We start from the raw sequence: 143,181 nt of genomic DNA on the forward strand, positions 1-143,181 counted from the left end.
TTAACTAAGTTTGGGCTTCCTCCACACTTTATCTCCCGTATAATGGCGCTTTATTCTACTCCTACAGCATCGGTACAAGTCAACTGCACTTTTTCTCACCCCTTCCTGAATATCCAACGGTACATGCTAGGGTTGCCCTTTATCTCCGTTACTTCACGATAGAAACACTCATCCAACACATTAGGCAACACCCAGACGTTTTAGGTATAACGGTAAGAAACCAAGTTCCCCTTACAGCAGCTTACGCAGACGATCTCCTAATTCTCACAACGAATCCCGATGCTTCTTTCCCGACGTTACAATGCATTTTCTCCACATTCCAAAACCTCTCCAATTTTAAGATAAATCCTACAAAATCATCTGCGCTAAACATCTCTTGCCCTGGGGGGACGGTCGCTAGAGCCTAGGCCAGATCTCCCTTCCGGGGGACTTCCCCTAAACTGTATGTTCCCATAAAGGAAGCAGTCTCGGGCTTCCCACTCACCCAAGGCCTCTTGCTCCTTCAAACCGGTAGACAACTGCCTTCCTGGCTGAATGTTATCACCAGGGCGACCCTCCAGGTATGGGATTCTCTTCGAAAAGATACACCTATATGGTCATCCCCTTCCTCCATCACTGGTTTGGGAGACCTCCTTGAACTTAACACTCCCTATACCTCTATCCACCTTCCCCTACAAAAGAGCTTATTGGAGATATACTAATTGATGGCACTCTACCGGAGATCTGGGTGTTACGTGATCAGTTTCCCTCTATCTCTATGACTCAATTAACCTACAACCATATTGCCCTGGGTTTCAGGACATTCCTGAAACTGGGTCCCCTGCCTCGAGATGCTACTTGGCTAGAGCGTCCATCTGCCCTACGCTCCCCTATTCCCAAGCTTATTTCTAAGATATACAGGGAACTGATTATGCTTCCCCGTTTCCATACATCGGGGCTTGGGAACAGGAATCAGACCAGACTCTCACCCCACAGGAAATCTCACAAATCTATAAACACAGCTGCGGCCCCTCCAGATGCATTATACTGCACGAGATTATCTATAAGTTGACATGTCTATAGTATAAAACTCCTGTCGTTCTACATAAGATTAATGCCTCTATTCCTAAACTCTGCTGGCTCTGTCTTTCCCACACGGGCACTTATGTCCACATTTGGTGGGACTGCGCTCTTATAAAACCATTTTGGCAGAGATTCGGAGAGCTTATAGCTAAAGTCTGCCCAGAGGCCCCACCTCTGACTCCAAGAATCATTTTTCTCGGCCTTCCTCCGGCGCTCCCACCACGCTTCAATAGACAGCTTTGGGCCACACTAGTAGTAGCCACGAAAGCGCAGATCCCACTCCACTGGAGGGACACCACTGCCCCCTCGATTTCTCAGTGGATTCACAAAGTGGCTAAAATTTCCCATATGGAGGAGCTCTGTTATATAGCCCTACGCAACCCCCCTAAGTTTCACAGACTCTGGAACACATGTAGAGATTTCATGTCCACGCTAACCTCCGATTACCTGTCATGATCCTAAATATAGGTCGGAGGTGGCTCGCGATGTCTGTGGCATGGGCCGGCTCCTCGGGGAGCACTGTTATGCGCCCCTCTGACACAGACGCTAAAGGAGTCCCCTGGACCTCTTTGCTGTCATTGCTCTACTGTAGTTACTTCCAACTCTGTGGTGGAACGGATACGGAATGTACTAGGTAATCAATATGTCCTCTCACCCAGAAGATATAGAACAAGTCTATTGTTGGCCGGTATCGGCCGTCGGATCTTATCTTTCATTTCAGCTATTTTAAAAACAGGTTTATGTCTGTATTATGTATGCAAAAAAATATCTCAAAGGACTCTTGTCACATGTAACATGTCCTTTTCTAAACTCAATAAAAAAGAAATTTGCAACTAAATTGGATGTACCCCTTTAATGAATATGCCACAACTGCAGGAATCTATTGCTGAGATTCAGATCTGTAATTTTTTGTATGTATGAATTATGTATGAACTTTATCATGGGAAAATATTCTAAATTCCTTCCATAAGCAGGATCGTTGCATAAATCCGAAACTTCCGGTGTGACCCTTCCCCGAAATTATTTTCAGAGGAACAAATGACAGGCTGAATTTAGCATTTTTTTTTTTATGCTCATACCATTTTTAGTTTCTTTTTTTTTTTTCAATTTGCTCCTAAAAAAATACATCTTCTAAGATTGGTACCTCCAGGGAGAGCAACTTATTGACATCACCCCCTAAAAGGGGTATTCTGGGAGTACAACATTGATGACCTGTCCTCAGGTAATCAATATCTAATCGCTGGGGGGGTCCAACTCCTGAGACCCCTGCCGATCAGCCGTTTGAAGGGGCCATGGTGCTCCGGTGAGTGCTGCGGCCTCCTTACATTATACCAAGCACAGCGCCGTACATTTTATAGTGGCCGTGCTTGGTATTGCAGCTCAGTCCAATTCTATTTGAATATTTGAATGCCACTGAGCTTTGCCTAGACCCTTTGGTCGATGAATGTGACGTTGTTGGCCTAGGAAGAGGCCGCAGAGCTTAAACAGCTGATCTGACATTTATGACTTATCCTGGGGTGCCAACACAAGTAGGCAGGACCGGAAATACCATAACACTGCAAGTAATATCATCCCAGCAGAGCGAAATACCAAGACGCAGCACTAAATACTGCCTTAAAGTAACTCCCGTGTGATAACCAGTGCTATACAAGAGAATACAGGTCTGCATAACTCTTACATCCTCTGATATAGACTAAATCTTTCCTTCTCTTCTCCATTTAGCCCGGACCACCATGACAACTTCTGAGGATGGCAATGTAGTTGAATTCAGGAGGGCACATGCAGCTGCTGGCCTGTTACAGGTATTTACTTAACGTTGGGAGCATCAGATCTTTATGTACCTAGCTCAAGAGAAAGTCCCCTGGGCATCGGCCTACCAGGAATTGTCCCTGTAGCATCTATTGCCAGTTTGCTCCTGGACAACGCAAATGCTCCTTTGTCGTCTGATCGCATTTTATAAGGCCTAAAATCATCGTTGTCAGCAGCACATCTATGTCTGTGAACAGGAATGTGCTGGCAACAATGTAAGCTGCACTAATATTCGTTTACCCCCCATACAGTTTGCATCAGCCTGTGTTATAGGCCCTCTAAACTAACGCCTATCGCAGGGGTCAGCAACCTTTGGCCAGGGGCGTAGCTATAGAGGTGCAGAGGTAGCAGACACTGGTATTATAGAAAGTGCAGCACAAAGGGAAGGGGGGCCCAAGTTGAACTCTTGCACCAGGGCCCATGAGCCTTTAGCTATACCCCTGCCTTTGGCACTCCAGCTGTTGTGAAACTACAATTCCCAGCATGCTCTATTCATTTCTATGAGAGTTCTGCGTACAGCAGTGCAAGTATGCAAGCTGGGAGTTGTAGTTTTACAACAGCTGGAGAGCCAGAGGTTGCCTATCGACTTGTATGCTGTCGATCAGGGTTTATGTATTGCCTGGCACCACCCACAGCCCATGAACAACCACTAATAGAAACTTCCTACTGGAGGAGCAGAACATAGGGATGGAGGAGATAACTGGTCCATGTATAAAGACCCTTAGAGTACGGCCACACATTAAGGTTATTTTAGATATTTTCTGAAGCCAAAGCATTCAAAGAAAGACTAGTAGTATTTGTCCTTTATACTTTAACTCCTTTTATGATCCACTGCTGATTTTGACTTCCAAAACTGCATGCAGAACCCTGACCGTGTGGCTGCACCCTCATACTGTGCAACCCCATTAATCATATAAGTTGGTATTAGAGTGCATTGCTTGAGGAGACTGCAAAGTGTGTGCTCTTTGCATCTACTATGTCAGGGATGCCCAACCTGCTGTTGCAAAACTACAATTCCTAGCATGCCTGGACAGCCTAAAGCTATAAGGGCATGCTGGGAGTTGTAATTTTGCAACAGCTGGAGGGCCGAAGGTTGAACATCATGGCACTTGGTTTTCTGGGATTTTTATATTGATGGTCCATCCTCAGGACAGGTCATCAATATCACATCGGCGGGGCCTAGCTCCTGACACCCTAGCCGATCAGCTGCTTGAAGCCACAGCAGAGCGCTTCGACTTCTTCCTAGGCCATGTGACATCACGCTCATCGGTCACATGGCCTAGGCGCAGCTCAGTCCAATTCAAGTGAATGGGCCCGAGCTGCAATGGTAAGCTAGGGCGCTCATCAAAGCTTCGGTTAGAGCAGCAGTTTCCTCAAACAGCTGATCGGCAGGCCATTGATCAGTTCTCGAGCTCCAGTTGCCGGGACAGACCATCAGCATTCCCGTTCTGCTTCCCGGATCAGTACTGAACCCTGAAGTCATAGGGCTGCAGGGCAAGGCTCCATCTCAAGAGTCGGCCATTGTCCCCAGAGACACGGTGAAGCCATACAAGAGGGTTGTGGTCAGTGAGCACAGTGAAGGACTGCCTATACAGATAAGGCTGGAACTTCTTGAGGGCCCAGACCAGAGCCAGACACTCCTTCTCTACGGCTGCATATTCTACCTCCCGAGGTAACAACTTGCGGCTAATGTACATCACCGGGTGCTCATAGATACATGATAGATCCCACCACTAGGGTGACGTTCAAACCACCAACTGGGACCCCCCTTTGTAATGATGGAGCGTTACTATGAGACTCTAAAGAGGGAGACCCTTAAAGATCTTCTGGAGACTCGAGGAAGGACGTCTGGTAATAAGACCAAAGCCGTGATGATCGAGGAGTTGTGCTAGTTAGACCAGCAACAAGTAGCGGTCCAAGTTGACAGTCCTGTCATATGGGACACAAAGAAGCAGGTGGAGTGGCGACTTGCCCTTTATGGAGATCACCCCACGGTTGAGCAGGTGAACCAGGTGCTGGATCAGGTGCACAAGCTGGAGCTGGAAAGGCAGATGACCCAGCAGAAAGCAGTAGCCCCGGCCCTGAAGATAGGGGGGAACAAGCTACCCTATGGGGCATTCCGAGCATTTAAAGAGGAATCGGAAGACAATGACGAGTTCCTTGAAGTATTTCAGCGGCAGTGTGGGAACTTATGTCTGGAACCGGTTCCCTGTGCTAGTGAGTAAGCTTACCGGCCGAGCACGGACTTCCTATGAGAGCATGCCTGCTGAGGACTGCCAGGACTATGGACTATGAAGGGAGCAGCTGCTCACCCGCTATGGAATACCCCTGAGGCGCACCGAGTGAAATTCCGTAGCCTCAGAAGGAAGGTACAGCAGCCCTTGGTGGAGTTGACCCACTGTATGAAGTGGTCTGTGGAAGGCTGGATCTTGGGCAACCGGGCAGAGACGTAATCCAGTTAGTACTGCTGGAGCAATTTTATGAGTTCGCTCCCCCTGCGGTCACGAGTGGGTGAAAGACCGTAAACCCAAAACTGCGGACGAAGCAGCAGTTCTTTGGGACGAGTATCTGGACTCCCCACGCAATTGGCACCTCGACAATAATAGGCAAGTACTGAATGCGCCTACTCCAACCCAAACCCCGTTCCAGCCCCGACCCAGTCCGGCAACCCTTGATTCCATCGCTAACACCAAATTGTATCAGGGCCTTTATAACCCAAATGAGTAGCTCCGTACTGTCCCAAAATCATGCCATTCGGACATCCAGAACCATGCGATCCTAATGTCCCCTTTTCCTCAGAGAAGACACCACACACCTCTGGTTCATGTGAACTCAGAACATAAACTGATTTATTGAGGTAAAACAACAGTTTTAATATCCCCCTCCCCAAGATGTGAGGGATAACAAGTTTTGAATCCCCCCCCTTTCTCATGGCAGGTTACATGACATTATCACATTCCATTGCCATTATAAGGCTTTACAGGTAAACAACCTGAAGTACAGCTGGTAATCTGTTGTTGCCGGGCAGAGTCTCCGCAGGGGATGGTGGACACAGTTACAGCCCTCATTCTGCATAGAGGAAGAGATGATGGGATTTCTGCACAGTTCATGCCACACAACCATGGCACTTGCTCTCTGGATGTAACACCACCCATGAACGACCATTAACAGACACTTCCTGCTGGAGGAGAAGAACACAGGACTGGAAGCCTGTTCCATTGCACGTCGTATTATGGAGATACAATGCAACTACACAGTCCATGAAATTAGGACATGGGCCTGACCTGGCAGTAAAAGGTTTAAAGTAACTGCGTAATAAATATATTTGATTCATTAACGCAATTTGACTAATTACAATAAATCGAGAAAGTGAATTGCATTATTATTTATTTTACAGAAAAATGTTAGGAACAAACAATTCTGAGATACAATCAATGACAGATCTTCCAGGTCTTTATTAGAACATTCTGGGCACATTCCTGGCATCACAGACACTTCACAGACCGTGCGGTCTAGGAGGACGTTCCATCGCTGCTCCTTGTGTAATCGAGAACTGATGCCCTCAGACATTGACGGGGGGCTTAGTGTTGTCCTGAATGGTGCTCAAGACATTACGGCTGCATACGAAGGGCACCGTCCAGGCGGATGACTTCTCCATTTATCATTGGGTTCTCTACGATGGTCTGTACCAGGTGGGCATACTCCTCAGGGTCACCCAGCCTGCTCGGGAAAGGTACCTGCTTGGCCAGGAATTCTCTTGCCTTTTCAGGAAGTCCGAGGAGGAGAGGGGTGGCAAATAATCCTAAAAATGTTAAAGAACATAGTGTAAGGTTATTATGTGCTATCTTTTACTTTGCTCGGCGTAGCAACAGTGAGTCACAGTCGCACTACAATCAGTCTAACCTGCCTTACAGCGTCGTGTAGACTGGCCCTAGGAAAGCTGCTGCAGCAGCGGTCAGGCTGTCAGCTGGATATTTGATATCAGTGCTTTAAGATGTTGTCCCAACTGGACTAATCAAAAGGAAGCTGCCCCAGTGATCGGCTGACACATACCTAGAGAGGCGGCAGACTGTGCATGCGCAGCAGCATGCATGTCACAAGCAGGCTGGAAACTTCAGTCCAGCGCTGGGAGGGGTAGAGAGCACTTACACCACATTTATTAAAGGGTTATTCTCATCTCAGACAATAGGGACATATTGCTAGGATATGCCCCCATTGTCTGATAGGTGCAGGTCCCACCGCTGGGACCTGCACCTATATTGAGAGCGGAGCCCTGAAAGTGGCGGAGGGTGCACTGCGCATCCGCCCTCCATTTATTTTCTATAGGGCCGCCAAAAAGCTGAACCAGCGCTATTAGAAGTGAATGGGAGCGGTGGCTGGTCATGCGCGGTGCGCTCCCATCCACTTCTATGGGGAAAGCTCTTAGTGGTGACCGGACTGGAGTCCTCCAGCCACCACTTCGTGGGGCTCCGTTCCCGATACAGGTGCAGGTCCCAGTGGTGGGACCCACACCTATAAGACGATGGGAGCATATCCTAGCTAGACGAGACAACCCCTTTAAGGGCTTTAGGCACTTGTTCTACCTTGACCGACAAGGAGTGTGGCTTGGCAGGAAGCAGGCGTGGCTTTGTGTGAAAGGGGATGTGGCTTAAAGAGTCACCATACGCCAAAATTGTGCCCAAAGTAAGCCACCTTATAGATGGCATAAATTTAGACTAGAAAGTCTAAAGGCGTCTCAGGATTTATCACCAGGCATCAGCCACTGTGATAAATTTGGCGCCACTTTACACATTTTAGCTTAAGGCTTCTTTCGCACACGTGTGAATCACAGACGTGTGCTGTCCATGCTCTTCACGGACAGCACACATGCCCATTGACTTTGATGTGTGTATTCAGACATCAGTGGTTTTCCATAGACCGCGGTGACACCACAGAAGCACGCCCCATTTCTGTCCATGATTACGGATCCCTCACACACATTATAGTCTATGGGTCTGTGAAAAGCACGGACACAACGCTGATGCTATTCGTGTTTGGTCTGTGGTTTTCACGGATCTTTGGTAGTGGAGGCTCTGAAAACGAATTTTCAGCCTGGCAGTGTCTGTGGAATACGCATGACACACGGACCAAACGCGGATCCTTCACAGATGAACCACTTACCAACTTGTAACAGATGACATCACGGATGTGTGAAAGAGGCCTAATCATTAGAAAGTATTAGTAAATCTGCCCCAGTATGTAAATGCCCCCTAAAAATATCCAGTTCATAAATATAAAGTACCAGGAGCTATTGTCACAACTCTGATGCCGAGTGGAGCCAGATCTCGAGCAATGGGGAGAGTCATTCCTACGATTCCTCCTTTAGAAGCCGCGTACGCCGCTTGTCCAACCTAAGATTTAAGCAGAATGAAGTAAATGAATGTTTGAATGCCATTGTACCTAAATTTAGGAGCATACCGTGTTGGCGGAGTGGTGGGGGCATGGCGTGGGCAGGGCCATCGACTCGCCACAGCCTGGCTCAAATACTGACTGAAAATCACTAGGAGCTTGAGGCTTGCACTTCGTCATAAATCAGGCACATCTTCTGGCGGAGCCCAGTGTAAGGGTAACTGCACGCCATGTGGATTACGTGTACATGTGTCATGTACAATTAGCTTTTTTTTTTACTTCCGTGCGGAAATTAACCTGCTGTGCGGATTTTAAAATTTGCAGCATTTCTATTCATTGTGCGAGTCCGAGCCTTCTGTAGAGTGATTTTTTCCCCATAGACTTAATGGGGGCTATTAATATAAAATGAAAATCCACACCAAAAAACACGCAAAAAAACAACAAATAAAAAAAACACATGCCAAATCGTGATAAATAGTGCAGATTTTTTTCTGCATCGTGTGCAGGTAGCCTAAAGGCCCCTAAGGTGTGCCTATTTATTCTTAAAATAAAAGGGTACACACACACAAACACTTTTCCTACAATATATAACATTCCGACAACACAGGGTTTGTTTGTCGTCTGTAACTACTATGGAGATAAATAGGTCGGCAAAGGAGCTGTATACACAAAACGGTAGGAGATTTTTTATGAAAGTTGTGTCTTTTGGTATTCTAGATGAAATGGAGTGATACAACACTGGTTGCAGTGGTATACAGAACACTTAAAGGGATTTTCCCATCTCAGACAATGGGGGCATATCGCTAGGATATGCCCCCATTGTCCGATAGGTGCAGGTCCTACCGCTAAACCCGTAAACCCAGCCGGCAAAGTGAAGGATGGCGCGCTGCACGTGTGCGGCTGCCCTCCATTAATTTCTATGGGGCCGTCGAAAATAGCCGAGCGCTGGCTCGGCTATTTCTGTCGGCCCCATAGAAGTGAATGGAAGTTGGGACCATGCAAGTGCGGTGCGCTCCTATTCATTTCCGCTAGGCGAGCCAATAGGAACGATTGGTGGTGGCCAGACTCGGCACTTTGCAGGCCAGCGATATGCCCCCAGTGTCTGAGACGGGAATACCCCTTTCACTGAGAAGTATTAATAATATATTATTTGATACGGTGGTGGTAACAGATTATGTTGAGGGTCCTAACCTGTCCATCATAGGCAGCAATACTGGCAGTGTTAACTATGACTCCCGTGTGTCCGTCCTTGTCCGGCTCATTTTTTAACATTTCTCCTGTTGCCAGGCGAATAACATTAAACGTGCCAGCGATGTTCACCTGAAAGACAGAAAAATGCAGTGAGTATAGTTTTCATAAATGTTAGTCTTTTCTATGAGACATTTACTTACCAATATTCCCTTATTTTCTCTTGTTATTAGAAGCATCCCCCAAAAAGTAGGTCCTGCTACTGGGACCCCCAGCAATTAACTGTAATCTGTGAAGGAACCTGGCAGCAAGTGTTTTTTTTTTCCTTGTACAGCGCCACCCAGGGGAAAATAAAGGGGTTGTGCAAGAATGTTTTTTTTATTTTTTGGCAAACCCAAGCTTACTCCCCGCTCCTTGTCCTCCCAGCCTTCAATGTTCCGCTGGGCTCCCTTGCTGTGAACATCCGGGTTGATATAGCTGCAGCCAATCACTGGCCACAGCGGCGACTGGCTCCCCTACGTCAAGACAAATGACAAGGCCGGTCTCCGCTGTAGCCAGTGACTGGCCGTGGCGATGTCAAATCTGATATTCACAGGGAGGGAGCCCGGCGGAGCATCGCAGGCCGGAAGGAGAAGGAGCGGGGAGCCAGCGCTGGGAAGCAGGCCCAGCCAAGTGTGTGGGGCGTAGGGGGTGTCTGGCAACACACATCCATCTATGGGATTTTGGTAAACTTACATTTATAACTTTCTGGAAATCCTCCAAGCTGTGAGGTTTCTGCTTGTTTTTGTTGTAGGTTTTTACAGCAACTGCGATCCCGGCACAGTTCACCACGATATTCACTCCTCCAAACTTCGTGCGCGCCACCTCCAGCGCGTTGTTCACGTCCGCCTCTGAGGTCACCTAGGTTCAGCCATAGAGAAAACGGTCAGGAAAGTGCGGGTGACAAAGGATCTGTGCCCACTTAATAAATGGCCAAGCTAGGTCACAGTGCTTCTCTCCATGGCCATCCACCAAGAGATCAAAATTCCACTCTGCATGGGCGCTGTGCCCTGAGAACTTTAGCACCCAGGTGGCACAAGCAGCCATATACTGACGGCATTGTACAAATAATAAGCGATTAGCCAACAAAGTGTGAACTGACCACAACAACAAGAACGACAGTTCATGCATATACTAAAGGGACCCTCCGGGCGTCAGCTGAAAGTGCAGCTTTTGTCTGGAATGGAGGTGCCCACCACACAAGTTATGATTTACCTGGTCCCAACCATCTGGAAATCGGGAAGCGGGTTGTCATAGCCTAGTATAGGAAATAACTCGGCACACAGAGAGGGTTATTACTTATACAGGTTCCTGGCCAGATATTGACAACCAGAGCTCAGTGTGAATGCAGGGACAAGAAGACAAGGATTTTCTAGATGGTCAGGACTAGGCAATTATATATTTGGAGGTTGCAGTTACCACTCTGGGCAACAGATGGACTTTCAGCTTTTGCTCAGTGGGTCACTTTAAAGGAGTTGTCCGATATCTAAAATATCCCCCCCAATTCCTTGTATGAATTATACTTACCGGCACCTGTGTCGCTCCAGGTCCCTGCACGGCCACCGCTGCATCTCCCTTGAGGAGCCCCCTTGAGGAGGTGCCATCCTTTCTTAAAGGGATTGTGCAGTGGCTTAATATTGACGACCTATTCTCAGGATAGATCAGGGATGCCTATGCCCCACCTGCGGCCCTCCGGCTGTTGTAAACCTACAACTCCCACCATGTAGGCTGCCCAGGCACGTTGGGAATTGCAGTTTTGCAACAGCTGGAGGGCGGCAGGTTGGGCATCCCTTACGCAAAAAAACAAATAATTCAATGGCACGCTGCATACACAAATAATTAAGTAAATACAATAGTACCATACTCACAATGTAAAATGCTAATGCTATGTTCTAACTTTGTGCCTGTCCGCAGAGCCCAGCATGGCATCGTAAGATAGTGTGGGCTCAGCATGCACGTGGAACCTGCATTCCTTGAATTTAATGGAGGCCAGTATGGCACCAGTGGATGGAGTATTTAGTGTTAGGTTCCTGTCCTAAAGAGGTCGCCTTAAAGGGGATGTCTCACTTCAGCAAGTGGCATTTATTATGTAGAGAAAGTTACTACAAGCCGCTTACTAATGTATTGTGATTACCCATATTGCCTCCTTTCTGGGCTAGACTAATTTTTCCATCACATTATACACCTCTCGTCTCAATGGTTACGACCACCCTGCAATCCAGCATCGGTGGCTGGGCTTGCACACTAGCCGGGACCACAAGAGTGCAAACAGGCTGGTGCTTTTTTCCTATAGTGTACAAGCACGACCACCAATGCTGGATTAAAAGGTGGTCGTAACCATGGAAACGAGGAGAGGATAATGCGATGGGGAAAAAAATAATAATAATCAGTCTAGCCAGAAAAGGAGGCAATATGGACAATCACAATACATTAGTAAGTGGCTTGTATTAACTTTCTCTACATAACAAATGATATTTGCTGAAGTGAGAGGACCCCTTTAACGCTGGCGGACAGGCACAAATAATTTTGTACAAAATGTATTTGCCAAGAATCTCACATTTGTAACGCAGCATTAGCATTTTACATTTTCTATGGTGGGTATGGCAGTATCGTGTTTGCTTTATTATTTGTGTTTGACGCGCACCTGCGCACTGGCATGTGCCGACTAGAGATGAGCGAATCGACTTCGGAGGGTACTTCACTAAAAACTTTGTTCTAATACTGTACGGAGATCCCTCCGCTAAGTTATTACTTTGCTGTAAAAAAAAAAAAAAAAAACTTGGTACCAAACTCGGGTTCGGTTCTGAGTGGTACCTAGGGACCGAACCAGAGTTTGGTACCAAGTTTTTTTTTTTTAAGGTAATAAAGTAAGAATTATTTTTGGCTCATCGAGGGATCTCCGTACAGTATTAGAACAAAGTTTTTAGCGAATCGACTTCGGATTCGATCATCTCTAGTGCTGACTAAACCGCCCCCCCCCCCCATTTTTATTTATTTTATTTATTTTTTGCTGCATACTTTTACTTACATCTGTGGGCGCAAACGCACACTTCTCCCCAAGAGACTTGGCCACGTTGTTCCCATCGGAGCTCGGTAAATCCAGAATGACCGCACTGGCTCCTTGTCGTATTAACCGTTCAACCGTGGCCCGGCCCAGACCTGAGGCTCCACCGGTGACAATGCCAACCAGGCCCTGTGTAAGGAAAGCACTGACGTATAAAAAAAAATAAAAAAAATTCCAAAAAAATACAGTCAGTGTTCGGTCAGTGATTTCCATCAGTGATTTTGAGTCAAAACCAGGTGCGGCTCTAAACACAGAACAAGTGCAGATCTTTCCCTCATTCCCTATGGCCTATTGCACACGACTGTATGTCTTTCAGTTTTGCGGTCCGCAAAAAATACGGATGACATCCGTGTGCATTCTGTTTTTTGCGGCTGGCCCCTAATAGAACAGTCCTAACCTTGTCCGTTATGCGGACAATAATAGGACATGTTCTATCTTTGAACAGAATGGAAACGGAATGCACACAGAGTACATTCAGTTTTTTTTTGCGGACCCATTGAAATGAATGGTTCCGTATACTGAATGCAAAAAACGGAACATAAACAGGAAAAAAAAAAAAACATTCGTATGCAAGAGGCCTATGTCTGTGGAGGCTCCAGTCCTGGTTTTGGTGGACCACAATACACATGCGGTCGTGTGCATGTAGACTCATGCATAATACTCCTAACAAGGTCAACGAGGAGCCGGTCATTAGGGAAGCTCAGCAGAAACGAATGAACATTTCCATAGGTGGTGGATGACATGTGGCGAGCTTCATCGCTACCCAGTGATGGGGGAGGGGGGTATAGCATCTTCTAGAACAGGGGACAGCAACCCCCCCACACTCCAGCTGTTCTGGAACTACAACTCCCAGAATCCTCCTTTAACTTCTATAGGAGTTACAAGAACAGCTGAGCAAGTGTCCATGCTGGGAGTTGTAGTTTCACAGCAGCTGGAGTGACGGAGGTTGCTGACCCCTGTCCTAGAAGACAGTATACCCCCCTCCGCACTTATAGACTTAAAGAGGCTTCTATTGCTCGATCAATTCAGATAACTATTAGGTCAGTGGGGGTTCAACTGTTGGGACCTCCACCGATCACATGAAAGGAGACCGCTGGGACCACCAGGGATCACAAAAACAGGGAAATGAGCGGAGCGGCCGCTCTATTCATGTCTATGGGAGTTCTGGAGATAGCCGATTGCTCTGGATCTCCCATACAAATGAATGGGGCAGCTGCGTGCATGCTCGACCGACCGCTCTGCTCATTTCGGAGGGGGGCTCCACGGGGTCGTGATTGATGGGGGGGGGGGTGTCCCAGCTTTAGGACCCCCACTCATCTAGCGGTTATCTCCTATCCTGTGGATGACTTCTCATAAGTGGAATACCCCTTTAAGGGGGCGCTGCCTTCAAACCGCTATGTCCTCGGTGGCACATGGGGGTCACTGCCTCCTTTTGGAACCAAAGGGCCAACATAATGAGGTCTTCTTATACATGGCGCCAGGACGCCATTGTTTCTTGTCCACTGCCTTTGTCTCTGACCAGTTCAGCTGTGGGTATACTGGTGCACGTCATGGCATGCACTGTACCAGCCTCTGCACCTCTCACCTGCCCATGCATGCTGCACAGCAGTGGTTCTCAGAGCATGCTGGGAGTTGTAGTACCCCCACAGCTGTCTCATTGCAGGGCATACACGGGTGTGGTAAGCATTGGGCCCGGCTGCCCGCCCCGCGTCACCTTCCACCTGTCACTAAACTCACCTTCAAGCTCCTCAAATTCGCCATGTTTGTTTCTGCCCCCGATACCCTGGCAGGAACAGTCAGCCAATCAGCAGACAGAGTAAACTCCGCGACCAACCAATCAGAACCCGAGACGACAACGAGGCTTGGAAACTTTTTAGCCAATGAGAACGGAGGTGGTGTAGGGGGTCAGCCAATAGCGGCGAAGGCTGTACTTTGGAACGCATTTAAAGGCGAGAGCAGCCAGACTGCGCAGGCGCTTTCGCTTTCCAGGGTCCTGAACCAGGACTGGCACCCTTCCCACACCGTCTTGTCCGGAAGCGACTTCTTGAGGAGACGGTCTTGCTACTCTCCGGTGTTCTGTGTCATTCCTATGACGAGAAGGAAGTTGATCCTTTTCTAAGAACAACTGTTGCACTTGCTCCTTATCTTTGCAGTGGCAGAAGGCATCCTTCTTTTGTCAGTTTTCAGTTTATTTTTTTTCATATGGGTAAATTGACCAAAACCTTTCATTTTCCCCCCAAATTTTCCAGCTAAACTTTAGTACCGCTGGACACACAGCTGCGTCCTGCACACAATCGCGCTGACCGCGTGCCATCCGCTTTTTTTTGTTTTTGTAGACCCATTGACTTCAGTGGGTCCTTGACCCGCATTTTGCAGACTGGACGCACGGACGCGGAAAGCACAAACCCAAAACGATAGAACATGTCTCATACTTGGCCCTTAAAATGCGGAGGCCGGCGGGTCAGCGAAAAATTAGGACGCAACATGGACAGTATCCGTATTTTTGCAGATCCACAAAATACGTACGGTCGCGTGCATTTGATATTCTCTTCCAGAAAACTGATCTTCTATTGAAAAGGGTTTTACGATATTTTAGTACTGATGACCTCTCCTCTCAATAGGTCATCAGTATCTGATCAGTGGGGGGTCCGACTCCTGGGACCCTCCTCCCCTAGGCCAGTGACATCACGTTCATTGATCACATGACCTAGGAGAAGCTCAGAAATACCAAGCACAACTGCAATATGTGGGAGGCGGTTAGGACTCATATCCGTGTGGATGGCGTAGACGGATCCAGAACCATTCAACTTGAATGGGTCCGTGATCCGTCCGCACCGCAAAAAAAAAATAGAACAAGTTCTATTTTTTTGCAGTGCGGAGTCGCGGAGAGAAACCCAGCGGAAGTACCCTGTAGTGCTTCCGTGCCTCCGTTTCGCACCGCACCTTCCAGATTGTGGACCCATTCAAGTGAACGAACGTCCAGTGCCCGTATATTGCGGACCCGCTGCTTGCGGGCCAACAACAGCTGTGTGCATGAGCCCTAATGGGTATGCTCTGTGACCTCTGCAGATGTCATTGTGCAGGGAGGGGAAGAAGCAGTCCCTTGTTATCTATATATAGAGAAAGGTGGTACCTGCCCTTGTAATCCTGCCTGTGATGATGAGATGACTGCTGAGCAGTGATCACTATAGAACCTTGATTAAAACAATAGGTCATTTTCTGACAGTAAATTCCCCAAATCTGTCAGTCAGCCAATGAACACAAAGGGGGAGATTTATAAAAACTGGTGTAAAGTAGAACTGGCTTAGTTGCCCCTAGCAACCAATCAGATTCCGCCGTTCATTCTTCACAGCTACTTTGGAAGATGAAAGGTAAAATCCGATTGGTTGCTATGGGCAACTAAGCCAGTTCTACTTTACACCAGTTTGATAAATCTCATCCAAAGTGTTGATCTCCATTGTAAGGACTGGATTGGTTTTATTTGAAAAAGATCGTAAAAGATGACAACTGATCTGTACAACATGTGTGTAAATAGGCAATTCTAATATGTTTAAAGTGGTTGGCCACCTTTTGGGGGTCCCTCCCTCCTGGACAGACCTGCAAAGAGAAGCATACATACCCGCTCCCTGCCGCTGGCCTCGGCTGCCTCACTTGGGTCTCCTGCTTTGACGCTGCTGCAGCCAATCACTGCCCCCTTTGCGTCAGGTCAAATGGTCATGTAATGTAAGGGGGCAGGTCACTGATGTGGCCAGTGATTGGCTTCAGCTGTGTCACAGTGAAAGTTGACAGCAGCAGACCCAGGGCCGGGGAGTGAAGGAGCGGAGACCCCTTTTGCAGGTCAATAGTACAGTGTGTGTATATGAGGAATAACACTATTTCTGGCCACTATTTGACTCGTATCTGGAATTTTTTTAGCAGTTTTCCTTTGTGCATGCTTTTCAGACATGGTTGGTGTAGATGAGCTCCCATCCACTGCACACAGAAAGTAGAGGATCATCTGCTTCCTAACCTTTTCTTACACAGAAGCAGCCCCAGGATGATGGATGACATCACAGAGAGGTACAGACCTGTATGATTGTGAATAAAGCACTTGAATTGAGATATAAACTTCCTATTTTGCTGTAGCAGTCTCTTTTTCTGTACCTGTCTCTTCTGTCTCACTCAGCATTTCCTTACTCCTCCACCCTCCCCTCTCCATCAACTTGTACTGACATATGTAATGTGATCCTTCTGTAAGCTGCTCCTCTCCTGGATGGATTCAAAGCATATTTCAAAGAGAAAAGCATTTAACAAGGAGGGGGAGAGGAGGTAGACCGCTGATAAACAGGAGAACAAATTTTTCTTTGATAAGGCATATTGCAAAGTTTCTTATAGTGGCCTGTACTATTGATTTATTCAAAGTTGTGTAAAAAGTAAGTGATCACTTAACCTGTGTGTTGAAGCCTCTAGTATTACTGCAGGATACATCTGTACCATCCATACATCTGATTGATCAGCGCGGTAAACACGACCCATGTCTTGGCCACATCTCCTGGACTGACCGTGGCTTCCCTGACCAGAACGGAGTACGTCATAGTCATTTATGGTACAGTCAGTTCGGGTCAGTGGAGCCACGGTCGGTCCAGGAGCCGCTTTGAATAGCAGATTACATATCAGTTTGCACTGAATACAAAAATTAAGACCTTGTTCACATTGGGGTCCTCTTTATTGATATGACCGTGGTCTGCCAGAGGCAGGATCTTGGATGTACAGGTCTGACCATGCTCCCTGGTGGTCTGACCACTGAGGTCAGGAGTCATTCAGCGGCTGGTGGTGTTGAACTGACTGTGGTAATGAGCGGTTGGGTTGTTGGTGTAGACCACTCCATCCAGGTACTCCAGGCTGGAAAAGAGCAAGAAATTACAATCAGCAACAATACTTGTAGAATTTTTTTATACGTCTGTATACAGCTGGCCACTGCCAAAAATAAATAAATAAATATAATATATATATTTTTCTTTTTATATTATGGCCGATATATACAACTGTATAGCTGTACAGCGGCATACGTCAGGACCTTATGTCGGAGGTGTACATCAGGATAAGAAAGGCAATACAAACAGGGTCAGACTGGGAACAAAGTGGCCCTGGAAAAAAACGTAAAAGTAGCCCTATGTTGTAAGCAGCTACAAACTGAAAGAAGGTCGGGCAATACAAGTAGGCAGCGCCCGAAATACCATAGTGCAGCACAATATACCGCCCCAGCAGAACCAAATATCAGTGCAGCACAATATACTGCCCCTGCAGAGGCAAATACCACAGTGCAGCACAATATACTGCCCCTGCAGAACCAAATATCAGTGCAGCACAATATACCGCCCCTGCAGAACCAAATATCAGTGCAGCACAATATACCGCCCCAGCAGAACCAAATATCAGTGCAGCACAATATACTGCCCCTGCAGAACCAAATACCACAGTGCAGCACAATATACTGCCCCTGCAGAACCAAACATCAGTGCAGCACAATATACCGCCCCAGCAGAACCAAATATCAGTGCAGCACAATATACCGCCCCAGCAGAACCAAATATCAGTGCAGCACAATATACCGCCCCAGCAGAACCAAATATCAGTGCAGCACAATATACTGCCCCTGCAGAACCAAATATCAGTGCAGCACAATATACTGCCCCTGCAGAACCAAATATCAGTGCAGCACAATATACCGCCCCTGCAGAACCAAATATCAGTGCAGCACAATATACTGCCCCTGCAGAACCAAATATCAGTGCAGCACAATATACTGCCCCTGCAGAACCAAATACCACAGTGCAGCACAATATACCGCCCCAGCAGAACCAAACACCACAGTGCAGCACAATATACTGCACTTGCAGAACCAAATACTACAGTGTAGCATAGAATACTGCCCCAGCAGAACCAAATATCAGTGCAGCACAATATACTGCCCCTGCAGAACCAAATATCAGTGCAGCACAATATACTGCCCCAGCAGAACCAAACACCACAGTGCAGCACAATATACTGCACTTGCAGAACCAAATACTACAGTGCAGCACAATATACCGCCCCTGCAGAACCAAATACCACAGTGCAGCACAATATACCGCCCCAGCAGAACCAAACACCACAGTGCAGCACAATATACTGCACTTGCAGAACCAAATACTACAGTGTAGCATAGAATACTGCCCCAGCAGAACCAAATATCAGTGCAGCACAATATACTGCCCCTGCAGAACCAAATATCAGTGCAGCACAATATACTGCCCCTGCAGAACCAAATATCAGTGCAGCACAATATACTGCCCCAGCAGAACCAAACACCACAGTGCAGCACAATATACTGCACTTGCAGAACCAAATACTACAGTGTAGCATAGAATACTGCCCCAGCAGAACAAAATACCACAGTGTAACACAAAATACTGCCACCCCCGCAGCAGTATAAAAATGTATCACTGTCCCAAGAACATAAATTTAGGAGGGCATCGGTCGCCAGCGGCCAAGTGCATAAGTACCTGATGCTCCTAGCGTTAATTAATGCTGAAAGCATCAGATCGTTATGCACTCAGCTGGCAGTGTGAGTAGAGCTTGGACGCCCCCCTTCCTTGTAGGGTCTATGGCCAGTCCACCCCTGAATACAAACCTGACACATGGCACCACCTACACATGACGATGACATACTCACTGCGCCCGCTGCTCTCTGCTGAGCTGCTGGTTATACCCGTCCAGCCTCTTCCTCATCTCTTTGCCGATTTCCTGCTCTTCTTGTTCTAAATTCATTGCAGCGCGCGCAGCCAGCGTCCTCTGCCTGTCCCACTCCATGTTCTGCTGCTTCTCCTCCTCCTTCAGCCTCTGAGAACATCAACATTGGACAAGGGTTGCATTATCCACCACCGTATCATCTGTACTGTTAGAATAGGCAATGGCATAAATGATAGTTCCCTACAGTGTTGCCCAGGATGATCCTCGTTCCTTGTATCCTCTCACATAGATGAGCTTCCTATTCAGACCCTTAAGTGTGTTGGTGCCGGCAGCAGAGCATCCTCAGATTGTAACCCAATTTTTAAGAGGACCTCTCTCCTCTCCTGACAGGTTTTAGTAACTACGTGCATCCCCCATGTAATAACAAATCTGGAGCATCTATTTTTATGACTATCTTGTGCCATTCCTCTATTATTCCTGCTTACCACTCGGGTCACTGCACAGTCTGACACTGCCGGCACTGATTGGATGGTGTCAGACTGTGCAGGGACAAAAGTGTCGTCTGCACTATATATATATATATTACATATAGTACAGGCGCCATTTTGACCAAACATAGCAGTCAAATTTTTAAGTTCAGAATGTTATGGGGGTCCAGATAGGGGTTTACCCAAGCTTTCACTCTCCCTGCCACTGTCCCTTTCTCAGCCTCAGATCTGCCCCCCATCAGATCCTCCAGCCTCAGAACAGACCCCCCCCCCATCCCTGAAATATAAAAATTATCCCCTTCGGTCGCGGTATAAAATGGATATACTTAATGGGACTGACCAGCAGTGTAGCACCCTGGCGATCAGATGATATCGGTGGAGGAAGGTGGGACTACCAGTACCATGCAGATACAGGGGTCACTCCTGTGGCACTAGGCTCTGACTAATAGGGGGCCATAACTTTTCACATTTTCCAAAGCTGTATGAGGCTTATTTTTTATGGCAACATTTTGGGGTACATGTAATGTATTGGCAAATGTACATGTCCTGAGGTTTTGATTGGTGGGGGTCGGGGCGTTAGCACGGGGAGAGAGAAGGTCTCGCATACTGCACTCTGTCTCCTTACTGCAGGAGATGGAATTGAGACAGCGAGGAGAGAGAGCGCCAGACCCCAAGAGATCAAAGCCATTGATATGTCACTGAGTCTGTCTTTGTAGTGCATCTAGCAAGACATTATAGGTGTACTAAGTAAGATGGCAGGTTTCGGGGACCCCTGCTGTAGTGAGAACCCGCACTGCACGCCAAAAATGTCGCAGAGCATTTAGAAGGGTTGACAAAGGTAGCCCCCACCTCTCCCCGTCTAACCACTTAGATGCCACGGGCCACAGCATCTATGGAGTTAAACTACTTTGGCTACGTTCACACTTGCGTTGTTAATTCCGGTACTGAGATCCGGCAGACGATCTCTATACCGGAATTAAAGGGATCCGTATTGATTTTGGACATCAGGGTGCATCCATTGCGTTACTATGCAGTTGTGTAGAATCAAAACAGAAAAAAACGGATCAGTCACTAAATACATTAAAAGTCAATGGGTGACAGATCTGGTTTTCAGGCTTTTCAGTCACCATTGACTTACATTGTTTTTAGTGACGGATCAGTTTTGTTTTTTTTTTCCATTTTTATGACCGGACACAAAACCGCAGCTTGCAGCAGTTTTGTGTCCGGTCACAAAACGGAATGCTGATGGAACGGAAGACATGCATGATCCTGAGCAGATCTCTTTCCATTCAGAATGCACAAGGCCTAAACGGAAACGTTTTTTTTCTCCGGTATTGAGATCCTCTGCCAGATCTCAATCCTGGAAAACAACAACGCAAGTGTGAAAGTAGCCTAACATAGGAGTAATGTCTGATTCAGCCGTTGAAGCAGGAGCCCGGCTCTGTATATCAGCTGCACCCCCCTGCCTCTGATCTCGTGGGTACGCACAAGATCATTGTGACATAAGCCCTCGTCACGTAACGCAAAGGGGTTAAAAGTAGGTGATCTCAGCGCAAACACTGATGGCACATGGCCAGGAGATGCAGTCAATGTCCAATCGGTGGTCTCCCTCCACCTCACTTCATGCGACTTCTATGCCGGGAAAAGTATAACCGGCGCTTTAAAAATATGGCTCTCGTCCTAAACACCATATTTGTCAATGTATTCAGAGCAGAAAACTGGCATAAATATATTGGTTAATTTCCTGCTTCCCTTCACATGTTACAAAGCTGGTTTCCTGCAGCCACCACTAGGGGGAGCTCAGTGCATAGCAGTTTATACAGTTAATTATATTCTTGAATAGAAGCCGTAATCATGATCTCCCCCTAGTGGAGGCTGCATGAAAGTGCAGTGTTTTCACACTGGGAACAGAAGGAGAAGTTGAGCGCCGGGCCCCTCTGCTGCCCCCGGCAGTCACATGGTCTGCCTCCATTGAAGGTACCCCATTAGCCCAATCTAACCTGAAGGTCTCATACTCTTGTAGTACTACAACTCCATGCGTGCCAGACAGCCAATGCCTAAAGTATGATCCTAAATAGATAGTTAAACCTGCAGGCAGTGTGAACTCAGTGTCAGTAGATTTGAGGGCACTCTGGAGGTAGTAGTCCCACAATAACTGGAGGGTAAAGGGTTGCAGAGCTGCTTTATCGGAAGCTGGGTGGGATTTTTGATACAGTACCTGCTTCTCTTGGCATTGCTGCTTCTGAGTATCTAAGATGGCTTTGAGCTGCTCAGGGCTCATACCCTTCCAACGATCCGGCACCACACGATGCGGCCCAAAGATGCTGACTGCCGCCGCGGGATTCTCCGTCAGTATATCTCCTGTCAGGTGGTTGTAAATCTCTGCAAAATTATTATCTTCTTCCTGCTGCTTCTGCAGTCTCCAGCGCTCTGACGCCTCCATGGCCTGGGCCAAGAACAGAGATGGTGGTCACGACAAGCCATAGAACATCTCGATTGTCAATGACCATAAGAAATATCTGGATGACTTACCAAGGCCCGATTCAAACTAGTGGTGGCCATGTCCACTGCCTTCCGGCACTCTTCTTCCATCATGCTGAGGTGTTGCGCTCTCTCGTCCTGCTCCACTCTCTTGAGGTCGTATAAAGTATCTGCAGGAAGAATAACCAGATCTGTTATCGGAGGGTATCAGGCCTGAATTAAAGGGGTTGACCACTTTATTTAGTACAACTTCTGCCCCTTGGTTGGCTATCCTCTGGTCCATAAAATGGCTGCAGACGGAGCAGCATGTGACCCAACACATCGTCATGGATACAGGGAGCTCGACTCGAAGGCAGGTGCACTGTGCTTCAATGGAGGAGGCATGACGACGTGTTGGTCAAATGCCCCTCCATCTGCAGCCATGGATCGGACAGGGGGCTGTTAAAGGGCCACAGCAAAAAATTACTACAAAGAGTGTGGTCCTATGGGCCCCAGTGCAAGTGGTCCTATGGGCCCCAGTGCAAACTCTGGGCTGAGGCCCCATTCTCATGCCGGCAGCGCTGCTGGAGGGCCTGTGGAGAGTAAAGACATCTATGATGCGTCTTGGGCCCCCTTCCATCTCTGGGAGCCTCAGTCAGCACTCAACTTGAGCACTGCCTAAGTGAGGGCCCAGACGGGGAGGGGGCCTAAGGAGCATCAGACATGGGCCCTCCAGGTAGCGCTTCAAGCACCCCTGCAATCGGGATTGTTGCGCCCCCAAGGACCAGGCATCTACACTGACTGCCCATTCTTTTATATAACTGTGTAATACCTCATTTCTCCTGTGGTGGCACTGCAGGAGAATTAAACACTTGCTGACGGGTTCCTACACAACTTATATCTGGGGGTCCTAGAAGGGTGGCACTCTATGATCTGTATATTTTTAGGAAACCCTTCTGAAAAAATGGGCCTTAAAGGAAAGTCTATCAGCAGGCTACAGGGTGATGCTGGATGGGTGGGCCTCAAACTGGGCATAGAAACCAATCACAGCACAACTTTCGTTTCTTAAAGGGGTTCTCCGTGAAAAATTAGAAAAAAACACGTCATAATTTATAAATAGAGCATGCTCATGGCTGCTTCATAAGAAATACAGAGTAGGGGGCACGCCACTGTGATTAAAGGACATGACGTAAATAAAAGGGGGTCTGGTTTGGGACAGGGGGCATGTCTAGCCCACACCACACACCCTATTCTCCCACATCTCTTGCAGAATTGCCCTTTTACGGTTACACCATCTTCCTTGGTGCTGACCTGCATACTTTTGCTGTGCTTCACTCCTCTTCCTCTCCTCGATCTGCCCCGTCAGCCATTTTTTGGTCATATCAGTCTGCAGCTCTCTCCGCTTCTCCTCATTCAGGTCTTCACCGGCAAACTTCTGCAAGCTGGCAGGTCCACATCTGGGGTCGTCGTCGCTGACTCTGGCAGGCCTGTCCTTCTTCAGTGCGTCTGGATCATAAAGGTCAAACTCTCTGCGGGTCTCGGGCTTCTGATTTTGTGCCCTGTAATTCAGCACAGCCTGGTCCAGGTCTTGAGACAGCTGACGCTCTCTCTGCTCCAGCATCAGAGCAATTTTATCGTATTGTTCTCTGTCTGCATCTGTGGGTTCATGAACAGAACGAAGAGTTAAAGGCTATGGACATTTTTGGGGGCATTTTTTTTATTATTGCCTTGTAGTCATTTTGAGCTACAAATAATTTATTTAATTGGTCTTTATTAAAAATGTTGAACCCCTTTCTCTGTACAGCCTTGAGATTCTCTAGTAGCAGGCTCTGTATTTTTACTGTGTTCCGTCAGGCAGCTCAGCTGATGGCTCTTTATCTCTGCTCTCTGACCTTATAAACACTTATTATAGCTTAACTGTTATTTTACTGATAAGGGTGCGGCTTAAATAAGTGTTTTTGAGCTTCTAGAAATTTAGAGATAAAGGTTATTAGCTGTCCGTCACAAACTTCAAGTACCATTCTCACAGCTAGACAAACAGTTAACCCTTTATGACAAAGCTGCTGAATATTTTTAATAAAGACCAATTGAAAAAAAAATATTTTAAACCCCAAATGAGTAAAATGCAGTCATAAAAAAAAAATTGCCCCCGAAGGTGAACATAGTCTTTTAAAGTGTCGCTAACCTTTCAAAAAAGTTATGTCATAGGGATTTATCAAAAGTTTTGATCGGTGGGGATCTGAGCGTTGAGCATATCAGGTTCTCTCTTCTCGCTGTAGAAGATGGAATCGGGACAGGCCCATAGACCTCTGTGTAGCCCGTCTACAACGAGGAGAGAGCGCGATACGTGAGAGCTTCTCACTCCTCGTTCTCAGACCCCCACCAATCAAAACTTTTGATATGTCTCTATAACCTATAACAAGGTTTTTGAAAAATTAGTGACGCATTAAAGGGATTGTCCTTACAAAGACACCCCGATATTTAAAGATGGCGCCCCGGTGATCATCCAGGAAAATGTTATTATTTTGTGCAGGCTCCTATTACCGCACTGTAGACGAAAAAAAAAAATCATAGTTGTCTGTTAAAGAGTTAATTTTTTTTTTTGCACGGAATCAGGAAAACATGGTGGCTTTCTTCTGGAAACGGCGCCGCTCTTGTCCGTAGGCTGTTGTCTTGGTACTGCAGCCCAGCCACATTCAGTTCAATAGAGCGGAGCTGCAATAGCACACGCGACCGGTGGACAGGACGGTCAGCCATGTTTTTCTAATCTCATGCTCGACCTTTAAACAAGCAAATACAGTCATGAGCGCCCCCTATACAAAAATGCTAAGTGCTGCACCCTCCATATCTAGTTTGGAGGCTGTGCCTGCTGGAGCAAAGGGTTTTTCCAAAAGTGTAATATTGAGGGCCTATCCTCATGAATGATAGGTCATCAATATCTGATCAGTAGGGGTCCAACTCCCAGCATCCCCCATGATCAACTGTTTCAAGAGGCTGGTGAGCGCTGAGGCTTCTTCTTAGGCCAGTGACGTCATGTTCATCGGTCACATGACCTAGGCGCAGCTCACTCCCATTCAAGTGAATGGGCTTCAGATGCAATACCAAGCATGGCCACTATACAATGAACGGTGCTGTGCTTGGTAAGCTGTGAGGAGGCTGCAGCTCTCACCGGAGCATCACTGTCTCTTTAAACAGCTGATCAGTGGGGTTGTCGGGGGTCAGACCCCCATGAATCAGATACTGTATGATCTATCCTGAGGTTAGGTCACCAATATTTCCCTTCCAACAAAACACCTTGAATTCTTTTGGGGCATTGTCAACCTACGGCACTCCAGCTGCTGGGAAACTACAACTCCCAGCATGCACACTTACTCAGCTGTCCTTATAACTCCTAGGGAAGTGAAAGGAGGATTCTGGGATTTGTAGTTTCAGAACAGCTGGAGGTTGCTGATCCCTGCTATAGGACACTTGATTGAAGAGTCAGGCGTCCTTCAGGCTCCGTCATACTTACCAAACGCCTCCTCCCGCAACTTCTCAGTCTTCTCCATTGTCTTCCTTTCCTCCACCTGCTTGTCCAGTACGGCCACATCAACCTGCACAAGAAGAGTATTACCGTATTTTTCGCTTTATAAGACACACCTGATAATAAGACGCACCTAGTTTTTTGAGGAGGAAATTAAGAAAATAAAATATTTTGAACCAGATGGTGTGCTTTTGGTGGGTTTTGAACTAATGGGGGATCTGTGGATGACACTGTTATGGGGGATCTGTGGATGCCACTATTATGGGGATCTGTGGATGACACTGTTATGGGGGATCTGTGGATGCCACTGTTATGGGGATCTGTGGGTGACACTGTTATGGGGATCTGTGGATGCCACTGTTATGGGGATCTGTGGGTGACACTGTTATGGGGATCTGTGGATGCCACTATTATGGGGATCTGTGGATGACACTGTTATGGGGGATCTGTGGATGACACTGTTATGTGGGGGATCAGTGGAGGACACTGTTATGGGGATCTGTGGGTGACACTGTTATGGGGATCTGTGGGTGACACTGTTATGGGGATCTGTGGGTGACACTGTTATGGGGATCTGTGGGTGACACTGTTATGGGGATCTGTGGGTGACACTGTTATGGGGATCTGTGGGTGACACTGTTATGGGGATCTGTGGGTGACACTGTTATGGGGATCTGTGGGTGACACTGTTATGGGGATCTGTGGGTGACACTGTTATGGGGATCTGTGGGTGACACTGTTATGGGGATCTGTGGGTGACACTGTTATGGGGATCTGTGGGTGACACTGTTATGGGGATCTGTGGGTGACACTGTTATGGGGATCTGTGGGTGACACTGTTATGGGGATCTGTGGATGCCACTGTTATGGGGGATCTGTGGATGCCACTGTTATGGGGGATCTGTGGATGACACTGTTATGGGGATCTGTGGATGACACTGTTATGGAGATCTGTGGATGACACTGTTATGGAGATCTGCGGATGACACTGTTATGGAGATCTGCGGATGCCACTGTTATGGGGATCTGTGGATGACACTGTTATGGGGATCTGTGGATGACACTGTTATCGGGATCTGTGGATGACACTGTTATGGGGATCCTTGGATGATGCACTGTTATGAGGGAACTGTGGATGACACTGTTATGTGATTATGACACCCATCATCCTAAAGAATACAGTGATGTACTGTACATTGGTGTATTCTCAGGGGTGAGTGGGGTTATAGTCATTTATGACACATTTATAGCCCCTGAGCTAGACTCACCCAGGGACTAGATCCACACACCGCCATAGACAGCAGGAGCAGAGCTGGTACGGCGGGAGATAGGAAGGAGGCTAATTGGTGGAGGTGTGGGTAGCAGGATGCACTCACCACCAATCAGCTGAAATGAAGCGCGGGCTGGCGGCTTCACTCTGCCGCCAGCCCGGCCAACAGTGGCCTCAGGAGCTCCTTGGTAAGATGGATGTGTGGGCTGGCGGCAGCGAAGCACAGTAAGTGAAGCCGCCAGCCCGCCCAACAGTGGCCTCAGGAGCTCCTTGGTAAGATGGATGTGCGGGCTGGCGACAGCGAAGCTTGCTGACAGTTTTCTTTTTTTTAACAAGTAGGTACAGTTTAAAAAAAAATATATATTTTACAATTTTAAACAGATTATCTTGACACCGGGCTGCATGATTTCGCCGCTGTCCCGGTGTCGGGAATATATACGGTGTAGGGAGAGCTCACAGCGTGCTTCTCGTGATTTATACTTTTTCCACGAGAGTTGTTACTGAAAGGGGTCAGTGAGCCTGGACTTTAGCTGATAAGGAGCCGCTCAGTGACGCGTCATCGTCCTGCCGTCTCTTCATAGGAGACATGAGTGCGCATCAGGTGGAAATCCTAAGGGCTCATGCACACAAACGTATTTTCTTTCCGTGTCCGTTCCGTTTTTTTTTGTAGACCGTATACTGAACCATTCATTTCAATGGGTCCGCAAAAAAACGGAAGTTACTCTGTGTGCATTCCGTTTCCGTATGTCCGTATTTCCGTTCCGCAAAAAAAAAATAGAACATGTCCTATTATTGTCTGCATTATGGACAAGGATAGTGCTGTTCTATTAGGGGCCAGATGTTCCGTTCCGCAAAATACAGAATGCACACGGATGTCATCGGTATTTTCTGCGGATTCAATTTTTGTGGACAACAAATCACATACGGTCGTGTGCATGAGGCCTAATCCACAGTGCGCAGCGCCCCTTCCTTTTCTGCTGCAGATATAGAGGTTGTAGTTCTATGTCTGGGTGTCTGGGGGGGTCACAGTCTGATCTGTGTCCTGACAATGATGTCATTTACCCCCCCCCCCCCCATATCTGTGGGGTGATACACTTTATATCGCATACTGTTGTATACTATATACGGTATACTGAGCCGTGTTATAGTATATAATATATCCTGTGGAGTTTTTTACTATATACTGCATACTATGGGGTGTTGTATACTATGCACTAGTGTGATACTATACAGGGTATATTTTGGAGTTATACTGTGGGTTGTTATATACTACTGACTGTAGGTGTCGTATACTGTAGACTATGGGTTGTGTACCATGCACTCTTAGGGGATGGGGGTGTTATCCTGTAAATGTGGCATTGTTTTCATTAATATATACAAAAAATATATATATATATGGGGCGGAACATGAACAGGGGATGGTGGTGGTGCGGGGGCGATGGGGGGTTAATGAAGGGAGGGGGCCCAGGATGGGTAAACAGCCTTAGGCCTATGATACACTTAATCCGCCCCTGCCTGCAGGACCCTCAGGACGTACCCCCATTGTCCGAACTTTGGCGTTGAATATTCGGCTCTGTCTTTGCTGCTCTCTGTTTCTTCGCCTTTCGATGGCAGCGACTTCCTTCAGGTCTATGGGGAGATCCAACTTGTACATGGCTGCAGAAGGAGATGACACCTGATGGTATTGGTAAATAAGAAGGACACGTCAATGTATACTAAGCAGTGTAGAACTACAAGGCTCAGCACTCTTATTCCAGAAGTCATATGCAACTACAAGCCCAAGCATGCATGGTTTGCACCTGTTAAGGAACTACAATCCTCAACATATCTGCTCCACATCTAATATGGAAGTACAATCTTTAGCATGTCTACTCTGCACCTGATGAAGAACTACAATCCCCAGCATGTCTACTCCATACCTGATGTGGAACTACAAGCCTCAGCATACCTACTCTGTACCTGTGTGGAACTACAATCCTCAGCATGTCTACTCCATACTTGATGTGGAACTATAAGCCTCAGCATACCTACTCTGTACCTGATGTGGAACTACAAGCCTCAGCATACCTACCTACTCTGTACCTGATGTGGAACTACAAGCCTCAGCATACCTACTCCGTACTTGATGTGGAACTACAAGCCTCAGCATACCTACTCTGTACCTGATGTGGAACTACAAGCCTCAGCATACCTACTCCGTACTTGATGTGGAACTACAAGCCTCAGCATACCTACTCTGTACCTGATGTGGAACTACAAGCCTCAGCATACCTACTCCGTACTTGATGTGGAACTACAAGCCTCAGCATACCTACTCTGTACCTGATGTGGAACTACAAGCCTCAGCATACCTACTCTGTACCTGATGTGGAACTACAAGCCTCAGCATACCTACTCTGTACCTGATGTGGAACTACAAGCCTCAGCATACCTACTTTGTACCTGATGTGGAACTACAAGCCTCAGCATACCTACTCTGTACCTGATGTGGGACTACAAGCCTCAGCATACCTACTCCACACCTGATAAGGAACTACTAGCCTCAGCATTTCTAGTCCGCACCTGATGTGAAACTACTACAAGCCTCAGCATACCTACTCCACACCACTACAATCCTCAGCAGGTAAACTTTGTAAGTAAAGTTCTGGAATAACGCAGAAGCATGGAGCCGACACAGACCTGCTAGTCCTGGAGCTCCTCAGCAGCGACATTGGCTGCTATAGTAACGGACCGTACCACTGGTGTCCTCTACAATGCAAATCAGCGAAGAAAAGGGGGAGTGTTAACTTTAACTTTTTTTTCTGAACAGAATAATTTAATGTTAAGGTCGTAATTCCAGTCCTACACGAGTCTTGTTTATCAGTAACATTTCCTTATACTATACACGTGTCTATATAAATTAGCGTGTAGTAAAGAAAAGGCGACATGCTTAGGACTTACTCCCCCCCCCCCATACTCAGTGGGACATTCCTCCGTGAGGAGGCAGCCTGTCACGTGACCGTAGTAACACGATGCACTGTCACTATAGTAACAGAAACCTTCGGAGGTAACAGGAGAAGACGCTGAAGGTTTTGGTGACAGTAAAGCTGGCTGTAGACATCTGTGTAGTCATAGCAGCACATGGACGGAAAATACTACCGTGTGAATCAAGCCTGGTACGGTAAATAACGCGTGTACTTTTTACAGCAACCAGCAGAGGGCGCCAGGTAATCCTCACTTTCAAACCAACGATAAGTCCTCCACGTAGTAGACTCGCAGTGACTGGCTGTACTGTTGGCTTCCTCTTTATGGTGAGCACTTTCTGCAACCTGTGGGGATGATGGCTGCAGCGCTACAGTTGTATCCTTCCACATAGTGTGAAAACCTGGGGGGAGTGCGGACTACTGCCTGGTTGTGGTAACTGATATTTAGGGGATAATAGTCGCATTGAATTGCTGCAGTGACGCCCCATCGCTCGGTAGTGTGCACAGCTTCTAGGGGGAAGTGGAGCGGCGATCCATTGAGACCTATCAGGTGGCTGCTTTCATTTTCCTAACTGCCCCTGAGAAATGGGAGCTGGCATCTGATTGGTTGCCGGGGGAAGTGGAGCAGTTGTCCTTTGGGACCTATCAAGTGGCTGCTTTCATGTTCCTAACAGCCCCTGGAAAATGAGCTGGCATCTGATTGGTTGCCGGGGGGAAGTGGAGCAGTTGTCCTTTGGGACCTATCAGGTGGCTGCTTTCATGTTCCTAACAGACCCTGAGAATTGAGAGCTGGCATCTGATTGGTTGCCATGGGCAGCTGCTCCAGTCTACCCTTGCAGTGGTTTTGATGAGTCTGTCTGAGTGCAGGTGGTTGTGGCGCCGACGAGTTCTTCATATATGAAGATGGTGACTATTTCCAGACCAGAACACCGCCCTCTACATCATGGCGGCTGTGAGGGCTTCTTCATCGTAAAGGGATAATTTACTACAATATAGTAAGGTCTCCTTCAGACAGCCATGTTTTAATGTATGTAGTTTGACAGTAAGACCGTGACCCCCGCCTCCGCCCCACTAAGTTCGGGTCACTTATCCCCGATCCACAGGTTAAGGGGGTTCTGACCACTAGGGGCTCCCAACAATAAGAAGACCAGGGGCCTGTGCTGCCCTATTTTATAGAGTGGCGGACACATGAGGCTGAGCGCTTGTACTGTGTCTCCGAGCAGTCGGAGAGCGGCGGCGCATCTACCACGCCATTCAAACAGGGGCCCCAGCAGTCGGAGCCCTACCGATCGGACGTCCCTGTGGACGGGTAATACGTGTTATTGGGACAACCCCCTTTAAAGGGGATTTTCACGACTTATGAACCCACCTTAATCCTATCTCGCCTGCAGAGGAAAGTTTCCAATCAGCCAATCTGGAACCTGATCACGTTGGGCGCCTCGCTTCAGAAATCCTACATCCATCGGCGTCACATCCTTCAGTGTGAATACTGAGGGTCCGGTCTGGTCAGTGCACAGGACGCGGGGGTGCGGTGAACCGGGCCAGAACTATTTGTGTACCGAACACATGGTTAAATGAGGGAGAGGGGGTCAATATTTTGCCCCTGCACCAGGGAGACAAATAGTTCTGGACCTCCATGTCCAGGGCTGTGGAAATGACGTGCCTGTGCATGGACCGGACCTGGCGTTCTGACACATGGACGCGATGTTGGTGGAGGCAGAATTTTCCAAAGAGGCGCGTCAGGGCTCAAAAGTGGCCGATCCGCGCAACGTCGAGACGGTAAGTGTATTGGAAACTTTCTCCTACAGGTAAGATATGATTAATAAAAGGGGTTCTCCAGGCTTTTACTATGGATGATTCTCCAGGCTTTTTTTGCGGATCCGTGTTTTGCACACTGCAAAATAAATATGGTCATGTGCATAAGCCCTAAGGCTATGTTCACACCTGTGTAAGAGGCAAGGCTAAGTGGGAGGAGCTACAAACTAGCTAGGTGATAGGAGTGTCTATGTAATTAGCTGGGTGTGGTTAGGGGCAGTGATAGGGGAGTGTCTATGTAACTGGGTGGGAGGGGTTATAAACTAGATGGGTGTGATTAGGGGAAGTCATAGGGGAGTGTCTATGTAACTGGGTGGGAGGAGCTATAAACTAGATGGGTGTTAGGTGCTGTGATAGGGGAGTGTCTATGTAAATAGCTGGGTGGGAGGAGCTATAAACTAGGTGGGTGTTATTAGAGGTGTGGCAGAGGAAGGAGAAGTGCATGATGGGTTTGGTTGGAGAAAACAGCAGGAAGTGCTACATACAGGAGGGAAACAACCCAGAGGGATTAGTTTACATGGTGATCAGGGGAGTCCAAAGTGACAGAAAAAGTATGGCGAAGCTATAAATGAAGCAAGTAATTGCATGAGCATGGTCAAACCATAGTAATCCTTTAAAAAAAACGTTTATTTTAAAAAGAAGCTTCTGATTCCTAAAGGGGTTGTCTCATCTCAGACAATGGGGGTATATCGCTAGGATATGCCCCCATTGTCTTATAGGTGCGGATCCCACCGCTATATTGAGAACAGAGACCCGAAAGTGGAGGTGGGTGCACTGCGCATGCACAGCTGCCCTCCATTCATTTTCTATGGGGCCTGCCGCGCTGGCTCGGCTATTTCCATCAAGCTCATGGAAGTGAATGGGAGCGGTGGGAAGAGTCCTCCAGCCACCACTGATAAAGGGGCGGGTCCCACCGCTATCCTAGTGATATGCCCCTTTTGTCTGTGATCAGACAACCCCTTTAAGAGGGTCTGCTCTTCCCCCTGAAACCTCACCACTGTCTGTGTCTGGCTTTGCAGTCTGTAAAGTTGCTTGGTTTAGGGCAGTGTTGGTGACGTACAGGATTACCCCCTCCCCTTTTTTTTTTTCCATAACCACCATATAGCCAGCTTCATGTGCCTTTCCCCTGCTCCAGAGAAGCCCAGATCGCCCACGACTCATTGAGCCCCGACGCAGAACCAAGGAAGGGAGGCGTGAGCAAGACTCTGAGCGTCACAGACAACGTCCTCCATGTGTAAGTCGTCCCCTATAAAGGGCAGCTGAAGGCATCTGTGTTGGTCCCATGTTTACATGTGCCCGCATTGCTGAGAAATGATGTTGTAATATATGCTAATGAGCCTTTAGGAGCAATGGGGGCGTTGCCTATACTCCTAAAGGCTCTGTTCTCTCTGCAACTGCCGCATCTTCTGCAGTGACCTGCCGTGTGGATTTCCAAATCTCCAGTATGTCAATTATGTTTGCGGTTTTTAGCTGTGGATTTCCCCCTTTTCAGATGAAGGGCGAGATCTGCGGCAAAACTGCTTTTAAAAAAAAAGTGTGGATTTTGGTGCAGTATGTGGTGCAGAGAAGCACAGAAATCTCACAAAAATTCATGCAGATCTTGTGTTCGGGTGCCTTAAAGGGAACCTGTCACCTCCTAAAAACATCCCAAGCCGGCAGCAGTACCTTAGAGTAGCCAGCAGCGTGTTTGTATTTGTAACGATCTTTAATCTCCGGCCCGGCGCGCCTTCTCTAGTCAGGCCTGAAGTCATGGGGGCAGCGGCCTGCCTTGCTTTAAGTCACGGTAACCACGCCCCCTTGCTGTGATTGACAGCGCTTTTGCCACAACCGTTCGGCTAGCTTTGCTGAACTGCCGGCTGTCAGTCACAGGGAAGGGGGCGTGGTTACCGTGACTTGAAGCAAGGAGGCCGCTGCCCCCATGACTTCAGGCCTGACTAGAGAAGCGCGCCGGCAGGGGATAAAAGAACCTTTTTACAGCTTCTGCTTAACTATCTGCAGGAAGAAAATAATCGTTACAAACACGCTGCTGGCTGCTCTCAGGTACTGCTGCCGACTTGGGATGTTTTTAGGAGGTGACAGGTTCCCTTTAAGGGGGAACTCCATCTCAGTTCATCTTCACTCATTCTATTTAACGTGGCAACCTGGGACCCCAGTGACCGCCGTAACACAGCTTGCTGCACTGGTGCAGCTGCCATAAACGTTTAGCAGCTGAGGCCACCTGTACACTGCGGGGATATATGTATACTGTGCTCGGTGTAACGCCCCTTGCTTTACTTCTGTAGACAGTGGCGCGCAGACGAAGCTCGTATCCTCCGGGTGTCTGTCGGCTCCTTCCTGGAACACCTCTCCCTCGTGGTGCAGACAATGGCCAGATTTGGACCAGCGCTGCCAGGACCCCTGACGTCCTGAAGAACTTTACATCCTTTTGTGGGATAGGTAACGCCTGTATACTGGACCGGACCCTTCATGCTGCATTATATTACTGCACCAATCTCTTTGTAGTCTGTTTTATACAAAATAAATGTCTTCTGGACAATAGATTGTACCCGAGGTAATCAGACTTTATTTTATTAAAGATACACTATGAATACAATACTTTAAAGGATCACTCCGGACAAACTGATACTGTGTTATGCCAGTGGGACCCCGATGGAGAAATTTTCATGCTCCTCCTGCCCTAAAGGCAATGTGGATTATTAGATTTGTCTGGAGTGCCTTTTTCCCCCCAATTGATCTCTCTTCCCCCCCACACACACCTTAAAGAGGAACTCCCATAAAACTAATGCTTGAGATGTTCTGCTTTGCTCTTCCCTAACATTCTGACTAAGGCTAGAGCTACAAGGCCTTAAAGGGGTTCTGCACTTTGTTTAAACTGATGATCTATCCTCTGGATAGATCATCAGCATCTGATCGGCGGAGGTCTGACACCCAGGACCCCTGCCGATCAGCTGTTTGAGAAGGCAGCAGCGCCGCTGCCTTTTCACTGTTTACCGCAGGCCCAGTGACGTCATGACTTGTATCACTGGCCTGGATGCGGCTAAGCTCTGTTCACTTGAATGGAGCTTAGCCCCGCCCAGGCCAGTGATACTAGTTGTGACGTCACTGGGCCTGGGGTAAACAGTAAGAAGGCTGCGGCGCTCCTGCAGTGCCACTGCCTTCTCAAACAGGTGATCGGTGGGGATCCAGGGTGTCGGCCCCACCGATCAGAGGATAGATCATCAGTTTAAACAAACTGCAGAACCCATTAAGGGCTCTTTCACACTTGCGTTGTTCTGTTCCGGCATAGAGTTCCGTCGTCGGGGCTCTATGCCGGAAGAATCCTGATCAGTTTTATCCTAATGCATTCTGAATGGAGTGAAATCCGTTCAGGATGCATCAGGATGTCTTCAGTTCAGGACCGGAACGTTTTTTGGCCGGAGAAAATACCGCAGCATGCTGCGCTTTTTGCTCCGGCCAAAAATCCTGAAGACTTGCCGCAAGGCCGGATCCGGAATTAATGCCTATTGAAAGGCATTGATCCGGATCCAGCCTTAAGATGAACGTCGTTTTCGGCGCATTGCCGGATCCGACGTTTAGCTTTTTCTGAAGTCCTGGCAGCCATGGTAAAGTGTAGTGGGGAGCGGGGGAGCAGTATACTTACCGTCCGTGCGGCTCCCGGGGCGCTTCAGAGGGACGTCACATGATTAATGCGCATGGGGCGCTCTGACATCATTCTGGAGCGCCCCGAGAGCCGCACGGACGGTAAGTATACTGCTCCCCCGCTCCCCACTACTACTATGGCAACCAGGACTTTAATAGCGTCCTGGCTGCCATAGTAACACTGAACGCATTTTGAAGACTGATCAGTCTTCAAATGCTTTCAGTTCACTTGCGGTGTTACGGATCCGACGGGCACTTCTTTTTGTTATATTTGGGGAAAACTGCAAAAACTGTTGTGTGTTGGTAGTTTTGATATAGTATAGTTTTGCGTGCTCATGGTGACTTTCGATTGATGTGGGCATATTTGTTTTCTTTTATTTGTATTTGATTATATTTTTTAAGTATATTTTTGCCATATAATATGTCCCCCAATAAGTTATTAAAGGGCACCTGTCAGCAGTTTTGCGCCTAAGACACTGGCTGACCTGTTCCATGTGCCCTTGGCAGCTGAAGGCGTCTGTGTTGGTCCCATGTTTATATGTGCCCTTAATACAAATGTACCTCGCAGCCAGCCTTAAAGGGGTTTTCCCTTCACATACAATGGGAGCATATTGCTAGGATATGCCTCCATTGTCTGATAGGTGCTGGAACCCGCACCTACATCGAGAATGTATAGAGGGCGCACTGCGCATGTGTAGCCACCCTCCATTCATTTCAATGGGGCCGCGCGTGCGGCAGTGTTCGCGTTATCGGGAGGTTGAGCGAAATGCGCATGTGCACTTCGCTCAATGAGGCTGAATCGAAAAGTCTGCACGGGCGCATCAGGCACAGGCCTGTGCGCACGCGCGGGATCTTAGAAAAGAAGGAGGGGGGACTGAGGGAGAGCCGGTGGCGTATTTCTTGACATTCAGGCGGTGCTAATTCAGAGCAGAGGCGGAGCTGGGCACCAACGGCGGCGGGCGGCATGTTCAGACCAGGAGAAACGCCCTGGGCACCTTATCTACATGACTGACAGGTTAGATAAAAGGTTTTTTTTATCAAAACGAGCCAGCAGATTTAGCTTATAACAACACCTTAGTAATCACAAGGGCTCCATGGACAGAACAATAGTTTTAAAAGTGGGGGTTAGAAACTGGTGACAGAGTCCCTTTTAAAACATTTTTTGCACGTTTCCAAAGAAGCTCTGGTTACAGGGGGAAACAACTCCCAGGAGGTGCATTATTGTACACAGGCAGAGCTCCTCATGGCAGCTCTGCCTGAGACCCCCGGCTGTCACATGATCACCAGGTCCAATAGAGCATAACTGTTTTCTCTATTCATTGCAAAGCGTTCTGGAAAGGAGAAGGCAGAAGTGGTAACAAACTGCTCCCGTTCTCAGTCTTCCCAGCCGTCACCGACAGGAACCTTAATCCCACGCCAGATACGTATGGCTCTCTGGATTAAAGCCCAGCACTAGGGATGAGCGAACTTGGTGTTTTCAAGTTCGGTGTACAAGGTTCGGGTTTATCTAAGAATTCAGTTATGGATTCCGCTACCACGGACCATACGCCGAACTTGAAAACACAAGTTCGCTCAACACTACCCGGCACCAAGCTCTGTACATGTACGGTGTTGGGCGCTATCAGGATAATATCTCTGTTACTGGGATTTATACAGTCACTTACAATCTATGTACAGTAATACTGTAGAAAGAGAGCAGTTGTCACCCATAGACCATATAGAACCGGAGCATCCGCTCTCTGTATCAGGGGTGGACCCCCCCCCCTTTCTTCAGCATAGGGCGACAGTCAATTCACAAGCAGCTTAAAAAATGTCATCATCGCATATGTCCAAATATACATCGAAGGCCTCGCGGTTACAGTTCCCTTCTGGTGTGAAAACGTATTTGTGAAACGTTCCATCCACACAGACGGCTGCGGAAGAAAAAAAAACCGGTCAGGCATAGTCTTTCCTGGGGCGAGGCTGGAAGGGCAGTGAAATCACTCACCTATGACTGAATTGACATTCTTAGAAGTGTTTTTGCCAAAAGCACAAATGCAGGCGGACTCTGCAGGCACGGTGAAACTGGCCAGACTCCACTGCGAATCCACGTACTGACCGATCATGGGACCAACTTTACCCACTCGTGCCAACCTGGATCACAGTGAGAGATTGAAATAATAATAACAGTAAACTTGTTAGTGAGTCCCAAACCGTAGAGTAACATCTGCCCACCGGTAAGCAAAGCTGCATTTTCCTACAATACATGATCGGGCCTAATTTAGCAAATATAGAGCCGTTTTCTGGCATGAAAAAGCCGCAATAGGTGCATGGACTGTCGGATGCTGTGCCTAATTTATGACGAGGCGTACAAATAATCAGAAATTGGGCAGCCTCTGGCAATGTATTTGGTTATCATAGGCATACACCGCTGCTCTATGATAAACTTGCCCTGATATATACAGTAATATCAAAAGCATACTGGCCCCGGCGAGCAATGTAATCGATGCGGTCTCCTCCGCTAGCGAGCAGGCGATATCCGTGAGGGAATGCTTCCCTCCCGACATTTGTCTGCCACATATGGCTGTGTAATACAGCTTTAAGGCCTTCTTCACAGTGTCAGTGATTGTAAGCCAAACCCAGGATTGGAGCCTCCACAGACATAAGGTATAAGGCCTCCTGCACACGAACGTGTGCGCCCCGTGGTCGCGCTGCGGGCCGCTATGCACGAACACTGTCCGTGGAGAAGCCGCAGCGGATCGCGGACCCATTCACTTTAATAGGTCCGCGATCCGGCCGTTCCGCAAAAAGAATACATTCTTTAAAAATCATACAATGTGATTTCCTGAATTTTTTTTTTCATTCTGTCTCTGAGTGGGACTGCCCCTACAATGTGAATGTCAGACCCCTCCATGATTTCTAAGTGGGAGAACTTGCAAAATCGCAGTGTGTTCAAATACTTCTGTTCCTCGCAGTATTTCTGTATGAATCTGCACGAGATACCTGTATATACAATCACACTTGCATATGTTACATTGCATACTGTATTTAAATGTTTGCTGAAATTGTTGCAAGTCCGGAACTTCTCGGCGATCCCGAGGATGCTGTAGGATTGGAATTTTACACACACCAAGTCTGATACATACGCAGAACGGCGGTTCAGCTTCGTGTCCTTCAGAGCAAAGATGTGCACTGTTCCTTTGTCGCTGGAACTACACAGAAAGGAGCTGTCATGGCTGAAATTGATGCTGGGGAGAGAGGAAATCAGGAATTTACTGGATTTGTAGTGTTTTACAGGATACTATATTTACTACTGATTACCTATCCTCTGGCTAGGTAATCAGTATCTGATTTGTGGGGGTCCTGACTCCACTGCCGATCAGTTGTTTAAGAAGGCACCGGTGCTCGCAGTAGCACCACAGCTTTCCCTACTCCATGTGATGTCACATTCATCGTTCACATGCTATAGGTGCAGCTCGGCCCCATAGAAGTGAATGGGGCTGAGCTGCGATACCAAGCACAGCCACTATACAATGTACGGCGCTGCTCTTTGTTAGCAGGGAGAAGGAAGCGGCGCTACTACAAGCGCCAGCGCCTTCTCAAACAGCTGATCAGCGTTGGTCTCGGGTATCGAACCCCCCCACCAATCAGATACTGATGACCTATCGAGGATAGGTCATCAGTATGCAAGTCTAGGAAAACCCTTATTGACATCAGTGTAACGCGAACAAAGATCCAAGGGATGTCACAACTGAAGAGAATTGTAATATATCTCACCTCCTGACCCAATATTATCCGTACCCACAGTCCTGGGCATGACTTACCAGTAGAGAGTGGCTGGGTCTGTACCGCGTCTCAGTTCGACTAGCTGCTCCCTGGTCTGGGTGTCAAAGAGCCGTATCAAGGTGCCTTTACGCGAGGCGGAGGCCACCAGGGTACCCTGCTGATTGACCGCCACACAGCCTAATTCACTTTGATGGGCGTTTATCGTGAATGGGGCGGACGAGCTCCCGGGCTTGGCATTACACAGATCCTAGAAGCAGAGGGGGTACTTAGATATTGTGAAATAATGCTACAGGAAAATCTCTAACGTTAGAAGTGGACTCACCACTAGCTGTAAGCTGCCACATTTGTGGCCTGGAAAGATTAACAACTGCTTCTCCAAACTGGGGCAGAGATCGCAGAGACCTGGAGGGAGAGAGACCAGAGGGCGATGAATAGAAAATATCAGTAAAGAAGAGTAGTACGGAGCCAGAGGCGTTCTGTGCGCCATCATGTAGTGAGGAACCTAGAAGTAATACCGCCATAATATGTCATCTGCTGGAGAAATCTCAGGTAAGGCCTCCATAGATACCGTATTACAGCTTTGGCCCTGCAGGAAGATTATGTCCGAGCAGTAACTCTTCCCTTTCAAGACGTCACACAACCATGAAGAGGAGGGCTTGTATCAGTGACGCTCCTCCCTAGTGGGGGGGGTCACAATTCAGAATTTTAAAATGCTACACATTACATCTGAAAACTGCAGCTTCATATGTTGTTCTTTGCGAACCTGAGAAGGGAAATCAGAGGCCTATGGAAGGTGACAAGAACTGTACCATGTGCTGTACCCCCGGCAGGAGCTGATGAGACTCCCTCCACCTAAGCGTGTCAGTGCTGATGAGAGGGCGGTTACCGCAGGATGGACAACACTAGGAAGCGCTCTTTGCTAGAGGTACTAGGTTCTCCGAGCGAGTGCGACCACCGACACTGGACAGATTAGATGGCGATTCTGAGAGGTCTGTCGCTGAAGCCAGTAATGTATTGTCGATGTGACATCACCGCTGCAACCAAGTAAATTAAGACCAGCAGTGCTGAAACAAGGAGGGATTTAAAGGGGTTGTCCAGTTTTCTGATCCTGATGACCAATTTTCAGGATGGGTTATCCAATACCAAATTACTAAAGGGTGCCGAGAGTTAAACGCCTACCGATCAGCTGTATGAAGGGGCTGCAGCACTCTTGCGCCCGCTTCAATGTTTACCTGCAAGCTGTTGAAACTGTATCAGCAATTACAGCTTTTTCTTCCCATTCAAGTGAATGCGAGAGAAGGCTGTGATGACGCTGCACCACTGCTACAATGTTGATTTGTCGATGGCTTGAAGGTAAATGTTGAAGAGGACGCAGCTGGGAGCCAGACACCTGCTGATCCGATATTGATGACCTATCCGGAGGACAGGTCATCAGTATCAGAAAAGTGGATAACCCCTTTAACAGGTAAGTCCAAGGTCTTATTATTCTATACAATTCACCCCCTTTAACCATTTTTATTTAAACGGAAGAAGCGGTGGGCACACGTGCATGCTGCCGCTCCATTTTACTCTATGGGAACAAATGTTCTGCCATCTTGGAATTGAATGGAGCGGCAGCATGCATGTGTGACCCCCACTCCATTCAAGTGGGGGAATACAGGGACTCTGTTCTCATGATTGGCGGGGGGTGGGGTGGTCAGGGCATAAGTGCTTGTAGTGGGACAAACCATAATGCAGTACTCTGTGTTATTCCGACATCAACTAAAGCCAGATCTAAAATAAATGGAAGTGTGAAAGGAGCCTTATGCCTGGTTCACACCTGAGCGTTTTACAGCACGTTCCTACGCGCTGTAAAACGCTCAACAGGCAAAAACCAATGTTTCCCTATGGGCATGGTTCTCACCTGTAAAACGCCCTACGCCCCAAGAAGTACAGGAGCTTCTTTGGGGCGTATTGTCGCGCGTAACACCTCTGTTTTTCATTGTGGTCAATAGCAAGAACGCTCGTACGATGCGCGTTTCCAAAATACAAAAACGCCCGATAAAAACGCCTGTAAACAGCGCTTATCGAATACGCTCAGGTGTGAACCCAGCCTAATGGTTTCACGTGCTATGTTTGCTTCCATATTACCTCTACAACACCTAACCCCCCCCACCCCCTTAGTCCTTCTGGACCAAACTTAAGGAGGATTTACACAGGACGATTCTTAGCCGATTGTTGGGAAGGAAGCGTTCCTTCCCGACAGTCGGCTGCTCGTTCAGTGAAGGAGACTGTATTTACATGCAGCGATCTCCTTCACTGTATGAGCACGGGGGATGGCTATAGCGATCCCTCATCCTCATACAGAATCATGGCTTCTGAGCAGTATATCGCTGTTAGACCATACAATCTGCTGCCCAGAAGCCATGATCAGTGGTGCCAGCACGAATGACGAGATCACCCCATGAACGAGTGAAACGCTCGTTCATCAGGTGATCGGTGGCACATTTACATGGGCAGATTGTAGAGAACGACAATCTGGACAATTAAATGCAGCTTTATACTGAATCACCATAGGGTTCTATGGTGGTCTCCGTTGTGGTCAGCAGAACTGCAGGGGGTGGGAGGGATACTGGTCTTGCAGCTGTAAAACAGACCTACAATGCATCAATAGTAGCTGGGTGATACTTTATATCTATAGGAAGCCATTACCTTTAGGGTTGTCTCTTGTATCAAACTCGAAGAGTTTAGTCGGGTTATCTGGGAAGGAGTAGACATAAATCCGGTTTTTCAATACGATGACAATCCTGTAATACGTGAATGCATATTGTTAGTTAATGCCGAAAAGCCCTATTACACGGGCAGATAGAGGAAGCCGATTGTCGGGAGAGAAGCGTTCCCTCCCATCAATCGCCTGCTCGCTAGAGGAGCAGACCGCTGCTATTATATGCAGAGATAGCTATGCATCACTTATTCCTATACTGTCTAATTGTTTACCGGCAGCAGAGCGTGTGCTCGTTCATCGTGTAATCGGCAGGCAGTATTACACTGCCAGATGATCATTAGAGATTATCTTAGGCTACTTTCACACTCGCGTTTGGTGCGGATCTGTCATGGATCTGCACAAACGCATCCGTTCAGAATGGATCAGTTTGTATTATCTGTAACATAGCCAAGACGGATCCGTCTTGAACACCATTGAAAGTCAATAGAAAACGGATTCGTCCTCCATTGTGCCAGATTGTGTCATAAGAAAACGGATCCGTCCCCATTGACTTACATTCTGTGCCAGGACGGATCCGTTTGGCTCAGTTTCGTAAGACGGACGCCAAAACGCTGCAAGCAGTGTTTTGGTGTCCGCCTACAAAGCGGAATGGAGACTGATCGGAGGCAAACTGATGCATTCTGTGCGGATCCTTATCCATTCTGAATGCATTAGGGCAAAACTGATCCGTTTTGGACCGCTTCTGAGAGCCCTAGATGGATCTCACAAATGGAAATCCAAAACGCCAGTGTGAAAGTAGCCAAAGCAATAATCTCCCCGTGTAACAGAGCCTTAAGCCTACCCAAGCTGCTCCCTGCATACCCAGAACAAAAGGCAGTGCAGAGAACAATGGTCTGGATAACGGATACAGGTCCCTGTACTACTCTATAGACAGAGGTTGCGCTCCATTTGTTTAAACCATAGCACCCCTTGACGTCGTCTCCAGGTACACATGTGACTATATCAGCGTGCTAGCGATCAGCGGCTACAGAAGGGCAGAAATTAGGCTACATGCACACGACCGTTCCGTGATTTGCGGAACGGAAAGGGCGGCCCATTGTAGACATGCCTAATCTTGTCCACAAAACGGACAAGAATAGGATATGCTATATTTTTTTTTGTTAGGCCACGGAACGGAGCAACGGATGCGGACAGCGCACGGAGTGCGGGTCTCACCTCCGAGACCCGTTCCTGTTTCCAAAAAGTAAAGGAGAGCACAAGACACATGCCTTACAATGTCAGAAGCCAGATCGGTGGACTCACTTGTCAGTCCGCAGTCGTACGCCGAGCACGGGTTTGGTGAACGTGAACTCCAGCACCAGCTTGTCTTTGCCGTCCCGCGAGTCGTCCCAGATTAGCACTAATCAAGAACAAGGAGATATGAGAAGCTCATCCTGAGCCGGGAACCGGAGCTGCTACCGGAGTAAGAAGTCATTACCTGAGATATCGGAGAATTTGGGGTTACTCCCGCCGCCCACCAGTGCCAGCAGGTTACATCGGTGCAGCATTTCCACCTGCCCGACGCTGCCCACCTGCTCCGCGTCTGGTCAGAAGAAATACAATGGTGGTCAGTGACTGCCAACAAGGAATAAAAGGATTTTACGTCTTATTTTTGGGTATAAAGGTAGACACCTGGTGGAGGTGTGGATGAAAACCGGAAGTGGCTTTACCCCAATTTGCAATGCTGCAATAAGGCGCACAGTTTATACAGAAGAAACACGTGAAATCAATGTGTTTCACCCTGAAAATTCATGTTTTTTTATTATAACATTATAAAAACATGAAAAAGACGCGGTACAGCTGCATGCGGATTTCAAAAAGGAGAGCGTGATCGGCCTCTAAGGCCCCTTTCACACGGGCGTTGCGGGAAAATGTGCGGGTGCGTTACGGGAACACCCACGATTTTTCTGCGCGAGTGCAAAACATTATATTGATTATATTGCGTTTTGCACTTGCATGAAAAAAATCGCGCATGTTTGGTACCCAAACCCGAACTTCTTCACAGAAGTTCGGGCTTGGGAATCGGTGTTCTGTAGATTATATTATTTTCCCTTATAACGTGGTTATAAAGGGAAAATAATAGCATTCTGAATACAGAATGCATAGTACAATAGCGCTGGAGGGGTTAAAAATAAATAAATAATTATTTAACTCACCTTAGTCCTCTTGATCGCGTAGCCGGCATCTCCTTCTGTCTCCTTTGCTGAACAGGACCTGGGGTGAGCATTAAATACAGGTAAAGGACCTTTAGTGACGTCACTCTGGTCATCACATGATCCATCACCATGGTAAAAGATCATGTGATGACCGAAGTGACGTCACCAAAGGTCCTTTACCTGTAATTAATGCTCACCCCAGGTCCTGTTCAGCAAAGAAGACAGAAGGAGATGCCGGCTACGCGATCAAGAGGACTAAGGTGAGTTAAATATTTTTTTTAACCCCTCCAGCGCTATTTTACTATACATTCTGTATTCAGAATGCTACTATTTTCCCTGATAACCATGTTATAAGGGAAAATAATAATCATCGGGTCTCCATCCCGATTGTCTCCTAGCAACCGTGCGCGAAAATCGCACCGCATCTGCACTTGCTTGCGGATGCATGCGATTTTCACGCAACCCCATTCATTTCTATGGGGCCTGCGTTACGTGAAAAACGCACAAAATAGAGCATGCTGCGATTTTCACGCAACGCATAAGTGATGCGTGAAAATCACCGCTCATGTGAACAGGTCGGGATTCAGTGCGGGTGCAATGCATTCAACTCACGCATCGCATTCGCGCGTAAATCTCGCCCGTGTGAAAGGGGCCTAAGTGTGAAGGTGAAAAGAAATCTGCTATGAAGGCGGACATCTCCCCTGCACCGGCTTCTATGTAATAAACTGCCCACTAGGTCCGTCAGAGCGGCTCTCCATTCTGGCTCATAGGTAGGGATGGGCGAATCGACTTCGGATGAAGTCTCACATAATAACTTCAGCTCATCTGAGCCAATACATTCTAATACTGTACGGAGCACTTGCTCCGTACAGTATTGAAACGTAGTTTTATGCGAATCGACTTCGGATAAGATTTGCTCATCCCTACTCATAGGAGTCCTGAAGAGGGACTTCCCCCTACATGACGTTCATGTGTCCTGCCCCACTGGCTGGGGTCCATTTAAAAGGAATCTATCGCCACATACCTGCAAATAACAGTGCGCTGGTCAGCTGATTGCAGTATACTCTCCCATCTTGATAGGTGCCCACAATAATAGTATTATGCAAATGAGCCGCTTGGTGCAACCAGGGCATTGCCGTTGCACCTGAAGCTCCACTCACTTTGTGTGCCTCAACCTCGCTGAAATCTTAAGGGGGGCATTCCCTCTTTGATTGGCGCATGCGCAGGACAGTACTGCAATTCGCTGGGTGGATGGAACCTGTGACTGCCCAGTACAAGTGTAATTACGTCTAAACTCCCTGACCCAGAGCGGGGGTAGAAAACTGTGCAGCCGGCACAGAAAGTGAATGGAGCTTCGGGTGCAACGGCAACACCTTTGTTGCCTCAAAGGGTCATTTGCATAAACGAAAAAGCCTCATTTCTTGGAAATGGGGACACCAATCAAGATGGGACTGATCAGCTGACAAGCGCAGGAGAATTTGCAGGTATGTGTTGAGCCGGTGACAAGTTCCCTTTAAGGCTCCATTTGCAAGCTGCTGGATATTTGGCAATTCTGGAGTCATGGCAATGGCTGCACTGGCACACAGCGGTCTTTGGTCGTGCGAATGGCGTCGCGGCCAAGATTTGCCCCAGCTTAAAATACAAGGACCACAACAGGTAAGTGCGAGGTAGTGGTTATGCTATGATTGGTTGACAGCGGTCATATGACATCACTATGTCGATAATTCTAGGAACCAGGAAAAAAACACGACATAAGGGTCCATTCACATGTCCGTAGTGTATGGCGGATCCGCAATACACCCGGCCGGCACCCCCATAGAACTGCTTATTCTTGTCCGCAATTGCGGACAAGAATAGGACATGTTCTGTTTTTTTCCGGGGCCGCGGACTGGAAGATCGGGACCGCGCTCTGGAAATGTGGATGCGGAGAGCACACTGTGTGCTCTCCGCATCCGTTCCTTACGCACTGAGAACCAATGGGTCAGCACCCGTTCCGGATATTGCGGAACGGATGTGGACCCATTCCACGGACGTGTGAATGGACCCTTAACCTCCAGTCTGCTTTACTTACCCAGGTGTCCTTTCTCCATCAGAGGCTCAATGTTAAAGATCCGCACTCCTGTCTCCATGGCACAGCAGAAGCAGCCTGATAAGGGGGGGGGAAAAATAATTAAAACACATTCCTTCTCACATCACACACTGATCGGAGAAGAAAAGACAGTATTAAACCGGCTGCTGCGCGGTGAAAAGAGTTTAACTTCACAGCCCACAGGGATCCATCTGGTCAGAGAGCCACCTTAAAGGGCACCTGTCAGCAGTTTTGCACCTATGACACTGGCTGACCTGTTGGCAGCTGAAGACATCAGTGTTGGTCCCATGTTCATATGTGACTGCGATGCTGAGAAAAATTAGGTTTTAATATATGCAAATAAGTCTCTAGGAGCAACGGGGGCGTTACCATTACACCTTGAGGATCTGCTTTAGCTGCAACTGCCACGCCCTCTGCACTTTGACAGGTTCAGGCAGGTGTGATGATGTTTACGCAGCCTGGTCCTGTCAATCCCCTCAAGTGCAGAGAAAGCAGAGCCTCTAGGTGTAACGACAACGCCCTCGTTGCTCCTACAGGCTCATTTGCATATAATAACACATCATTTTTCTCAGCAACGCGGGCACATATGTACAGGGGACGAACACAGATGCCTTCAGCTGCCAAGCGCACATGTAACAGGTCAGCCAGTGTCATAGGTACAAAACTGCTGACAGATGCTCTTTGGGACTATGGGACTGGCCAAGGCTGCCAAGCGCTGTACTCGGCTATCTGGGCAGTCTCATAGAGAGGAATGGAGCGGCAGCATACATGCAGGATCAGCCAGCCGCCCCATTCACAAGGACCCCCATTATAGTGATGCGGGGGTCCCGACTCCCAGCAGACACCGGACTCACCTCAATGGGGGTACTATCCCAACCACACACCAGTCATTAACCCTTTCAACACATTAGAGCCAATGAACGTGGTCAGACTACCCCTGACCCACGCAGAGGTCACCATGGCGGTATGGTTGATACACAGCAGATGGCGGCACAATCTTTTATACCCCTCTATGGGTCAGTCGTCTCTGTACAGACATACAGCTGTTTCTCTAGGTCTCTACTTCCCTCTGAAGGGGTTAAAAACACCAAATGAAGGCTATCAGCAGACGCCATGTTGGGTGATGACCCTGCCCCCCCCGGTGACCACCATGGCCACCACTGACGTCACTCACTCTGGTCTTGGTTGAACCGGAGGCCATTGACTCCGCGCTGCTGGGACATGGCGGACACAGGAACCCCGCAGCTGTAAGGGGAGAGAGAGGGGGGATTATGTGGTGACAGAGACGGCCAGAGCCCTCACCCCGGGCGGAAGCCTCCAGTCATCTACCTGCCTCTGCGGGACGTGACAGCCGCTTTGTTTTCCAGACCGCACTTCCGTGTTTACATGCTCAGAGCAGCCGCAGGGCGGAAGTGACGCACAGACGCACGCAAACACCCCGCGCCATCTTTAATGAGGGAACCGATTAGAATAGTACCAATGGCGCTGAGCGCAACTCCAGCTGCTGTTGTACCACAAGTCCCAGCATACCTTTGCTTGGCTCTGCTTCCTCCACAGGATTCCTCAGCTTCAGCTATATTACACTGCCTGTCACTTGGCAGTAGAATTATGGCTAGGTAGGGATATGCTTCCCCACTACTTGATGTGTAAATATAATGTGATATTTTAAATACACTGCATTATATATTATATTATTTTTTTTATATCTATAAATACACTGCATCACACAGTGTGCGCTGATCCTCAGCCTGAATCAGACTCCAGAGCTGCACTCACAGTTCTGCAGGCTTCATTATAGAGATCTCCAACCATTCCATGCAATCTCAATGACTGTACACAGGTGATTTCTACAGTTAGTGTGATCCGCCAGTCACATGATATAGCTGGCAAAACTGTCCGGCTTCATGATAACAGTTCTGCCGACAGGCCTGTTAAAGGCTACTTTCACACTCGCGTTTGGTGCGGATCCGTCATGGATCTGCACAGACGGATCCGTTCAGATAATACAACCGTCTGCATCCGTTCAGAACGGATCCGTTTGTATTATCTTGATTCTTTAACATAGCCAAGACGGATCCATCTTGAACACCATTGAAAGTCAACGGAGGACGGATTCGTTTTCTATTGTGCCAGATTGTGTCATAGAAAACGGATCCGTTTGGCTCAGTTTCGTCAGACGGACAAGCAGCGTTTTGTTGTCCTCCTCCAAAGCGAAATGGAGTCTGAACGGAGGCAAACTGATGCATTCTGAGCGGATCCTTTTCCATTCAGAATGCATTAGGGCAAAACTGATCCGTTTTTGGACCGCTGGTGAGAGCCCTGAACGGATCTCACAAACGGAAACCAAAACGCCAGTGTGAAAAGACTACAAGCTTGCAGAGTGACTCCAATGACTGCCAGCAGAATTGTCAATACAGCTCCGGAGTATATCCCAGCTCTGGCAACAGCAACATCCAGTTGTTGTGAAAATACAGCTCCCATCGTGCTCTGGAAGGGAGTTCCAAAAAATTTAAAACAGCTGAGCAAGTGTGCATGCTGGGAGTTGTAGTTTCACAACAGCTGGTGTGGGCCAGGTTGCAGAAATCCCCGAATGATCCTTTGTTTTCCCTAGAAATAAGCAGTCGCGCACACGACCGTTTGGTGGCCGGGCACGTATTGCGGTCCGCAAACAGCAGGTTAGCAATACACGGACCCATTCACTTGAATGAGTCCGCAATCCGGAAGGTGCGGCGTGGAGGCATGGAACCCCACGGAAGCACTATGGAGTGCCTCCGTACCGCAAAAAAGTAGTGCATGGACTACTTTTTTGCAGTGCGGACCATTAGATGCTGATCCCATTTAAGTGAACGGGAGCACGTACGCAAAGGGCAGGCCCTACGGTCGACGTCAGCGTTGCCAGCACATGTTCGTGTGCATGAGCCCTTAGACAATGGGAAGCTGATATTTTATATGTATTTATGGCCAGCACAAAACTTTTGATAGATTGAAGGATTTGCGTCCGGTCTGATATTTCGCACAGTCAGGCTGCAGCTCATTAAGGGGTTTTCCAGTTACGCAAAAAAACAAAATACTGCATTATATAAGTCAGATAATTAAAGAGGACCTCTCACCTCTCCTGACATGTCCGTTTTAATAACTACACCCCCCTGTAATAACAATTCTGGAGCATCTATTCTTAGGACTTTGTGTTGTGCCGTTCTTCTATTATTCCTGCTAGAAGTTTACCAATAAATTGCCAGCAGTCTGCAGTAAAGGTCCTGCTGGGTGTTACCAGGTCACAGCCTTAAAAGCCTTGCCATGCCTCAGGCCTCTTGCACACGAATGTGTGCGCCCAGGGGCCCGCAATGCACAAACACCCACCATGGGGCAGTCGCAGCGGATTGCGTACCCATTCACTTTAATAGGTCTGCGATCCGGCCGTTCCACAAAAAGATAGAACATGTCCTATATTTTAGCGAAACGGAAGTATGGGACGAAACACCACGGAAGCACTCCGTAGTGCTTCCGTTCCGCATCTCCGGATTTGCAGACCCGTTGAAGTGAATCGGTCCACATCCGTGATGCAGAATGCACACGGAACAGTGCCCGTGTATTGCGGGTCCGCCATACGGGCACAGAGCGCACACGTTTGTGTGCAATAAGCCTCAGATGTAGATACGACATCTTCACAATAGATAACACACATGTTGGAAAAGGACAAGTGGTCACGATGGGAGTGCAGGAAAACAGATCACTATTAGGGCTCATGCACACGGCCGTAGCCTGTTCTGCTGATCCGCAAAACACAGACACCGGAGTCCTATCCTTGTCCGTAATAGGACATGTTCTATAATTTTGCGGGTGCCACGGAACTGACATATAGATGCAGACAGCGACCTGCAAAAAATGCGGAACGGATGCAAAACAAGTTTGTGTGAATGTGCCCCTAGTAAGTGATAGCATGTGTTGTTTCCTGTCAATTAATGCCGAGCGCTGCAAAACCGGAATACCTCTTTTAATGGCCGCCATTCCTAGACATCTAACAATGGGAGGAAATTCCTTGTGGAATCTGGGCAGAGCTGGAAATGTATTTTTCCCACCAGCCTTTGGTTTGGGCTACATGGCGATATTTGGCCAAGCAAAAAGTCCCGATGGGCGACTGTAGGACTTCTATGTTTCCCTGTGAGAAGTAAGGGGAGTCTGAGATCACGGTGTAGCCCTCAGAGCCAGTTCACATGACTTATTTTGGGGGGGAGGCAGAATGTGTTTTTTTTTTCCAGCACGAAAATACACGTTTTGGACTTTTTTTTTTTTTTTTAAACCAATGGGTGTTCACTTTAACAAAGCTGGATTCTCAGCTTGACGCGGACCTGCACAAAAACCACATGGATCTGTTTTTATGCTTCCTATTCATTTCAGTGGGGGATTCCACGCGCCGATTCTGACCCTTTTTAATGCAGTTTTTGAAGCCAAAATCCGGTGTGGATCATAAAAGGAGAAAAAGTATTAAAGACAGATACAGCCACTCACTTCAAATACTGCAATAAAAAACCTGAACATGTGGCAGCGTCCTTACTGGATGGAAGATATTTACTTCGATTGGACATAATTATTGTGACCGCTCACCCCTGACCCTCTATGTGCCTCTGTAAGGCCTCGTTCACACTTCAGTGAATCCTGGACATGTGCTATCCGTGTTCTCCACAAACAGCACATGTACCCATTGACATTTAATGTGTTTGTTCAAACATCAGTGGGTTTCCACTGACCGCGGGTCTGTGGAAAAATCAGGATGACATGCGCTGCTTTGGTCTGTGATGCATCAGTGTTCAGTGGGGTTTTTTCAGGGACCATTGGTAGGAGATGCTCTGGAAATTAAAGGGCATCTGTCAGAAGTTTTGTCCCTATGACACTGGCTGACCTGCTACATGTGCGCTTGGCAGCTGAAGGCATCTGTGTTGGTCCTATGTTCATATGTGCCCGCATTGCTGAGATTTTTTTTTTTTGGACATATGCAAACGAGCTTCTAGGAGCAACGGGGGCGTCGCCGTTACACCTAGAGGCTCTGCTCTCTCTGCAACTACTGCACCTTGATCGACAGGGCAAGGCAGTGTAAACGTCATCACATCTGGTCTTGTCACTCAGTGCAGAGGGTGCAGCAGTTGCACAGAGAGCATAGGTGTAATGGCGACGCCCCCGTTGCTCCTAGTGGCTCATTTGCATATATTAAAATATAATTTTTCTCAGCAATGCGGGCACATATGAACAAGGGACCAACATAGATGCCTTCAGCTGCCAAGCGCACATGTAACAGGTCAGCAAGTGTCATAGGTACAAAACTGCTGATAGATGCTCTTTAATTTTCAGCTGAGCCGTGTCCGAGATGAGACACAGAGGTTAAAAAAATTCTTAATTGAAGAGACTCAGACAGATTTTCCGACGTCAAACCGACATGGAAATGTGAACTAGGCATATTACTAGCTGCACACATCCTGATACAGCACATGCATGCACCTAGTAATAAGCATAAATAATTCATATTGACATGCCGGCCCAATCGCCAGTGCTGCGCGCCAAAAAGTCCATGGGACTGCCGGAGACAGCCATGTACAGCGGTCCCATAAACTTTGAACAGAGAGGTGGTGCGCATGCTTGACAGTGATCCACTACTCACTAGATGGGGAAAACCTCTTCTAATCAGAATACCCCTTTAAAGTGCTAGTTTTACACAATAAAACGGCAGCTATTTTACAAAAAAAAAAAAAAAGTTTATTTACAGGTATTAAATAAAATGAAAAAATACAATAGCCTAGACAGAATGTACAAAACGTGCATCTGCCATGGTTACGGTGGTCAGTCCTCACGCATCCCGATATAGTGACAAATGACATCATAGCTTAAGGTGACTGCATCATCACTTTCTTCTAGCTGCACCAATGCTCGGCTCTTATGCCTTTCCCTATGTAGGATCTTCCCCACCTGCAGAAAAAAAAAATAAATGATAATCTCAAACCTTCAGAAATGGCAAGTTAGTGAATACAGTCTATAGCTTTTCTGCCTCTGGCCATCACAGCATGCTGGGAGTTGTAGTTTCTTAACAACTGGAGATCCTTGTGGAATGAGTGAAGGCTGGTTTTACTTAAAGGGCATCTGTCAGCAGTTTTGTACCTATGACACAGGCTGACCTGTTACATGTGCACTTGGCAGCTGAAGGCATCTGTGTTGGTCCCATGTCCATATGTGCCCGCATTGCTGAGCACGATGATGTTATAATACATGCAAATGAGCCTCTAGGAGCAACGGGCAGCAGAATGTGGGATGGGTTTTTATATACGCCAAAACGGCACACTTGCCTGCCCTCGATGTTTTCCCAGCACCACCATCACGTGGTCTCCCTCCTCTTTAGGGATGACGGTTTCCAACATGTCCTGTGTTATATCTGTGTGAGACAATAATACACATTGGATCAATCAGAACCAGTCAATATGGAAGGATATTATATGACCCCATTGGGATGGAGCTGAGCTTCAATACCAGACACGGCCCACAAACCAGAGCAGAGCAGTTTCTGGGAGGAAAAAAATAAAATAAAAAAATAAAAAGATACCACTTTTCTGTAATAGAACATCTATTTTCAGTTTCTAAATTCTACGCTATTCAATTACATAACCCTGTACAATTCCTATCATCTGGCAGCCAATCGTCCAGAAGGTCTGCTAATCCGGCACAGGACTCCAATATAATGTGGGATCTGACAAGAGCAGAAGCAGAAGACTAAGGAGGGAGACTCAGAACTAAAATCCCGGTGTCTGAAATCAGATTAGTAGCAGATTTCATTTTAACATCTTTTCCTGAAGGTTCTCCGACCATACGGTGAACATTTTATATACTGATGATCTGAGCAGCTTATAGATGCCGGATTAAAGGAAATGTCCTGGGGTCAGATCCTTTTCTCCTCCGTCTCATTGGGGGACACAGGCTTGACCATGGGTATAGCTGTTGCCGCTAGGAGGCGGACACCAAGTACACAAAGTGTAAGCTCCTCCCCTTCAGATATATCCTTCCTGCAGGGACTAAGCTAAATCAGTTTTAGCTTAGTGTCTGCAGGAGGCAGACCTTCCTCTGTTGCAGGTCTGCTGATTTTAGTTTTTTTTTTTTTTTTTTCCCCTAGCGGGAGTTTCAGGCAGTCCTTAAAACTACCTGCACTTCCACCCCCTGCTCCTTCCTGCTCTTCAGAAGGAAAGGAGGACCAGAGGTTCCTACAACGCCTCTGTTTCCTGCCAGCATTCGGATCACCACAGCCGTCCGCCACAAGTCCCCTCAGTCCCGACCCTCCCCAAGGGGCCGCACACGGAAGGTAGCGAGCCGGCCCATTCAAACAGCTACTTGGCAGGGGTGCCAGGAGTCAGACCCCCAATGATCTGTAGATAGGCCATCAATTTGCTGAACCTGGAAAAACCCTCTAAGGGCGGCATCTATTCTATGCGCCAAAACACTAAATATATCTGGTGCATTTTAATTACATGTGGGGGATAAGCAGGTTTGTGCCCCTTGCAAGATGTAACATTCTGATGTGGTGTGAGCGGTGTAACCCCTGGCTGCTTTGGGGCCTGTACTTACCTTCCAGGATACGTCCGCTTTCCGTCCGACACACGCAGATTGTGGGGCTCGAGACATCTTCTACTATCATCTGCAAGAAGGAATAGAGGAATAAGAATGGAGTAGGATATGACAACCCAATCATCAATGCCAGAGTAGAAAATCATGAGGGACTTGAGGAATCTTTCACACTGAGCTGAGTTAATTATCATGAGCGCAAGAAAAATTGAGACGACGTTCACATCTGCTGCTGTGTCCATAAGAACACTGTGTAAGACATTAGCCTCAGGGACTGGTGGGGACTCGCCAAATTCTTTTAACTTTGTAGTTCTGCAGGCAACATAACAAAGAGGTGTCACAGAACGAAGACCGCAGGAGCTGCCATGGACAAATGTCACTCTGTAGCCTACAACCCCACGTTTCATCTGCCTTATGTCAGGTTAAAATGCGGTTTAATATGGAGAAAGTGGAAGGTGAGCAATATAAAAGGGAAATTTATCAAAACCATTCTTTGAGAGGTGGTCAGCTTTCATTAGTGTGGTGCTCTCCGATTCCAACCATTCCTTACCTCTGACGGGTATCATCGGGCGGAAATAGCAAATAAATTAGGAAAATTGCAAGTGTCATAATATACTACTGCCGTTTGATGGCTCATTGTAGAGGAGAGAGCGAAGTTTGCTGTTTAAACGGGAGGGGGTTCTTAGGACCTGCATCATTGTCCTATAGTCATACGGTTTCTTTTTGTACTGACAACTTCAAACATGATCTGTTTTATGTGTTATAAACGCCAATAAAAATTATATATAAAAAAAATATATATATATATAACCATGTGCAAGTCTCTATTTGCCCGGCACGGCAGTGGAAAATAACCAGTCGGCAGTAAAGTTTTCCCAGCAAAATCAGACAATTTCACAAAGCAATTTGCGTGGTCTAAACTTAATGGAAAATAAATCAGACAGTAAGGGCTTGTTCACACGAACGCAAGGGCTCCGTGCACGTGCTGTGGACAGCAAATTGCGGTCCGCAGACCCATTCACTTGAATGGCGTCCGCGATCCGTCCGTTCAGCAAAAAGATAGCACAAGTTCCATCTTTTTGCGAAACGGGACACCACAGAAGCACTCCGAAGCACTTCCGTGGGGTTTCGTTCCGCACCTACGGACCCATTCAAGTGAATGGGTCCACGTCCGTGATGCGGATTGCACACGGCTGGTGGCCCATGTATTGCAAAACCGCCGTATGTGGGTGCACTACGGCCGTGTGAATAAGCCCTAATGCAGATGTCAGAGAGGACTACCAACAGGTAACACCCATTTATAAAAGGTCCAGTAACAGTTACCTTGGAGTTGTAGTACTTTCCTCCTTTGTAACGTTTGTCTATAAACCGAACCTTCAAGTCGCGACGTAACCAACTGAGAAAGAAACACAAGGATCACCTGTTAAAGGGCATCTATCAGCAGTTTTGTACCTATGACACTGGCTGACCTGTTACATTTGCACTTGGCAGCTGAAGACATCTGTGTTGGTCCCATGTTCATATTTGTCCGCATTGCTGAGAAAAATTATGTTTTAATATATGCAAATGAGCCTTAGGAGCAACAGGGCGTCACCATTACACCTAGAGGCTCTGCTCTCTGCAACTGCTGTGCCCTCTGCACTATGACTGACAGAATCGGGGATGAATGATCATGTTTACACTGCCTGGCCCTGTCAGAGTACAGGGGGGGCGCAGCAGTTGCAGAGAGAGCCGAGCCTCTAGGTGTAACGGTAACGCCCCCGTTGCTCCTTAAGGCTCATTTGCATATATAAAAACTTAATTTCAAATCTGAACATGGGACCAACACAGCTGCTAAGCGCTGATTTAACAGATCTGCCAGTTTCATAGGTACAAAACTGCTGACAGATGCCCTTTAAACCTGCACAGAAAAGCTCCAGGCAAGATTTGGCTGAAGCCACAAGAGAACGGATCATCTTGTTACACGGCTTCATTTTATGAGACGATGCAGTCAGTGACAAGCTGAGCCGGAAGGGTCTATAGCAGGCATGCTCAACCTGCGGCCCTCCAGCTGTTGCAAAATTACCACTCCCAGCATGCCCGAACAGCCTACAACAGGGCATTGTGGGAGTTGTAGTTTTACAACAGCTGGAGGGCCGCAGGTTGAGCATCCTTGGTCTATAGGGATCTGATGGATAAAGCTGATGCGTCAGTCCCTTTATGAACAGCGATGAGGATTCATTACTAATTACTGCAGTCTCAGAGACCACCAAATGGTGAGAAAACATGCGAGGAGGGAAGTGGATGAAGCACGCATCACATAACATTATACTGGAGTACCAGGTGAACTCTCCTCCATCAAATCAGACAAATACGGTAGCAATTTTGTCCATTTAATGATCACAAGGCAATGATTGTGACGAGATGCTGCACCCATACATCCACGGATGCAATAATCTAACGTAAAAGTGACCGGTCTCTTAAATGCAACTATCCAGATCATCACGGAGACCAAACATATTGGCCAAATTGTGTGTGGTTTCGACTTTTGTCACACAGGAAATAGAACGTGGGACGGTCTCGCTGCAAACTACACAGCCTTCCAGTGATCACATACAGATATGAGCAGCTTCTCACCGGTCTGGCGGTCACTGATGGTCTCCTAATTTACCTCTGTTCTTCCTGTTTTTGCTTCTTCTTCTCCTCTTTCTCCCTGTCCGGGCTCCTTGGTCGATGTCTCTTGTCTCGGCTGCTGGAGTGTCCATTCCTTTTCTGCTCTCTGGTCTCCTCGTCATCTCGTCTTCTTTGCTCTCTGTCTGGCGAGCGTTCCCTCCGCTGTTCCTCCTCATCTTCATGCCGCTCCTTCTGTTGCTCGGCTTTACTTAACCGACCTAAGAAACAGACCCAGAAGTCAGTGCCAAGAAAAGCCACTGCCCATCAGTCACGACGCTAAAGACCGCCACTTGTGTCCTTCACCGACTAATGGAGAGTGACCACATGTGCATGGCCAATTCATCACTGGAAATGGGGTCAAACTATCCTTGGTGGACTCAGACTCATGAAGACTTGAATTGGGGGGGCAGAGGGAGGAACAAGACAATCACCATTTTACTATCTGAAGACGGGTCTCTTCCCAAAGCATTTGGACTATTTAATATCCGAGCTGGGAACAGTCCTTGTAAGGGGTGCACACAGATCCCATTAGATATTTCACTGACTGATGGAGTAGACAGTTGAGCTAGGGCGACCTGAGACCATAGCAGAGGCCAAGGATCATTTGCAGCCCATCAGCATGGTAAATGGCCAAATCCCCTTGGCAATGGGCACTACAGTATGACTGGCATCGAATGCTAAATCATCCCTGGCAATGACCAATACAGAAAATAGCACAGATGGCATACTTCCCGCCCGATTGTAATAACGAAATGGTGGGTCGGTGAGAAACAAAGTATGCACCATAAGAATCAAGAGAACGGTGGAATTTCAGGACGGTATATAGTTTACTTTCTTCAAGCCCCTGATATTTGCAACCTGCTTCTAGCGTCAGACCTTTGTCAAGTGAACATGTCCCTTCCAGTAATATACACTGGGTCTGTGTATCCAGGATGCTGCTGTCCGCACTAGCTCTCACATATCAGCAAAGTTTCATTACTGGACTGGTTTCTCCTTCTACATCTCACTTGTGCCAATAATAACGGATGCTGAGTAATGTGCGATTCCCCTTCTTCCCTCTAGAGGCCGCCAGGTGCTCTCTCTTCACACTTGTATACAACCTTTGGTATTTTCCCCTGCAAACTACCTTGTGTGCACTATCCCATCTACAGCCTGTGTGAGCTGCTGTCCATGGAGGTTTTTCCCCTCTCCACACGCTGATCTGCCAGATACAACTACCTACCCCCTCCCTGCTGCTATCGGTAACACTGGAAGCAGCGAGAGCAGTCAGAAACAGGAGCAGAGCTTTGACAGATTTATGTCAAAAACAGCATCTAGGTGACGGACTCTACAGAAGAAAGATGACATTTAAATTTAGGAAGCAAATTAACAATAAATAAATAAAAATCTCAGTGCAAAGGTGTCTATAGCCTTTGAAGGTAATTGGTTCAGTGTATGGACCTCAAATCTACTCACGGACAAAAAGTTTTTATAAAATAATGCACCCAAATAGAAATGTTGGATTGCTGCAAAACTCGGCATGTAGTTATGACTCATATGGCAGTTATGTAAAAGACTACAGGTGAGGTCTGATTATACACTGGGTCTTGCCACAAGAGGGCGGAAAAGTGTTTTCCCTGCTGCCCTAGAAAAAGTTTCTCAGACGCTACTTTTGGGCAGTTTACAGACTTGAGAGGGGGCGCATCACTGGCCTGACAGAAGCAGGATGATCGTCTAGAGGAATTGCTCTCCATTTAGGCTGTTCTGACCTAGCCGTTAGGAGGTGTTGGGTGCCGTGGTTATGTGACAGCACGCACACTAGGTGAAGAGGCTCTGGACAGTCCAGGCAGACCACTAATGGAGGATTGTTTGATCCGCCAACAAGGACGAGCAGCTCCCACAGTTTCGTTGTTCACCATCAGACAGTTGGCTCCTTTATTACACCCCTCTCTGCCCAGGCCATTTCCAGGTGCTTAGCAGAAGGAAATTTGGTGTTATGGTGCCCATTACAAGTCCTACCATTGACGGACAGCCACTGTCACCTTAATTTGCAGTGGTCTTGTGAATGAGAAACCTATAGACTATAGAGGCCTCGTGGTGAACACATCAATCCTACAACTACTGGTGTGATGATCTGCGGAGCCATCACATATGACAGTCGGTCACCCCTAGTGATACCAGGGACACCGACAGCTCAGTGATGGGGCAGGACATCATGCCCCCACATGAGTTCCTCTCATGGCAGGGCTTCCAATAGGACAATGCTCACCAACAGTGATGGCCAGCGAACACATGCGGGCTGCCATCTTGACTCACCCGGCTTGCGATGCACACGCAAGCCCTTACCTTTGCCACGAGCTGAAATCAAATGCGGTTACGGGGAGCAGGCAGTTTCGAGAACAGCCGCCGGGGGGCCTTCATCGGGCTGTTCTCGGAACTGCCTGCTCCCGGTGACCGCATTTGATTTCAGACAGGCTCACGTGTCCATCGCCGGCCGGGTGAGTCAAGACGGCAGCCCGCATGTGTTCGCTGGCGAACACTGCGAACTGGCCATCACTGCTCACCAACACACAGCAAAGGTTGCCCAGGAATGTCTCGACCAGATTACAGCACTTCCTTGGCTGCCCCGTCACTAGATTGATCACCAATCCAGCATTTATGGGACCAGCTGGAATGTCAGCTTCACCAACCTACGAGTGTTCTGGATGTACGGGAGGTGGTAATTATACCTAGGTCACCCCTCGTGAACATCTAGCTTGACACTGGCTCACGAGACCCCTGCGTCAAACTGGATGCTGGAGCAGGGAAAGTTGGAACCTACGGAGCCAGTCGGGCAGCAATGGAGCCAGGAACCAGTGGCGAGGATCAGGTAAGTAGGATTACCACCGGTCTGTACAAAAGGTGAAAAAAAAAAAAAAAAGCATCTTTCAAACAGTTAGGACCAGTCTAGCGTCTTCTGACAGTGTGCCAAGGTGCTAATCCAGTCTCATTCGAAAACGCACCAGCCCTGCCCCTGCACAGACCTGCTCCATTATTACTGACCATGAGCCAGCATTTCAGCGACGCATGCCATGGTTATCTCTCACAGATTAGGCCTAAGTGCCTGCACGATATTTGTCACAGTTGTCTCATATGACAAACAGTCACAGTGTCTGCTGATAGGAAGGCTCCCTGCAGTCATCGGTTCTCCATTATTGTTTTTTTTTCCTCTTGTGCTCTTGCCTTTTCTATCCGGTGCTGTAGACAGAATCACATGGGTTTTGGTGTTTAACCAGGCAGCTTTCCTGATGAGAGGTCAGCAGACAGCTGGTTTTATTGGAAAGACACCACCTGTCACCCAAAAAGCAGTGCAATCTGCAGGCAGCATGTTATAGAGCAGGAGGAGATCTACGCTAGGTTATCAATCTGCTCAGCTCCTCCTGCTCTATACTGTGCTGGTTGCAAATTGCATTGCATTTTGTGGTGACAGGACAAACACGAGACACGTACTTCTTACAACTTCACCATATTCAGGCACACCCAGCCGAACATGAAGGTTTATTTCAATAGGAAGATGTGAATAAGCTCCTGCCCGGGGACATACCTTTTGCAGGAATAAAGCACCCCCCCTAAACCACTATAATAGGGGGACAGTTCTCCTATACACTTAGGTCAAATTAAGAAGTTTTATCCCATGTGCGTGACAAGTTATCGCTAGGATATGTCCCCATTGTCTGATATAGGTGCGGGTCCCAGCGCTGGGACCCACACCTAAATCAAGAACGGAGGACCCCAGGTTTCCCCGGGTCCGGCCCCCACCAAGTGCTCTCCCAATAGAAGTGAAAGGGTGCGCGGCCACCACTCCATTCATTTTTTATGGGGCCCCTGAAAAAAGCCAAGCCAGTGCTTGGCCATTTTGTATCCTAGCGATATGCCCCCATTGTCTAAGATGCGAATACCCCTTTTAACTAGGAGTGAAATACACATATAAAATCCTTTACATGTGAACCGTATGTACGCACTATTTTAGAGCGAGACCGCGTGCATCAGGAAGAACCACGACTTGTCATCCACACGCACAGGGCCAGCGTTCGGTTCACTGAACGCTGTAACATTAATAGACTTTCCTCTTATACAAAGAGTGTAAAATAATCGCAGGAGCCTACAGCTGGCCGACACCCAACAGACCTGCGTAAATGAGTAACCGCTGTGCAAATACATATCCAGGTAACCAAATAATTACTCCTTTCCACAGGATAAGAAACTGCAAGGAGTCAAGAGAAGCTGAAATGGACTTCAAAATCTGCTGCATTATCTGAACCCGGACATTGGGTGGAGATAAGAACCGCAAGAGGCTGCAGGACTGAGAATTTACAAGCGTGAAACTAACAATTAGGCGAGTATGTATTGAGTCAGTATGATCTGATGTAATTATATGGTGAGTGTAATAACACATGCAGGGTGCGTCTTCCGAACATCACGCATGACTGCAAAATCATTTCCATGTCGTACTTACTAAGATCCTTTGCATATTTGCTGTACTCTGCACCGCTGACCAATCGTAATGCAAATTGGGAGACGGTCACAACTTTTCCACCAATAGCCAGCTTTACCAATGCTCGGCAGTTGTCTGCATCCAGGCCTTCCACCTAAGCAGAGACAAGCAAATTAGTTAGAACATATTAGGAATAGTGTTGAGCGAACTTGTTTTTTTTTTTAAGTTCTGCATCCAAAGTTCGGGTTATCGAAGAATCCCGATATGGATTCTGCTACCATGGACCATAACGGAATCCTTCGATGAACCGAACTTTGGACGCAGAACTTAAAAAAAAAAAAAAAGAGGTTCGCTCAACACTAATTAGGAATAGTTTTGGTGTCGGCACTGCTGGCTTTTTTTGGAATATACTTGGAGTTCATGCACTACACGTGCGGGGCATAGGTGGTGCTCAGCAATATAGACTGAATTCACATGTGACGTATAGAAGAGATAAACTTGCGGCACTCACCAGATTTCTTTGCAGTGCCGCAAGTTTATTTCTTCTATACATCGCATGTGAGAGACAAGCAAATAACGATCATGGTATAATGATGAGTTGCTTCTGATAAGTGGACACAAGCACTAGCCATACCTTCCCGTACAGTTCTTTGTGGGCGCCACTCTGTATCAGCACTGCGCTTCCCGTACCAAGGCCTTTTGCTTCCTCCTCTGGTTTGTCCCCTGGTTTCGGTGGTCTGCTGGGTCTTTGGGGCTCGAGGTCACTGATAGCAGACCGGTCCGCACCTAGTCCTAGTCCCTTGGGACGGAGCTTTTGCTCTAATGGCTTCACATCCCTACGTGGGAATAAAATATGGAGAGTGAATGAATAATCCTCATTTAAATACACGTTTTTTCAGAGTTTTCTTTCATTTCCATTTTCAATAATTGGGTTTGGGGTATATGTCTGCAGAGCCTTCACCATACATTATATGCTTTCTATAAAGCCAATATATCCTTATGGATCTCTATTCACCCAGGAAGTAGAAAATTGGTCCTCAAGGATTTCCACCTCCAGGATAGGTCATCAATATCAGATTGGTGAAGGACCAACACCCAGCACCCCACAGGCGCCTGTGGCTACCAGAAACTATACGGAGTCAGCAGCAGAAGGCTCTGTTGCTGCGTAGTGTAGCTCCCACCCAAGTGAATGGGCGCCGAGCTGTGAAACTACATAGTGGATGGAGTCTTCTGTCCATTGTATAGTTTCTGGCACTAGCAGCTGCCCGAAATAGCTGATCGGTGGGGGTGCCAGTTGTCAAATCCCACCAATCTTATACTGATGCCCTATCCTGGGACAGGTCATCAATAGCCCAAGTCCTGGAAAACCACTTTAAAAGGACTTGTTCAGGACAAACATTGATTTCCTGTGATTAGGATAGGCCATTCATGTTTGCTTGGAGGAAGCACTTGCACCCATGACCCCCGCTGATCAGCAGAATGTAGGGACACAGCAGCTACTCAGAATAGATGGCCTGGCACCGCACCTTGGTACCATTCGCTTGCAACTTTACGCAGCAGTTTTCGTCTGGCTACTCCTCGGCATAATTGCCGGGTTGTGGCTGGATCTCTGCCGGACCCCATTATAGTAAATGGGGCCAGATGGAATGCCGGCAGCGCATGGCTGTACCGCGCCAAGGACGGATCAGACAGGCTGTTCCCGGTTGGATCTGTTTGCCGTTAGTGTGTAACGGCCCTTAGGCACCCATAATATATATCATACGCACTGCTTGAAGGTCTTTCCAATGCCTTCTCCTTCCTTCCAGCCCATCCCTCTCAGCATGGCCATCCCATAATGCTCCACGGGCACCACTTCATAGTCTGCAGCCTCCGCCTGGAGAAGAACAGCATAGGACACATCCAGTAACATGGACTTCAAAATCTTCTACTTTTCTCTATATGTACGCAGTTCATGGTAGTCTTTTCCGTAGCCATTATCGTTATCACCACAGGCAGGATTACAATGACAAGTAACAACCTCTGTATAGATAACATAGGATCCGGGCTCCTCCTATAGATCATACTTACCCCGCGTCACTCCGGATCGCTGCATCTCCCCGTCGTACGGATGACAACCAAAAATCACCCGTCGCGCCCTGCTATTGGCTTCACCCGCCGTCGCCAGATGTTTTGGTCCGCACGACTGGGAGATGCAGCAGCGGCCGTGCGAGGATCCAGAGCGACGCGGGTCCCAGGGAGCAGGGCAAGCATGATCTATATGAGGGGCCCGGGCATTGTGGGGGGCATTTTTTTTAAATTGGATAACCCCCTTAATAGTGTGTATTGTAGGTGAAAGTCTTATTTTAAAGAGACAATTACGCATCAGAGGGAAACTTTTTTTTTTTTTTTTTTTTTTTTTAAAAGGGACTTACAGGCTCTGGCCTCAGGCTCACATTTACTTTGTCCCCATCTTCATAGCCATCGGGTACTCTGTTTTGCATGAGCAGGGGTATGCTGACAGTTTGGTCATCCTCAGAATCTTCCTGCTCCTTCTTCCGAGATTCTATAGACAAATATGAGAAAAAAAATTAAATAAAAAAAATGAATCAATGAATGAAATAAAACAAGATGGAAACAAATCCAATCCTCCAGTGGTATTCACTACCAGTCAAACCAATGGTGTATGGATCCCATATGTGGTAGACTACAGCAAATAAAATGAAAATACTCTGGTGGGCGGCAGGACTACAAAGTAGGGAACCTGAGAAACGTTACACTCATTTAAAGGGAATGTGCCATCAGAAAATGACTTATGTTTAACATATTTGTAATAATTTTTGAAGATGTTATTTTTAATTTCCATGTCACGTTTTATTCTTTAAACTAAAACCAAAAATCCAGCTTTTTTTTTTTGCGCTGGCCACTATGTCTAATAATTGGCGCCACTTATCAGTTATCTGCTTATCATTACTAGCAGGACTGCAAGGATATCACCTCTGTGTATAGATAAGACAGGACCCTCCATTCACAAAGCTCATCTATTCTTCCCTTGTACAATGACGTCTACACAGGTGACAGAGCGTGCCCAGAAAACTCTCCCATAGAAGTCAGTGACGTCCCCTCCTGATCATTGTGCCTATGGCCCTTGGGGCTGCCGTAAAGCAATTTTCTTAATGCTGTTAAGAACAGCTCAGACAAGATGGCCACCCCCATAATCATGTTCAGTGAATAGAATATAAAAAAAAATAATAATAATATATCTACAATCAGAAAATAAAAACTGATTAGAAAAAAAGGATATGTGTCACTATCTGATTATAAAATTTTTGGCGACACATTTCCTTTAAGGGGTCATTTGGGTGTTCTAAGGGGAGCGACTAAGTATATTGCAAATGGAGAGGCAAGATCTTGATCTGACGGACCAAGCACAATTTTTTTCCCTCCGAATGTTTTATACTGAAGACCTATCCTTAGGACAGGTCATCAGCGTCTGATCTGTGGGGGTCCGACACCTGGAAGCCCCACCAATCAGCTTTCGGAGGAGGCTGCGGCGCTCTGGTGAGCACTGTGATCTCCTCACCAAGCACAGCACCGTAGATTAGATAACAGCTCACCCTCACTCACTTCAATGGGACTAAACTGCACCTGGGCCACGTGACGTAAGCTGCGAGTAAGCCACAGCGCTCACTGAAGTGCCACCGCCTTCCTAAACAGATGATTGACAGGGGTCCTGAGAGTCAGACCCCCACAAATCAGATACTGATGACCTATCCATCAGTATAAAACCTCTTAAACTAGTCATTGGACTGGACGACATGTAAAACTAAGGCCTCTTTCACACGGCCGTTGTGCTCCAGTGGCAGTATTGTGGGCCGCATACGGCGGTTCCACAATACACGGGGCACCGGCTGTGTGCATTCACTTGAATGGGTCCGCAAATCCGTAGATGCATTGCGGAACAGAGGCACAGAATGGAACCCCACGGAAGCACTAAGGAGTGCTTCCGATCCGCAATAAAATAATTGGATTTTTGTACTCACCGTAAAATCCTTTTCTCGTAGTAGGCATTGGGGGACACAGCACCATGGGTGTATGTCCAACCACCACTAGGAGGCGACACTAGACATAAAAAAAGTGTTGGCTCCTCCCCGTTGGACTATACCCTCTCCACAGGCACTAGGCAGATCAGTTTGTACCAAAAGCAGTAGGAGAGAGAAGAAACGCAAGGAACCAACAACTCCCAAACCGGGAAAGATCAAGAGACCAGCCCGGAGAAGCGGAAGTAAAAACATAGGGTGGGATCTGTGTCCCCCAATGCCTACTACGAGAAAAGGATTTTACGGCGAGTACAAAAATCTAATTTTCTCGTGCATGGCAGTGGGGGACACAGCACCATGGGACGTCCCAAAGCAGTGCCCGAGGGTGGGGAAAAGAACAGCCATGCCACCTGTTGGGCATACAGGTGCGGGAGAACCATGTGACCCAACAGGAGAAAAGCACGAAATAGGCAGGAAGCCTCATAACAAGGGAGAAACCCCAAGGAAGCCACAGTGACGACTGCCAGCACCCCAGGACAAATGCCTGGGAGAACGACCCTGCAAGAAGAAGGCAAAGAGGAACACCCAGCTCAGCTGAAGGCTGGAAGAGAAAGTAGGACAACATTGCGTATTGTCTCAGGCGAAAGCACAAACACCCTGAGGCCAATCCCTGACGGGCCAGGGGAGCAAGGGAACATGGAATCACTGAAGGCCAAACGAGTGAGGGAAGCCATAGCAAGGCTCACTGTGAAGGAAGCAGGACTCCCCTCACCGCAAAGCAGGTGAAGAAGTTAAGCGCCCTATTGAGAGGAAAAAATCCCAAAGGCGCTAAGGGAAACCGCCAACCCTTGGAATGGGGAAGGGGGTTGTAAGTAAAAACCAGGAAGAGAGAAAATATAAGCTGAAAAGCGCAAGACCGGAGAACTCTGGCCAAACAAAAAGTGTCAGGGAAAAAAGGGGACCAGATGCAGGCCCAGGAAATCTCAGCAGGGGGACACTGGAGTGAGGGAAGCCATAGCAAGGCTCACATATGAAGGGAGCAGGTCTCCCCCCACCGTGAAGCAGGTGATGATGTAAAGCGTCCTTTTGAAAGGTGAAAACCCCAAAAGGCGCTAAGGGAAATCGCCAATCCTGGAAGGGAGGGCAGGAAGAAAAGATAAGATAAGATAAGCCCTGCATCCCAAAACTAGGAGACGAGGAACGAGCCTCTGAAAACAAAATATCGATGAGAAGCGCAAGACCGGAGAAACTCCGGCCAAATGAAGTATCAGGGAGATGCAGGCCCAGGAAAGCTCAGGCGGGACACACTGGACTGAGGGACATGGGAGGAGAGAAGGAGAGTACTCCCAACAGTCTAAGGAGAAAGGTTCTACAAGGAGGAGGAAGTCCCTCCCGGAGGAGACCATAAGGTGGAAGTGCAAACCGTAGCACTAAACCACTCAACACCAGGTACTTGACGTGGGAGGATGGGAAGATAGACACGAATCCCAAGAGGTCCACAAGGCTATGGAACCCACAAGGGGAACAATCAACCAGGCCCTTCCCAAATAACGATTATCATACAGAATCTGTGTGGTCAACAACGAAAATCAGAATATCCAAGAAAAAAAATTAAAAGAACCACCATATGGGAAAGAATTGGCCATGGACAACTAGCCATTCTAAGAATAGTGGCTAGCAATCTGCATACATTGTCCCGGGGAGGGCAAGTACAGCGGCTCGGGTTGTACCACTAAAACAACAGACACCCATGTGCATAAGGAATGGCGAAGTCGCTAGAAAAGAAGTGGGAGTTACTACACGAAATATAGAAACCAGCTGCGACCAACATACAGAAGACTCCTAGGGGGAGAGAGTACCAGACAGGCGCAGACAATAGCAAGGTCCCAGGGGACTGCCCTCTGTTAGATAGTACAACTAAGCAGAGAATAGAAAGGAACACCCGGACCCCGAAGGAACTATGGAACCCTGGCCAATGCCAGAGCGATCAGCAGAAAATTCACCTGCCAGGCAGGTGTGTGGCGCTCAGTGGTTCTGTCCCTGACAGATCAGGGAGGACGTCCAGCAAGGATAATGTCGCTGACCCCAGAAGGATTCCGTGTGGCGGAGGACATCCACTGATGGCCAAAAACTGCTGCAGCGGCCGGTGCTCACCAAGCTACGTGCCCCAACAAGGAGAAGATCCAGTGGAGATCACTGTACTCCACCAGGAATGGTCCGCCCTGTAATAGAAAACAATGCGGGTACTCCTTTATAATATGGGGAACGCGGAGTGCAGCAGACAGGAGTATTTGATAGGGATGGCAATAGCAACCCTAGCACAAAAGCCAACAACACCTGGCCATGGTGTAGGGAGCGTGGTTGTATGTGGACCACCCACCAGATCAGACCAGACATATACTGGGTACACCAGAAGTAGCACTAGACCGACAAGGTGGAGGAGGGGGTTGGGCTGGCCCACCCCTGCCAGATATGGTTACCATGTACATGCTGAACCAGGATGGCCGTTGTGGACAGTGTCTTGAGAAGTACAAGGAGCACGACCGTAATGGAGTGGCAGATGTATGGAAGAACCAAAAAGGGAAGTAACCAACATCCGCAGCACAGATTAGAGCCCGGGGAAGGAAGCACTTAGTAATACAGAAACTGTATGGGCCCCAGATTGCACCATAGGGCCCAGCACGTGGGTACTACAAACACACGCCTAAAACAGAGGTAAAGTGGCTGCATGTTGCACTCTAAGGAGGGTGGAAACATAGCCACAGCATCCGGGAATGCGACCGCATTTGGAGGGAACAGGTCTTCAACCTGTAAGGTAGAAATACGGCTGTGTAGTGTAGAGATACGACCAGAGGTGCAATGGGTACAGCATCTGAAGATGGTAGAGGTACTAGATTTAAGATCAGAGCGATGTGGCAGCGTGGTGCACTCTAGGACCAGAGAAGTGCAACGGCTGTCACGTTAGCAATGGTACCTATATTTCGCTCGGGAAGGGGGAAATAGGCCGCACAGTACCACAAAGAACAACAGGTGCACACCACAATTAAGTAAGTGCAATTGCAACTGACGGTGGCCCACTAATTCACCTAAAAAGAGGTAAACAGGGCCGCATAGTACACCATAGAGCCAGACAGGTGTAACGGCTGCAGCATCGGAGACGGTGTAGGAACTCTACCTAAGAAGGGAGTAAGATGGCTGTTTGGTGCACACTATGATGAGGTGGGTGCAGCGGCCACGGCAATATAAGGTGGCCTCGATACCTCGTCCGGTAAGGGAGAATTAGTGCCGCAAGGTACACCATAAGGCCAGACAGGAGCAACGGCAACAGCCTCTGGAGATAGTGAAGGTACTCTACCATGAAGGGAACAAGGTGGCAGCCTGGTGCCCACTAGAACCAAACAGAGGCAATTGCTACAGCAATTGAGAGAGGCCTCTATATCTCGCCGGAAAGGGAGAAATAGTGCCGCACGGAACACAATAGAGCCCGCCAGGGATATTGGATACAGCATCAGGAGATGGTGTAGGAACTCTACCCATGAAGGGAGCAAGGTGGCTGGAAACAGACAGGCGCAATTGCTATGGCAATTGAAGGCGGCCTGCATATCTCGCCCGGTAGGGGGAAATAGTGCCGCATGGAAACGCCATAGAGCCAGTCAGGAGTAATGGCTACAGCATCTGGAGTAGGTGTAGGAACTTGCCTATGAAAGTAACAAGGCGGCTGGAAACAGACAGATGTCATCACCACGGCAATAAAAGCCGGCCTGTATTCTCTGGTACAGGCACTACAAAAGAACCTTTAGAGGCCGAGATGGGTTACCAACCCTACAAGAGGCGTTTGCCTGAATTATCAGCTTGCCTAGAACATAGCCCCTGGATAGGGGAACCAGGAAGGTCTGTCGTGTACAGCCTACGAGGGCGTACGTACCAGAGACCCCGCTTAGGTGTCAGTTGCAAAGCGCGGTGACGGCTACCTTACCTGTGCAGTCAGGAGAGCGCCATCCGAAAGTCTACTAGAGGGGCACCAAACCTGGGTAGGGTAGGTACCACCATGCACGTTTGACTTGACCACACAGAGAGATTCTGCATGGTGGAAGATCGCCTGATGCTCTGTTCCGAGGAATCGGTGCAGAGGTGTCCCCAGAGGCAAGAGAGGAGAGAAGTTAAGGGGAGAGAAGTTAAGAAGCGACCCCCAGAGAGGAAAAAACGGAAGGCGAGGGGGCTTCTGGGGCCAGGATACAGCTGAGAGACTGAACATACTCACCCTCAGACGTCTTCAGGTGCAGCAATAACCACCCCCTCGGCGGACTCAACACGGGAGCCGTGGGACTGCCGAAATTCCACTGCGGAAGCAGATTTGGGGACTGGGTGGCCGGGCGCGTACCTGAGTACGCGCCCGCAGGGGGGCAACTAAAGTGGAACACGATGGAGCCACCCCTGCAGCAGGCCGGAACCTGCAGAGAAGAGAAAGAAAAAAAATAAAAAAGTAGCAGGATGACCTGCACAAAAAGCTGGTCAGGTCTGCCTTCTACGGACACTAGAACAAGACTGATCTGCCTAGTGCCTGTGGAGAGGGTATAGCCCAACGGGGAGGAGCCAACACTTTTTTATGTCTAGTGTCGCCTCCTAGTGGTAGTTGGACATATACCCATGGTGCTGTGTCCCCCAATGCCATGCACGAGAAAGAACTTTTTGCGGAATGGATGGATCACCGACCTATTCAAGTTGAATGGGTCTGGATCTGTCACGGCCGCCGCACGGACATTGCCCGTGCATTGGGGACCGCAAATTGTGGTTCCGTTCCGTGCAGTGCATTGGGGACCGCAACGGCCGTGTGCAAGAGGCCTAAGTGTACGTCCACGGGTGATGGAAAATTCAGCAGAAAATCCTTCCGCAGACTTTGCCACGGATTGAGAAATGGCTATGGCTTTCACCCTCTCCACTGCTAATCTGCGGTGGAGATCTGCAGCATATATGGCTATGCTGGATGTTTCAGATCTGCAGATTTTTTACGCAGTATGTGGGTAAGATTTCTTAAAATCTCATCCACTTTGCTGGTACTGGATATGCAGCACAAAAATCTGCAGTTTTCAGTCAGGTGTGGACATAGCCTTGGCTTCAGTATAAGGTTTTCATGACGAAACCACCCTTTTAGCTAACGGGGCACAGAGGGGTTTGCAGGGAGGCTGCACGAAACCTGAAATGCCCTGCTCTACTTTAATATCCCTAATGGAAATGATGGCGAGAACCAGATGGTTGCGATATTCCTCGTCCCCTTACAGCACGACGTGCCCTCTTGACACATCTCCGGTCCCGCCAAATCACATCCTTCCCTTTTGTAATCACATATCCTCAAGATTTCCCAACACGTTGCGCAGTCGAGTGCTTCAGATCATCAGAAGAGCTCATCAAATCCAAAAATATGGTCAGATTATCGTCCTCCAAATCACAGTGGGCCTAGACGGAGCCCCCCGCCTGACCAGCGCATCGCAGAGAGAGAGAGAATCCATACCTTCAATAAGCTCCTTCACGGCTTGTGACAGCATCGGGTCAAGCTGTGTCTGCGGGACGCCATTTTCGGCCTTCTCCTTGCTCAGCTGGGACCACCTGTTCTTCTGGATTAGAGGGATCACTAGAGGTTTGGTCTCGGCGACTGGTTTAGTGCTGCAAACATAATGAACATGCAAGGGTTAAAAACAGACCTAAAAAAGATGCTGTGGAGGAGAGCAATGACTTCTAGCTGAACTGCTCAGCAGAAAGGTCAGACTGTGTTCACACGCCCATTTTTTACACAGGTGGGGTTCCCTTACGTCCTAACCAGTGGCACAGATGGGGTATTCTGCCCCTGTGGACTGGTTAGGACAGGTGGAAGTTTAATGAAACATAAAAATAAAAACACTGGCATGCACACGCCCTCCCTGCCCCCTATAAAGAGGGGCGTAGCCCTCATGCTGTTGTGTTTTTTTCTGTCCTGCGGACAGGACGGGACGGGTGGTGCACTCCTCCATCCTTGTGGTGGAGAGAGTGCGATTCCCTTTTTTCTTTTTAGGTTCCTAGGACCTGTGCCGCTCCCCCTATGCGGCCGGAGGATACCCTCCGGCCTTAGCTGGTCTCCTTATGCCCTGTCTAGGTCGTACCTCTGTTCGGGGTGGAGTGTCTGGAGCGGCGGTAGCGGTGCCCGCATGTTCGGCTGGGCGCCGCCATCTTGCGGAAGTGACGTCGGGTTACGTCACTTCCGGGTTTTCGCTCCGGCCGACGGATGGTTGGCTGGAGCGGTGAAGCGGCGTCCCGCATGTTGCTGGGCGCCGCCATCTTGCGGGAGTGACGTTAAGTAACGTCACTTCCGGTTTTTCGCTCCGGCCGTTTGTTAGTGCGGCCGGAGGTGTATTTTAGTGAAATTAGGCCAAGGGGCCTTTAATATGTGCAGGATCCCTTTCTGGGCCCTAATACAGAGATCTTTTTCCTTGTTTTTCAAGGAGTTAAAATCGGAGGTTTACCCCGCCCCCCCTGGGGGCGGGACTTTCGTTTTGGCGCCAAGAGCCCTATTTAAACCTGGTGAAGCTCCAGGTTCAGTCTCCTGGAGCGCAGCTTGCTGTCAACCTTGAGTGTGGTTTGGTGCTAGAGAGTCTTGTTACCTCTGTGCTGTAAATCAGTTGTTGTCTTATTATAAAGAGCTTGCTAGGATCTTCTGGGTAAAGATCCTGAAACTTGCGATTAAGCTCTATTTTTCTTGAATTTTGTTAAATTCATGTTTTTGTTTGATTTTCAGCCATGTCGTCTACCGGTGACGGAGGAGAGCGTGACCCCAGCCGGAAATCCGCGGGCAAGAGGCGCCACTTGCAGTGCCATGATTGCCAGATTGTCCTGGAGGACTCGTACGATTTCTCCCGCTGCCCACCCTGTAGGGCCAAGTCACTCCCCCAGTTGGAGCCATCTGTCCACGATGTGGTGGATTGGGTAAAAGGGTACATGGAGTCAAACATGTCCCAAGTCAACGCCTCCATACAGGAGCTAAAGAGTGCCTTGGTCGCCAAGCGTCATCGTCCCTCCTCCCCCCATCGTGCGATGGAGGTCTCGGGGGGTCAGGAGGCGAGGGAGGGCTCCGCTTCCTCCTCGGACGAGGAGGATGGTTTCTCCTATTTTTTCCCGCTGGAGAAGGCCCAGCGGCTACTAAAATCCGTCCGGTCGGGGGACCAGGACGTTGACCCGGGGGAAGCCTCAACCTCTGCCTCTAGGGGGCCTAGGGCCTTCAAAGCGGATGATTCTCTCCTGGCTCTGATGAAAACAGAGTGGAGAAAGCCAGAAAAAGGTCCAGTGTTGACCAAAAGGTTTAAGGCCGTGTTTCCGGTCAAGGAGGATCAGGTATCTTCCTGGGGGCCTGTCCCTAAGGTGGACATGGCCATCGCGAAGCTTTCCAGGAGGACCCTGATCCCTTCAGACGACGGGTCAAGTTTGTTGGACCCGATGGACAGGAAGGCGGACTGCGCCCTTAGGCGCGCTTATTCTTCAGCCTCGGCCTCCGCCTCAGTCGCGATTGCGTCGTCCGAAGTGGCGAATTTCTTAAAAACGAGGTTTTCCCAAATCGAGTCTGACCTGGACCAGGGGGTCTCTAGGGATGACATTCTGGCCTCATGCAAGACGGCCAGCCTTGCCATTGACTATTTGTGTGACGCAGCTCCACAACAACTTAAGCTGGCATCTAAGTCTATGGCTCTGTCAACCGCGGGCAGGCGTCCGCTTTGGTTGAAGCCCTGGAAGGCAGATACGACCTCGAAGCACAATCTTTGTGCCATGGCGTACGAACCCGGCAAGCTCTTTGGTGCAGAGCTAGACCATATAATGGAGGGGCTGTCGGACAAGAAGGGCAAGTCCCTTCCCCAGCAGTCCTTTCGTGGTCGGGGCAGAGGGTATGGTTCCAGAGCGGAACCGCAACCCAGACCCCAGAGGAATTGGGGTTCCCGTAGAGGAGGGAAATCCTCTCGGGGTTCTAGACCCCCCAAGAAGTCCTCGGCGCTCTGATTGCGGGCCTCCTCGAGGCTCTTGGTATTTTGCCGGTCTGACTGGAGATCTCGGGCTCCCTTCTCCCCACATTCCCGTAGGCGGTCGCCTACGACACTTTCTACCTTGTTGGCAGGATCATATCCAGGACAGTTGGGTCCTGCGTGTAATCTCCCAGGGCTACCTTGTAGACCTGAGCAGTCGGCCTCTGGACAAATTTGTCCAGACAAGGCTTCTTCCCAGCAACAAGCAGAAGATTCTAGAAAGTTACGTACTAGAATACTTCCAGAAGGGGGCCTTAGAAGAGGTTCCTCTCCTAGAGAGGGGAACAGGTATCTACTCCCCAGTTTTCCTGGTACCCAAGAGTACAGGAGGGTGGAGAATGATTATAGATTTGAGGTTCTTCAACCGTTTCATAAGACAAAAGAAGTTCCGTATGGAAACTATCCAGTCAGTGACCAATCTTCTTATGCCGGGAGATTTCTTGGCAACCTTGGACCTCAAGGATGCTTATCTCCATATTCCCATCCATCCTGGGTCCAGAAGATTTTTAAGGATCGCGGTAAATATCGGGGGGGTCCTAAAGCATTTTCAGTTTGTGGCCCTCCCGTTTGGGATCTCTTCAGCCCCACACACTTTCACCAAGGTGGTGGTCTCTGTGGTGGCCGCACTAAGGCTTCAAGGCTTGAGTATAGTTCCATACCTGGACGACTGGCTCCTCAGAGCCCCTTCCCAAGCGATCCTGTCCCAACACATCCAACAGGCTGTTACATTCCTACATCAGTTAGGATGGGTGATCAATTGGGACAAATCCCAGCTTCAACCAGCCACCTCAGTAAGGTTCCTGGGGTTCATGGTGGATTCAGTCAGGATGATGATTCATCTCACTCCCGAAAGAAAGCAATCCGTGCAACAGACAGCCCATTCCCTCTCTGTACCCAAACGGGTAACAATCCGAACATGGATGAGGATGTTGGGACTAATGTCTTCAACCGCGGAAGCGGTACCTTGGGCATTATGGCATCTACGTCCGCTCCAGTCGGAAGTATTAGCCAAGTGGAATCACAGTCCAAGGGGACTCAATTCCGTGCTCTCCCTGCCTTACAAAGTCCGGTCCTCTCTGAGGTGGTGGTCCCACCTCACGGACGGCAAGTCCCTGATCCAGCCCTCTTGGATCATACTTACTTCAGACGCATCCCTAGTAGGCTGGGGTGCGCATCTTCAGGACAAGACAGTCCAGGGAACCTGGACACCTCAGGAGAGGTTATTGTCATCGAATCTCCTGGAGATCAGAGCAATCAGGCTAGCTCTTCTTCATTTTGCTCCCATCATTCGGGGGAAGGCAGTGAAGGTACAATCAGACAGCATGACCGCTGTGTTGTATATCAACAAGCAGGGAGGCACGAGGTCACAAAGTCTCCTGAGAGAGATAGGGGTGATTTTGGATTGGGCAGAACTGAACCTCACCCACGTATCAGCCGTTCACATTCGCGGAGTTCACAATGTGATTGCGGATCGCCTGAGCCGAGGTCTTCCTACCGGAGAATGGTCACTTCATCCAGAGGTCTTCAAGGAGATAACGCTCAGGTGGGGCATGCCAGAGATCGATCTCATGGCTACGAGGTTCAACACCAAGGTGGAGAGGTATTGCTCCCTTTACAGGGAGGACAACCCGGTGGCAATAGATGCACTGTCAATCCCTTGGAGGTTCAGGCTGGCCTACATCTTCCCTCCAATTTCCTTGATACCAAGGGTCTTGATGAAAATCAGGCAGGACCAAGCGTCAGTTATAGCCATTATCCCATACTGGCCGAAAAGAGCTTGGTTTACCCAACTCTTACAGATGAGTCGGGGTCAATTTCTGAGGCTTCCCCCAGAGAGAGTACTGGTGTCGGGGGGCACCCAGGTCTCCTCAAATCTTCAAATGTTCAACCTGACAGCCTGGAGGTTGATCAGTCCCTTCCAGGGATAGAAGGGCTATCGGGGTCTGTCTTGAGAACCCTGGAGCACTCCAGATCGGAAGCTACCAACAAGGCCTACTCCAGAATCTGGAAGATTTTTTCGTCCTGGTGTTCTAGGCATCAGCAAACATCCGCTGAAGCTTCCATCCCGATGATCCTACAGTTTCTACAGGACGGTCTGGATAAAGGGCTATCACCTGCTACCCTTAAAGTGCAGATTTCAGCAATCTCTGCTTGTCTCAACAGAGCGGTTTCTCAAGACCCCCTTATCAAGAGATTCCTGAAGGGAGCCTCAAGATTAAAGCCTACAGTAATCAGACCTATCCCTGTTTGGGATTTATCGGTCGTGCTCAGGGGGTTAACATCTCCCCCCTTTGAGCCCCTAGAGGAGGCGGGATTCAGGTTCCTGACCTGGAAGATCACCTTCTTGTTGGCTGTTACCTCTGCAAAGCGAGTTGGGGAACTCCAGGCTTTTTCTGCCTTTGAGCCTTATACAAAGTTCCTGCAGGATCGGGTACTCCTCAAATTTTTACCCACCTTCATCCCAAAGGTTCCCTCCTTTGATAATATTAACCAGGTGATCTCCCTACCAACATTGGCTCCATCCCCCTCCTCTGAGGAAAGAGGGCTCCATACCCTCGACATTGCGAGATGTCTTAGGATTTACCTGGAACGCTCCAGGGTATTTAGGAAGGATGAAAACCTCCTTATCCTTTTTTCCGGTACCCATAAGGGGAGGAAAGCCTCTAAGCCCTCCATCAGTCGCTGGATTAAAGAGGCAATTCGGGAGTCTTATATGTCTCAGGGCTCGGAGCCCCCTGAATTTGTAAGGGCCCACTCTACTCGAGCAGTGGCCACTTCTTTTGCAGAGAGAAGCTCGATCCCATTGGATGTGATCTGTAAGTCAGCTTCTTGGAGTTCTCACTCCACTTTTATCTCACACTATAGAGTGGATACTAGAATACATAGTTATTCCTCATTTGGCCGGACAGTGTTATCTTCCGCCAGGCATGAGGACCCTCCCATGGGGGTTTCTACTTGCTAAATCCCCATCTGTGCCACTGGTTAGGACGTAAGGGAATCGTTAATTTCTAACGATAATTTGTTTTCCCTTAGTCCTAACAGTGGCACACAAATTTCCCCCCCTTGTTTTTTAATTATGGGTTTTGTCTACTTGTTACTACACAACAGCATGAGGGCTACGCCCCTCTTTATAGGGGGCAGGGAGGGCGTGTGCATGCCAGTGTTTTTATTTTTATGTTTCATTAAACTTCCACCTGTCCTAACCAGTCCACAGGGGCAGAATACCCCATCTGTGCCACTGTTAGGACTAAGGGAAAACAAATTATCGTTAGAAATTAACGATTCCCCTAAAACCTGACCGTGTAGACATGACCTCAGGCTGCTGTGATGCAGCCATTCCTGGAGGATCAGGATGAACAGCGCTGCAGGTCTTTCTTAGACCCCTTGCAGACGAGCGTTCCTCCAGCAGCGAGTCCGCAACGGAGCACCCGGCCTGACCTCCCAGCACTGACGGCGGTCACATAGCATTATATTGATTTATGATGCTATGTAACCCTTACAGTTCTGGAATGTACTGGATGACACTGGCAGCATTATGCCTAACATCCTAAATCAATATACTGTAATGCTATGTGACCCCCGGCAGCGCTGGGAGGTCAGGCCGGGTGCTGCGTTGCAGACTCGCTGCGGGAGGAACGCTCGTCTGCAAGGGACCTTAATGGCTCATGCACACGCAAATTGCAGATCAGCAAAACACGGATACCAGCCGCGTGCGTTCCGTATTTTGCGGAACGGAACAGCTGGCCCCTAATAGAACCGTCTTATCCATGTCTGTGATGCGGACAATAATAGTTCCATTTATTTGTGGAATGGACATATGGACGCATAATGCATACGGAGTCATTTGCGGCTCTATTGAAGTTAATGGTTCCGCGTATGGAGCACAACAGAAGCCACAATAGTGGAGATCGGCTGTAAAGAGGAGGGGGGGGGGGGGGAAGAGGAGGGGGTCGCCCCATGAAAAATATTCTACATTCATCAAACCAGCGCCTGGATCTGAATACTTTTGTAATCGCATGTAATAAAAAATGCAGTATAGCCAATACTAAAAATGCATCTATAGCGCCACCTGCTGTTTGTTCTTTTCCTTATTTCTCTGTCCACCTTGCTGAGGTGGTCGCACATGCCTAGTTCCATCCTTCAACTGCCACCAGCCGGGTCTACTGCGAGAAGCTGAGACAGTAACAGGGGGAAAACCACAGCAGAAAGGACACCCTCCCCCACTAGCTGTGATAGGAAGAAAGCTGCAGTAGACAGGACAAACCATGCTGAGTTGTGATAAAGCTGCAACAGAAAGGACACGCCACCATGAGCTGTGATAGGAAGAAAGCTACAGCCTAAAGGAGCCCTTTGAGCTGTGATAAGGAGAGAGCTGCAGCAGAAGGGACACACCCCCTGAGCTGTGATAAGGAGAGAGCTGCATCAGGAAGGACACACACCCCTGAGCTGTGATAAGGAGAGAGCTGCATCAGGAAGGACACACACCCCTGAGCTGTTATAGGGAGAGAGCTGCAGCAGAAAGGACACAACCCTCCCTTCTTCTGACTAGTGGATCTTTCAACTACTCCGGATACTGTTTGATTTTCAGTCACAGTAATTTAGCTTCTGGGGTTCTCGCACTGATCTGGTTTATTACATGTCCGATGCCTGCTTGATTTCATTAAGGCTACATGCACACGAATGATGATGGCCGTCTAGTAACGGTCGTCACGCGGCCATTTTGAGCACCAATGAAAGTCTATGGGGCTCTTCACAGGGCCGTTCTTTTAACGGCCAGTGAATAGTGTCCGTGCAAAAATCGGCCAGACGGACCCCATTGAAATCCATCGGGACCGTTAAAAACGGGTACACTTTATCTATATGGCCATTTAGGGGTAAAAAAAAAAAAAAGTGGTGAGCGCTCAGTGACGGACATGAAAAACTAATGCAAAAATGGACATTAAAAAACAGACACACACACTGATGCAAAATGGCCATGAAAAACTGACAGTGTGTCCGTTTTTAATGGCCGTTTTTTTTTTTTCCACTGTCGTGTGCATGTAGCCTTATGTGTTTTTCCTGCTGCATTCCTTTACTGGTTTATTTATCGTTCTTTTTGTGCTCTGTATTTAAAAAATAAAAATTTATATATATATATATATATATATATATATCTCTCTCTCTCTCTCTCTCTCTCTCTATATACATTAGGACACGCCCACTGAGAAAGGGCACACCCCCAAAGCTGCCAGCTTGAAATAAATCTATAAGGTCAATTGTAGCAATGAACGGATGGATTCCCCAGGGCTGGTTCTAGCTCTAACAGAAACAGACTGTCATGTTCTATAACCCTGGGTTCAGACCTGCTCGTTTTACAGCGCGTTCCTACGCGCTGTAAAACGCTCAACACGGAGAAACCAATGATTCCCTATGGGAATGGTTCTCACCTGGGCGTTTTACAGCGCGTACGATCGCGCGGTAAAACGCCCGACGCTCAAACAAGTTCTTGAGCTTTTTTTTGGGCGTTTGTCGCGCGTTACCGCACATAGATATTCGGGAACGCGCGACAATGTGTGCACGCCTGTCTCTGTATGCGCGATTGTAAACGCCCGTACAATCGCGCATGCAGAGCGCTCGTTTCAGAACGCTCAGGTCTGAACCCCCTGTAAGAGGATGATCCACTTTTGGCACTAAACACAGGAGTGCCCCTTTAAGTCCAAGGACTTTCAAACCACTAAGATGAGAATGAATGGATTCCCTCTCAGCAGCAGGAGATGCACTGATGATATAATGGATATTTTGGAACACCCCCCCCCCCCCAATACAGATATACTTAAAGGGGGATTCCTCAACAAAGGCCTGGCTTAGTACATACCTAGTAATACAGTAAGTGGGGGGGGGGGGGGCACCCCCTCTTCTAGTGTGCACCCATCCTAACAGTGCACATGGACAGACTGAGAGAACTCCTTTAACAATGTCCAGTTTATAATGGCCTCCTAAAACCCCTTTCACACAGCGAGTTTTCCAAACGGGTGCGATGCGTGATGCGAACGCATAGCACCGGCGCTGAATCCGGACCCATTCATTTTAATGGGTCTGTGTCCACGAGCGTTGTTTTTCACGCATCACTTGTGTGTTGCGTGAAAAGTCGCAGCACGTTCTATATTCTGCGTTTTTCACCCATAGAAGTGAATGGGGCTTCAGGGAAAAACCGCATTGCATCCGCAAGCAAATGCGGATGCAATGCGTTTTTTCACTGATGGTTGCTAAGAGATGTCGTTTTTAAACCTTCAGTTTTTTTATCACATGCGTGAAAAACGAATGCGCATTTCACCCGCGCGGAAAAGCCGGACCAACTGAACGCAATCAAAACTGACTGCGAGTTTCACTGAACGCACCCGGAGCCAATCCGTATCGTTCGTGTGAAAGGGGCCTAAGGGTGCACTCACACGGCCGTGTCTGTTTTGAAGTCAACGGGTCCGCGCCACGATGCGGGGTGCGCGTGGCCGGTGTCTGTGTTTTTGCGGTCCACAAAATGGTCACGGCCGTGCGACTGCGCCTTAGCCAAATACATTCTCTGTTGTAAAATATCTCTGCTGTCATCATTTCTAAAAAAATGCGCGTTTTTCCGTTCAAGTCGTGTCTTGAATTAATAGCCCGAAGCCTGTACCGTGAGAATCAAGAACATTTTTCCAAAACGTAAAAAAAAAAAAATTTCCATCACTGAAAACAGCGTCTCATCTGTTAAAGGGGTCCTCTACTGCAGTGTTTCCCAACCAGCGTGCCTCCAGCTGTTGCAAAACTACGACTCCCAGCATGCCCGCACAGCCAAAGGCTGTCCGGGCATGCTGGGAGTCGTAGTTTTGCAACAGTGGGAGGCACGCTGGTAGGGAAACACTGCTCTACTGGACCCCCAGAGATGACATTATCTGTGGGGGGCCCCCATGTGGCCCAGGGAAGCTGCGGTCAGTCCGGGAGATGCGTCCGACACGCGGGTCGCGTTTCCTGGACCGAGCTCAGTCGGGTGAATCAGCCCTAATTTCACACGAGCGAGTTTTCCATCCGGGTGCCTTCAGTTTTTGCAAACGGGCAGCATCCAGACTAAACCCCCGACCCGTTCATTTCAGAGGATATACGCCCATTTTTTCAGACTCGCAGCATGTTTTACATCGTCCGTTTTTCACGTGGGGCTGCTCCATTAAAGTCAATGGCTCAGTAAAAAAAAAAAAAAAAGCACACGAGTAGCATCCGGAGGCAGTCCGTTTTTCGACTGTGCCCATACTGCTCTGGGCGTAAGCACTGCAGGGACCAGAGCATGGACATGGGGGGGAGGGGGGGGGGGCAGGTACGCAGCAGGTAAGTATGACTCATGGTTACGGACCCAGGCTGGGAGCCTCACAGAAAGGGCTTGCGCTCATTCTTTAGGTTCATTCCTTTTTTTTTTTTTTTTTAAACGGAAATGACTTCATGTGCATCCCGTGTCCGTATGTCTGCGTGGCCGTTCCACAAAAAAATAAAAAATGGGACACTTCCTATTATTGTCTGGATTATGGACAAGGATAGGACTGTTTTAATAGGGGCTGGCCCTTGCGGCCGTTATCCGTTTTTTTGCAGATCCGCAATTTAAAGGAGTTGTCTCACTTCTGCAAATAGCATTAATTATGCAGATAAAGTTAATACAAGGTAATGGCCTGAAAATTGGGAACGAACGCCCATTCCCCAAATCTAAAGGTGCCGCCGATCACCCTATGATTGAGTGAAACGCACGTTTATCGGCGAAATAAATAATCGTTGGGGCGGACACCTCAATCATCGTCCCCGGGCAGCGGATCTTGGCGGTCTCCACAGCTCTCTGCCCGGGAGCAATGATTATGTACGAGGACGACCAGTGATAGCAGCGGCGATCGCTCGTCCTCATACCGTGGAGGTGATCACTACATGCAAATGCATCGTTCTCCTCCACTTAACGAGCGTCCGAATGTCGGGATGGAACGCTTCCTTCTGAACAATCGGCTTCTCCTCGCCCTGTGTAAAGCCACCTTTACTAATGTATTGTCATTCTCCATATTGCCTCCTTTGCTGGCTGGATTCATTTTTTCTCCATCACATTATACACGGCTCGTTTCCATGGTTACGACCACCAGCTATGAGGTGGCACACGCATGCCTATGTGCGCTCCCACAGTCCCAGTCACCAGAGAGTCCAGAGCTTTTTCTTGGAGTGGGCAAGCACAAGCAATCCAGCAGCAGTGGTCGTAACCCCTGTATATGAGCCATGTATAAGGTGATGGAAAAACAAATCCAGCCAGCAACGGAGGCAATATGGACAATCACAATACATTAGTAAGGGCCTTGTATTAACTTTCTCTACATGATAAATGCCATTGGCTGAAGTGAGAGGACCCCTTAGGTATTTAAAGGGACCTGCACCTATCCCGAGAACAGAGACCGCAAAGTGCAGGAGGGTGGACTGTGCATGCGCTGCTACCCTCCATTTATTTCTACGGGAGCGCCGAAAATAGCCAAGCCCATTCACATAGGAATAATGGGACGCACACTGTGCAAGCGCGGCCACCGCTCCATTCACTTCTATAGGGCTTACAGAAATAGCTCAGTCAGCACTCCCAAAGGAATGAATGGAGGACGGCTGCGCATGCGCAGAGCACCCTCCAGCACTTTGTATAGGTGCGGTTCCCAGAGGTGGGACCTGCACCTATGAGACATTGGGGGCATATCCTAGCGAATTGCCCCCAATGTCCAGGTACATGCACACAGCCGCGTAGTTTATGTGGATTTACGCGCAGTTTTTACTGCATTTTCACAGAAAAAGCCGCAAGATTTTGATGTGGATTCGCCCCACATTTTGTTTTTTTTTGCATTTTAAACTGTGAAATCGCCACAAAAAATCCACACAAACAACGGACAGGCCGTAGATTTCAAAAACCGTGCGGAAAATTTCCACACCGTGTACATCTTTTGATAATGTCCTCTACTTAGCGGCTACTATATTAGGCCTCCTGCACATGACCGCATCCGGTGTGCAGCCCACAAGCCGCGGATCCGCAAAATACAGATACGGTCCGTGTGCAGCCTGCAATTTTTGTGGGACCCGCTGTAAAAAAAGCCCGGATGATATCCATGTAATGTCCCTTTTTTTTTTTTTAGCTGACCCATAGAAACGAACAGGTCAGTGGGCGATCCGCAAAAAGTGCCGGGCGGACACAGATCAAAAATACAGTCGTGCGCATGAGGATTCGGCATCTTATGCGTACACCATGGACTTCAACGTGGTTTTTTGTAGCGGTTAAACCCTCTGCAAATTTTTTGCCGGCAGAATTTTGAGCCACAATTCCGGAAGTGTTCACGTGCTATTGTTTTAAATGGGATACTGCGCGGTCGGCGGTTTACAGCCACAACCGAGCCCAGGTCAGACACCTATGGAAGCCACGGGGAGTGTGTGGCGGTTTCTGGCGGATTTTACACACCCAAAGGGTGAAGTGTGCAGACAGATCCTCTGCGGTTTGCGTTTAATTCCCAGAAGATTTTTACCTGCGTTTTAAAACCCTGTTCAGGCGTAGCATAAATTACTGAGGGGTTTTCAGTGCAGGAAACCTGCAGCGTGCGAATTCATCCTAAAAATCCTCGCGCAGAGGTCAGGATGGGCAAGGTGGCGACGGGCAGACATGGCCATCATAACCACCACATGCGCAAGACTTACCCAGCCATATGTGAATGCAACCCCCCCCCCTTGGAGCGCGCTACCGCACCCCCCCCCCTTGGAGCGCGCTACCGCAACCCCCTCCTTGGAGCGCGCTACCGCACCCCCCCCCCCCTTGGAGCGCGCTATCCTGCACCCCCCCCCCCTTGGAGCGCGCTTACCGGCACCCCCCCCTTGGATGCGCGCTACCGCACCCCCCCCCCCTTGGGAGCGCACCGCTACCCGCACCCCCCCACCCTTGGAGCGCGCTACCGCAGCCCCCCCCCCCCTTGTGAGCGCGCTACCGCACCCCCCCCCTTGGAGCGCGCTACCGCAACCCCCCCCCCTTGGTAGCGCGCTACCGCACCACCCCCCTTGGAGCGCGCTACCGCCAACCCCCCCCCTTGGAGCGCGCTTACCGCACCCCCCCCCCCTTGTGAGCGCGCTACCGCAACCCCCCCCCCTTGGAGCGCGCTATACCCGCAAACCCCCCCCCCTTGGAGAGCGCTATCCGCACCCCCCCCCCTTGGAGCGCGCTACCGGCACCCCCCCCCCTTGGAGCGCGCTAGCCGCACCCCCCCCCCCTTGGAGGCGCGCTACCCGCAACCCCCCCCCCCTTGGAGCGCGCTACCGCACCCCCCCCCCCATTGGAGCGCGCTACCGCAACCCCCCCCCCCCTTGGAGCGCGCTACCGCAACCCCCCCCCCTTGGAGCGCGCTTACCCGCACACCACCCCTTGGAGCGCGCTACCGCAAACACCCCCTCCTGGCGCGCGATACAGCACCCCCCCCCTTGCCCGAGCGCGCTTACCGCACCCCCCCCCCTTGGAGCGCGCTACCCCCCCCCCCATTGGAGCGCGATACCGCACCCCCCCCTTGGAGCGCGCTACCGCACCACCCCCCTTGGAGCGCGCTACCGCACACCCCCCTTGGAGCCAGCTACCGCAACCCCCCCTTGGAGCTAGCTTCAGAACCACTCCCTTGGAGCGCGCTTCCGCAACCCCTCCCTTGGAGGCGCGCTACCGCAACCCCTCCCTTGGAGCGCGCTACCGCAACCCTCCTTGGAGCGCGTCTACCGCAACCCCTCCCTTGGAGGGCGCTACCGCAAAACACTCCTTGGAGGGCGCTACCGCAAACACCTCCCTTGGAGGGCGCTACGCAACCCCTCCCTTGGAGGGCGCTACCGCAACCCCTCCCTTGGAGGGCGCTACCGCAACCCCTCCCTTGGAGGGCGCTACCGCAACCCCTCCCTTGGAGGGCGCTACCGCAACCCCTCCCTTGGAGGGCGCTACCGCAACCCCTCCCTTGGAGGGCGCTACCGCAACCCCTCCCTTGGAGGGCGCTACCGCAACCCCTCCCTTGGAGGGCGCTACCGCAACCCCTCCCTTGGAGGGCGCTACCGCAACCCCTCCCTTGGAGGGCGCTACCGCAACCCCTCCCTTGGAGGGCGCTACCGCAACCCCTCCCTTGGAGGGCGCTACCGCAACCCCTCCCTTGGAGCGCGCTACCGCAACCCCTCCCTTGGAGCGCGCTACCGCAACCCCTCCCTTGGAGCGCGCTACCTTGCTTTACCAGAGTCCTGAATGCCAAATCTGCAGCTCATGACACAAGGAAAGGCTGAACCATAGCAGCCATACTGCCAGTCACCCAACTTTCCCAGGTGCAGATAGCCTAGCAGGAGAGAAGCTCTCACCTCAGCAGCTCCTTCCCCTCCGCCGCCAGCAGGTACTCCTTCTCCTCCCCATCTCCCGTGTCCTTACTGCTGGGGACGACGAGCTTCGGTTTGGAGACACGGCTGAACCCGAACGATACCGGGGCCTGAGAGGAGCCGGGGGCCGCCATTATTATTGCCAGCCGGAGGAGTCACGGCGCACGGCATGCTGGGAAGGCCTTATGTATCGCGGGGCATGCCGGGCAGCGTAGTTCTTTACTGAGGCACGATTACCTGCTAAATACGTTAGAAAACTACAACTCCCAGTGGGCCATGAAAGCTTCATACGCTGACAGAACAAGCTGGGAGTTGTAGTTTCACAGCACTGTGGCAGCTGGTAGCTCTGTATATTATCACATCAGTATGCAAGTCCCAGTCATGGAAACAGGCTTGGATCTCCTGTCTATTTATCTATCTAATATCTGTCTATAATTTTTTAGGGAGTTGTGGTCCCAGGTGGTCACAATGGCAGATTGTACATATCATACATCTATGCCATATCCCGTTGGTAGGAATACCCCTTTAAAGTTGAAGGTGCTCCAGACCCCCAGCAAGCCGACATTTACATGTACATAGGTGATAAACACTTTTCATGGGTTAACCGCTTTAAAGGGAACCTGTCACAAGGACTTTACCCCCCAAACCCCCATCAGTACCTGACCAGAGGTGTCTTTTATTGAAAAAGCAAATGACTAATTTTGCACACAAAAAAAAACTTTATTCACAGCTTGCGCTGTATGAAAATGATGGATCGTGGAGGTGGAGGCGCTTGTCACATTGGTGTTTGACCGTGACGCGGTTGCCATGCAGACTGGTTGCCGGTGGTTGGCAATATGCATGTGCACTTTGCCTTCCTGATGTTAGGTGAGCAAGGGGTTAATCTTCTTGCTAGTGGGGATTAGGGTGTCTTCTGGGTGTGGCCGCAGGCTTGATATATACCTGTGGCGTGCTGGCTGGGGGCAGTGGTACTACAGCTTTGCTCCTTGCCTGGGTGGTTCTGCCCAGTCCTTGAGGGCCACCTTATGTACCTTTACCCTCACTTGTATGTGTGGTGTGGGTTTATGTTCTGGGTGTGTGAAGCGTTTTGTTGGTTGTTACATGTCTGGGCTGTTGTTGGTATGGTATACGTCACCTGGTATGTTGATACCTCCGGAAGGGGGCTGGTTTCCCGGAGGGGTGAACCATAAGGCCTCCTGCACATGACCGTTTTTTTTCCCCGTTTACTGGCCATTTTTTGTGTTCCGTATACGGAACCATTCATTTCAATGGTTCCGCAAAAAAAAAACGGAATGTACTCCATATGCATTCCATTTCCGTTCCGTTTAAAGATAGAACATGTCCTATTATTGCCTGCAAACCACGTTCCGTGGCTCCATTCAAGTCAATAGGGTCCGCAAAAAAAAACAGAACACATACGGAAATGCATCCGTATGTCTTCCGTTTCGTTTTTTGCGGAACCATCTATTGAAAATGTTATGCCTAGCCCAATTTTATCTATGTAATTACTGTATATGCCATACGGAAAAACGGAACGGAAACAAAAACCAGAACAACGGATCCGTGAAAAACAGACCGCAAAACACTGAAAAAGCCATACGGTTGTGTGCAGGAGGCCTAAGTCTGGATGCAGTGCTGCCTGGGGCTGTTGTGCACCTTGCTGTATGGGGCCCAGGCAGTATCAGGTGTGCTAGATACCTGTGTGTGGTGTTGTTTGTACGGTGTCCTATTTGGTGTGTGGGCATCTGTACTTTTGCACGGGTTCCAGTCGTGGTGGCTGCGGCAGGTAAGTGTGTTTCTGGTGTTCTTGCCTGCCGACTCTGTTGCTGCATTCAGTCGTCCACTTTTCTCTGCAGCTAGGCCTGTGGAGACTCTGGTTCATCCGTGTCTTGGATGAACCTGGTTGTCTCTTGTCCCTGTCTCCTAACCTCAGGGAAATTCAGGGTTCTGAGGTTCCAGCGTATGGGCCCTCCCAGCTCATGCAGATAGGAGAACAGGACCAGATTTAGGGATGCTATAGGGGGTGACCAGCTCCCTTTTCTTGGTTGCCTGGACTAGCTGCTACCCCTATCCCTTTTACATACACACCAATATGACCGTGACAGCGCTAAGAAGTGAGGACAAACTCCCAAATCCCTCCCCATCCGTCTTCACGGAGGTCCACGAGGACAGGAAACGTCAGCAGCAGCCTTGTCCAGATCTGACGCTGCACCACGGCGCATGCGCAGTGAAATAGGTGGTGCCGCACTTAGGTCGCATGCAAAGGGCGCCAGGGCATAACAACGCTATTCACTGAGCTGTTTGAAGTCAAGAAGGTGGAGATGCCAAGAAGTCAAGCTCCTTGCGTCCAAATTCTGCTCCATCCATCTTGATAGACGACCATTAGGACAGGAATAGTCATCAGTGCTTGCACAGTAAAGCGGGGTGCGCTTACCTTGGCTTGCACCCATCCTCTTTTGCCGCATGCAGAGTACATTAAAGTCTATGAGAAAAAAAGATGTCCGAGCGTGCGCAGCTATTTCACTACCTTCCACAATAATGGTCAGTGACCGTGCATGTACCGGCACCCCTCTGCAAACTGGGGGTCCCATTAGTCGCACACTGTATGGCGGTACACAGATAGAAGGTAACCAACGGCCACAGGGAGGACAACTAATGGCCGCCTACTCCTCCTAAGCTGCCAGCAGACCATCAGCAAATTCCATTAAAATCGCGATATCCGCCAGCAGATATCGCTCACCAGTAACCTTCCTGACTACTGTTTCCCCTTATGATCAATGGGAGGAAACTGTAACCTGTGACTTAGGCCTCTTTCACACTACAGTTTTTTGCGTTCCGTATACGGTCCGTTTTTTGCGTTCCGTATACGGTCCGTATACGGAACCATTCATTTCAATGGTTCCGCAAAAAAACGGAATGTGTTCCGTATGCATTCCGTTTCCGTATTTCCGTTTTTCCGTTCCGTTGAAAAGATAGAACATGTCCTATATTTGGCCGAGAATCACAGTCCGTGGCTCCATTCAAGTCAATGGGGCCGCAAAAAAAACGGAACACATACGGAAATGCATCCGTATGTCTTCCGTATCCGTTCCGTTTTTTGCGGAACCATCAATTGAAAATGTTATGCCCAGCCCAATTTTTAATATGAAATTACTGTATACTGTATTTGCCATACGGAAAAACGGAACGGAACAACGGAACGGAAACGGAACCACAACGGAAGCAAAAAACGGAACAACGGATCCGTGAAAAACGGAACGCAAAACACTGAATGCAACATACTGTAGTGTGAAAGAGGCCTTAGGCTGACATCTGTTACAGAGCAGCAGGCGGGATTGCTTTTGCAGCCGGTAAAATGTCATGTGAACTGCATTATTCATACCCTGACATTAAACTGTCTTTATGGAGATGCCCTTTGAAGTGCATCTGTCAACAGTTTCGTACCTACCAAGCTGGCTGATCTGTTACATGTGCGCTTGGCAGCTGAAGGCATCTGTGTTGGTCCCATGTTCATATGTGCCCGCATTGCTGAGAAAAATGATGTTTTATTATATGCAAATGAGCCTCTAGGAGCAACGGGGGCGTTACCGTTACACCTAGAGGCTCTGCTCTCACTGCAACTGCTGCACTTTGACTGATAGGACCAGGCAGTGATGACATTTTCACTGTGTGGCCCCGTCAATTAAAGTTCAGAGGTTGCGGTAGCTGCAGAGCCTCTAGGTGTAATGGCGACGCCCCCGTTGCTCCTAGAGGTTCATTTGCATATATTAAAACATCATTTTTTTGCAGCAGTGCGGGCACATAGGAACATGGGACCAACACAGATGTCTTCAGCTGCCAACAGGTCAGCCAGTTTCATAGGTACAAAACTGCTGACAGATGCCCTTTAATTTTCAGGGGAAGGGGGTTCGCGTTACATCAGTCTGCTTCCAGAGTTTTGCTTAGTTGACATGTGAGACCATATCAGACGTAACACTGATTACCAAAATCTTTTGCCTGCCCTCTGACAGTTTCCGTCTCGTGTTTGCTGTGGATTCCTGTGTCCTCGCTTTGCCTTTTTAATTCGTCTGATAAGCGGCAACTCCGGCAACAGTCGACGTAGGAGTAAAAGATTGTGCTCGACGCAAGCCGCCATAAATCCGTGGGCGACAATAATATCTTCATGTCTGCCGGGTACAGCCGAGCTAAAATTGCTGCTTTATTTATACCTTTCCTACTCTTGGAATTTCAGGATCATATTACAGCAAAGGGTTAAAATCCCACTAATTTTAGACTTGTTCTCATACAGTTGTTTTTTTTTTTGTACTCCAGATGATTAAAGGTGATGTGTCATCCGAAAATTCTGCAGGCAAAAGATTTTGGTAATCAGTGTTACGTCTGATATGGTCTCACATGTCAACTAAGCAAAACTCTGGAAGCAGACTGATGTAACGCGAACCCCCTTCCCCTGAGAATTAAAGGGCATCTGTCAGCAGTTTTGTACCTATGACACTGGCAGACCTGTTACATGTGCACTTGGCAGCTGAAGAAATCTGTGTTGGTCCCATGTTCATATGTGCCCGCATTGCTGAGAAAAATAATGTTTTAATATATGCAAATTAGACTCTAGGAGCAACGGGGGCGTGGTCGTTACACCTAGAGGCTCTGCTCTCTCTGCAGCTGCTGCGTCGGCTGCACTTTGATAGACAGGGCCAGGCAGTGTAAATGTGATCACTGCCCGGTCCTGTCAATCAAAGTGCAACTGTAGCAGAGAGAGCGGAGTCTCTTGGTGTAACAGCAACGCCCCCGTTGCTCCTAGAGGCTCATTTGCATATATTAATACATTATATTTCTCAGCAATGCGGGCACATATGAAGATGGGACCAACACAGATGCCAAGTACAATGCAACAGGTCAGCCAGTGTCATAGGTACAAAACTGCTGACAGATGCCCTTTAAAGGGGTTGTCCAAGATTTTGATATTGATGGCCTATCCTCAGTACTTGATCAGTGAAGATCTAACTCGCGACACCCCCGCCGTTCGTCAGTTTGAAGAGGCCACGGTACTGCAGCCTCCTCACAGCATACCAAGCACAGCGCCATCCATTGTATAGTGGATGTGCTTGGTACTGCAGCCCAGGCCAGTTTACTTGACGTAGACCTAGGCCATGTGACCCATGAACGTGACGTCACCAGCGTAGGAAGAGGCCACGGCGCTCACCTAAGCGCTGTGCCCTCTTCAAACAGCTGATTGGCCAGGATCCCGGGAGTCGGACCCCCACTGATCAGATACTGCTGACCTATCCTGAGGATAATCAATATCAAAATATCGGACAACCCCACATGTCTGTGATTCACTGTGTATTCATACATCCGTGTTTGGCGCGGTCTGTGCTTTTAGCACGGATGCATGCTGTATTTTTTGTCCGTCTTCACAGATCTATCACTCCCATTATAGTCTATGAGTCAGTGAAAAACACGGATCCCATTAGGAGATACTAAGGGAAATGAATTTTTTAGCTGTGCGGTGTCCGTGAAACACGGAGAGCAAAAAACAGACCAAACACGGATCCTTCACGGGTTTCTTCACAGACATTTGCGTGAGGCATGATTGAGCGAAAGCAGCCTTAGGGCTCATGCACACGACCGTAACCTGTTTTGTGATCCGCAAAACACGGATACCGTCCGTATGCATTTTGCGGAATGGAACGGCCGGCCCCTAATAGAACAGTCTTATCCTTAATGCGGACAAGAATAGGACATGTTCTGTATTTTTACGGACATACGGATGCGGACAGCTCTGCATCTTCTGTGGCCCCTTTGAAGTTAATAGGTCCACGTCCGACCCGCCAAAAATTCGGATCGGATGCGGACAAAAGACACGTTTGTGTGCATGAGCCCTTAGGCCACTTTCACACAGTCAGGCCTCTTGCACACAAACGTATTTTCTTTCTATGTCCGTCCCTTTATTTTTTGCGGACCGTATGTGGAACCAGTCACTTCAATGAGACTGCAAAAGAACGGAAACGACTCGGTGTGCATTCCGTGTCCATATGTCTGTTCTGCAAATAAAATTACGGACAAGGATAGGACTGTTCTATTAAGAGCCGGCTATTCCGTTCCGCAGTACACGGCCAGTATCCGCGTTTTGCAGGTCCACAAATTGCGGACCGTAAAACAACCCTTATGCGCACTAGACAAGTCCATTGACGTTTATAGGTCCGTGAAAATCACGGACACTACATGGATGGTATCCGTGTTGCGTCTGCTTTTCACTGAAGACTAATAAGAGATGCTCTGGAAATTAATTATCAGCTGAGCAACATCCGTGGAATACATATGACAGGCGAAACTGACCAAACACGGATGCTTCACGGACATATTCGCGGATGAAACACGCACTTTTTTTTTTATATGGATGTCAAACTGACACGGAAATGTGGACGAAGCCTCAGTGTTTGATCAGTGATTGTGAGCCAAAACCACAGAAATAAGGCTCATGCACACAACCGAATGTATTTTGCTGTCAGCCAAAAATGCGGATGACGTCCGTGGGCCTTCAGTATTTTGCGGAACGGAACAGCTGGCCCCTAATAGAACAGTCCTATCCTTGTCCGTAATGCGGACGATAATAGGACATGTTCCATCCTTTTGCGGAACGGACATACGGAAACTGAATGCACATGGAGTAACTTCCGTTTTTTTGGGCATACCTATTGAAATGAATGGTTTTGCATACGGTCCGTCAAAAAAAAAAAACGGACATGTAAAATACATTCGTGTGCATGTATAGGCTGTTCTGTATTTTTGACCCGCACTTGGTTTTGGCTCAATCACTGACCAATCACTGACCAATCACTGACTGTGTGAACGCGGTCTGATTGTGAGGGCTGTCTGCCGGCGACCTTTCCGCTCCAGCGGGGCATTGATCTCTCTCTGTCCTCTATAAATGGCTGCGGACACGTATAGATCGCAGGACGTGTGCTCGCGCCTGAGGGGAACATGGAGGGAGGAGGGAAGCGAGGCCGGCAATGTTTTCCCATGGAACCGCTCAACAAGCCGCTTCTTGTCAGACTTTGTCTCCGGTCGCCATGGAGACGGGGAGTGGTTCTGCGCGGGGACTGTCTGCTAGAGGTCTAAACAGAGCCGCCCTCGAAAAGGCACCGCGCAGCATTCCTGCAGCTGACGGGAAGCGCCCACGGTATTCCTGCAGCTGCCGCAACTGGCCCCTGACCTTTCCTCAATTACCTGCTAATTATCACAGGAGGGTGTCACAGAGCGGGGGCGGGGGTCTGCACCAACGGCGGAACTCGCAGCATCATCAGCCGGATTGTCAGACTTTCTGGATCATCAGATGCCGGATTACAGGAATGTTACCGTACATACTGTATATAGAGATCACTAATAAATCAGCAGTCCGGGCTGTGAATCACGGACGGCGCACCTGCCCATTGATTCTAATGTGTTTGTGCGCGGGCCGCAGTGATTTCACACTGAACGTGAGGCAGCGGAGAGACCTCAGAGACGTGCGAACCAGACGAGCCCATTGGATCCGTGAAAAATCACTGATGGCGTTCGTGTTCTGTCAGTGGTTTTTCACGGACCATTGATAGGAGATGATCTGGAAAGTGATTTTTAGCCTCAGCAGTGTTCGGCGGACGCATGGAGGGCAAAAAACGGGCACACGGATCCTTCACGGATGAAACACGGCAGACGCGTGGACCGGAGGAAGAGCTCTGACACCACAACCGATATAACCCCTTCTGTGCCAGTGTCCTATTCTGGATGGTTACTTAACCACTTCCATGCCCGTCTCCTGTATATGTATAGCTGCATAACCCCTTCTGTGCCAGTGTCCTATTCTGGATGGCTATTTAACCCCTTCCATGCCCGTCTCCTGTATATGTATAGCTGCATAACCCCTTCTGTGCCAGTGTCCTATTCTGGATGACTATTTAACCCCTTCCATGCCTGTCTCCTGTATATGTATAGCTGCATAACCCCTTCTGTGCCAGTGTCCTATTCTGGATGGCTATTTAACCCCTTCCATGCCTGTCTCCTGTATATGTATAGCTGCATAACCCCTTCTGTGCCAGTGTCCTATTCTGGATGGCTATTTAACCCCTTCCATGCCCGTCTCCTGTATATGTATAGCTGCATAACCCCTTCTGTGCCAGTGTCCTATTCTGGATGGCTATTTAACCCCTTCCATGCCCGTCTCCTGTATATGTATAGCTGCATAACCCCTTCTGTGCCAGTGTCCTATTCTGGATGGCTATTTAACCCCTTCCATGCCCGTCTCCTGTATATGTATAGCTGCATAACCCCTTCTGTGCCAGTGTCCTGTTCTGGATGGCTATTTAACCCCTTCCATGCCCGTCTCCTGTATATGTATAGCTGCATAACCCCTTCTGTGCCAGTGTCCTATTCTGGATGGCTATTTAACCCCTTCCATGCCCGTCTCCTGTATATGTATAGCTGCATAACCCCTTCTGTGCCAGTGCCCTATTCTGGATGGCTATTTAACCCCTTCCATGCCCGTCTCCTGTATATGTATCGCTGCATAACCCCTTCTGTGCCAGTGTCCTATTCTGGATGGCTATTTAACCCCTTCCATGCCCGTCTCCTGTATATGTATAGCTGCATAACCCCTTCTGTGCCAGTGTCCTATTCTGGATGGCTATTTAACCCCTTCCATGCCCGTCTCCTGTATATGTATAGCTGCATAACCCCTTCTGTGCCAGTGTCCTATTCTGGATGGCTACTTAACCCCTTCCATGCCCGTCTCCTGTATATGTATAGCTGCATAACCCCTTCTGTGCCAGTGTCCTGTTTGGGGACGACTAATTGACCCCTTCCATACTTGCCCCCTGCCCTTTTCTTCACTTCATGACCCCTTCAGTGCCAGTGCCCTGTTCTCAGTCTATAGCAACAGCTATTTAACCCCTTCCATGCCCCTGTCCTAGATAGGATTGGCCCCTCCCGTGCCAGTGTCCCGCTCTCCATAGCAATGGCTAATTAACCCCTTGTACATGCACTGCCACGTAACCCCTTCTGAGCCAGTGTCCTTTTTCTGTGGGGCTAATTAACCCCTTCCATACCTGCACGCACTCCCCTATATCTGTAGTTCCATAACCCCTTCTGTGCCAGTGCCCTATATCGCTAACCCCTTCAATGCCAGTGATTTTGATATTAATGGCTAATTAACCCCTTCCACGCCCGTGTCCCAGACAGGATCGGCCGATTAATTAGCCCCCTTCTGTGCCAGGGTCCTGCCCGAGGAAGCCACGCTTAATTAACCCCTCCCGTGCCGGCGATTTCGCTAGTTAACCCCTTGCACGCACGCGCCCTCCCCCTCTTCTACCTGTTGCACCAAGAAACCTTCCAAACTTCCGAAGCCCCGTCCCCCGCTCTCCTTACAAGGCGGCGGCCGGCGCCGCACACACCCCTGCCAGCCCCAGGGAGTGCCCCGGACCCGCCCAGCGCCAGCTCCCCACAGCTCCATCCGTGCCCCTGTGTGCCAGCATGTCGGACACCGGAGCCGAGCAGAGCGCCAGCTGCATGAGCCTGGTCAGCGCCTACATCCGGACCAGGAAGGGGATCGTGCTGGCGACGGAGATAGTGAGTGGCAGTGCCAGCCTCATGGCACACTCTGCCATTTTCTAATGCGCACTCAATCCTGGGATATTTCTCATTTTCTGGGCCCCCCTTCCCCAAAAAACCTCCTTCCTTTCTCCCCTAATTTCTCTTCCCCTCCTCATCCTCTTCCCCCTTTGCCTTTTATGACCATGAGGAAGAGCAGCTTTTGAATGGGTCCTGGCATCAGTAAAATGCCTTGGGCAGGGCAGTGCCACCCCCATACCATGCAAGCAGACAGTCCTCAAACATGTGTGTAGATGGCGGTATTATTACTATATATATATGATTATTATTATTTTGCGTGCGAATTCAGAAAACTGCCGCGTGTCGATTGTTTGTGTGCGTTTTTTTTTTATTTTAACGCAAGGGCGAGGTTGCGTAAAATCCACACCGAAACCGCTAGTAACACGTGCGGATTGTGGTCCGTTTCCAAACCAAAATCAGCATGCGTCGCTTGCGGTTTTTGGTGTGGATTTTCCACTATCTCAACCTTGCGTTACAAAGGGTTAACTCCACGCATTAAAAAAAAACAAAAAACGCACACAAACAATTGATTTCCAAATCCACGCGGCAGGTCAATTTGCGCACGGAAAATAATTAAATATATATATATTATATATAATAAAATAACTAATAATGATAATAAAAAGTAATATGTGCAGGTACAAACAGGGCCGGTTCACATGAAGTTTTACATTTTTTGCGTGGTTTTTGGCGCGTTTTTACACAGAAAACTCCTCTGAAAAGCCTCCCATTTGTTAGAACGGGAGACAGCAATTGTTTTTATTTATTTATTTCACACGTGGAAAAAATTCCGGTCGGAATCTCCCATTAAAATGAATGGGAAGCTGAATAAAACCGGAGCCAAAAACCACACAATAATATTTAAAAAAAAAAGTATTTAAAGTGTTTTCTGTATCCGTTGTGTGAACAGTCCCTTAGGGTCGCTGCACACGGTGCAGATTACGCACGTTTTTTCTGCACGGATTTTGTGCAGAAAAACCCTACGTAATACAGTTCCCTCAAAGTGATTTGATAAATCTCGTGGGCACTTTGCTTTTTTTCTTAGATGCGGAAGTGGACCTGCCGCGCGGATTAACAAATTGTTTGTGCGGTTCCGCACCTTCTGTAGGGGTTCATAACAAACAAAATCCGCAACAACAAAAAAACGCACAAAAGGCACCAAAACCGCGATAAATAGTGCAGATTTAGGGCTTATTCAGACGGCTGTATGCTGGCCACTAAAATACTGAATACAAAAAACGGATCCGCAAAAAAAAAACGGATAGCAATCAGTAGCTTTGCGGACCCATAGACTTCAATGGGGCCATGTCCTGATTTTCACGGACAAGTATAGGACATGTTTCATTTGTTTTACGGAACCGTGGAATAGAAAAGGGACCCATAGAAGTGAATGGGTCAGCATCTAATCCGCAAAAAAACTGATCCGCATTTTTGCAGACAGCATACGGCCGTCTGAATGAGCCCTTATGTGTGCAGGCCTCCTTCGCACGTCAGTGAATCACGGACATGGTTTCCATGGAGAGCTCACCTATCCATTGACTTTTATGTGCGTATTCACACATCAGTGGTCTTGGATGGTCCGTGGTGACACCACGGAAGTATGCCCTATTTTGTATGCGATTACAGATCCCTCGCGCCCCTTAGACTCTATGGGTCTGCCGTACATGGGATGGCAGGAGATGGTCTGGATATTCATTTTCATCCCAGCTTTGTCCAAAAAACGGACACACGGATGCAAACACGGACATCTTCATGGATGAACCACTGACTATCTTGGCAGGGACGTGTGAATGAGGCCCAAGGCAGGGTATTTAGAGTCAGGCCTGCGGAGCAGAATTTTTACCTCGAGTGGAGGAAAGCTTAGCAATCTCTGGAGATCACAGGTTTTCCGGGATATGGGAAAATAAACGTAATCCTTCCCTTTTCTATGAGGAAAGTAAAGGATTGTTTGCGCTGCTCAGGTTTTTTTGGGAGGATAGGAAAATATTTCGGCAGTTTCCACCCTCCCCGCCCTCCAATATGTATAATAGAGCCTCAGAGGGAATACAGCTCCGGCCAGGATTACACGGAGATGCCATCTCTGTAGAGAATGGGGGTCCTCCAATCCACCCGGTGAGGGGTGCCAGTGAGTTGTGGGACGCTGACCTATCAGCTGATCTATCCTGTGGATAGGCCAGTATAATAGGGTCTGGCGGAGATCCGTATGCATTCCGGCAGACAAGCGGAGAACCGGCCGGACACAAACCGCTGCATGCTGTCCGGACGATCCTCCTCTTGTCTGCCGGAGTTTCACACCAGAGGTGCGAAAGTAGCCCAAGCCGCTGAGGCCCCTGATTGGTTGCAGCGGTCATGCTGCATCCTGGTCCTTCGGGGAATGGCGCTACAGCAGATGAGTGGGCTTTTTTATGTTAAGCGGGGCAGGGGAGGACCTGAGGGGTGGGAGAACCCATTTGTACCTATGAAACTGGCTGACCTGTTGGCAGCTGAAGGCGTCTGTGTTAGTCCCATGTTCACATGTGTCCGCAATGCTGAGAAAAATGATGTTTTAATATATGCAAATGAGCCTCTAGGAGCAACGGGGGCGTTACCATTACACCTAGAGGCACTGCTCTCTCTGCAACTGCTGCGTCCACTGCACTTTAAGGCCCCATTTGCATTTTGCGGAACGGAATTGCGGACCCATTCATTTCTATGGGACCGCACGATGTGCTGCCCGGATACGGAATTGCGGATCCCGAAAAAAATAGAACATGTCCTATATAGTCCGCAATTGCGGACAATAATAGGCATATTCTATTAGTGCTGGCAATGTGCGGTCTGCAAAACACTCACGGATGTGTGAATGGACCCTAATTGACAGGACCAGATGTGAGGACGTTTTCACTGCCTGGCCCTGTCAAAGTGCAGTGGACGCAGCAGTTGCAGAGAGAGCAGAGCCTCTAGGTGTAATGGTAACGCCCCCGTTGCTCCTAGAGACTCATTTGCATATATTAAAACATCCTTTTTCTCAGCAATGCGGGCACATAGGAACATGGGACCAACACAGATGCCTTCAGCTGCCAAGCGCACATGTAACAGGTCAGCCAGTGTCATAGGTACAAAACTGCTGACAGCTGCCCTTTAAAAATGTATTATTTTTTCCCTTTACGTACAGCTGGGGTTTTGAAAACCATGTGCACATGTATGGTACAGTACATATCGGAGGTGCAGAATCAGCACCACAAATCTCTGGCAACCTGACCGTAAAAGGAGTGAGTCGCCTATATCTTTCTGCCCAGGGGGGTAGCGAAAAGCCCATGGGCCCTGGTGCAAGAATTTAACTTGGGCTCCCTTCCCTCAGTGCTTTATAACCAGGGGCAGGGGAGCACATAGCCTACCTGCTGCCTGAGGCAAAAATGTAAATGCCCCTCCCCCCCATGCCAAATTCTTGACCTAACTCCTTCACTCCAGACAGAGGTGTAACCTGTTTGAATGTTTCCATTGTAGATCTTTTTATTCTGATTCCTCAACGTGGGGGCGGCCACCTTGCCTGAGCTGTCGTTAACAGCATTTAGAAATATGCTTTACGGCAGCCACATGGGCCATAGACACAATGGTCGGGAGGGGACTCTGACTTCCATGGGAGAGTTTTCCAGTCATGCTCTGTGACCTGTACAGGGAGGGGGAGTAGATTAGCTGTGATATCGCATATTGTGACTGGTGGACCCTGTGTTATATCTGTCTCATATCTATCTATCTCTCATATCTCTCTATCTATCAGCGAAACCATTCATTTCTATGGGGCCGTAAAAACTGCAGAGAGCTGCGGTGTGTTTGTTCTGTAAATTAGAGAACTTGTCCTATTCTTGTCCGTTTTGCGGTCAAGAATAGGCATTTCTGCTACTAGGCTCATAAAAAATGCAGGATGCATGCGGCCTGTATCCGTATTTTTCAAATCCGCAGTTTGGGGAACGCAAACGGATATGGTCACATGTATGTAGCCTTAGGGCTCATGAACACAACCACGCCTTGTTTTTAGGTCCGCAAATTGCAGATCTGCAAAACACGAATGCCGCCCGTGAAGCTACCGCATCGCCGCCTGGCCCCATTCACTATAATCGGGACCAGGCGAAATCTGTCTGCCCGATTGTCTGCATGTTTGCCGGGTTGTGGCCGGATCTCCGCCGGTCCCCACTACAGTGAATGGGGTTGGCGAGTGTCAGGTAGCGTCCAGCAATGGCAGGCTGCTCCCTGCCAGAACAGCTTGTCGGAGATGTCTCAAGCAAACCCTAAATAAACCATGGCTTTCATCTTCTCCGGCACCGCTCTTTAACCTAAAGAATAAAAATAAAAGTGAGAGATTTATCAAAACTGGTGTAAAGTAGAACTGGCTGAGTTGCCCATAGCAACCAATCAGATTCCACCTTTCATTTTCCCAATGAGCTCTAAAGAATGAAAGGTGGAATCTGATTGGTTGCTACACTGTTCCTACAGTTTTTACTGTCTACAATAAAATTCTTTAGGGCCGCCACTTTAAATCCAGCCCTATAGGCGTCCTGTATATTCCACGCTGTCTGACTCATGCCTCTTCAGTAACCGCAGCCTCTGTACTTCTGCAGAACGTCCGTCACCTCTTGTGGGGAAGGAATGAGTAATACACATGCAGGGTGATGGCTTTGGGACACACCCAGGCCTCGTGCAACACATGTGTAACCTCGCAGGAGACGTCTATAACTTTCCACTGACTAAGCACCTGGTCCGTAGTACCGTACACTGGGATTTCTGTTCAGAGGCTTCAGGCGGTGAAGAAGGCCCCTCTTCATAGGCCTAGTTGGGCCCATGAAGGGGGCGTTCCCCTGCTCGGGACTCCCTATCTTCCTCCTGTCAGGCACAACATAGAGCTGCCATGTAAAAGGAGCCCTGCAGTATATCTGAAAATAGGTAATTTAGAAAAATCTGACCTCTCAGCCATGAACTGACCCATCCATGAGGTGTCTTCATAGGACAATTCCGTTAAAACCTGTTATGACCCACATAGTATCCACAGGGGGTCATTTATTAAGGGACTTGCAACTAAAATAGTCAGAAGTCCCTTTTTTGACCGGCTGCGCGACGATATTTAGTCACACGGCCATGATCGACAGTTGGACAGGGCGGAGGCGTGCCAGGGCTAGGACTTGGCAAATTTACTGGAAACGGGTGTAAATGTTGGCCAAAAAAACGACTCCAGCCAGGATTCATCCAATTTAGGGCTCATTCAGACGACTGTATGAATGGGTCCGCATCCGTTCCGCAATTATGCAGAAGGGGTGCGGGTCCATTCATTTAAATGGGCCTGTGGTTTTGTTCCGTGGCCCCGCATATAGAAATGCCTGTCCTTATCCACAAAACGGACAAAAATAGGACATGTTCTATCATTTGCGGCACGGCTGTGCAAATCCTGGGAAGCACTTGGATGACATCGGCGTGATTGTCTGCGGTCCCATAGAAATGAATGGATCTGCCAAGAATGTGGATCGGATGCGAACCAGAAATACATGAGCGTAACTCTGAATATTTCTGTTCACTGAGAATTGAAATATGACGGGCGTGAGAACATTGCATCACTTTCTATTATTATGGAATGTTTAAAGGTCCTTTTACGCGTGTGACAATCGGGCGAACGAACGTTTCTAGAAATACATAAACAAGCATAAAAACTCATTTGTCAGAAGCGCATCCCCCACATAAGTAAAGGATGTGCTGCTGAAAGGGGATGAATGATCGTATTTAAAGGGCATCTGTCAGCAGTTTTGTACCTATGACACTGCCAGACCTGTTGCATGTGCGCTTGGCAGCTGAAGGCATCTGTGTTGGTCCCATGTTCATATGTTCCCGTATTGCTGAGAAAAGTGATGTTTTATTATATGCAAATGAGCCTTTAGGAGCAACGGGGGTGTTGTCATTACTCCTAGAGGTTCTGCTCTTTCTGCAGCTGCTGCGCCGGCTGCACTTTCATTGACAGGACCAGGCAGTGTAAATGTGATCACACCTGTCAATGAAAGTGCAGAGGTTGCGGCAGGTACAGAGAAAGCTGAGCCAATAGCAGTAATGGCCACGCCCCCGTTGCTCCTAGAGACTCATTTGCATATATTAAAACATCATTTTTCTCAGCAATGCGGACACATATGAACATGGGACCAACACAGATGTCTTCAGCTGCCAAGCGCACATGTAACAGGTCAGCCAGTTTCATAGGTACAAAACTGCTGACAGATGCCCTTTAACAATCTGGGAGGGGGTGGCCCGAACAGAGACCCCCTTTATGATGTCCAAATGCCCTAATGAGCGTGTGGAAAGGGATTGTCGAGAAGACTCCTGACCCTTTTAACTTCATTGTTTCTCATGGTAGACTGAAGAAGGCCATTCACAGTCAATAGCTGTGGGCTAAACAGTTCGGCCTACAGCTCCCCCCACGGTTCCTGTATGTGTATTCAATGGGGAGCAGGGGGGGGACTGGTCATAGACCCTACAGGGAAATTTCCCAGGGGGCCACCTAAGGCCTCCTCGTGGCCACCAGTAGGGTGCATAGCGATCTGAAGCTCTCCACATTAATGGAGTACCTATGAACCTGACTGGCAGAAGAAAGGGCCCAATCCTGTGGCGGTATTTTGTGCTGCTCTATAGTATTGGTGGCCACATCCACTTATATTGGTCCTGCCTTCTGTCAATTTTTACCCGCCTACAACTTGGGGCATCTTTTTTAGATTTTTTTTTCCAGGGCCACCATAAGCTCCCAGTCTGCCCCTGATGGGGAGAGAAAAGAAATACGCCACCATCCTGAGGATAGGTCATCATCCCTTTAAGGCAAAATATCTACAATATGTTTGACTCCTTCTTCCAGTTATTTAATTTGCCAGGGACCGAAAATCCTCCTGCGCTGCCTGAGGGTTCACCTAATTTATGAGAAAGTTTGCGCCTCGTCATAAATTAGGGGCACCTCCACCAGCCTGTGCACTTGGAGTAAAAAAAAAACTACTCCAGCCCCTGACTACTCCTCTTTTACACCAATTTTCAGGCGCAAGTCTTACAAAATTTGCCAGGGCCAAAGTCCTGGCCCTTGTCCGGTCTCTGCCACTCCCAAGTGGCGAGGATGGCGTAAAAATTCCTGTGGGACAAAATATTGTCGCACTGGCGTTTTAAAAGTCACAAAAACGTGTTTTACAACTATTTTTAAGCCAGAAACTGGCGTAAAATGTATGTAAATGACCCCCTTTGTTTTCTTCATGTCTCTGACCAGGGTAGTTGAAGGAGCCCCAGTATAAACACTCCATCAAACATATCCCTATAAGGGAATATCGGTATATTCACAGCTGAATTTTCAGTTCGGTTACAAAAAAAAAAACTAAAAACTTTTTATTCTGTAATTAGTATATTATGAATATTTTATGCTGTCCTTGTGAATTGTAAAAACTGAGATGTGGTTAATTTGTAGGGTTTTCTTGGCTGAAAACCCCATAGACTAAAGACCAGTTGACTGCACAGAAGAGCGCGTATGTAGGCGGCAGCTAAAATTCCTCTAAGAACGGCAATGATTCTTCACTATACAGTGAGGCCATTATAATCGCGATGAGAGATCATACTGTATAAACCCTGAAGATGTGGCGTCATATGGAGCAACTGGCATCTTCTACATGCAATGGTGTCCATACACTATGCAATAGTTCCGTCAAACCTCTCTTCAGATAATTGGTAGGTCAGTGGGCAGCTTTGATGCAGCTCTCAAGTTCCTACCATGACATGGACTTTGCAGGCACCTCATCTGGCCAACACTGATAATGGCCCAGCCTGCAATGGATCGCTTTGCTTGCCAACTGGAAGTTGATGGGGGGGCCAAATTGTAGAACGTGTATCCGATTGTTTGCCATTGTGTGCAGTGCAAATCATGTTGCAAGGAGGTCACAGAAGAAAGCGCAAGGTTCTCTGGTACGACTTCTTCCTCCCTGTAACGTGAATTCAAAAGATTTGAGAATGAATAGGCTTACACAGGCTAAGTGAATAAATATATTTACCAAGTTTGATTTAAATATAGAAATCACATACAGAATAGTAAAAAGTAAATAATCCTCACTGGCCACTCCGGTCGCCATGTTGTAGCACATGGACAGCACCCCAAGGTGTACAAGAGATAAGGCAAATCAATACTTTCATCCTACTTAGGATGAAGTTCTTGTTAGAGTCTATCTCTTGGACACTCTGGGGTGTCGTCCACGTGAATTCAGAAGGTTAGAGAATTCACGTTACATTACAGTCCCCAAGACTAAGGAACCATTTACATGGGCTGAGGGTCAGGTCATTTATTGGGAATATACGTTGGTACGAACACTCGTTTCTGGCAATTGGCATTGATCACCCGACAAACTTGATTGCGTCTTTCATGTGGTACCAAAAATCCTTGTTTCTCAGGCACATTGTCCTATATCAACAGGGGATGTTCTGCCGACACTATTCAAAGTGAACGGAGGACAGGAGCCACACGAGAGGACCTTGCGCTCTACTGTGTGACCTCCTTGCAACCTGATTTGCATTACACACAATGGCAAACAAGCGGCCATACATTCTGCAGTTTGACCTCCATCAACTTCCAGCAGGCAGCAACCTGGACCATCATCGTGGGTGGCCGGGTGATAGGCAGGTCAGGTGGCAGCTGTCTGCAAAGTCCATGTCATGGGAGAAAAGTGAGAGTAGACTTACCAAATATCTGCAGAGAGGCTAGACCAGACACTTGCATAAGGTATGGCCATCTCTGAATCAAGAGGCCCTTTAATTGGGATCGATTGACTTTTATATTATCCAGGGTTGTAATCCCCCATGTAAAGCACTCGTAACAAAGCCAGTTTTCTTTTTCATTTGTTCATTTGATAAATGAGCCTTATAATAAAGGGGTTCTTCACTTTAGACAACCCCTAGTTGGGAGATCTGATCACGAAGTGCTGGGAACCCCAGCGATCATCTGTAATCTGTGCGGGAAAACTGACAATAAGTATTAGATTTCCCTGCAGCGCCTCCGCAGGGGAAACTAAGTATTACACAGTGTCCATTCAAATCAATTGTCTGTGTAATGGGACTGGTTGCTCATCTATGAGACACATTACCATGGAAGAGGCAAATGGGGGGGGGGACACCGTATTTTTTTTAACTACGCTGTAGGGGCATATCATGCCATTGTTTTATGGTCTCTGCTATATGGCGGGCACAATTATATGTGGTGGGCACAAAGGTATGTGTAGATGGCACTACTGTGTAGTCTACACTATTGTATGGACCGTACGGTGCAGAATTTCTGCAAGGTGACCATAACGGCCATACTTCTATGTGCAGAACAGTTCAGAGGGCATCATTGAGGGTGCTTTGACACCGGCCAAGGCTCCCCCCTAAAATAGTGGTGATCGACCATATCACAAGTTAATTGGCGCCCGTTTAAAGAGCCTTCACAGCAGCCAATTAAAACTGAAAGGGGAACAAGCGATCATTGGTGCGATCATTCATCCCCTTTCAGTTAGCATATTGTGGGCAGCACATTTTCTACTTACATGGGTCGATACGCTCCCAACCATCGATCAATTTCATGCCCCGATCACCTGACAAACAAGCATTTGTGTTACAATATGGTCTATGTAGTATAGCATATGTTATTTAGGCGGCTTTTAGGCTGGGTTCACACGTGATTGATTAGCTGCGGATTTGCTGTTGCGGACTTCTGGCAAATCTGCAGCATTGTACAATACCGCCAAAGTGGCTGAGAATTTCAGAAAAGCTACGGTACTGCGGATTTGTAAATCTGCAGCATGTCATTTTATGCTGCAGATTTCCACCCTTTCCAATGGAAAGAAAATACCGTAGCTGCATCTAATCTGCAGTTTTTCTGCAACAAAATACGCAGTGTGTGTACGTACCCTTTTTTTCTGCCTCAAAGGGCATCTGTCAGCAGTTTTGTACCTATGAAACTGACTGACCTGTTACATGAGCGCTTGGCAGCTGAAGGCATCAGTGTTGGTCCCATGTTCATATGTGCCCGCATTGCTGAGAAATTATGTTTTAATATATGCAAATGAGCCTCTAAGAGCAACGGGGGCGTTACTGTTACACCTAGAGGTTCTGCTCTCTCTGCAGCTACCATGCCCTCTGCAATTTGGCATGGACAGTGTAAACATGATCCCTCATAAGCAAACTGCACAGGGTGTGGCAGTTGCAGAGAGAGCAGAGCCTCTAGGAGTAACAGCAACGCCCCCACTACTGCATGACCCAAATAACACTTAAAGGGCATCTGTCAGCAGCTTTGTATCTATGAAACTGGCTGACCTGTTACATGTGCTGGAGGCATCTGTGTTGGTCCCATGTTCATATGTGCCTGCATTGCTGAGAAAAATGGAATACCCCTTTAAAGCATCAATCTTGGACATTAGGGGCATATCGCTAGGATATGCCCTCAATGTCCTATAGGTGCGGGTGCAGAGGACGTGGCAGTTGCAGAGAGAGAGCAGAGCCTCTAGGAGTAACAGCAATGCCCCAGTTGCTCCTAGAGGCTTATTTGCATATATTAAAGGGGTATTCCTATCTTGGACATTGGGAGCATATCGCTAGGATATGCCCCCAATGTCCTATAGGTGCGGGTCCCACCTCCTATATTTAGAACTGGGCCGGCAAGGTCCCAGAGGGAGCACTGCGCATGTGTGGCCGCCCTCCATTCATTCCTATGGGAGCGCTGAAAATAGCGGCGTTCTTGGCTATTTTTGGAATCCCCATAGAAATGAATGGGAGCGCACTACGCTTTTGCGGCCACTGCGTCCATTCACTTCTATGGAGCCAGCGGACATAGCCGAGCGCTGGGAGCTCCCATCGGAGTGAATGGAGGGCGGCCGCGCATGCACGGCTCTATTCTAAGTATAGGAGCGTGTCCCAGAGGTGGGACCCGCACCTATAGGACATTGAGGGCATATCCTAGCGATATGTCCCCAATGTCCAAGATGGGAATACCCCTTTAAAACATAATTTTTCTCAGCAATGCGGACACATATGAACATGGGACCAACACAGATGCCTCCAGCTGCCAAGCGCACATGTAACAGGTCAGCCAGTGTCATAGGTACAAAACTGCTGACAGATTCCCTTGAAGTGTTATTTGGGTCATACAGTAGTGTGCTGTACTGTATGTCGCTTTTACTTGGGCACTGTTGGAGGGAGGGGTTGCTGACACTGGGTACCACACAGGGCACCATCCACCGTAAGGCTGGCCCATTTACCGTGCCGTAATTCTGTGTATTTTTTTTCTCTCCGCAGGGCATTTGCATTATCGTCCTGATTTGTTACGCTGCCTCTAACACTCCGGGATACCTTGGCGTTGCCATCACAGAACTTATCTTCTCCGTCATCTTTTTCTTCTTATTCGCTGCCCGCTACGACCAACAGATCCCCTTTATCCACTGGGGCTGGACCGTAAGTATTGATTCATTCAGCAAAAGCAGGATTATCATGCCGCATATGTACGAGATTGCCGCTGGTGTCGTCCGGCAATTATAACAGGAATGCAGCCTCTGCCGAATATACGGCGGAGGGGGGGGGGGGGGAGCCACATTGGGTTGGAAGTGAAAATCACAAGGGGTCGATCTAAATGTTTTCTGTATAGGCCTGACGTGGAGCCTTGTAGACGTCAGAATCACATGCTTTACAGTGTCCCATGCTTGTGATAAGAATAATCTGATTTAAACATATTGGTTTAACTTGTAAGAGATTTAGACGCAGCAGTTGTTGTTATTAAGTTTGCAAGGTGGCTTTTCCACGTGTCACGTCGCTGGGTCATATGACGCATGGGGGGCCGTCACGGCCGTGGCCAGTCATTGGCTGCAGAGGCTGCGTGACCCGCGTCCAACAGAATGTTGATGTATCTGGAATCCAGCAGTGGGGAGTGGGAAAGCATGCTTCCCTCTGCAGGTCTGGGAGAAAGTCCAACCCCTTTAAATAAGGTAAACCCTTTGCCACCCTGCCCCATCAAAAAGAACCCCATTTATACATAACTACAACAACCCCCACCATGCACCTTCACTCTGTCGGGGTTACTAAGCAAGGGACAGTGCACTGTGGGGGTTGTTGTAATTCTGTTTAATAGCAAATAACAACCAGTGGGCGTACAAATATTTTTTTTTTGTCACACGTAAAGGTGGGAGGGAAGCAGCAGTCTTGGCGCGGGACTGGCACGTGTCCAGCTGCGGAGGTGCTATTTACAGTGCCAGTAATGTGTAAGCATGGCGGTGTGGATAAAGGACAGCTGGATAGTCCATATCTAGGAATGCTGCGCCCTCTAGTGTCACATTGTAGGTTATGGCAAGTGGAGTATAATGCAAATCATCCAAGCGCACGTACGCCGGTCTAAAGATGCCCATAGACCTCCAATAGCTGTCGGACCAGATGTTGAAATTCGAAGCCTCCGATCCTTCACTCCCCTGATGGGGAAAAAGTGTTAATTACTTGTCATGGTGTCATCTACAAAAATGTATATTTTACTATGTGAGCCTTCTACAAGATCATTAGTAAATATATCGATGAGAATAGGGCCTAATACTCGCCCCTGGGGTAGCCCACTAGTGACTGTGACCCCTCCAATACGTGATACTTTTGTCCAGTATTGACCTCGATACCTGGATTTGACATTTTTCGATACTAGGATGCGCTACTGCGCAGTCTAGTATCACAGAGCATGGAGCGCACTGCTTTCAGCGGGCGCCATGTTTCCTCAGCAGCATAGGGGAGAAGGAGTCACTCTCTCCCTCCCCCTGTGCCGCCGCTGCCACCAATGAGCAGAGAGGGGGGCGGGTGCACTGCGCCACCAATGAAAGTTAACGTTTAATACAAATACAGGAGGCTGGGTGTAGAATCGCATAGCCGTCGCCCAGCCTCTATGAAAGGAAGCTGCGATCAGTGTCGGTTAACCCCAGGGGTTAACTGCCGCTGATCGCAGCTTCCTGTCATAGAGGCTGGGTGACGGCTATGTGATTCTGCTGCCCGCACCCAGCCTCCTGTATTAAACGTTAATTATCATTGGTGGCGCAGTGCACCCTTCCCCACCCTCCCTCCTCCCCAGTATTAAAATCATAGGTGGCGCAGTGCGCCCCCCCCTCAACCCCCCAGTATTCAAATCATTGGTGGCAGTGGCCACAGGGTCCCCTCTCCCCTCCTCCTCATTGGTGGCAGCTTCTGATCGGAGCCCCAGCAGTGTAATCCTAGGGCTCCGATCAGTTACCATGGCAGCTAGGACGCTACTTAAGCCCTGGCTGCCATGGTAAGCTCCCTGCTGCTGTGTGTATTAGGCACGGGGCAGCAGGGAGAGTGCTATTAGGGCGAGTAGGATTACAAGATCCCAGGTTCTAGCCCCTAAGGGGGGAAATAGTTATTAATAAAAAGTAAAAAAAAATTTAAAATAAATCACACCCTTTCCCAATTTTACATATAAAATATATAAAGAATAAATAAACATATTGCCACGTCCAAAAAGTGTCCAAACAATTAAAATACATAAAAAAAATCTCCTATGTGGTGAACGCCGTAACAGAAAAATAAAAACTGCGTGATCCGGCATTTTTTTTTTTTTGTCGCCTTGTCCCCCCCAAAAAATAGGATAGGACTGTTCAATTATGGGCCGGACGTTCCATAAAATGCGTAACGCACTTTTTGGGTGTTTTTTTTTTTTTTTTCGCGTGGTATCGAATATCGCAATACTTTTTTTTTATGGTATCGTAACCGAATCAAAATTTTGGTATCAAAACAACCCTAATTTCCTCTAATGTCAGCCACCTTGGTTCCTGCTCATGTAGTAGGTCTCACGCTTTGTTTATTCCTTTTTCTTTCCAGCTTTTATATAATCGTCTCGTCATTCCCTCTCGGAAGTCAGGTGATCCCCATAAAGGGGATATAGATTGAATAGTCTCCGTGTCACTTTCCATGTAATAATAATATCCCTAAGAAGGGTGGATTGTTTCACCTGGGAGGGGAGACTAGCAAGCTGAGACTGCGCCAAGGCCATCAGGTCCCATGGGCTGGCCAAGGCCATATTCTTCTCTAAGAGAAGGTTAGAATTTTATGGTCACTATTTCCCAGGTGTCCCCCAACCTGCACATCTGTCAGGTCTATTGGTTAGTACTAGGTCCATACCAAGGGCGTTGATGGTCCAGCTACATGAGGTCATGGTTAGAAGCTGGAAACGTTGGGTTTTCTGGTCCTTTAGGCCCTGAAGCATGGGACACCAGAGTCTGGAGGATGCCCCTAAGTGGTGGACAATCGGGGAAATTGCCTGTTTTGCCCTTATATTCCAGCCTGGCCTATAGGTATAAGACTAGAAGGTATTCAGAGTTTGTGACACATCTCTGTCATTCCTGATGCGTATTCTGAACCTCAGTCTTCTTCATTTCTAGGATTTTCTACGTGCGGCCATAGGCGGTGGTCTCTTTATAATTCTCTCCTTAGTGTGTCTAATCCGCGGTGGTGATGGTCCTGGCATTGCTGGATCGGTGAGTACCAAATAATAATGAAAATTACAGGTCTGTGTTTATATTCCAGCCCTACTGTGCCCATATTGTACCTCCGAATAACACTGGCTTAAAGGGGTTTTCCTTAGGATAGGTCATTAATATCAGACGATATCAGCTGTTTGAGGAGGCCGCAGCACTCCGGTGAGCCTTGCAGCCTCCTTGCGGCTGATCAAGCACAGCGCTGTCCATCTGATAGTGGTTGTGCTAGGTATTGCAGCTCACCCCCCCCCCCCATATACTTGAATGGGATTGAGCTGCACCTAAGCCACATGACCAATGAAAGTGATGTCACATGGCCTAGGAGCTCACCAGAGCGCCAATCTGATATTGAGGACCTATTCGGAGGATCATCGATATCAGAATCTCATCAGAAAACCCCTTTAATATTGCGTATTATAGATCCGGGTTATACGGCTTTGCTATATGGTCCACACAGCCTGCTATAAGCCCATACTGTACCTCCGAATTTCTATAGGGAGGTTTCTTTCTGACAAATTTATATAGTCATGGCAATACACAGTCATCAAATGAAAGAGAGCTGAGCTGCAGTAACGCAGTATGGCCACTACACAGTGGATGGAGCTGTGCTTCCGGCTACATTCTGTGTGTCAGTTCCAGTGTCGGCGGCTGCAAACAGCTGATCGCTGGGGCTTCTGAGTGTCGGACCCCCACCAATCTGTTGTTGATGGTCTTACCCAAAGGCCTCTTTTGTGTGCTCCCTTTGGCTCTTTAAGGGCCAGCGCACTTTAATCTTCACCATCCCATGGCTGACAATCTTCGCGTGGGAAGGTGCCTGAACAATATAGTCCCTTAGCGTGTTGAGGCCTCTTCAAAGGTGTTCTGTTGTGCTGTCTGCCCATGTACCTGACCTGTGCCTGTTACCTGTACTGATCCTTCTCTACCTGCCCTGACCTTGGACCATTTACCATATTGCACATACTTCGCCAACCCTGAACTCGGCCTGTTCCTGACTAGGATTTTCCCTGAACATCTGTGCTCCATCCTGATTGTCCCAAAAAACTGACTTCCCGCTTTGTATGCAGGTCTTTGGGCTTCTGGCAGGGATCCTGTTTGCTTATGATGCTTTTATCACATTTCCTACACTAAGAAAATCACACGCTCCAGCCGCAACTGGTGAGTAAATTCCACTTCACTGGAGGAACCATCGATGACCAGTCCAGGGGCCCCTTCTATTATTGCAAATATCATTTGTAGTATTTTCGTAATATATTGGAGCCGTCGTCCCCATTTCTTCAAACACCTGCTGAGAAAAGCTCAGGTGCCAGCTGCCACCACTAGGGGGCCGATCTGTTAGTAGCAGCTGTACACAGCTGTATTCACAGTGGCCCCCTAGTGGCGGGAACAGGTTACGTTTTTTTTTGTTTGTTTTTAAATTAAGAATTAGAGGAGCAGAGGAGCATAGCCTTATCTAGTATATCAGGAAATTGTTTCACATCATTTATGCTGCACGCTCCTTAGACTATAGTACTATAGGTGCATTTTTTGGCCACATGCACATAACCATATTTCTCATCAGTGTCCACTCATTTTTTGGGGGTCTGTCAGTCCCACAGAATTGGGATAGAAAACTTCCTGACCCCCCCACATCACTATGAGCAAAATGACCAACGAGGAAGCAATTCTGAGCACCACAAGTCCCAGCAGTCGATCCCCTTGCAATTGGAAAGGACCCCTTTAACTCACTGCCTGGCATTTCCAGTCCTGATCACCGATTTCATTTATTTTCGCAGAGTCTCCCGATAACATCTAACATTCATTTTGTACAAGCGGGAGGGATCACATGAGCCACAGGTCTGCACCACGCTATGGCGGCCGTCCCCGGCGATGAGGAATCTGGCGGCCTAAGGGAATATCGCACCACCGTGGATAACACCGCTGGGCAATATACCAGTAGAGATACGGTGTTTATTACATGAATGACACTGTGGGTGTGCTCGTCTGTTAGTTATCATGTGTCCTCCATAGGGGGTTGTTTTACATACAAAAATAAGCTTTTTTTTAATACTTTAGTCACAAAAATCAATAAATGTTTCTATAATCTTGTTTGTCACAGTGTTAAATGACTCTAATCCGTCTACCTATAGGTAGTTACCCTTTAAAGGGGTTATCCGACTTAAAAAAAATATGTGTTAGGGCTGCTTAATACATCATTAAAGATACATTTCTAATGTACTCACTTTATTGATTTTGCGCTGTTTCCACACTGCAGATTTGGGTCATGTGACCCCCGACGTCATCAACCCTTCTCTGGCACTGACGTCTCGTTTACAAGAGGGAGGGGCCCGGCTCTGTAAACGAGACGTCAGAGCCTCTGGTGCCGCCCCCTCTCTCCCTGTATCTGGCTGCCGTGATGTAATTAGCATATCAATAGAGCAGCAGGGCTGTCATTACCACACAGGGCCGACAGTACTGTGCAAAACAGAAGCTCCTGCGTTGCACTGAAAGAGTGTACAGGAGAGCTCTGATTAGGAAAGGGTTAAGGAAAGGGTTACCCAGGCGCTGCCAGTCGCTGTATTGCTGTGATCCAGGAGCAGGAATGAAGGACAAGCAGCTCAGCCAATAAAAGGGAGAAGGCAAGTCAGGACAGCCAATCAGATGAAAGACCCGCCCCCCCTGCTGTTTACACCTGAGAGTAAAGACATGTGCTTCTGCCTGGGCTCTTAGGTTTCCCGGGGAGAGGAAGGTGGGGGACACTGCATTGTGTGTATGGAGGGGAGGGGACACTGCATTGTGTATATGGAGGGGAGGGGGACACTGCATTGTGTGTATGGAGGGGAGGGGACACTGCATTGTGTATATGGAGGGGAGGGGGACACTGCATTGTGTGTATGGAGGGGAGGGGGACACTGCATTGTGTGTATGGAGGGGAGGGGGACACTGCATTGTGTGTATGGAGGGGAGGGGGACACTGCATTGTGTGTATGGAGGGGAGGGGGACACTGCATTGTGTGTATGGAGGGGAGGGGGACACTGCATTGTGTGTATGGAGGGGTGGGGGACACTGCATTGTGTGTATGGAGGGGAGGGGGACACTGCATTGTGTGTATGGAGGGGTGGGGGACACTGCATTGTGTGTATGGAGGGGTGGGGGACACTGCATTGTGTGTATGGAGGGGTGGGGGACACTGCATTGTGTGTATGGAGGAGTGGGGGACACTGCATTGTGTGTATGGAGGGGTGGGGGACACTGCATTGTGTGTATGGAGGGGTGGGGGACACTGCATTGTGTGTATGGAGGGGAGGGGGACACTGCATTGTGTGTATGGAGGGGTGGGGGACACTGCATTGTGTGTATGGAGGGGTGGGGGGACACTGCATTGTGTGTATGGAGGGGTGGGGGGACACTGCATTGTGTGTATGGAGGGGTGGGGGGACACTGCATTGTGTGTATGGGGTAGGGGTGACTGCATTGTGTGTATGGAGGGGTAGGGGACACTGCATTGTGTGTATGGAGGGGTAGGGGACACTGCATTGTGTGTATGGAGGGGTGGGGGACACTGCATTGTGTGTATGGAGGGGTAGGGGACACTGCATTGTGTGTATGGAGGGGTGGGGGGACACTGCATTGTGTGTATGGAGGGGTGGGGGGACACTGCATTGTGTGTATGGGGTAGGGGTGACTGCATTGTGTGTATGGAGGGGTAGGGGACACTGCATTGTGTGTATGGAGGGGTAGGGGACACTGCATTGTGTGTATGGAGGGGTGGGGGACACTGCATTGTGTGTATGGAGGGGTAGGGGACACTGCATTGTGTGTATGGAGGGGTGGGGGACACTATATTGTGTGTATGGAGGGGTGGGGGACACTGCATTGTGTGTATGGAGGGGAGGGGGACACTGCATTGTGTGTATGGGGTGGGGGTGACTGCATTGTGTGTATGGAGGGGTGGGGACACTGCATTGTGTGTATGGAGGGGTGGGGGACACTGCATTGTGTGTATGGAGGGGTGGGGGACACTGCATTGTGTGTATGGGGTGGGGGTGACTGCATTGTGTGTATGGAGGGGTAGGGGACACTGCATTGTGTGTATGGAGGGGTGGGGGACACTGCATTGTGTGTATGGAGGGGTGGGGGACACTGCATTGTGTGTATGGGGTGAGGGACACTGCATTGTGTGTATGGGGTGGGGGTGACTGCATTATGTGTATGGAGGGGTAGGGGACGCTGCATTGTGTGTATGGAGGGGTGGGGGACACTGCATTGTGTGTATGGAGGGGTGGGGGACACTGCATTGTGTGTATGGAGGGGTGGGGGACACTGCATTGTGTGTATGGAGGGGAGGGGGACACTGCATTGTGTGTATGGAGGGGTGGGGGACACTGCATTGTGTGTATGGAGGGGTGGGGGACACTGCATTGTGTGTATGGAGGGGTGGGGGGACACTGCATTGTGTGTATGGAGGGGTGGGGGGACAATGCATTGTGTGTATGGGGTAGGGGTGACTGCATTGTGTGTATGGAGGGGTAGGGGACACTGCAATGTGTGTATGGGGTGAGGGACACTGCATTGTGTGTATGGGTGGGGGTGACTGCATTGTGTGTATGGAGGGGTGGGGGGACACTGCATTGTGTGTATGGGGTGGGGGTGACTGCATTGTGTGTATGGAGGGGTGGGGGACACTGCATTGTGTGTATGGGGTGAGGGACACTGCATTGTGTGTATGGGGTGGGGGTGACTGCATTGTGTGTATGGAGGGGTAGGGGACGCTGCATTGTGTGTATGGAGGGGTGGGGGACACTTCATTGTGTGTATGGAGGGGTGGGGGACACTGCATTGTGTGTATGGAGGGGTGGGGGACACTATATTGTGTGTATGGAGGGGTGGGGGACACTGCATTGTGTGTATGGAGGGGTGGGGGACACTATATTGTGTGTATGGAGGGGTGGGGGACACTGCATTGTGTATACTGTGTGTATGGAGGGGTGGGGGACACTGCATTGTGTATATTGTGTGTATGGAGGGGTGGGGGACACTGCATTGTGTATATTGTGTGTATGGAGGGGTGGGGAACACTGCATTGTGTATATTGTGTGTATGGAGGGGTGGGGGACACTGCATTGTGTATACTGTGTGTATGGAGGGGTGGGGGACACTGCATTGTGTATATTGTGTGTATGGAGGGGTGGGGGACACTGCATTGTGTATACTGTGTGTATGGAGGGGTGGGGGACACTGCATTGTGTATATTGTGTGTATGGAGGGGTGGGGGACACTGCATTGTGTATGGGGGGAGGGGGGGGACAGTGACTACATAGTGTATAGTCAACATAGATATGGCTGTAATGTAGCTTAGATAGATATGTGTCATATGACACCTATATTTATCTAAGCTATATTAGATACATAGAGCTTAGATACACAGAGCTGCCATAGAGCTTAGATACACAGAGCTCCCATAGAGCTTAGATACACAGAGCTCCCATAGAGCTTAGATACACAGAGCTGCCATATAGCTTAGATACACAGCTGCCATAGAGCTTAGATACACAGCTGCCATAGAGCTTAGATACACAGAGCTGCCATATAGCTTAGATACACAGCTGCCATAGAGCTTAGATACACAGCTGCCATAGCGCTTAGATACACAGCTGCCATAGCGCTTAGATACACAGAGCTGCCATATAGCTTAGATACATAGAGCCTGTGTTTCTGCAATATGTCAGGATGAGCTGTCAGTGTGAGCTAGGAGATGATCATGTGACTGGTTTATGCAAAGTTAGGATGTGCAGAGCAGGGGGAGGGGAAGGTCAGATTGTTCACGCCCACAAATATTCATGAGGGAGAGCTCAGGCTTTGTTGTTATACGCCCCCTCAGCATGTACTTCAGCATGTAAACACAGCAATGACAGAACCATGAAAAGGTGTAAGTATGGGTTTCTCTCTTAAGAAATCAAGCTTAACTAATGTATATGTATGTCCTGATGAGTTTTATAAGTTTTTATTTTTTTTCCATAACTCGGATAACCCCTAGTCAATATCCAAGCAATATAACATGCTGCATGCTGCAGCCACCACTAGAGGGAGTATAAGGCATTCTGCTGCACATTGAACTCAATATCAGTAAGCTCCCTCTAGTGGTGGCTGCAGGTATTTTATATATTTAAAGGGACTCTGTCACCACTTTCTAACCCCCACTTTTAAAACTATAGTTCTGTCCATGGAGCCCCTGTGATTTCAATGGTGTTGTTATATGCGAAATCCGCAGGCTCGTTTTGATAAAAAAAGCTTTTAACTAACCTGTCAGTCATGAGGATAAGGTGCCCAGGGCGTTTCTCCCGGTCTGAACATGCCGCCAGCCGCCGCCGCCGTTGGTGCCCAGCTCCTCCTCTGCCTTGAATTTGCGCCGCCTGAATGTCAAGAAATACGCCTCCGGCTCTCCCTCAGTCCCCCCTCCTTCTTTTCTAAGATCCCGCGCGTGCGGCAGTGTTCGCGTTATCGGGAGGTTGAGCGAAGTGCGCATGCGCACTTCGCTCAATGAGGCTGAATCGTAAAGTCTGCACGGGCGCATCAGGCACAGGCCTGTGCGCACGCGCGAAATTTTGGAAAAGGAGGGGGGACTGAGGGAGAGCCGGAGGCGTATTTCTTCACATTCAGGCGGCGCAAATTCAAGGCAGAGGAGGAGCTGGGCACCAACGGCGGCGGCGGCATATTCAGACCGGGAGAAACGCCCTGGGCACCTTATCCTCATGACTGACAGGTTAGTTAAAAGCTTTTTTTATCAAAACGAGCCTGCGGATTTCGCATATAACAACACCATTGAAATCACAGGGGCTCCATGGACAGAACTATAGTTTTAAAAGTGGGGGTTAGAAAGTGGTGACAGAGTCCCTTTAAATCCCTGCTCATTCTGGGTTGATCCTATCAGTGATTGACAGCAAACTCTGTATCCACATAGGGAATGCTGTCAGTCATTGAATAGGAACTGCCTTTTGACTCCAAAACCCAGAATAAGCAGGAATTGAAATTAAGTACGAGTTATACCAAATTGTTTCCCACAAAACTATATATCAATCTGCTCATCCCCTCCTGCCTGCAGATCAGACACCGTGTACAACATGATGGCTTAGGTGCATAAACGTTTACAAGACTATGATAAAAAATAGACATAAAAAAAGATAACCTACAGATTAAAGTAACAGTCACCAAAGCTGTGAACAAATGAGCGAGCTCCCCATCGGCCAGTTCCCGACATGGGACCAGCCAACGCCCATATGATACAAAGAGATGTGATGGTAGCAAGACACGTCTTACCCTGATCATGTCTTTCTGGCCTCCGGGCCCCATGCAGTATGCATGTACAGTTACTTCAGGAATGCGGCCAGGTACCAGACACCACTAAGCAACTACATTACAAGGGATTAAAGGGGAAAGAACAGAAAAGAGACAGTAATTCAACTTAAATTGCACTGGAGGCTAAGTTGGGTGGGCTAGTACGAGCTCGCCAACAATCCCCATCTGTATATCTCCTTAAGGAGGTGAAGGATACTAAAACGCAACTTAATATGCTGCTCTCTAATAACACTGAAAAAGCCCTTCGTTGGACATCTTCCTACTATTATAGGTTCGCCAATAAGCCGGATAAGATGTTAGCGCGCCAACTTAAGGCTAGACAAAAAATTTATCTAGTATACCAAACACGTACGGGGCGAACCACTTCGCATCCTTATGTCATTTATAATACATTCCATAGTTTTTATAAGTAGTTGTACTCTAATCCGGTTGGAAACCTTGGATCACAGGGAGTTAACTTTCTGTCCTCAGTCCCACTCCCTAGGGTCTCCCCTGAGGCTCTAGCGGATTTGAGTGGGGAAGTCTCGGGAGATGAGGTGGAATATACGATTAAAGCCCTAAAGCTGGGAAAGGCCCGGGGCCTGATGGATTCTCTGCGCTCTATTATAAAAAATTTGCCCAACTGTTGATTCCCCACATCACCCACTCCTGCAATCAATTATTGAAGGGATCTACACCCCCATCTGAATTTCTCTCTGCCAAAATTACAGTGATTCCTAAGCAAAACAAGGATCCCCTACTTCCCTCCAACTATAGGCCCATATCCCTTATAAACCTAGACAACAAAATATTTACCTCCATATTAGCGCGTCGCCTTAACAGAATACTTCCCGATCTTATACATAAGGACCAAGTAGGGTTCATCCCTGGCAGGGAAGCCCCAGACAACATCAGAAAAATATTAAATCTGATCCAGGAGGCCAATAGAACCAATACTCAACTCGCCATACTGGCTTTAGACATAGAAAAGGCCTTTGACACTGTGTCCTGGAATTATCTATGTCAGGTCCTTTCCTCTATGGGTATTGGGGGACCTTTCCTAAAAGCAGTCAGGTCCCTATATTCTACCCCGCAGGCTAGCCTTAAACTACCAGCCACACACGTCTCGCCTATCCTGATTTACAGAGGTACACGTCAGGGCTGCCCCCTTTCCCCGACTCTATTTGCCCTAGCAATGGAACCCTGGCCATTCATATCAGAACCAACCGAGATATTACAGGACTCTCAGTTGGAGGCACAGAATATAAGCTAAATCTTTTTTGCAGATGATCTCCTGCTCTCCATCACCAACCCAATTATATCCTCCCCTTTCCTACTGAACACACTGGGGTCCTTCTCGGCGGCCTCGGGCCTCAAAATTAACCATGCCAAATCTGAACTCCTTCTATGCAACGTACCGCCCCAAATTAGATCCATCCTACTACACAAGTTCCCATTTCAACATAAACCTCATTACATTCCTTATCTAGGGACTCTATTACCCTCGAAACTTGAGTTGGTTTATAAGACCAATTATCTACCTTTATACAGCAAAATTAGGGAGGATCTTAAATCCTGGGGCTCCCTCCCAGTTTCTTGGTTTGGGCGGATTCACATTATCAGAATGGTGGTCCTCCCGAAACTTCTCTACTTGTTTAGGACTCTTCCAGTCCCAGTACCCGCCTCTGACCTACGGACCCTCCAAGCAGATATTATGAAGTTTGTCTGGGCTAATAAACGCCCTCGCATATCCAAGCAAATAATGTGTCGTCACAAAGCTCAGGGAGGTCTCTCTGTTCCAGACCTTATACGATATTACAAAGCGGCCAGATTGGCCCAACTCTTCTTGACACATTTGGATACTCAATCTCACCCATTGTGGGTCTCACTAGAGCAATCTATACTCGCTCCATACTCTTGGAGGGCCCTGATATGGTCTACCCTTCCTCTTCCGACTGCCATCCGCACTAAATCTCTGCTGTCCCATTACTCCCTTCTGTGGATGTCTGTCAGATTTAAGTTTTTGCTACAATCCAAACTTTCTCCCTTGACATATCTCCTGGGTAATCCCTCTTTTCCTCCTGGACTTCAGGCGAGTACTTTCTCATGGTGGACCTCGAATAAGTTGTGTTCTTTTCAGGCATTCCTAGTGAGGGGTAACTTGATTTCTTTAGCTGACTTTAACGATAAATACTCCCCTCCTGAGAGGGAGCAATTTAACGTACGTCAAATATTCTCGTTCCTTTACTCCCTACGGAAGACTACTCAAACAATTGATTTTACTCCTTTTGAACGGTTAATGGCATATTCACTATATAAGCAAGGACTGTTGTCTCGGATCTACGCAATACTCAATGCGGCTCCGGAGGGAGCTAAATTGTGCTACATGAAGCAGTGGGAGGAAGACATGCATGTGGAATATCCATCTTCCAGGTGGTACCAGTGCTCCCAAACGCTTACCAAGGGATCTTGGCAAACTACGTTGGCCGAGACTTCTATAAAAATCCTACATAGGACCTATATGGTCCCGACCAGATTACACCGTATTTATCCTGAGGTTCCCTCGGGGTGCTTTCGGGGCTGTGGCGAGGAGGGCACAATGCTGCATATATGGTGGACCTGCCCTACGGTGCGGAGGTTCTGGAATCAAATCAGCAGCTTGTTATAGTTGTTGTTGGGTTGTACCTTCCCTACGTCGCTCCCTCTTTGCCTCCTAGGGGATAAACCCTCTTGGATTACTTACGCTAGGTTCAAATTGGCGCAATTCATACTTTTAGCTGCCAGAATCCACATCGCCCTCAAATGGCGATCTCCCTCACTGAGCTACCAGGCGGTTCTCGATAGGATCAATACAATCTTCTTATGCGAGCGGCTCTAAGCCATTCGTCTGGATACATTTAGTATTTTTGTAAAAGTATGGGAGCCATGGCTGTCCTCTTACTCCACTGCCTTTACTCACTGCATTGCTTTATAGACTGGTACTCTCTCGTATAATGGATCGAAATATGTATTCTGTGGGTTATGTGACCTCCCATTGCTGTCCCACGCTTCCGATATACTGATTGCTATATACATCATGCTAGGAATACCCCCCAATATTATTACTACCACTATTTGTGCAGCCCACCAGATGTACTATGATCTTTGATGTTAGTTGTGTGCGGTGACGGGGTGCAAAGCAGGAGGGCTGGGCGATGGCCAGTGCAAGGCAATGATCAGGCCGAATTTTGGGGGTAACCAGTCCAACAAACTCTACTGAGGTAAACACATAAAGGCACTTGTGGGAATAAGTTCATTCTCTCTAGAGTACACATACAGTTCTCCAAGGCTGTATATGGGGGTAACAAGCTGTATAATAGACAGGTCTGAGATCCATCTCCATCTCTGAAGTGTGGCTGGAGCTGAAGCAATATACCTTCTCCACAAGCAGTAAAGTCTTTTGCCATAAACGAGCGATTACCTAACTACCGTCTTTATTAACTTTTTCCCCCACATTCAAGTTTTGGGGTTATTGCATTGTGCTTGATCTATAAAGCCCAGGATCACCCAGGTAGAATTTATAGGGGTGTTAGGGTTCAGATGTTGGAGGGAAATTTGTGTATCTTGTCCCAAAACAAATGTATATGCAAACATTGCCAAATGCAGGGGTATGAGTTTGCCTCAGAGGTGCCACATTTAGACGTGAGAAAGATACCCATCTTGTTTCCTCGGATAAGGGTCATATATGCTCTATGGATTAATAGGAGAAGCATCTCCACATAGCTAGCAATCAGAAGGAAATGAAGGGATTGCTCCACTGATTGGAGAATAAGTCAGTGTCAGACTGGCCCACCAGAGGATCCTCTGGAGGTGGGGGGGGGGGGGGGGGAGTTTGCCTGCTTCATCTAGAGTACCAAAATACCTCATCCCGTCCCTGTGTCTGTGACTCACAACAGGTTAATGAATTGTAATCAGTTGCTTTGGCCTATGATTAGAGGACAACAACCTTCATATTGCCTTGTTACAAAGACTTTGCTATGACTAAGAACATACATTGTGTTGTTTGAAACGCGTAAGCATCTTTTTACATGTCTGTAAAAATAAAATAAAAAATTCATGAAGTGCTGGAGGTTTTCTTTTTTTATCCTAGAATGTTCATTGTTCAATGTCTGTTTGTTTCTCAAGTCTTCTTAGCTGCCATACTGTCATGGACCTGGGTCTCATTCCGAACATCCATACGATGTTCCATCCATCCATACTGACTATAAAGTTGTGCAAACTATGAATAACGACTTTCCTTCTTTGTTCACTGGACTTGGCAAACTAAAAGACTTTCAAGTGCTTCTTCAGGTGGATGAAAATATTCGTCCATTTGCACAACCTCACTGGCGCGTTCCATTTCACCTGAAAAAAAAAAAAGTGGAAGAAGAAGAGCTCAAGTCATTAGAGGATGAAGATATTGTCGAGGCGTCACTGGTGCCACCTCATGGGTCTCCCAAGACAAAAAAATCCCAACAAGGTGAGGCTGCTTTCACATCCGCGTCATGGAGATCCGGCCAATTCTCTGCATATTTGCCGGATGGCGGCTGGATCTCTGCTGGACCCCATTATAGTTAATGGGCCAGGCGGGCATTCTGTTTGCATCTGGCAGTGCCGGATCTTGAGAATTACGGCAGGCTGTCCCGGCAGATATGAAAGTAGCCTTAGACATTGTGTTGATATGCCTCTCTCAAATGTTGCTATTCAAAGAGAAATACACATCTCTCCAACGATTAATGACATTATGGCACAAGCCGCCAGTGCCCATTGCTGTCCCGCTGCTCCGGGTGGGCATTGGCACCGCATGACTCACCTGTGCTGTCCTGGCGGTCTGGACCTGCTTGCCCTCCTCTGCCCACTGTCACCGGGCCTAACAGCGGGCCTCCCATGTGGTTTCTTCTTTTCCTGTCAGGTCCCCCTGGTCTATCCACGCACACCCTAATCTTCCCCAGCCTATCCGCTGGGTGTCACTGTCTATGGTTAATAAGCCCCTGGATGGCACTGGCAAGGATTAATAAGCCACTGGGTGTCACTAACTAGGGTTATTAAGCCCCTGGGTGGCACTGACTAGGGTTAATAAGCCCCTGGATGGCACTGGTTAGGGTTAATAAGCCACTGGGTGACACTGGCTAGGGTTAATAAGCCCCTGGGTGACACTGGCTAGGGTTAATAAGCCCCTGGATGGTACTGGCGAGGGTTAATAAGCCCCTGGATGGTACTGGCGAGGGTTAATAAGCCCCTGGGTGACACTGGCTAGGGTTAATAAGCCCCTGGGTGTCACTGGCTAGGGTTAATAAGCCCCTGGGTGTCACTGGCGAGGGTTAATAAGCCCCTGGGTGTCACTGGCGAGGGTTAATAAGTCCATGGGTGGCACTCGTGAAGGTTAATAAGCCCCTGGTGGCACTGGCGAGGGTTAATAAGCCCCTGGATCACACTGGCGAGGGTTAATAAGCCCCTTTGGTGGCACTGACTAGGGTTAATAAGCCCCTGGATCTCACTGACTAGGGTTAATAAGCCCCTGGGTGGCACTGACTAGGGTTAATAAGAACCTGGATCACACTGGCTAGGGTTAATAAGCCCCTGGGTGGCACTGGCTAGGGTTAATAAGCCCCTGGGTGGCACTGGCTAGGGTTAATAAGCCCCTGGGTGGCACTGGCTAGGGTTAATAAGCCCCTGGGTGGCACTGGCTAGGGTTAATAAGCCCCTGGGTGGCACTGGCTAGGGTTAATAAGCCCCTGGGTGGCACTGGCTAGGGTTAATAAGCCCCTCGGTGGCACTGACTAGGGTTAATAAGCCCCTCGGTGGCACTGACTAGGGTTGATAAGCCCCTCGGTGGCACTGACTAGGGTTGATAAGCCCCTCGGTGGCACTGACTAGGGTTAATAAGCCCCTGGATCGCACTGGCTAGGGTTAATAAGCCCCTTGGTGACACTGGCTAGCGTAATAAGTCCCTAGGTAGCACTGGCTAGGGTAAATAAGCCCCTGGGTGGCACTGGCGAGGGTAAATAAGCCCCTGGGTGGCACTGGCGAGGGTAAATAAGCCCCTGGGTGGCACTGGCGAGGGTAAATAAGCCCCTGGGTGGCACTGGCGAGGGTTAATAAGCCCCTGATTAGGGTTAATAAGGCCCTGGGTGGCACTGGCAAGGGTTAATAAGCCCCTGGGTGGCACTGGCAAGGGTTAATAAGCCCCTGGGTGGCACTGGCAAGGGTTAATAAGCCCCTGGGTGGCACTGGCAAGGGTAAATAAGCCCTTGGGTGGCACTGGCGAGGGTTAATAAGCCCCTGGGTGGCACTGGCGAGGGTTAATAAGCCCCTGATTAGGGTTAATAAGGCCCTGGGTGGCACTGGCAAGGGTTAATAAGCCCCTGGGTGGCACTGGCAAGGGTTAATAAGCCCCTGGGTGGCACTAACTAGAAAGCAGAGGTACACCTAGTCTTATAGAGGCACAGTGTAGGCAATGTTTATGGGGGCACTCTGCTGGCAGTCTCCGGACACTACTGGTGCTCTTTATGGTTCCAGTACAGCAGTGTAGTCCGTTTCTGGAGTACCAGCAGTACCGCATAGTGTAGAACTGGTGACTCTTGCGGGCACTTACATCAGCAGCAGTCCCCAGGGGTCTCCAGCCCCGCTCCAGGGACCAGTCCTCACATGCTCTCCTCCCTACGTAAATGTCAGTGAATTGTGTTACACGGCTGGTAGAAGCTCTTACCTTCCTCTCCACTCGCCGCACGGTTCTTTAACCAGGAGAGCCGCCGGAGCCATAGCTAGAGCTGCTGCAAACAGGGCCATAGACTGTACAGGGAAATTTCCTGGTGGGCCGATCCCCCCTCCCCATGGCTGCCAGCCAGGTACATAATTACACTGTCTGTCCCAAAAAAAAAAAGTCGCCACCTGGATTTAACTAAGGAAATAGTTCTGAGCCTCCTGTTTGATAATTACTGCATGGGCGATTATCTTTCAGCAACAAGTTATTTAACCCCAACTGGTGCAATGAGTTGCTTCTCATTTCTAAAACAACCATGTAGAAAGACACATCTCGTGGTTGTGGAAAAGATGTCCGTCTGTCTGAGGAGGGTCAAATCATTGGCATGCATCAAGCAGAGAAAACATCTAAGGAGATTGTAGAAACTACTAAAATTGGGTAAAGAACTGTCCAACGCATTATTAAACACTGGAAGGATAGTGGAGACCCATCGTATTCGAGGAAGAAATGTGGCGGGAAAAAAATCCTAAATGATCATGATCGGCTATCACTTACACGTTTGGTGAAATCAAAGAAAGACAACAGTAGAACTCAGGGCTATGTTCAATAGTGAAAGTAAGAGCATTTCCACATGCACGATGCGAAGGGAACTCAAGGGATTGGGACTGAACAGCTGTGTAGCTGTAAGAAAACCACTAATCAGTGAGGAAAACCAGTAAAAAAAGGCTTCAATTTGCTAGGGAGCATAAAGATTAGACTCTGGAGCAACGGAAGAAGGTGATGTGGTCTGATGAGTCCAGATTTACCCTGTTCCAGAGTGATGGGCGCATCAGGGTAAGAAGAGAGGCAGATGAAGTGATGCCCCCATCATGCCTAGTGCCTACTGTACCAGCCTGTGGGGGCAGTGCCATGATCTGGGGTTGCTGCACTTGGTCAGGTCCAGGTTCAGCAACAGTATGTGCTCCAAGAATGAGGCCAGCCGACTACCTGAACCTACTGAATGACCAGGTTATTCCATCAATGGACTTGTTCTTCCCTGATGGCACGGGCATATTCCAAGATGACAATGCCAGGATTCATCGGGCTCAAATTGTAAAAGAGTGGTTCAGGGAGCACGAGACATCATTGTCACACATGGATTGGCCACCACAGAGTCCAGACCTTAAAGGGGTTCTGCAGTTTGTTTAAACTGATGATCTATCCTCTGGATAGATCATCAGCATCTGATCGGCGGGGGTCCGACACCCGGGACCCTCACCGATCAGCTGTTTGAGAAGGCAGTGGCACTCCAGGAGCGCCGCGGCTTTCTCAATGTTTACCTGCTGCACAAAGCCTTCTCCAGCACATTCTCAATGGGTTCTGCAGTTTGTTTAATCTGATGATCTATCCTCTGGATAGATCATCGGCATCTGATCGGCGGGGATCCGACACCCGGGACCTCCACTGATTAGCTGTTTGAGAAGGCAGCGGCGCTCCAGTAGCGCCGCGGCCTTCTCACCGTTTACCGCAGGCCCAGTGACGTCACGACTAGTATCAACTGGCCTGGGCGCGGCTAAGCTCTGTTCACTTGAATGGAGCGGATTTCTTCACTTGAATGAGCAGCCAACTCTGCTATGTGGACATGCATTCAAAGTCGCGGGAAGCTGGGAAAAAGAAAAAAAAACGGCAGGCAGACAGGACCCACATCCATCATCTGCCATAAGAGTACGGGTACACAGTGATTTTGTGCGCAACACGTGTTGCCCCCAAGTATAGCAGTGAATGAATGAATGGGGTCGCAGCTCGCAGGGCATTTCAGACAGATCGCAAAAGAAAAAAAAGAACATAAAAATCAAAGCAGTCTTGGATTTTTTGCGATTTTCGTATCGCAGCAAGCGTGTGAGCCATGTTACCATCCCATTCATTCCTATGGCAGCCCCGCTACACTGCGATCCTTGGTCGCACGACAGCTGTCGCATGCCAAAATTGCCAAATAGCCGAACCCTTAATGTCCGAGATGGATGGAATAGCCCTTTAAATTTCAGGCAAAAGACAAAATACTTTTCTATACAGACTAATTAGGCCAGGGATGACACTAGAGATGCTAATGGTTCTCCATTAACGTCCTAGCAGCTGGCGAATGGGAGGGAGAAGATCAGATCAATAATAAGCGTTTATGACCTTGATAACATTAAGAGCCAGATAATGTGGACTTAACGCGGCCATAGCGCCGAGGACTAGGGAGGTCAGATCAAAAATTTATGAAATAATGGCAAATTTCCGTAAAGCGTAAGTGAATCGGGTGAGCAAATCAAGCACAATGTGTACCGATAAGAAATGGTAGCCATTTTCTGTTTGAAGAATCTATAAGAGTGAGGGCTCATGCACACGGCCGTTGCCATTTTTGCGGTCCGCAAAACACGGATACCGGCCGCGTGTGTTCTGCATTTTGCGTAACGGAGCGTTCTATCCTTGCCAGCAATACAGACACGTTCGGTTTTGTTTTTTTTGCGGGGCTGCGGAACGGACAGCACACGGTGCACTGTCTGCAACTTTTGCAAAAGATGCGCACAAAAAATCCACGGTCGTGTGCGTGAGCCGTTATCCTCTGTAAATAGGCTGTAGTTTGCCTATATCTGACATGAAACCTCAGACTGAACAACATGTTAACATTTCTGAGTCCATAGTCATTAAGTATATCAGAGAAGGGCACAGCACAATCTCCATTTTATATTCTGTGTTATGACTGGTTGCTATGGGCAACAAAGACTGCTGAGGTAAACTGAAACCTGTCCTGTGATTGGTTGCTAGGAGCAATAGGCAGACTTTAAAACTGCTGAGGTAAACTGAAAGCTGTGCTGTGATTGGTTGCTACAGGCAATAGGCAGACTGCTGAGATACAATGAAAGCTGTGCAGTGACTGGTTGTTATAGGAAGAGGTTCTGTGAAACTACTGAGGTAAACCAAAAGCTGCTCTGTGATTGGTTGCTATGGGCAAGAGACAGATTTTGTTTTAAACTGCTGTGGTAAAATGAAGGCTGCTTTGTGGCTGGTTGCTATAGGCAACGGGAAGATTTTCTTTTCGTCAGTTTCAGGGTACTTTCACACTAGCGTTTTCTTTTCTGGCGCTGAGTTCCGTCCTAGGGGCTCAAATCCGGAAAATAACTGATCAGTTTTATCCTAATGCATTCTGAATGGAGAGTAATCCGTTCAGGATGTGTTCAGTCTTTTTGACTGATCAGGCTTTTCAGAAAACCGTAGCATGTTGCATTTTTACCTCTGGCCCAAAATCCTGAACACTTTGACTGAACGCCGGATCCGGTCTTTTTCCCATTGACTTGCATTAACGCCGGATCCGGCTCCGTGTGTTCAGTCAAACCGGATCCGCCATAAATGGCGGATCCGTTTTTTCTAATGCATTTTTTCATTGTGATCAAAATCCTGATCAGGATTCAAATGTAATCCGTTTTCAAACGTTTTTCCGGATCCGGCAGGCAGTTTCGGTGTCGGAATTGAATGCCGGATTTAAACGCCGCTAGTGTGAAAGTAGCCTCACAAATCTGCCTTATAGTCTACAGTATTTACATGGTAGCCACCCAATCATGGGAAAACCATGGCCTATGCAGCAGTTGGATACCATTGGCCACACGTCACATATTCACACAAGACATTATGGATTCAACTTCTATTTAATTTTCGTATACTAGGAAAAACATTGCCTTAAATCGTACCCTGCATACATTACAAAACATTATATAAAAAATAGCCATCTTCCCCCTCAGTGCATGAAGCAGACTGAACACAAAACTTTGGCTTTTGAGGATGATGGTGGAATGGCAAACTAAGACCGCGAAGGGTTAATTAACACAAGATTATATGGTGGTAGGCACCTAAAATGGAGAAGACATTGAAGACTTGTTATATTTTCTTACCACAAAACATAAAATTACACCTTAAAAAGGTGTTCCAGTCTCAGTATGGGCCCCTCTCCGACCTTCGCTGCCATGGCCAGAGGTGGTCGGAGCTATGGAGATATCAGGCCAGGCACAGTCAAGTAGTATCAGAGCCTGCGCGGCTGATTCTGTAGCTCCGATCACCTCTGGCCTCAGTACCTAGGCGGGATGAAGTCGGTGGACGGGGGCCCCCGGAGATAGGAATACCCTTAATTAAATGGAATGTCTTAAAGTAAAAGGAAGATTTACAACACCCTGCTTCATTGCTGGAAACATTGGACCACAGGTATATGGTGACAGGTGAAAAAAAAAAAACCTAAGATGAATATATAAATAATGAAAACTTGCAGCATGTAAACGTTTTTGTAGGACCCACTTCCAGGATTTGGCACCTCAGGTATTGTCCTTTAGCTTTCTGTAGGCAAAGTGTAAGAGAACCAGTAGTAACATTTCTGAGGTGCCACTTAGGGCCACCAAGAAAGGTGCCTGAGAAGAGAGGTCTGCCTCAGCCCGGGGAAACGAAAGCTGAAGAACAGCCAGGGCTAGAAGACTGTTCTGCACCCCGACCTCAATGCTGACTGTCCGACGCTGGGCAATGGGTAGACGCAACAAGTATGCCAGTAAGTATCCGGTCACAAGTCCTACCAACGGCACAGTGACCCCCGCTACAACCAGTATGGGGAGCACTTTACTTAGCAGGGAGGAGCCCATCTGATAGGCCATGAACAGACCTCCTACCATCAGCACAACACTAAAAGGCTTTATCACTAGGAGAAGAAGCTTGGACACTTGAGGAAAACGCCATTTTATCACCATTCCTGTCGAAATTGGCACAGCTATGAAGAGCAACGTGGCGAAAATCTTTAGAAAAGGAATGTGCAACGTCTGGTGGACTCCCAAGAATCGTCCATAGAGGGAGGAGGAAAGCGGCATCAAGCCCACGGCCGCCAAGGTGGACACCAATGTCATTGATATTGCCACAGTAATGTCTCCACCCAGCAGGAGACTGTACAAGTACCCGCCGCCACCGCCAGGAGAGGAGCAGGTCACCACCAGTCCTAAGGCCAAGGGCTGAGAGAGTCCAAAGACCAAGGAGAGGAGATAGGCATAAAGAGGCATCAGAACAAATTGACCCACAATGCCGAGTAGGACAGGGTAGGGGCGCTTGATTAGGCTTTTCAGGATCTCAAGGTCCACTTTACATCCAAAGGCACATTTGTTGATGAAGAGAAGGGGCAGAAGTGCGTAGAGGAGAGGGCTTTCGGAGAAGTGACTGGCGGAAAACCCTCCATTTTCCTGAGATTCGGGATTGGCAACCACATGGATGGAGAAGTCATCTCGTTCTTCAAGTACAGATTCAAGAAGCTTCAGTCTCAGGTGGAGGGGAGCAGTTCCAGGCATCCCTGACCAGATATGAGCCAGGAACTTATCCGGCAAACCCTCGGGGGCACGACTCACGTTAAGGACCTTTAGGACCGACGTGTCCAGGGAATGTACGCTGAGCTCGGAGGCGAGGGTGGCAGATCCCACACTGATCACAATCACACCTTTACTATGTTCTGGAAAGTCAAACTGTAGGCAACACCCATCTCCAATCTGAAGATAACCTGGCGGAGAGGGCGATAAGGACACGGAGGAGGGAGCGCCAGGTATGTTTAAGGTCAAGTGCTTGCCGGCGCTCCACTGATGATCTGTTAATGGTTTAGTCTCATTCACAGGCTTGGACGTGGAGATGGACAGGAAGTAACCAAACATCAGAAACAGGGAATACTGCATTGTGCATGGCAGTCTCAGTCCTCACCACCACTATGGTGCCCCTTTTGGGACATGTATGTCTCGGCACCTTATCCAATACTCATGTGCCGCCTTCACCACTACTGTGAGGTGTCCATAAGATGATCCTCATGGAAGTAAGTGTATAGATCCCTTTAAGAGTTCCTTAATAGTGTCAGTTGCCAGGCGTGGATAGGTATACTGAAGCAAGGAGACTCTAGTTACCAACCAAAGTCTACAAGGGGATCTCCATGAATGTCTCTTTAGATACGCCTTGGTGGTTTACCTTTCATGGCTTGCAGGATCTCCTCGCACTGTATAATCCTCCTCGGTGCTGTCACTAGGGTCTCACGATATTGAACACTCCCTCTCAGCTTCTTTTCAGATATATGGACCTTCCCTTTAAGAGCAGCGGGTGACTCCCTGCTACAGCCAGGGCTAGGTCCTGTAGGGTCCTCTCCATAGGACAAGGCAATCCCGGTGACGCGTTATTCTACCCTACCTCGTGAGATTTCCCTACCCTCTGACTTCCTGTCGCATGAGCGATGACGTCGGGGGGCGTGTCTCACCTTTCTCCATCTGCGCATGCCCAAAAGGACACTCTAGTGAAAAGCTCAAGGCTGAACTTAGCAGCACGCCGGGAACCTGCGCATGCGTCTAGGAGCCGAGGTAGGGAAAAATCACGGGTCAGTGCGCAAGCGCAGTTAACTCATTAAAATCCACCCGATATACGCGTCCCAGTGCGCAAGCGCCGAGGGTAAGCATGAATATCCATGCCAAAAGCACTTTTAACCCTTTGCAGGAGCTATTCTCATATTGGTTCTTGACTGATTGTCCTCCTATATATAGGTTCTATTATATAGGGGGTCTGTCTGCACAGTATATGGGGGGGGGGTCTGTCTGCACAGTATATGGGGGGGGGGGGGTCTGTCTGCACAGTATATTTGGGGGGCTGTCTGCACAGTATATTTGGGGGGCTGCCTGCACAGTATATTTGGGGGGCTGTCTGCACAGTATATTTGGGGGGCTGTCTGCACAGTATATGGGGGGCTGTCTGCACAGTATATTTGGGGGGCTGTCTGCACAGTATATTTGGGGGGCTGCCTGCACAGTATATTTGGGGGGCTGTCTGCACAGTATATGGGGGGCTGTCTGCACAGTATATTTGGGGGGCTGCCTGCGCAGTATATGGGGGGGGGGGTCTGTCTGCACAGTATATTTGGGGGGCTGTCTGCACAGTATATGGGGGGCTGTCTGCACAGTATATTTGGGGGGCTGCCTGTGCAGTATATTTGGGGGGCTGTCTGCGCAGTATATTTGGGAGTCTGTCTGCGCAGTATATAGGGGGCTGTCTGCACATTAAATGGGGGGGCTGTCTGCGCATTAAATGGGGGGGGCTGTCTGCGCAGTATATGGGGGGGGCTGTCTGCGCAGTATATGGGGGGGCTGTCTGCACAGTATATGGGGGGGTCTGTCTGCGCATTAAATGGGGGGGGCTGTCTGCGCAGTATATGGGGGGCTGTCTGCGCAGTGTATTGGGGGGCTGTCTGCGCAGTGTATTGGGGGGCTGTCTGCGCAGTGTATTGGGGGGCTGTCGCACAGTATATGGGGGGGCTGTCTGCGCATTAAATGGGGGGGCTGTCTGCGCAGTATATGGGGGGCTGTCTGCGCATTAAATGGGGGGGCTGTCTGCGCAGTATATGGGGGGCTGTCTGCGCAGTATATGGGGGGCTGTCTGCGCAGTATATGGGGGGGGCTGTCTGCGCAGTATATGTGGCGCTGTCTGCGCATTATATGGGGGGCTGTCTGCGCATTATATGGGGGGGCTGTCTGCACATTATATGGAGGGGCTGTCTGCACAGTATATGGGGGGGCTGTCTGCACAGTATATGGGGGGGCTGTCTGCGCAGTATATGGGGGGGCTGTCTGCGCAGTATATGGGGGGGCTGTCTGCGCATTATATGGGGGGGCTGTCTGCGTAGTATATGGGGGGGCTGTCTGCTCAGTATATGGGGGGCTGTCTGTGCAGTATATGGGGGGGTGTCTGCTCATTATATAGGGAGGTCTGTGCAGTATATGGGGGGGGGCTGTCTGTGCAGTATATGGGGGGGGGCTGTCTGTGCAGTATATGGGGGGGGCTGTCTGTGTGGTACGGTATATTGGGGGATGTATGTGCAGCATATTTGGGGGGGGCAGTGTATTATATTTGTGGCCTGTGTGTTAGATGTGTACAACCCTATTTTAACAAAAAAATAAATAAAAATTCCCTATATCTCCTATGCCATGGCATGTTTTTTGCTACGAAACTGCAGTCATCTCGTCACTTGGAGAAGGATGAGAAGCGGCCCCCATCCAGAAGGACACACCTGCCACCAAATCCGTCTCTCACTGGATTCTGTAATCCCCGTCTGCTGTGTATGTGCGCACCGTCCGTCTGCTGCACTGCGTCTGTTCTGCCATTTGCTCTAACCATTTTAATAAAAAAAAATTGTGTCACAACTCTGACCAGCATGTTCTCCTATGGAACACGAAGTACCTGAAGTGGTAAGAAGAAGCCCATGTTTGAGGCCTGCGCCCTGGCGGGAGCATTGAAGGGGCATCTGACAGGTGACGAGCTGCTCCAGCATTGTGTACTGTGATCACCGCGAGTTCAGAGGTCTTCACCCATAGGCCGTCCACATGCTGTGAATTACATCTCCCATCATGCTGGTAAAGTATTATGGGAGGTGTAGTCCAAAACATCTGGAATACCAAATGCGTATGAATGAAAAGCATGGTGTGTGACTGGTCAGTAACAAGGGTTGAAGCCTTGACGTGGCGTTACTGCTCACATGTGTATCCATGTGCCAATTCAACCAATGTGAGTGACTGTAATTAATACTGATTAGGTAACTATAAATACTGTGACAATGGAGAATTAAACGACCGTATCTCCTACACACCACTTACACCGTGACTGTATCTCCTACACACCGCTTACACTGTGACTGTATCTCCTACACACCGCTTACACTGTGACCGTATCTCCTACACACTGCTTACACCGTGACTGTATCTCCTACACACTGCTTACACCGTGACTGTATCTCCTACACACTGCTTACACCGTGACTGTATCTCCTACACACTGCTTACACCGTGACTGTATCTCCTACACACCGCTTACACTGTGACCGTATCTCCTACACACTGCTTACACCGTGACTGTATCTCCTACACACTGCTTACACTGTGACCGTATCTCCTACACACTGCTTACACTGTGACCGTATCTCCTACACACTGCTTACACCGTGACCGTATCTCCTACACACTGCTTACACCGTGACCGATCTCCTACACACGCTTACACCGTGACTGTATCTCCTACACACTGCTTACACCGTGACCGTATCTCCTACACACCGCTTACACCGTGACGTATCTCCTACACACCGCTTACACCGTGACCGTATCACCTACACTAACCGCTTACAAACCGCTGAGTACCTATCCCTACACACTGCTTACACCGTGACCGTATCTCCTACACACATGCATACACCGTGGACCGTATCTCCTACACACGCTTACACTGTGACCGTATCTCCTACACACCGCTTACCACCGTGACCGTATCTCCTACAACACTGCTACACCGTGACCGTATCTCCTACACACGGCTTACACCGTGACCGTATCTCCTACACACCGCTTACACTGTGACCGTATCTCCTACACACTGCTTACACCGTGACCGTATCTCCTACACACCGCTTACAACCGTGACCGTATCTCCTACACACCGCTTACACTGTGACCGTATCTCCTACACACTGCCTTACACCGTGACCGTATCTCTACACACCTGCTTACACCGTGGACCGTATCTCCTACACACCGCTTACACTGTGACCGTATCTCCTACACACTGCTTACACCGTGACCGTATCTCCTACACACCGCTTACACCGTGACCGTATCTCCTACACACTGCTTACACCGTGACCGTATCTCCTACACACTGCTTACACCGTGACCGTATCTCACCTTTTGGACTCTTGTACACGACTATATGCACTAAAACATGTATAGTGTTAGTTAACAGGCCATATTGATCGTGCGTACAGGAGCACATGGCATCTTGATGTTGTTCATGTTGTGCCTCACAATGGGCTATTGTCCCGCATTCATATGATCTATTCTCTATTCGTGCTAAGCAATAGCCCCACCTGAAGCTCGACTTGCGCAGCATCAGTGTAATCTAGGATTGTGTGTACTCCTGTGGCATGATCAATGCCAGTGCGGGACATATGGCCCTCTTGTAGGGAATACAGTCGTGTGAAAGAGGCCTTAAAATGAGTTTTCTCATCTCAGACAATAGGGGCATATCGCTTGGATATGCCATTGTCTTATAACTGCTGTTCCCCGCACCTATATTGAGAACTGGTCCCCGAAATTGGAGTATGGCGCAATGCGCATGCTCTGCCGTCCTCCACTCTTCTCTATGTGAGAGTTGTGGATTAGCAAACAGTGGTCGACGGACCCCATTAAATCTGGTGTCCTCCAGCCACAGCGCTACCTGCTCCGTTCTCAATATAGGTGCGTGTCCCATCGGTGGTACCCACACCTATCAGACAATGGTTGCATATTCAAGCAATATGCCACCATTGATTGGGATACCCCTTTAACAGCAGTTAGTCCCTTGCGGTAATCACACTAGTTATGTCATAGCGTCATAGGGAAATCATTAATCAAACTGTTAAATTACAATTTATTAATGAATTCCTGATGATGCTGATGGACCGTGACTCCCACAAGGGCTCAAATGAAAAGGGGCAAGATTGAACGACGAACAAGCCTTTGCTGTTCATGTGGCAATCATAGGGTCTACGATCAATAAAGGGCCAAAACATAGCTCATTACTGATGGTATTGTTCATGGTTCACCTTTGGCAATAATGTCGTTTATGGAAAAAAAAAATACCAAGGGCTTTTCAATAAACGTACTGTAGTGACCCTATGGTAGTTGTAATGTCACCACAGCGGTAGTGCTAAAGGGTACTGTTACCCTGTACCGGCCAATGAAAACACAAATACATCGAAGTTAACTATACATTTTTTTATTTTTTTATAAATTACAATATATCCATAAAAAAAAAATATATATATATATATATATATATATATATATACATACTATACAAAAAAATAATTTTTTTTTGTGGAGTAGGACTGTCGTGTAGGTGGTTTGAGGTTGGCAATGGTAGCCCCCCTGTCCTCTTTATTCTCTGAGCTAAAAATACAGTCCACAAGAAAGGATGCAGGTTGAAATTGTGGGTTGTATAAGGGTCTGAGGAGGAGGGTACCCGAGCATGTGAAGAGGTGGTGGGGAAAATAATGGGACGGAGAAGTAGAAAAGAGACAGAAGGGAACACATGCCCGGGGGCTGGGAATGGGAAGGTTGTCGGTAATGGTCACTGGTGTGGGATGAGGTTGTGGGGGCCGTGGCCAATTTCTGTGACACATTCTCTAAGCATGATATTAAACTCATGCAACTGCTCGGGCGTCATTGAGTCCACCAAATTGATTATGCTTACCCCATAATGGTAGTTAGGGCTGCATTGGATCGCCGACTCTGCTCCCTCCCAGCGGCGAATCAAGGCAGCACTAAACTCCTTCTGATGTTCGTCCAAACCTTCTACAGTGTTGGAAACAACCTCTACACGGGCCACATAATCATTTTGCTTTGGCACACCGGATCTCTGCCTGCTCAGCAGGGCTCTTAAATTTTGATGTCAACCTAAGAGCCTCTGTTGAGCAGAGGGATCCGGTAGGGGACCCGGATTCTCCCGAGCAGATGCATGAGGGACAGGAGGTCTGGCGTTGGCGATCCATTCATTTTCCGCATCAGGAGGTTGTTCAGTCTCCAGAGTGCTGCTCTTAGTTCTGTATGAAAAAAATGAAATAAAAATTTACCTTTAAAAACACCATCCATGTCCGATGCTACGTCTACATTACACCATAAGTTGGCTGTCCAAAACAGGGTAGCCAAACGCTCTGCTGTTACAGACAGTCCCTTAAATTACATTTCTTTTTACATTTCATTTACATTTCTTTAAAAAATATATATAATTTACCTTCTTTGTGCCATTGTGCGTCGTCGTAAACCAAGGCCGCTGTATATGTACTCCCTGAGGTTGCGCCGGACCCAATCGGGACTGAACCTCCTTCTTATAGTCCATCCTGAAGCCGTCCTGGATAGATCAGCAACGCGTTGTGTAACCTGTTTAAATGTTGGAAAAAACAAACATAACATGATGTAAGGTTAAGAACAATATGAATGTTTAAAAAAAAAAATTGCTGTTCTTACAACATATCTTCTGAGACACCGCATTTAAATCCCCCCAGGTCTCAGAAAGGTCAGAACATATGTCCCTCTATGGCCGTGTAAGTGGTGTGTAGGAGATACGGTCACAGTGTAAGCGGTGTGTAGGAGATACGGTCACAGTGTAAGCGGTGTGTAGGAGATACGGTCACAGTGTAAGCGGTGTGTAGGAGATACGGTCACAGTGTAAGCGGTGTGTAGGAGATACGGTCACGGTGTAAGCGGTGTGTAGGAGATACGGTCACGGTGTAAGCAGTGTGTAGGAGATACGGTCACAGTGTAAGCGGTGTGTAGGAGATACGGTCACAGTGTAAGCAGTGTGTAGGAGATACGGTCACGGTGTAAGCGGTGTGTAGGAGATACGGTCACAGTGTAAGCGGTGTGTACAAGATACGGTCACAGTGTAAGCAGTGTGTAGAAGATACAGTCACAGTGTAAGCAGTGTGTAGGAGATACGGTCACAGTGTAAGCGGTGTGTAGGAGATACGGTCACGGTGTAAGCAGTGTGTAGGAGATACGGTCACAGTGTAAGCGGTGTGTAGGAGATACGGTCACAGTGTAAGCAGTGTGTAGGAGATACGGTCACAGTGTAAGCAGTGTGTAGGTGATACGGTCACGGTGTAAGCAGTGTGTAAGAGATACGGTCACGGTGTAAGCGGTGTGTAGGAGATACAGTCACGGTGTAAGCAGTGTGTAGGAGATACGGTCACAGTGTAAGCAGTGTGTAGGTGATACGGTCACAGTGTAAGCGGTGTGTACAAGATACGGTCACAGTGTAAGCAGTGTGTAGGAGATACGGTCACGGTGTAAGCAGTGTGTAGAAGATACAGTCACAGTGTAAGCAGTGTGTAGGAGATACGGTCACGGTGTAAGCGGTGTGTAGGAGATACGGTCACAGTGTAAGCAGTGTGTAGGAGATACAGTCACAGTGTAAGCGGTGTGTAGGAGATACGGTCACGGTGTAAGCAGTGTGTAGGAGATACGGTCACAGTGTAAGCGGTGTGTAGGAGATACAGTCACAGTGTAAGCGGTGTGTAGGAGATACGGTCACGGTGTAAGTGGTGTGTAGGAGATACAGTCTTTTAATTCTCCATTGTCACAGTATTTATAGTTAACTAATCAGTATTAGTTACAGTCACTCACATTGGTTGAATTGGCACATGGATACACATGTGAGCAGTAACGCCACGTCAAGGCTTCAACCCTTGTTACTGACCAGTCACACACCATGCTTTTCATTCATACGCATTTGGTATTCCAGATGTTTTGGACTACACCTCCCATAATACTTTACCAGCATGATGGGAGATGTAATTCACAGCATGTGGACGGCCTATGGTTGCCGACCTCTGAACTCGCGGTGATCACAGTACACAGGAGCAGCTTGTCACGTGTCAGATGCCCCTTCAATGCTCCCGCCAGGGCGCAGGCCTCAAACATGGGCTTCTTCATTCCACTTCAGGTACTTCGTGTTCCATAGGAGAACATGCTGGTCAGAGATGTGACACAAAAAAATAAATTAAAATTGTTAGAGCAAATGGCAGAACAGACGCAGTGCAGCAGACTGACAGTGCACATATACACAGCAGACGGACGGTGCGCACATACACAGCAGACGGACGGTGCGCACATACACAGCAGACGGACGGTGCGCACATACACAGCAGACGGACGGTGCGCACATACACAGCAGACGGACGGTGCGCACATACACAGCAGACGGACGGTGCGCACATACACAGCAGACGGACGGTGCGCACATACACAGCAGACGGACGGTGCGCACATACACAGCAGACGGACGGTGCGCACATACACAGCAGACGGACGGTGCACACATACACAGCAGACGGACGGTGCACACATACACAGCAGACGGACGGTGCACACATACACAGCAGACTGACGGTGCACACATACACAGCAGACGGACGGTGCACACATACACAGCAGACGGACGGTGCACACATACACAGCAGACGGACGGTGCACACATACACAGCAGACGGACGGTGCACACATACACAGCAGACTGACGGTGCACATATACACAGCAGACGGACGGTGCACACATACACAGCAGACGGACGGTGCGCACATACACAGCAGACGGACGGTGCGCACATACACAGCAGACGGACGGTGCGCACATACACAGCAGACGTTGATTACAGAATCCAGTGAGCGACGGATCTGGTGGCAGATGTGTGCCTCTGGATGGGGGCCGCTTCTCATCCTTCTCCAAGTGACGAGATGGCTGCAGTTTCGTAGTATTTATTAAATTAGGGTTGTACACATCTAACACACAGGCCACAAATATAATACACTGCCCCCCAAAATATGCTGCACATACATCCCCCAATATACTGTACCGCACAGACAGCCCCCCATATACTGCGCAGACAGCCCCCCCATATACTGCGCAGACAGCCCCCCCATATACTGCGCAGACAGCCCCCCCATATACTGCGCAGACAGACCCCAATATACTGCGCAGACAGATTCCCCCATATACTGCGCAGACAGCCCCCCCCATTTAATGCGCAGACAGACCCCCAAATATACTGTGCAGACAGCCCCCCCCCCATATACTGAGCAGACAGCCCCCTATATACTGTGCAGACAGCCCCCCCATATACTGCGCAGACAGCCCCCCTATATACTGTGCAGACAGCCCCCCATATACTGTGCAGACAGCCCCCCATATACTGTGCAGACAGCCCCCCAAATATACTGTGCAGACAGACCCCCCCCCCCCCCATATACTGCGCAGGCAGCCCCCCAAATATACTGTGCAGACAGCCCCCCATATACTGTGCAGACAGCCCCCCAAATATACTGTGCAGACAGCCCCCCAAATATACTGTGCAGACAGACCCCCCCATATACTGTGCAGACAGACCCCCTATATAATAGAACCTATATATAGGAGGACAATCAGTCAAGAACCAATATGAGAATAGCTCCTGCAAAGGGTTAAAAGTGCTTTTGGCATGGATATTCATGCTTACCCTCGGCGCTTGCGCACTGGGACGTAATTTTCCCCTACCATCACATTGCGCAGGCGCGTATATCGGGTGGATTTTAATGAGTTAACTGCGCTTGCGCACTGACCCGTGATGTTTCCCTACCTTGGCTCCCAGACGCATGCGCAGGTTCCCGGCGTGCTGCTAAGTTCAGCCTTGAGCTTTTCACTAGAGTGTCCTTTTGGGCATGCGCAGATGGAGAAAAGTGAGACCCGCCCCCCGACGTCATCGCTCATGCGACAGGAAGTCAGAGGGTAGGGAAATCTCACGAGGTAGGGTAGTATAACGCGTCAACGGCGGTAAAAGTAAATACTATACTTGGTAAGGACCTCCTGACGTCACAATATCACGTGACATCCCTAGGTCACGTGTGGCGGCATCTGGCGCGCTCTGCTATCGCAGGCACTTGCCGACTGTTTGCAACACTGAGAGGGGACAGAGTCTGACAGACAGTGCTAGAGGGAACTGTATGCAGCGGGGGCTGCTGTGTGGGATTATATACTGGGGAGGGGGGATTCTGTGTGGGATTGTATGCTGGGAAGAGGGGCTGCTGTGTGGGATTATATACTGGGGAGGGGGGATTCTGTGTGGGATTGTATACTGGGGAGGGGGCTGCTGTGTGACATTATATACCGGGGAGGGGGGCCGCTGTGTGACATTATATGCCGGGGAGGGGGGCCGCTGTGTGACATTATATACCGGGGAGGGGGGCCGCTGTGTGACATTATATACCGGGGAGGGGGGCCGCTGTGTGACATTATATACCGGGGAGGGGGGCGCTGTGTGACATTATATACCGGGGACGGGGGTCCGCTGTGTGAGATTATATACCGGGGACGGGGGGGGCCGCTGTGTGACATTATATACCGGGGAGGGGGGCGCTGTGTGAGATTATATACCGGGGACGGGGGGCCGCTGTGTGACATTATATACCGGGGACGGGGGGGGGGGGGCCGCTGTGTGACATTATATACCGGGGAGGGGGGCGCTGTGTGAGATTATATACTGGGGAGGGGAGGGCTGTGTGAGATTATATACTGGGGAGGGGAGGGCTGTGTGAGATTATATACCGGGGACGGGGGGGCCGCTGTGTGACATTATATACCGGGAAGGGGGGCGCTGTGTGAGATTATATACCGGGGAGGGGGGCGCTGTGTGAGATTATATACTGGGGAGGGGGGCGCTGTGTGAGATTATATACTGGGGAGGGGAGGGCTGTGTGAGATTATATACCGGGGACGGGGGGGCCGCTATGTGAGATTATATACCGGGGACGGGGGGGCCGCTGTGTGACTATATACCGGGGACGGGGGGCGCTGTGTGAGATTATATACCGGGGAGGGGGGGGGGCAGCACAGTGACCTCTCGTTTACAGGCTTGTAAAACAAACATGCCATATTTTTTTGCGGTGCGGACAGACCGGGGACCCATTCAAGTTGAATAGGTCCGGCCCATTGCACGAACGGCCGTGTGCATGTGGCCTTACTACGGGTCCAGAACATGCCGCACCAGTAACCAGTCTCTGTAGATGTTTGCCTAGGCTACATTCACACAAATGTATTGTGGAGGGCAAACCGCGGATCCACAAAACACGGGCACCAGCCATGTCCATTTCACATCGCGGTGCAGACCCATTGACTTCAATGGGTCAGCTGTACGCAAGATGCGGCAAAAGATAGGACATGTCCAATCTTTTGCAGCACGGACCCAGGTGCACACAGAAACGCTTCCGGGTTTGCGCCTCTGTACTGCCCAAAAATGGACATGTCCCGTCTTTTGCTGCATCCTGCTGATCGCGGACCCATTGATGTCTATGGGTCCGCACCGCGATGTTGAGGGCACATTGCTGATGCCCGTGTTTTGCGGACCTGCGGTTTTTGGCCCGTGAATGTAGCCTAAAAGTCTACCAAATAGATAAATGTGTAAAATTACTAAAGGTAGATAAATAACCAAAGGCCAAGCCCCAGGACGATGACAATAAGCGGGGGTCATTTAGAAAGACGCTGGTGGAAAAAGCTCCTAGTTTATGATGAGGCTCAGTCCTGCTGGAAGTTATGAATCAATTGTCAGCGGTCTGCAATGAAGGTCCAGCTGAGTGTTACCAGTTGACAGTCTGACGCCTCAGGGACACAGCGTCTACCTGCAGATGCTGGCTTACACTGTGGCAGCTGCTCTTCAAGTGCAACCGAGACCTAGTACGGACAGCACGTAGGCCTGTACCTTATTCTTATCTGCAAAATGTGGGATGTATGACCTTCATGGCAATTGATACATAACTTCTAGTAGGAATAATAGAGGAATGGCACAAGAATAGATGCTCCATTATTGTTATTACATGGGGGATGCAAGTAGTTACTAAAAGAGTCAGGAAAGGCGATGGGTGTTTAATAAATCTGCCCCCTCTTCTTGCCCCAGTAATGTGGGATGTATGCCCATGGGAACAGACGAGGTCTACAGGCTGATTGTTTTCAGCTTATCTTCAGATTTCCTCCTTGCTCGGCTTTAGATCTTTATCCAGCACTCAGTCTATTATCACAACCTGTGATTACTGAGGAGATGATGTAACGGTTGTGTAATCGCAGATTATGCCAGAGGTGAACGACCCAGAATACACATATGTATATAGCGCTGCGCAGGAAAAGAGCTTTGACCCCTTATGGAAATGAGCCACGAATGCCCCCGAGGACGGGTCTCATCAGTACACCCTACCCAAAGCCTTCCACTCGGCGTTGATTGGCACTGAAATCCCTCGCCACATGCAAAGGACACATTCGGGGTCACTTACAAAGATAGGCTTTTTACCCAGCTCTGCCAGGGCCCATTCCCAAGTGGCGAGGATGGCGTAAAAACGCGGGTGCAACCAAATATTGCTGCAAAAAAGGGGACTTGTGGCATAAAAATGTTTGCAATTTGCACAGGCCCAGCCGCCACACCTTTGTGTATGGGCCCTTACGCAAAGGATAATAGGTAATGGACACCTGCATCCTTTTCAGTAAAAGCTATTCATAATGGATTCTGCTGCGCAAGGACAAATCTCTGCTCAAGTTAAACCTAAAAATTCAGATGTGACCACAGGTGATCCCAACCCCTTCCTGTAGGGCCAGCTACAGGGCCCTAATGCCTGAGGATGGGTAAAGGCTCCTCCGCCATATGAAAAGATGTCCTAGATGGCACGACAGATCAAAGGCCCTGGGGAACTCTGTGAATTGTTCATAGGCTCCCATGTTAAAATAAAAGTGTACGTTGTACGGGCACTGTTGGCCTCCGTCAAGTGAATGGGGGCATACAGATAGGTTTTACGCACGCACAGGGAGCTTTCTTGGCGCATAGACAGGAGGATACCGCATGTGTAAGCATCCTAATCCAGTTCAGCTGTCGTTACTGTCTGGGCGCTGAGGTTTCGGTGAGGAATGTGTGTAGTGGTGGAGGCCAGTGTGTCTATTTTATTCGGGACCTCCTTAATTAGGACCCTATTTACAAGGGGCGATATGCTGCCCATAAATGATGATTCCATGTGCCGCACAATGGAGGCGTTTGCCCGTTCATCGGGTGATTGGCGGCACCCTTACAAAGGACAATTATCATGAACGTGTGTTTGGAGAAATGCTCATCGCTGATAATTGTCCTAATCTTTGGCCCGTGTAAAATGGGCCTTAAGTCAGAGTGCAGGGTAGCTACAAAGACCATCCATCCCCTGGAGCAGGCATGCTCAACCTGCAGCCCTCCAGCTGTAGCAAAACTACAACTCCCAGCATGTCCGAACAGCCTACAGCTATTAGTCTACAGCAGGGCATTGTGGGAGCTGTAGTTTTACAACAGCTGGAGGGCCGCAGGTTGAGCATGACTGCCCTGGAGGAACCGGCGCATGTACAGTTGAAACCAGAGGTTTACATACACGATATAAAAAGACACATATGCATGTTTTTCTAAGTATCTGACACGATATCACAAAAACCTTTCCTGTTTTTGGTCAACTAGTATTACCATAATTATTAGTATTTGCCAAATGTCAGAATAATGAGAGCGAGAATGTTTTAAAGCATTTCTATTAGGGGTGCACCGAAATTCCGGCGGCCGAAAATGTGCCTAATCCATTTCGGCCGATATTGGTACATATCGGCAGAAAATATGGTCGCGCGCACCATGTTCTCCTGAGCCGGCCGGCACAGCGGAGGGAGGAGGGAGTCCCTCCCTCCCCACTGTGCGCGGCTGCCGCTGAACACCAATGAGGACAGGGTAGGAGGAGGGGAGGGACTGTGGCCACTGTGCCACCAATGAATGTGCCGGCCATATCCCACAGGGTCCCCCTCCTCCCCCCCATCATTGGTGGCAGTTTGCAGTTCCGATCGGAGCCCTAGCAGTGTAATGCTGGGGCTCCGATCGGTTACCATGGCAGCCAGGAGTCACGCTGCTGAAGTCCTGGCTGCCATGGTATGTTAGTGAGCAGAGAGCAGCGCATTATACTCACGTGTGCTGTGGCCGCCGGTCGCTCCTTCTTCTGTCTGTGCGGCGGATAGCGAATGCTTACAGCATCAGCAATGCGCCGCACAGACCTATGAGAAGAAGGAGCGACCGGCGGCCACAGCGCACGTGAGTATAATGCGCTGCTCTCTGCTCACTAACATACCATGGCAGCCAGGACTTCAGCAGCGTGACTCCTGGCTGCCATGGTAACCGATCGGAGCCCCAACATTACACTGCTAGGGCTCCGATGATGGGGGGAAAGAGGGGGACCCTGTGGCCACTGCCACCAATGATTAATACTGGGGAGGGGGGGGTTTGCGTTACCAGAGGGGGCAGATCAGAGGCCGGGGAAGGGGCCCTATAATATGATTTATTAAATTCATGAAAAATAATTAATAAAATCATTTAAAAAAAAAAGTATTTTAAAAGTATTTGGGCAAAAAGGCAGTTTCGGTCAAGGGCATCCTGAATTTTCAGTTTCGGACCAGAATTTTCATTTCGGTGCACCCCTAATTTCTATTACTTTCTGCAAAGTCAAAAGTTTACATACATTTCATTAATATTTGGTTCCATTGCCCTTAAACTGTATGACTTGGGTCAAACGTTTTGGATATCCTTCCACAAGCTTTTCACAATAGTTGGGTGGAATTTGGGCTCATTCCTCCTGACAAAACTGGCGTAACTGAGCCACGCATGTCGGTCGTCTTGCTCGCACCTGCCTTTTCAGCTTTGCCCATAAATTTTCAATAGGATTGAGATCAGGGCTTCAAGATGGCCACTGCAATACATTGACTTAGTTATACTTAAGCCATTTTGTAACCGGTTTAGCAGTATGTGTCACGGTATTGTTGTTCACCGTGACACGTGTGCCGTGCATGCTGGTTGCCAGAGGCAACATGTTGTTGTTGCAGCATGTTTTTAGCTTCCGCCTGGTTATTTCCCTGTCTGGTACTGGTGGGGTTAAATACCTGGCTGGGTGTGGTCACTAGGGGTTTATATTGCCTGTGGCTTTCAGGATGGAGTCAGTTGTACTCCAGCCTTTATTGGTGCTGGAGCTTTGCTCCTTTCCTGGATGTTCAGTCCTTGAGGGCCACCAATGTCTTCCCGTGGTCCCCT

General features: G+C 48.7%; 7 protein-coding genes across 9 annotated transcripts; 2 read left to right on the forward strand and 5 right to left on the reverse strand.

Moving 5' to 3' along the window:
* Nucleotides 1-6,241: 6,241 nt before the first annotated feature.
* On the reverse strand, nt 6,242-14,401 carry HSD17B10 (hydroxysteroid 17-beta dehydrogenase 10). The gene is made up of 6 exons (XM_044305999.1): nt 14,288-14,401; nt 12,515-12,679; nt 10,183-10,347; nt 9,451-9,579; nt 8,153-8,261; nt 6,242-6,673 (listed from the first exon to the last, which is right to left on the reverse strand). The coding sequence occupies exons 1-6, from the start codon at nt 14,309-14,311 to the stop codon at nt 6,483-6,485; spliced, it is 783 nt and encodes a 260-aa protein (XP_044161934.1). The 5' UTR covers nt 14,312-14,401; the 3' UTR covers nt 6,242-6,482.
* A 2,841-nt stretch (nt 14,402-17,242) lies between these two features.
* LOC122919546 (RIB43A-like with coiled-coils protein 2) lies at nt 17,243-29,691 on the reverse strand. Of its 2 annotated transcripts, none has more exons than XM_044268621.1 (8): nt 29,597-29,691; nt 28,540-28,677; nt 25,721-25,802; nt 23,521-23,865; nt 22,282-22,400; nt 21,968-22,195; nt 19,245-19,411; nt 17,243-17,431 (listed from the first exon to the last, which is right to left on the reverse strand). In XM_044268621.1, the coding sequence occupies exons 2-8, from the start codon at nt 28,654-28,656 to the stop codon at nt 17,350-17,352; spliced, it is 1,140 nt and encodes a 379-aa protein (XP_044124556.1). In that variant the 5' UTR covers nt 28,657-28,677; nt 29,597-29,691; the 3' UTR covers nt 17,243-17,349. The 2 variants fall into 2 exon arrangements, with proteins under 2 accessions (XP_044124556.1, XP_044124558.1); XM_044268623.1 differs by having other exon boundaries at nt 29,601-29,642.
* A 492-nt stretch (nt 29,692-30,183) lies between these two features.
* LAGE3 (L antigen family member 3) lies at nt 30,184-34,325 on the forward strand. Its single transcript, XM_044306691.1, has 3 exons — nt 30,184-30,341; nt 32,886-33,014; nt 34,063-34,325. The coding sequence occupies exons 1-3, from the start codon at nt 30,319-30,321 to the stop codon at nt 34,187-34,189; spliced, it is 279 nt and encodes a 92-aa protein (XP_044162626.1). The 5' UTR covers nt 30,184-30,318; the 3' UTR covers nt 34,190-34,325.
* A 2,174-nt stretch (nt 34,326-36,499) lies between these two features.
* On the reverse strand, nt 36,500-47,586 carry WDR45 (WD repeat domain 45). Of its 2 annotated transcripts, none has more exons than XM_044305758.1 (11): nt 47,506-47,582; nt 47,347-47,417; nt 46,155-46,229; nt 43,366-43,470; nt 43,191-43,287; nt 41,876-41,970; nt 39,507-39,586; nt 39,223-39,431; nt 38,545-38,646; nt 37,407-37,552; nt 36,500-37,332 (listed from the first exon to the last, which is right to left on the reverse strand). In XM_044305758.1, exons 2-11 carry the CDS (start codon nt 47,393-47,395, stop codon nt 37,223-37,225), a joined length of 1,068 nt encoding a protein of 355 aa, XP_044161693.1. In that variant the 5' UTR covers nt 47,396-47,417; nt 47,506-47,582; the 3' UTR covers nt 36,500-37,222. The 2 variants fall into 2 exon arrangements, with proteins under 2 accessions (XP_044161693.1, XP_044161692.1); XM_044305757.1 differs by having other exon boundaries at nt 36,501-37,332; nt 47,502-47,586.
* A 4,316-nt stretch (nt 47,587-51,902) lies between these two features.
* GPKOW (G-patch domain and KOW motifs) lies at nt 51,903-84,482 on the reverse strand. Its single transcript, XM_044268290.1, has 11 exons — nt 84,296-84,482; nt 70,399-70,550; nt 63,285-63,415; nt 62,640-62,746; nt 61,508-61,709; nt 60,895-61,027; nt 56,419-56,638; nt 55,092-55,164; nt 53,772-53,841; nt 52,505-52,590; nt 51,903-52,130 (listed from the first exon to the last, which is right to left on the reverse strand). Exons 1-11 carry the CDS (start codon nt 84,442-84,444, stop codon nt 52,005-52,007), a joined length of 1,449 nt encoding a protein of 482 aa, XP_044124225.1. The 5' UTR covers nt 84,445-84,482; the 3' UTR covers nt 51,903-52,004.
* A 9,264-nt stretch (nt 84,483-93,746) lies between these two features.
* Nucleotides 93,747-110,556, forward strand: PLP2 (proteolipid protein 2). The gene is made up of 5 exons (XM_044268400.1): nt 93,747-93,910; nt 105,251-105,406; nt 108,376-108,471; nt 109,536-109,626; nt 110,244-110,556. The coding sequence occupies exons 1-5, from the start codon at nt 93,815-93,817 to the stop codon at nt 110,261-110,263; spliced, it is 459 nt and encodes a 152-aa protein (XP_044124335.1). The 5' UTR covers nt 93,747-93,814; the 3' UTR covers nt 110,264-110,556.
* A 15,600-nt stretch (nt 110,557-126,156) lies between these two features.
* Nucleotides 126,157-128,684, reverse strand: SLC10A3 (solute carrier family 10 member 3). Its single transcript, XM_044305885.1, has one exon. The coding sequence runs from the start codon at nt 128,210-128,212 to the stop codon at nt 126,830-126,832; it is 1,383 nt and encodes a 460-aa protein (XP_044161820.1). The 5' UTR covers nt 128,213-128,684; the 3' UTR covers nt 126,157-126,829.
* Between the last annotated feature and the right edge of the window lie 14,497 nt (nt 128,685-143,181).

The sequence above is a fragment of the Bufo gargarizans genome, chromosome 9 (genome assembly GCF_014858855.1).
Source record: "Bufo gargarizans isolate SCDJY-AF-19 chromosome 9, ASM1485885v1, whole genome shotgun sequence".
NCBI classification, from domain to species: Eukaryota; Metazoa; Chordata; class Amphibia; order Anura; family Bufonidae; genus Bufo; species Bufo gargarizans.

Excerpts from the sequence above, each read along its gene's own strand:
- LOC122919546 (XM_044268621.1), bottom strand. The coding sequence starts at position 28,656 with ATGTACAAGTTGGATCTCCCCATAGACCTGAAGGAAGTCGCTGCCATC. Across the intron at positions 25,803-28,539 it reads CCAAAGTTCGGACAATGGGG|GTTGATGTGGCCGTACTGGA; the intron begins GTACGTCCTGAG and ends CTTCTTGTGCAG. Across the intron at positions 22,196-22,281 it reads CTAGTTTGAATCGGGCCTTG|GCCATGGAGGCGTCAGAGCG; the intron begins GTAAGTCATCCA and ends TTCTTGGCCCAG.
- WDR45 (XM_044305758.1), bottom strand. The coding sequence starts at position 47,395 with ATGTCCCAGCAGCGCGGAGTCAATGGCCTCCGGTTCAACCAAGACCAG. Across the intron at positions 38,647-39,222 it reads GACCCAGCCACTCTCTACTG|CATCAATTTCAGCCATGACA; the intron begins GTAAGTCATGCC and ends CTCTCTCCCCAG. Across the intron at positions 37,553-38,544 it reads AAGCTGAACCGCCGTTCTGC|GTTGGCACGAGTGGGTAAAG; the intron begins GTATGTATCAGA and ends ACTGTGATCCAG.
- PLP2 (XM_044268400.1), top strand. The coding sequence starts at position 93,815 with ATGTCGGACACCGGAGCCGAGCAGAGCGCCAGCTGCATGAGCCTGGTC. Across the intron at positions 93,911-105,250 it reads TCGTGCTGGCGACGGAGATA|GGCATTTGCATTATCGTCCT; the intron begins GTGAGTGGCAGT and ends TTCTCTCCGCAG. Across the intron at positions 108,472-109,535 it reads GTCCTGGCATTGCTGGATCG|GTCTTTGGGCTTCTGGCAGG; the intron begins GTGAGTACCAAA and ends CTTTGTATGCAG.
- GPKOW (XM_044268290.1), bottom strand. The coding sequence starts at position 84,444 with ATGGCGGCCCCCGGCTCCTCTCAGGCCCCGGTATCGTTCGGGTTCAGC. Across the intron at positions 52,591-53,771 it reads AAGCGGACGTATCCTGGAAG|ATATAACACAGGACATGTTG; the intron begins GTAAGTACAGGC and ends TGTCTCACACAG. Across the intron at positions 52,131-52,504 it reads TGGGAAAACATCGAGGGCAG|GTGGGGAAGATCCTACATAG; the intron begins GCAAGTGTGCCG and ends TTTTTTCTGCAG.
- LAGE3 (XM_044306691.1), top strand. The coding sequence starts at position 30,319 with ATGATGGCTGCAGCGCTACAGTT. Across the intron at positions 30,342-32,885 it reads ATGGCTGCAGCGCTACAGTT|CCAGCTTCATGTGCCTTTCC; the intron begins GTATCCTTCCAC and ends ACCACCATATAG. Across the intron at positions 33,015-34,062 it reads ACAGACAACGTCCTCCATGT|ACAGTGGCGCGCAGACGAAG; the intron begins GTAAGTCGTCCC and ends TTACTTCTGTAG.
- SLC10A3 (XM_044305885.1), bottom strand. The coding sequence starts at position 128,212 with ATGCAGTATTCCCTGTTTCTGATGTTTGGTTACTTCCTGTCCATCTCC.
- HSD17B10 (XM_044305999.1), bottom strand. The coding sequence starts at position 14,311 with ATGGCGAATTTGAGGAGCTTGAAG. Across the intron at positions 10,348-12,514 it reads GTGCGTTTGCGCCCACAGAT|GTGACCTCAGAGGCGGACGT; the intron begins GTAAGTAAAAGT and ends GGCTGAACCTAG. Across the intron at positions 8,262-9,450 it reads TTGCTGCCTATGATGGACAG|GTTGGACAAGCGGCGTACGC; the intron begins GTTAGGACCCTC and ends CTTAAATCTTAG.